This window comes from Anastrepha obliqua, chromosome 5, assembly GCF_027943255.1.
Source record: "Anastrepha obliqua isolate idAnaObli1 chromosome 5, idAnaObli1_1.0, whole genome shotgun sequence".
Taxonomy (NCBI): Eukaryota; Metazoa; Arthropoda; class Insecta; order Diptera; family Tephritidae; genus Anastrepha; species Anastrepha obliqua.
In genome coordinates this window covers 13,905,242-14,041,785 of record NC_072896.1, presented here as the reverse complement: position 1 = coordinate 14,041,785, position 136,544 = coordinate 13,905,242, and the positions used below count along the sequence as shown (strand labels likewise).

General features: G+C 35.2%; 6 protein-coding genes across 9 annotated transcripts; 3 read left to right on the top strand and 3 right to left on the bottom strand.

The window, feature by feature from the left end:
* Positions 1–24,647: 24,647 nt before the first annotated feature.
* LOC129248545 (CLIP domain-containing serine protease B4) lies at positions 24,648–41,576 on the bottom strand. The gene is made up of 6 exons (XM_054888133.1): positions 41,393–41,576; positions 36,256–36,597; positions 36,068–36,176; positions 35,814–35,998; positions 25,055–25,356; positions 24,648–24,940 (listed from the first exon to the last, which is right to left on the bottom strand). Exons 1-6 carry the CDS (start codon positions 41,526–41,528, stop codon positions 24,827–24,829), a joined length of 1,188 nt encoding a protein of 395 aa, XP_054744108.1. The 5' UTR covers positions 41,529–41,576; the 3' UTR covers positions 24,648–24,826.
* A 19,027-nt stretch (positions 41,577–60,603) lies between these two features.
* LOC129247456 (putative uncharacterized protein DDB_G0286901) lies at positions 60,604–61,974 on the top strand. The gene has a single exon (XM_054886588.1). It carries the CDS (start codon positions 60,604–60,606, stop codon positions 61,972–61,974), a length of 1,371 nt encoding a protein of 456 aa, XP_054742563.1.
* Positions 61,975–67,066: 5,092 nt separating this feature from the next.
* On the bottom strand, positions 67,067–112,408 carry LOC129247030 (ethanolamine-phosphate cytidylyltransferase). 2 transcript variants are annotated; one of them, XM_054885892.1, is made up of 7 exons: positions 111,843–112,408; positions 77,953–78,203; positions 77,810–77,876; positions 75,642–75,754; positions 71,315–71,481; positions 70,668–70,853; positions 67,067–69,024 (listed from the first exon to the last, which is right to left on the bottom strand). In XM_054885892.1, exons 1-7 carry the CDS (start codon positions 112,007–112,009, stop codon positions 68,707–68,709), a joined length of 1,269 nt encoding a protein of 422 aa, XP_054741867.1. In that variant the 5' UTR covers positions 112,010–112,408; the 3' UTR covers positions 67,067–68,706. The 2 variants fall into 2 exon arrangements, with proteins under 2 accessions (XP_054741867.1, XP_054741868.1); XM_054885893.1 differs by having other exon boundaries at positions 67,069–69,024; positions 71,315–71,442; positions 111,843–112,407.
* A 3,223-nt stretch (positions 112,409–115,631) lies between these two features.
* On the top strand, positions 115,632–128,617 carry LOC129248005 (nucleoside diphosphate phosphatase ENTPD5). Of its 2 annotated transcripts, none has more exons than XM_054887401.1 (6): positions 115,632–115,988; positions 126,870–127,020; positions 127,109–127,252; positions 127,331–127,973; positions 128,067–128,409; positions 128,467–128,617. In XM_054887401.1, the coding sequence occupies exons 1-6, from the start codon at positions 115,956–115,958 to the stop codon at positions 128,554–128,556; spliced, it is 1,404 nt and encodes a 467-aa protein (XP_054743376.1). In that variant the 5' UTR covers positions 115,632–115,955; the 3' UTR covers positions 128,557–128,617. The 2 variants fall into 2 exon arrangements, with proteins under 2 accessions (XP_054743376.1, XP_054743377.1); XM_054887402.1 differs by lacking the exon at positions 115,632–115,988 and adding an exon at positions 126,545–126,763.
* A 1,943-nt stretch (positions 128,618–130,560) lies between these two features.
* LOC129247090 (geranylgeranyl transferase type-2 subunit beta) lies at positions 130,561–132,228 on the bottom strand. The gene has a single exon (XM_054886011.1). The coding sequence runs from the start codon at positions 132,068–132,070 to the stop codon at positions 131,045–131,047; it is 1,026 nt and encodes a 341-aa protein (XP_054741986.1). The 5' UTR covers positions 132,071–132,228; the 3' UTR covers positions 130,561–131,044.
* A 1,387-nt stretch (positions 132,229–133,615) lies between these two features.
* Positions 133,616–136,305, top strand: LOC129247089 (ras-interacting protein RIP3). Of its 2 annotated transcripts, XM_054886010.1 has the most exons (4): positions 133,616–133,742; positions 133,809–134,432; positions 134,509–135,101; positions 135,222–136,305. In XM_054886010.1, exons 2-4 carry the CDS (start codon positions 134,379–134,381, stop codon positions 135,727–135,729), a joined length of 1,155 nt encoding a protein of 384 aa, XP_054741985.1. In that variant the 5' UTR covers positions 133,616–133,742; positions 133,809–134,378; the 3' UTR covers positions 135,730–136,305. The 2 variants fall into 2 exon arrangements, with proteins under 2 accessions (XP_054741985.1, XP_054741984.1); XM_054886009.1 differs by having other exon boundaries at positions 133,616–134,432.
* The last annotated feature ends 239 nt before the right edge of the window (positions 136,306–136,544 follow it).

Sequence of the window (136,544 nt, the reverse complement as noted above, 5' to 3'; positions counted from 1 at the left end):
CGTTCAAGCGAAGCAATGGTTTGAAAACTTAGGGGACATCCTCTATCAGAAATACCACTAAAACGATGGTTTGCTGACTTCAAATGTAGTCGTAGAGACACCGATGATGCACAACGCAGTGGACGTCCAAATGAGGCAGTAACACCAGAAAACGTCAAAAAAATCCACAAAATCGTTTTGAATGAACGAAAAATTAAGTTGGGTGAGTTAGCTCACATCGTAGAGATATTAAGGATGAACGCCACTATGGGGGGTCAAAAAATAGTCGATTTTTGGGAATTTTTTTTTGTAAGTAGGAATGATTATTCGAGGGTCGGACAAAAGGCAATTTATTACAATATATATGTATTAAACTATGTTGATGTAAGTTTTTATTAAAAAATATTGAAAATTGACAAATTTATGTAAATAAACGTAACGAGTTAAAAAAAAATTACGTCATCTGGTGGCAGCGATACAGCAATGAATAATCATCTGAAATCAAAAAACCAAAAATTTTATTAATCTAGACAATAGTGGCTATCGTTCTACGTAGCCGTTTTGTTTTTTTTTTTTTTATTGACAAAATGATGTTGATTTGAATTTCGATGTGTGTTTTTCACCATTTTTTTGATTTTCAACAGTACCAAAAAAATAGTTATTTTCAAAATTTTGAAAATCGGCTACGTACAATTAAAATCGGTTCATTAGTCTTCGAGAAATCGTTGCCACCATATCAAAAAAAGTCGTTTCGAGAAAAACGCCTTTAAAATAAAGCATCGTATCGGGGCCGAACCGACGGGCGCTCACTTATGTGCACATAGAATCGGGAATAAAGCGAACTTTGTTTTAAAATTTTTACCACATTTTCTTGAGTAGTTATACTAACAATTTATGCAAAAAAAATCGATGTTTTGAATTTTCACAGTGGTGTTCTCCTTAAAAGAACTAGTTGGCTTTAAATTGCATGAGCATTTAACTATGAGAAAGCTCTATTCACAGTGGGTGCCGAGTTTGCGCACTGTTGACCAAAAACGCCGTGTCACAGGCAATCAAAAGAATGGCAAAAGTACATGAGGCCTATTTTGAGGCAAAATATAAATCGTTTTACGCTCGCACAAAAATTGTGTTGAAATGTTAGAGCGCCGCTGGAAAGATTGCTTTGTTTAAGATGGAAATTACGTTGATGAATATAGCTAAAAAAAATAAAAAAAAACCTGTTACGGATGTTGCTTAGGATTACAGCTGAATGGTTTCAATCGATTCTTGCCAAATGCAGTTTCGGAGATAGATAACAGTCGCTGGATGTCAAATCAAGTGAAGAATGCGAATGTGTGCAAGGAAATAATTTGCCATTTTGTTAGAAATTCACTTACAACTTCTAGCCAACCGATGGATTTTTTTGAGCAATTGGGACGTTCCGGTAAAACATTTACCAAGTTCAAGATACAATTTAATCAAAGCTCTTTGCTTTAAACTCTCCTTCCAACCGATGGATTTTTTTGAGCAATTGGGACGTTCCGGTAAAACATTTACCAAGTTCAAGATACAATTTAATCAAAGCTCTTTGCTTTAAACTCTCCTTCCGATCACAGAACAAACCACAGTAGGAATGGTGACATCATAGTTAAAGCTACTAAAATCCTCCATAAGTACTATTCTTTACAAACATTTTCGGCTTAGTTTGGAATAGAGGGTAGGTATACGGGTGTACTTACGTACATATATCTACATACATATGTATCATATATGGAGAAACATCTGCCGTTCTGAAACGGCTTAAAATTATATTATATAATTTATATATACTTATATTCCTACATATCTAAATACATATATATTATATATATATATATATAGTAGGCCGGGTCGATTTGTGGGGAGGCAAAAAAATCGCCCATTGCTATGTGAAAATCATATTCTAGGGATCAAAATAAGAAACTTTGCCGAAGGATCCATACCTCTAAAACGAATTCTGATGTCCTCCAATTTGGGTCGAACTTTTTAGTTTCTTTTCTATAACTCACTTAAATTAATTTTTTCATTTACATATGTTCTGACTAAATAAATTTCTTAAATTTCCGTCCAAAACTAGTGGGGGTCGGTCATACATTTGGACTCGATTGGAGCACTCTAAATGGGTCAAAGTCGGATTTTTCAAAATTTGCCCCTATCCAGCATCGACCCCGATGTACTCAATATATAGTACATATGTTATGCCCGGCATATGAACATACTCCGCAAAAAGCGGTCTCTTTTTTTCACTGACAATCCAGCATTAAAGATAGTACAGTGATCAGGTAGACGTAGACTCAGGTTTACAGCAAATTACTTTGAGTGAATCTTACTAGGTAAACAGATAAAATGGTTGAAGTAACACTCTGGCAATCCTCAAGTAGCCATTAAGCGCCATTTTTATGAGACTTCCGTCAGGCAGATATCTACAGCCAACCAGAGCGGTTGATGAAATGTAGAAAATTTATGGGATTTAGGTTAGCGCACTGCCTCAGACTGTTGAAGAAAGGAGCACCCAGTGACCTTAATGGTCTAGCTGCCAAACCCGGACAAAGTGTTCAACAGTCAGAGTCTGACTAGATAATCACACAAATTTATTATAGAGAATCTTGATACTGGGCCCGAGGCATTTTCTCACTCACTTTTCTTATGGACTTTTGTGTATTAACATATTATATTATTTTTGATGTTTCATGACCGAGGAGTTAGAATCGATAAAAAGCATGAGCTATGGGAGGTACTTTTCGATATTTATTATTACTTCAAATGGACTGAAATGAATTTTTTATAGAAGGCTACATAGCTGGGCTGTTTTAGTACCAAAGTTAAACTTCTTCACCTTGGAAAAAATGCTTCTTATACTTCAAGAACATTTTAAAGCACTCTGCCAATATGTTCACATTTCCATAAATGTTTCTGAAATGGAGTTCCAGCAGTAAAGCACCAACTCTTCGCTGTATAATTTTCTTCACCGACACTGTTTACTTGAAGGAAGTAAACAATATATTCTCGGCGATCTCATTATTCTCGAAAAAAATTCTTCAATCCTGAATTACATTGATTTACCTGTTGGTTTTTGGATTACTGATATTTTTAGTTAAGGAAAGGGTTAAGCAGAAAAGTTGGAGATGAGCTTTCGACTCCACATTTTAGTTTTACGGCTTGTGAGCATTTGAAAGTGATTTTGGTTGCAGTTCTGCAAAATTATGAGACAATTTCAGAATTTCTGGATACGAAATGACACGCGTTAGAAAAATAATATGAAGCCAACTTCTTCTCACATTAGCCATTGATTAACTCGAATAGCCGAAAGATAAAATATTGTGAATCAAAAGAAAAAGCAGTTTAGACAGCGATCTCGGATTTTGGGAAGAAAAATAATATTAAGCCAACTTCTTCTCACGCCATTCATTCACTTGAATAGCCACCAGACAGAGGTTAAGTTAGGTTATGGTTGTTGCCCATTGAGCTCCAACTTGTTTGGACTGTCTAACTCGCAATGGCTTAGATTCACTTCGTCTCTTTAATAAGAAATTAAATATTGTGCAGCCATTCTAAGTTCGCCAGACACCAAAAAGGTAAGAGTTTAGTCAACGATCTCTGATTTTGAGAAATGCGGGTAATTTGCAGAGAAAGTGTTTAACATTCTCCACTTCCTGCAGTAACTGCGACAGAAGTGCTTACAGGGAAACCCCATACGGTTCCCATGTGTGCCCATTAGACAGTGTTTGCTTCTGATGCCAACTAATGCACAAATGGAGAACCAGATAAGATAGATGAGAGACCTGGATCGGTTTCCATCCGTTCTAGTCCATTCATTCTTACCAATCACATTTTATCTTTTCTATCTCTATTCTTTCTACTGAAACCTATCCGGGTGTAGTATAATGGTCTCCTGACTGAGTGCTTGGACTTGTCCAACACCCCACAAATCTTATCTAATCTAATTTAGTCCAACCAGAGTTTACTGCCTCTATTTGTTCTATTCAATTCAATTGGAACCCAGTTTTAGGAGAGTTTAAAACGCGGCTATGTAATTCAAGCAACTCTTTTTGAAATTTTTCTAATACGTAAAAACTATTAACTAATTCCTAAATAAATATTTTTCTTAGGATTTCATGCGCTAAAGAATTACTCGCTTAGTTACTTTTTAATCAATTTTTAAGTTTGAAAATAAGAATATTTGTACTTTTTATAGAAATAATATGGAAGCGCTCTTAGGAGGTACGAAAAACATTTTTGGTAGAAACCTATCTATTTTTCTAAGCTTTTCAATTCAACAAAAAAGTTTGTTAAAATTGCAAAGGAGATAATTTTTAAGAAATTCTGAGTAATCAACACAGCAAGAAAAAACAAAATCAAAGAAAAATTTTGGTTATGGAAAAGGATGGTTGGAAAACTGTATTAGCTTTTTAAGGATTATTTAAAAATCACTTCCAGAATATTTCACAGACAACTCCTGCCACATGATTGTGTATTCATTTATTGTATATATTTAGTAAAAGAATATGCCTCAAATTGCGCAACAAATTCAGATTAATATTCCAGTGCTGGTTGCACTTAAAATTGTGATTCATAGCGCAGTTGTAGAAATCCAACGTAGAATCTTTTGCCAACAAGTGCTACTTTGGACTAAGTAGGCAATTGAGTAGTAAAGTCCTCTCTCGACGAACAAAGCTAACACTCTACAAGGTTCTCATCAGCAGAAGCTTGGACGATGACAACGTCCGATGAGGCGACGCTTGGAGTGTTTGAGAGAAAGATTCTGCGCAAGATTTTTGGACCTTTGCACGTTGGCAATGGCGAATATCGCAGACGATGGAACGATGAGCTGTATGAGCTTTACGACGACATGGACATAGGGCAGCGAATAAAGATCCAGCGGCTACGCTGGCTGGGTCATGCCGTCCGAATGGATACAAACGCTCCGGCTTTGAAAGTATTCGATGCGGTACCAGCTGTTGGTAGCAGAGGAAGAGGAAGGCCTCCTTTGCGTTGGAAAGATCAGGTGCAGAAGTACTTGACTTCACTTGGTGTGTCCAATTGGCGCCGGTTAGCACGAGAAGGAAAAGACTGGCGTGCTTTGTTAAATTCGGCCAAAATCGCGTAAGCGGTTAATGCACCATTTAAGAGAAGCGCAGTTGTACAGGGCGCGCCATCTATCGTTACGGATTTGAACTAGGTATTATTTGAAGAATGGTAACACTTAGCTGTCATCTGATTTGACAGAAAATTAGTTTTATTCTTCCCCTGAACGAAAATGGTTGTGTATACGCTCAAAGAACGCTGGGAAATATTGCGACATTACTTTGAAAATCATGGTAATGTTGCAGAATGTGTACGAAAATTACGTACGGCAATCGAAGATCGCATTATCAGCCGAAATTCTGATATCGTTTGGCCGCCTCGGAGCTGCGATTTGACGCCGTTGGATTACTATCTTTGGGGTGCCGTCAAAGACCAGTGTTATGCCAACAAACCAGCAACAATTGATGCACTGAAGACCAACATACGCGATGTCATAGCTGAAATACAGCCGCATACAATCGAAAATGTGTTGAAAAATTGGACCGATCGTATGGGATGGTGTATGGCTAGCCGAGGCAGCCATATGAATGATGTTGTGTTCCATCATTAACCGGAAGTATTGTACTTCAAAATAAAAAAACAGTTTGGAAAAATATTGAGTAGTTTCTTTTTTATAGCATTTTTAATTCCGTAAAGTTATATGGCGGACCCTATAGAAGGAAATGGCAAGTTTCACACAAATTTAAACTGAGTAGAGAAAAAACACCGAAAGTAGGAAAGAATTACTAAGCAGAAAAAAACTAATTTCTTTGTTGGAAATCGAAAAAAGGAACGAACTAAGTGTCGATTATATCAGAATTGTGAAGAACTTTCAGAAAGCTTCTGCAGAAATGGGATTCAGAGCGTCTGGAAAACTTCATATATCAACATAGTAAGAGAAATTTAAGAGGACAGATACGTGTAAAATTTCGAAAAAAAAATGTTTTTATTTTCATAAAATGTTAATATATACATATAATCCTTTAAGAATATGTCAAAAAAATTTTTAGAACGTAAATTTAAGTACTTCTTATACTATATGCAGATCGTCAACCGTGACGACACTATTCTTTGCGTTGGAGCGCTGAGAGAGGAATTTTCATGTATTCAAACTTTAGACGCGTTTTCCTCAAAACTTTATTTTTCGCATTGGCGTACACGATAACTCGAAAAGTTATTGACCGATCTAACTGAAATTTTGCACACATCTTTCTTATGATATTACTTTCTATGTGAATTTACAAGTTTACAAAAATAATTTTTTCGAAGCAAAAATAGTAGGAAAATTCGCCCCAAAATTAAGTTTTTTAAGCATTTTATTTCACGAATTACTTTCCATTTTTTTTGTAATTCATATTGAAATTATGACATTAATAAACAAATAACTGTTTAGTTTTCAGGTCACTGACGCCGATGCTATAATGCCCGTCGATTATGAAGCCCCGTTGCGACCCTCCTGGAAGAATTGAATGTACATCCGCCAATTTAAATGATTAAAAATAAAAAAGTTTATATTATTTTAATGTATAGATAAACTGTATGTCAATTTTGAAAAAAATATATTGACTTCTTCATTTTAAATAATTTTAATGAAAATCAGGGAAAATATGGCCGTTTGCAGGTATCTGTCCTCTTAAGGGGTTAGGGGTAGTCAGAATTTTCAAAAAATTTTTTTTTTTTTTTGCATTTTCTTAAAGTATAATGTTTTAAAAATATTGTGTAAAAATTTGAAGTGAATCCGACAAATACTTTTCAAGTTATTCAACAATTAACAAAGGGCGCTCGGCCGCTCCGGAGCCGATAGCAAAACTTTAAATGCGTTTTTCTCAAAACTATGTTTTTCAAACTGGTGAACACTGTAACTTAAAAACCGCTACGTAGATTTCAATAAAATTTATACAGCTTTTGAAAAACATAAAAAACTTGTGCCTGATTGAAGGATTTTTTTTTTTTCAAAAATTTCGATTTTTTTTTAACAATTAACTGTTGGTTTTTTGCTCTAAAATCTGGAAAAAATTTTCTGAGGCCGCCATTTTGTTCATTTTGAAAAAAAAAAGCTTCGATCAGGCACAAGATTATCTATTAATAAAACTAATTTTTCTTGTCCGATTGGTTTTAGATGAATCTGCAAGGACTTGTGATGTTCACCGCAAGGGACTTCTGGAGAAACGGGCTTCACACAAACAGCGATAACTTTTGCAATTATTAATTTTTTTTTTTGAAATTTTGGTGAAGTCAAGTTAAAACATGATGTTTTTATGCTATGTTTTTATTTTTGTTAAATAAATTAATTAAGTAGCAAAAAAAAATTCGTGAAAATCATCATTTTTTCGGGCCTCTGACTACCCCTAACCCCTTAAGTGAACTTATGATTTCTTTCAAGAATGTTAAACATTTTTACAAAAATCCTTATTGCCTTATTTACTTCAAAAAAATTTTTTGTAGAACCAAAAAAGAACTTAAAATGGATTTGAAAAATGGTTTTTTTCTGAAGTTGAAAAAATTTTAGTTGCAAATACACTTTCAACAAAAAAATGTAAATATTTTCTAGAAGGCTATTTATTAAAAAAAAATAACGCTTTTCTACAAACTTAGCGCTTTTCATTTTCAATGTTATATTAATTGAAATTGGAAAAAAAGTTCATGTTTTCCATTGGAAATTCACAAAAACACATTAAAATTATTTCCGTCAATTGATTCGCACCTTTCAGAACCGTGCTTGGTCGGAAGCGAATAAAAAACTTCTCATTTGCACAACAATTTTTTAATTTGAGCTACATTCATCTATTTCTTTTTTTTTTGTAAGCGAGAAATTTGCAGCCGGCTGAAAATTTCTAATTATTGCCTTCGTGTTTGCCTTTGCTGAGCCCTTGGATCAGGTTTCATATTTTCACACTTAGAATTTTTTCTACATTTTTATACGATTTTTTTCTTAACTTCAAAATTTTATTAGCTATTTTTTGGTCGAATTGGAAATCGTTAATTTTAGATTTACGCTGTTATGATGTTTTTATTTTTAGCTCATTGTTAAACATTTTTTTCCACTCAACTTCACATATTTTCACGTAAAAAAATAATCATCTTTTTGTTAGATGTAAAAATATAAAAAAATTCAAATTGTAAAGTTCTTATGTATTTTCTGAAAGTTTCATATACTTTCGTCCGGCTACTATGTACGCGTATGTAAGTCAATTTTAAAACGTTCGATCTTCTACCGAGCACGTACAAAAGCTGACTGTGCCAGATTGTCTGGCGCTGACGTATCGGAAGGCAAAGCACATCATCAATAGACAACCCGATCGAAACATAACCGAGGTGATATGAACGACAGACACTAAGAAAGCACATCTTACGCCGACGGCGGCATGTATGGCAAGTAGCAAGTGGCAAGTGGCAAGTGTGAAGCGGCATCCTCAGCGCCAGTAGCACTTATAAAGTTATGAACAATACGTCATAACATATGGGCATTTTGAGTGTGTGAATTTATGTATGTATATGTATGCATATGTATGTAGATGGCTTTATGTACCCTTCCGGAAAAGTCTGCAGAAGTGAAAGAAATTAGTTTACAAGTACAGATGAAGTTAGAGGTAAAGTTTTTTTTGTTTTGGAAAGGGGAGGATAAAAATTTCAGGAACATTCTATAAGGGGAGCATGCTCCCACTAAAACAGACCCCCCTCCCTCTTCCGCTGACTTCCACCCCGGGACCGCGTTTGCACTACATCAAGGTTCCAACCACAAAACAAAACTGCGTCCAGGCTCTCTACCTATGACGTATCGAGGTTATACGTCGCTGATAGTCTCCATTAGTTTCGTTATGACACAGTTGGAAATCCGAAATGTGCGGTAATGTCATGTGCATTACCGTCTTGTCCGCGTATGATATGGTCGTGAGTCGTTTACGCAAGTGTCCGTAATTGTCGTCGGTATGCCTGAGTCGACCTCCTCTAGAACACTGTTTCACTTGTCGGGAAGTTCGGTGTGATCAGACGTAGCCCAGGGCATCGATATTATTTAGCTCTGGCTGCCGATACTGAAACAACACTATTGTTCGTCTTTCTTAGTTCTTAAATTTGTCTCACTTGGCTGGACAGTCTTCAAACTTCTCTGGGCAAGTAGGAGAGTGTGGTGAAGCGGAGAGATCAAGCCAATGCAGATAATACTCAAACAGCCGTGTCTGCTCAGCATCTGAGAGAGGAAGTAATCCACTGCTCCGTGTCTTTATCGTAACCATGTAGCAAGGTTAGGGATAAGTTCGTGTTTCGTTCGTGAAAGATTCCATCTTTACTGCCATTCGTTAAGTGACGTAACTCGCTGTTCCATCTTTTGGTCCTCTGTTGGTTTTGCACCTTGCCTTGAATAGAGACGGTTTAGTTCACATGCTCGGATATCCAGTGGAATTTTTCCCGAAATCACGCATTGCATACTCCGACATTGTGGCAATCGTGTTAGTGCATTTGCAAGTACGGCGCCTTTCATACTGAATTTCACAGCGAGCTCTCTGAAGATCATGCGCGAGTCAATCATAACCCCTAGCTACTGTATAGGCGGTTCAGACTGGATGTTGAGACCTCCGACATTAGAGATAGAAGAAGTTAAAGAGAGAAAGAATATATAAGAAGGAAGAGGAACCAGAAAAGTCAACCGGAAAAGAATAGGAAAAGAAAAAGAAATAGAAAAAGGAAAAGGGAAAAGAGAATGAAAGAGAGAAGGGAGACGAAACGTAGTTGGGAATAGAAAAGAAAAGCAGTAAACGGAACAGAAAAAGAAATCGAACGAAAAATAAAAAGATATATAAAAAAGATACAAAGAGAAAGAAAAGGGGAAAGATAAAGCCAATGCAGAGGTAGGGAAAGTGACTTCGCTAGCTACGTCATATCATCCGAATGAATACAACCGCTATAGCTCTGTAACTATTTGATCCGGTACCAGCTGCTGGTAGCTTAGATAGAAGAATACCTCCTTTGCGTTGGAAAGAGGAGGTAGAGAAGGACTTGGCCTCATTTAGAGTGCCCAACTAGCGCCTGTCAGCATGAGAAATAAACGACTGGCGCACTTTATTAAACTCAGCCGAAATCGCTTAAGCTGTTATTGCGTCCATCAACAAGAAGAAAAAGTTCAAGGCTACAGTCTTTCATATGTAAAATTCAAGACCTATTATTTTCGAAAAGCCTCCAAAAGAATTCAACGCCTTATTTTCGTGTGCAATCCACAGCATCTCCACACAAGATAACGAAATTTTCAAATAGCCTTCGCAAACCTTTCATCATTTCAGTAGTGGATTTTCAAAACTTTTAGGTATTTAACCACTTGTTATTCTCCAATACTAAATCTCAATATTTACACATGACGTAAAACTACAGCAAAAAAAAATTGAGCTAATATCAAAGTAAGCAGCCTGAATGAGACTCTGTTTTCCTTCAGAGTTTCGTCTTCTACGGCGCTCTGCACCGGATGCTGTTTTTGACTTTAAGGGGTTACATGGGTTTCGTCGCGTAAAAAAGGCATATTTTCAATATTTTTTTCTATATGTAAAAAATTGTTTATTTAATTCAAACTTTTTTCTGTCTTATAGATACATATTTAAAGAATAATTTCTGAAATTTTCAAAAAAAAAAAATTAAAACTCCTCCATTGTGACGTCATTTCCGGTGACCTCTCGAAAAAAAGGTGCGTCCGCGTTATCAGCATAAATAAAACAAAAAAAAGTGTTTTAGTTAAGACCATAAACTCGTGCTTGAACGAAGGAAAGAAAAAAAATGTAAAAATTGGAATTTTGGCAGACATTTTTCCAAAAAAATGAAAATTTCGGTCAAATTTGCTTGGCATTTTGTTTTTTTTAAATAGTTCCAAGTGAAGAAAAAAAAACCCTTCGTTCAAGCACGAGTAAATTGTATCTTGAACACCTGTGTAAAATTTCATCCAGATCGGTTGAGTAGTTTTCGAGAATATTTGACAACCGACTTTGAAAACACGGTTCCGAGAAAAACGCGTTTAAAGTTTTGAGTAACAATAAAAGTGGCTTGGAGCGCACACATTCCAAATGTTGTATCTCCGAATTTATTATTCGGATCGACTTGAAAATTTAGGATAATATTCCTGAGATGTTGTAGAAATTAATAAGCCAAAAAAAAAATATCGATTTTTTGAACCAACGAAACCCATGTAACCCCTTAACTGCATTGGAAGAGGCCAGAGGAGAACTTATTCACAATAAACTCATAAAGAAGCATTTAAAGCAGTAATTAAAACAACAAATAGTTCGTATTAAAATAATTTTTCATTTGAGTTAAATAAATTTTAATATACTGTAGGCCCTTTCTGTCATACGAACCTACTCGTTCTATTTGGTGTTTATTTTATTTTTATTTCCAAAGGATCAGTTCGAGGTAACGTCAAATAGACACCAATAGGCGCCATTGAACTATTTACCGGAAAAGAATTTCATAGTTGTGATGCGTCGAAATTTGCTTTAGGTGCTGCGAGTCGATTTCCCTGCAGGGTATGTTTGTAAGTATGTTGCATTGTACATTTTAGTGTTTGTGCACTTTTGTTGGTTTGAAGAAGGGCAATAAAGGTATTTATACATCTGAATGTACATTTATACCTACACATACGAGTACATATGTGCGACCGCACGCACCACCACTTAAATTGATACAACAACAATTGTCGCACTTAATGTCGATCATTTGCTGATCGATATTGACCGATCAATGTTTCCTCCGCATATTTGGTTAAACGTGTGCCATCATCACAGCATCGATGGTTAAAAATATATTTACGCCGTCAGTACGTAGCAATGATATTTGTAGCAATGACCGTTAAGGTCACCGCTAGGGTTGAGGCCTATTACGCCTTCTTTTTGTTATTTAATTAATTTACGTTTTCATACATACTTTCGTTGAGTGAAAAGTTTCATATAAATTTTTCTTCGTGCGGAATGAATTTTTTCAGTTGTATAATTTATACTCGTACAGTAACACATAAATGGGTAATTTATGTAGTTTGATGACTCAATTAGAAATAGATGGCAGTGAGTTAGGCAATTTGGCATACGAGTATAAATTAATTTGAAAGAAAAATGCAATTGATCGTTCACTGAAATTTCTCTGATCTAAAATCATATAAATATTCATGATTCTTAGCACTACTCACTGGCGCACATCTTCAAAACTGTGGTTAACATATGATGCTCCTGCAATGCTTGCAAGGCGAAAGTTGACTTTTTCTTTTCCTCGAAAAATGTTTATTTATTCTTCAATATCTATTTTATCCCCTTCAATGTAGCCCCCGTCAGATATATAGGGTTTTCCAATAACAGGAGTTATTTTGAATACCCCGTTGGGACAAGTTAGTGATGTGAAGAATAAAACCCGTGCACGTCGCTCAAGAACAGCCGAACATATTGCTGTTGTAGCCGAAAGTGTTGAAGAAAACCCAGGTTTGTCCATTCCTCGTCGTTCTTTGGAATTAGGCATTTCACAAACGTCATTACACCGTATTTGGCATAAAGATTTGTGTCTTAAGGCTTATAAAGTCCAGTTAACACAAGAACTCAAGCCGGCCGATCATCAACAACGTCGTGTCTTTGCTGATTGGGTCGTTGAAATGCATGAAAATGGTCCGGAATTCCATCGAAAAATCATCTTGAGTGACGAGGCCCATTTCCACCTCGGTGGCTTCGTCAACAGGCAAAATTGTCGGATCTGGGGCTCAGAAAATCCAAGAGTTATTGTTGAAAAGCCTCTGTATCCTCAACATGTGACTGTTTGATGCGGTTTATGATCCAGCGGAGTCATTGGACCTTACTTTTTTGAAAATGAAGCTGGAGCAACAGTTACGGAGAATGGAGTGCGCTATCGAGAGATGATTGACGATTTTTTATGGCCGAAATTGGATGGTATTGATCTGGACAACGTTTATTTTCAACAAGAAGGCGCTGCCACACAAGCAACGAAACCATTGATCTTTAATCAAAATAACACCTCTTATTGAAAAATCCTTGGTAGCAAAGCATTTCAGATATGCCGTTTTTGGTATGGCTTGAACTGCTGCAACAATGCGCTATTTCTCAATCGGGGCAAGTCTTCGCACATCCATGCGATATTTCAGTATTCGGAGCAGGAAATAAAATGAGTGAAAATTAATTGGATGACTTTTTTGGTCAAAAATTTAGGAACAGCCAACGACATGTATGTCGGCGTATTAGGTTAGGTAAAGTGGCTGTCTTACAACGCACCTAGGCCAAATAGATACTACAGGCCCTTGCGATACCAGCGGAACTATCCCACCCTTATTCCACCTGGTTCTCTTTAAGCCATCCTGCGAAATTTCTAAAGGAATTGTAGTTAGTCTAGCTGTTTTATCTATGCAACATCCTCAATGCTACCCAGAAAAGTGATTCCGAGCAAACTTAACCTTCGTCTGCACAGAACCATGCACCCGCATAGAAGGTGTTCAATTACCTCATCCTCTTCTACATCCTGACAGCCTCTACAAAAGTCAAAATATGATGCCCCAATTCTACTGGCATGCCTTCCTATAAGATAGCGACCAGATAGGACTCCTACTAATATTCTTAAGCTTTTCCTATTAAATTTAATTAACTCTTAGTACGACCCATATTTCATTCTAGCCGTGTCTGCCTAGTAATGCTCCAGGTACATTAACGTGGTGCAATATTCCGAGCGTTTTTTATATTACTTCATGCCTTCAAGGTAATATTTCTTACTGAAGCTCTGGCCTCTTCGTAAGAACTCGGGATGTATGACGTAAATGAAAAGCAAATGGGAACAGAACCTTCACATCTGAAAGGTCACCCTTTTTTGAACTTACCTCGTATGCACGATGGAGAGAATACAAAAGGAGGTCAAGGATGATTGATTTACAAGGTTGGGCCAATAACAATGGTGAAAAATAAAATTGTGAGGGGAACTTCGGCTGCCGCAACACGGGGGATTCGCCAGCCGAATTCTACACGCCAGCCGATTTCTTCACATCACGCACTCGTCTAATCAGTCGTTGTTCGAATGCGTTGATTTTTTCGTATATCACTAACACAATCTTAGTTTTTTCGAAAAAATGGCTTCGTGACTGCAGTTAAGTTAGCCCCTCAGCTGATTCAGTCATATTCGCTGAGAGCCAGTTAACGGTTTGAGATTGGTCACGCCTCTGAAAATGTTTTCACTATGGACATCCACGAACAGCAATTCACTCTCAGTAAATTTGACAGAATCAGCTGATTTGCTGGCATAATAACTGGAAATTTGTTTTCATTTTATTGTTGGAAGCAATGAACAAATCCACACTGTGATTGATAAAGCAAAGTAGTAACGAACGATTCAATTGTCACAACCAAAAATCATCTCCAGCACGTCCTAATATTATAAAATATCATTCTTTTTCATAAACTATCATCCTTCTGGCCACGGGGAGATCGGGGGCTTCAGAAAACTTCTAAGACTCTCAAAGCCGCACCGCTCGAATTTGGTAGGCATGCTCACCGGGCATTGCCCTTTAGGTATCCATGTGGTTAGACTTGGAAAGACTTCAAGACGTTTCTGCAGAAGCTGTCTGGTGAATGAGGTGGAATATCTCAACATCTTCTCCTCAGCTGACCTGCTCTCACCGGGTTAAGATTCAGATGTCTGGGCTCTCACTTTTTTGCTACACTTGCGGACATATATATATATGTATATATAATTGGCTCTTACACGGTGTTTGGCCGAACTCCTCCTTCTATTTGCGGCGAGCGTCTTTATGTAGAGAGACCTACAGTTTTAAGTCGGCTCCCAATTTCAGATATTTTTATGAGGAACTTTTTCATGACAGATATACACTGGGAGCTTTGCCATTGCTTGCCAAGGGACGACCGTTATTTGAAAAGACTTTTTCCTCATTTTGGTGTTTCCCCGAGATTTGAACCTACGTCTTTCGAAGGGTAGTTACGCACCAACCCATTCGGCTACGGCGGCCGCCACGGATATAGCAGGTTTAAATATTCACACACTTGATGAATTTCATCAGCAGCTTGATTTGTAGTTCAATTGCTCAATTTTATTTAGCCACCGTTTGGTCATCATCATCCTCTAATCCAAAGCCCCCTCTTCCTTTTTCCTCTGTTCGGTTCTTCTCCCTCTGTTTTCCTCTGCATGGTATCACCATGTACGAATTTGATTCTATGTCCAAATAGGCTCTTACATGAGCTCCAATTTAACTTAACCTAAAGTAGTCAGAACTTAAAAAAAGACTTGGGTACGAAATCTTATAGCTCATTAAATTTCAATATAATAAAGTGCAAACTGGAAGTCGCTCAAAAATTTTCGTTGGTTTTTGGATAATTTTTTCCTCAAATGAGGTTACGCATTTTCTTCGTATAAGAAAAAATGTCGTGCATTCGTTGAATAGATTAGTGAAATGGCTGAACGCAAAATTGCTTGCTTTTGTATTCATAGTTGACTTTTTGCGTAGCCTCTCGGTTTCCTACTCTATTCTACAAATCTTTAAGTCTTTGTAATAAATAACCTTTTTATGTCTACGACCCTCTCCGCAATCACTTTCCTTTGACACTACTCTGCTTCAATACGCACCAGGCATGACATTAACGAGAAGCTTTTTATGGTGCAAATGCAGTCGCAGAGGTTTACCCTTTGCCTTGTGGTACCTACTAGGCAGAAGCGGCCAAGACGAAGAAGTGAAGATAAGAGTGAAATTCCTTTTTTTTTTTTTTTTTTTTTTTCAAATAACCCATGTAATTGAATTTTTGTCAGTCCTTTTTGCTGTAAATAAAAATGTATCCGTCACAATGTGCATGGCCATTAAATGCACTGCGGTTAAATGCGTGAAACTGTCTTCCTTTTCCTCTCTTCACACAACGACTAATAGCTTTTTAGAGCAGCTGTTCGTAAGACTGCCAACATATGATCGCAAGGCACATAGCAAGATGCAGATCAGCTGTGCCACGAAGCAGGTTATTGTGTTTGTACGGTATCGTGTCTAAAAGTGGTAAGATACATATGTACATTCAGACAATTCTATCGTCAATCATCTTTGAGGTAGCAGCGTACATTGAGAAAAATTGTTTTACAAACCAAGTAGACAACTATTGAGAGAGATTGAGAAAAGAAGAAAAATTGGTATATAATTAATTGCATTTTGTTAGAAAAACTTCCAAATAGTAAGGTGAGGTTTTGGACATCACACGGTGAAAAGAATTTAGAAGGTATGACCAATATCAGACCGTTAACCGGCTCTCATTGAATTGGCTGACGTAACCGGAGTCATGACAGCGTTTTGTCCAAGACGATCCACGTCAACGACGTCCAAAAATAACAGCAACACCAGAAATCGTTTAAAACATACAGGTTATCGTATATCAAAGTCGTCGAGTGACTAAAGAGATTTAGCAGAAGCAGTAGGCATCTCATTGAGCAGTGTTAGAAATTTTTGATTCGTGTCCAGTAAACGGCCAAGAAAGTGTTAGCATCACATTTTTGGGATGCGAAAGGAATTTTCTTTGTGTATTACTTGCAAACTGGTAAAACAATAAATTCTAAATATTATTGTAACCTTTTAGATCAGCTGAAGGATAAAATTCGTGAAAAAATAGCCAGTTTGCAAAAGAAAAAAATTCGCTTTCATCAGGACAAAGCACCGTGTCTCCCAAAAGCATTTCGACAATGGCTAAAATCCATGAAGTGAAGTCCGAATTGTTGGTGCATCCACTGCATTCACAAGATTTGGCACCTAGCGACTTCCATATGCTCCCAGACATAGAAAAAACTAGCTTTAACCCGCGGCCCCGCTCGCGTAGGAGTAGTTTTGAGGGATACTGAATATGTATGTATATACAAGAATTACAAACAATAATTTCATAGAAAATAATTTTTTATTAATAACCATAATATTACAATACCCGGCAGCCGTTGCTATGCCTCGTTGAATAAAATAAAAACAACCAATCAGAAAAATATCAAGCAAAATTATTTTTATTAATTTTCTATCTCAAACCGTTTTTGAACTTTGCATTTGGGTCATAGTTGAACAGCTTTTGCGGATTATGAAGTCTAGAGTGTGCTATAAATAGTGGGAAATAGGAAAAACTAAGATTTTTTAAATTAAATTTAAGCAAATACTTGATTATTAGTGACGAATGAGAGTGGGGGCGCGGCCTGGGGGCTGTGGGAAGGGAGTTCCATCATAAAAACATGCCTATAACCTTTATTGGGTGAAAATATGAATGTATACAAATTTTTACGTCATTTGGTGTTGTCCTTTCGTAGTGATGCGCGGACAACGTACAGACACTCACCTTTATAGTGTAGATAACGCGTGGAAAGCGTTTTTTATCAAATGACGAGATCATGACAGCTGTGGATTCTCACTTCAGGGATGAAATTCACAAATTGGAATCTCGTTGGAACAAATGTTTTGATGTACAGGGCGACTATATATATATACAATTGGCACGTACACCCTTTTTAGGGCCGAGCTCCTACTCTTATTTGTGGCCTGCGTCTTGATTTTGTTCCCCAAATGGAGGGGCCTACAGTTTCATGCCGACTCCGAACGGCAGATATTTTTTTATGAGGAGCATTTTCATGGCAGAAATACACTTGGAGGTTTGCCATTGCCTGCCGAGGGGCGACCGCTATTAGAAAAAAGCTGTTTCACCGAGATTCAAACCTACGTTCTCTCTGTGAATTCCGAATGGTAGTCACGCACCAACCCATTTGGCTACGGCGGTCGCCGACTACAGGGCGACTACACGAGATAATAAAGTAATTCAAACCATAAAATTGTGTTTTTCTTAACGAACCGCAAAACTTATTCAGCAACCGAGTATCACTTCCTATTATCACTGCACCTCAAATTAAACGTTTTTTAAAACCTTACAAAAGTCACAAATAATATCGAAATATCTCCATGTTTACAATATTACCGGATAATATAACTAATGACGCACTAAAAACATCGCTTCACTGAAATTATAAATAACTAGCAAACCCGGCCCCCTTCGCTGGGCACACTAAAATAGAATAGATATGGTTTAGAACAGAAAATATATGGTTTTCATATTATTTATTTCTTTATGCAAGCGCTTTGGCATAAACAATATTTTTTGTTTTTCTATTTGTTTTTGAGTAAATATAAAATATAAATTGAAAATCAGGAAAAAAGAAGATTGTTTTTAAATTTCAAATCAACGCATATGAATAACTAAGAAACAATCGTCTTTTTTCCTGATCATCCATAAATTTTTCGTTTCAATTTATATGTTTTATTAAGCATTGGAGCTTTTTTAACCATTATCCATTTATATTTTTCAAAAAAAAAAACGAAAAAAAATTTGTTTTCCACGAACACATAATTTCATTCGGATTTCACATTAAATTCTCAAATTTCGTAAGAAATTATTCACTGTTCCAAAATCCACTCCAAAAAAATTCACAAACAAATTTTACATGTTGCACTTACGTTTTTTCCTTATGGCATCCAAATCAGAAAGAAATATTGACACATTGTAACTCACACTGTCAATTTGACAGTTCAGTTCCGCCCCAAGCGTTAAAAAAGTAAGCGACATTATGGCTGGCTCAAAAGAACGCTGTACCCGTTGCCACTGCTCCGAATTACAACCAAACTTTACGAAACCCATTTTCAATACTTACTTAACAATGTGCATAAGTTTGGTTTAATTCGGTGCAAAGACACGGCGGGTCCACGTTTTGGCATATATTTCAAGACCCTAGTCATCAATAGGTATGAAAATTACCCCGTATTAAAGCACTTATCAACAGCTTTCATTTGATACCCATATTGTACATACACAACCAAAGGTTACCCGGGTCCATGTTTTGACCTATATCTCGAGACCCCAGTCACGTAGTGGCATGAAAAATAATCTGTACTAAGGCATTCACCAACAGCTTCAATTTGATATCCATATTGTACAAACACATTCTAGGCTCCACGTTTTGGTCTCTATCTCGAGACCCTAGTCACGGAGCGGCATGAAAAATACTCTGAACTAAAGCATTCACCAACAGCTTCAATTTGATACCCATATTGTACATACACGTCCGAAGGTTACCCGGGTCCACGTTTTGACCTATATCTCGAGACCCTATCTACCAATAGGTATTCAAACTATACGGAAATCATCTTCAATACCTACTTAACAATGTGTGTAAGTTTGGTTTAATTCGGTTCAAAGACACGGCGGGTCCACGTTTTGGCATATATTTCGAGACCCTAGTCATCAATAGGTATGAAAATTTCCCCGTATTAAAGCACTTATCAACAGCTTTCATTTGATATCCATATTGTACAAACACATTCTAGGGTCCACGTTTTGAACTATATCTTGAGACCCCAGTCACGGAGCGGCATGAAAAATACTCTGTACTAAAGCATTCACCAACAGCTTCCATTTGATACCCATATTGTACATACACATCCGAAGGTTACCCGGGTCCACGTTTTGACCTATATCTCGAGCCCTATCCACCAATAGGTATCCAAACTATACGGAAACCATCTTCAATACCTTCTTAACAATGTGTGTAAGTTTGGTTTAATTCGGTGCAGACACGGCCGGTTAGCGAACACACTCAAAAAGTTGACTTTATTTTATATATAAGATTTTTTTCAGGTTGTGTCCGAAAAATTCAAATATCTTACGGAACCCTATTTTTTTCCAAAATAAAATGTAATCCATGGTACTCGTGGATAATGTAGTTTACGAATGGTGAAAGAATTTTTAAAATCGGTCCAGTAGTTTTTGAGCCTATTCGTTACAAACAAACAAACAAACAAACAAACAAAGTTTTCCTCTTTATAATATTAGTATAGATGAATAGAAAAATTATCACTTACCCTTTTCTGGAGCTCATGTTGGTTGAAATTCAGCTTAAGGCTCGAAGATTTATAAAAAAGTAACAAATGAGCACAATCACTGTTAACCGCCACTAGATTCACTATACAGACGTCTAGTATAAGAACAACTATACCTACTCACACTTGTTAACATTTAGCATAATCGCATAAAATGTTAGTGCACATTAAATCTCCCCACTGGGTTGAAATAAAATGTCATGGGTTGAGTCCTTGTCGTCAAATTCCTGATATGTATATTGACATGTTTTTACTTGTTCACTTTAATCGGCAATCGGCAAATGATTTTCGTTCTAGCGCACCTCAAACGGAGCAGAGTATTGAGAAGGTAATAATTAATTAATCTTATTTTTCTTATAATTACTTACTCAATAGAGCAGAGTCATTGTGTCTGCTGTTTTAATCCGTAATAACACATAAAATAATTAATTTTTTGCATAAATTATTAAAATATAACTCATTCAGAGTATTGCGCTATCCACGATTCTACGTTTGCTATATACAGATATGCTATTTTTAACTGCTTTCTATGTAGGTAAATGGTCTCACAAATATACGCGCACTCAACAGACAGTCAATAAATATCCGCTGAGCAAAGTAAGGTTCAAAGATCAATTATTACAATTAAAGTATTTTTATCATTGATAGTTTGATCAATACGAGAGAATTTTTTTGGCCAAATGGTTTATTTTATGCGCGAACTAAATTTGTAATGAAATTTTTAGTAAAAGAATAATACAAAATACGAAAATACTTGAAACAAAAAACTTAACACTTTTAATATATAAAAGTACATTTCATTTTCCACAACAATTTATTGGTCCAACATTCCGTGTAATGTTAATAAATACTGCAGTATATCGCATTTTATATCAAGAACTTCTTAAAATAATGTACATAAATAAATATGAATATAAAATTACATCCGAAAATCACTTTTTACACAAATAATGGGGTATTCAGAGTGAGTTCAATAAAGTTACAATTCGGTGTTCGGCAATACAAATCTTTCGTTTCTAGGTGGAACATAGACATATAATTTACTTTTGTAGAATCCCCCATGTAACGGAAAAACAAATATTGGTTAACGAGGCGACAAGTTCAATAAAGTAGCAAGTCACGGTGGAGAGAATACAGCAGATGGCGTTATCCGCGCAAGAATGATAGAAACAAGATTGAGCCCACCAGAAAATGCCGCATGACGTCGCATTAGCTGAGTTGTGCAGTGTTAACAACCATTTGTTCTTCGCAATAAATTTAGTGCTCTTTTATACCCAAAATGCGAAAATGTCTAAGTTTGGTACTTGTTTCCTTTTTTTAATTTAAAGCTACCGAAGCTGTAAGTTAAAAAAACTGTATTATTAAACAAAAGAATGTTAAAAAAGGTCCATCTGAGAAGATTTTATAGTGTTAATGAAAATTTGTTGGTTTTTATAAAAATTGATATTTTGAAAGAGAAAATTTCATTTTCTGCTCCTTTTAAGGTTATGTTAGAATATTAAATCTTCTTCTTTCAACTCTTCTTAACATCGAAAAACTTTTTACACATTTTAAAAAGCGTTTGAATTTACTGAATGCGAACTAAAACCATAGAGGTGCAATTTTTTCTCCCGGTCCTCAATCCTTAGTGGGACGTAGAGCATCAAGAGGTGTATTCATAGTAAAAAAAGCAACAAAATACCTGAAAATACTGAAGAAACTATAACGACATTTTTACAAAAAGAGTACCTTGTCTTGTTACAAAAGAGTTTCTCTTAACAAAAAAACTAATAAATTAAATTGTACATAACCATAACACATTTATTTAAAAAAAACGCACACTTTAAAGACAATTTGTCACGCACACAAAGTTCTTTAAGTAATTCAACAAAAATTTGGTGTTTTATTTTCTTTAAATGGGCATTTTAGTGCGTTTTTATATGCAAAGCTAGGCAACACTGCAGTAGCGAGAGAGAGACTTGACTGCTGAAAGGAGAAGAACATCAACAACAATTCGACCAGATGTTAAAAAAAGTAAAGCGAAATAAAACAGTGAATTATTGAACTAATTTTTAAAAAATGTATATTTTACAAAATCATAAACATTACTTTTAATTACAACAGGCTAGTAAAATGTCATGAAGAAAGAACTAAAACTCGGCTCCTAAATAACAAAAAAATGCTAAATCAAGTTACGAAAATGGTTATCTGGCCATACTGGTGCTAATACGACGTCACTCTTTGTCAAATGTGCTGAGAGCAAATTAACGGTACTACGAATAGCGCCATCTCATTCCATTCTTTCCATCATGATATCCCCGCACCACTAATTTCGCTCTCAGCGAATTTGGCAGAATCAGCTTCTAATACTCGTAAGTGAGCATTTATTTTCATTCTGTTGTTTCTCCTTTTTATTGTTATGAACGCGCGAGTTTATCATACTACGCTTTCTTCTTGTTTGACCACTTCTTACGTGACAGCCGGAAATACTCTCGTTCCATCTTATGAAAATGGCTTATGATAAAATTTAGAGAACATTTTTTTTCAAATCATTTTAGCACCTTAACTCCTTCCTGGTGAGTATTTTAATCCTCGTTTTAAAGAACTTAAATGAAAAATCATTAAAAAGAGCAGATTGAGGGTTTAAATGTTCACAGAAATTTTACTATGTGTTACCGAAGATGGGAAACTCCTACAGATTAAACTGAGTACAAAAAACAGCTTTAAAAAGTTCAAAAATTTGAAGCTATCATCGAAATAGACGGGGCATGGATAGAAATAAATTGAAAGTCGCTCATTTTGTGGGATATTGTGGAAGTAAGAGTTTTAGTACAGAAAAACTGATGTTATTTTGAAAGTTCGCATTTTTTTATGTTAAAATGGAAGTGTGAAAAAATTGTATTACAAGTTTTTGCTATAAGTATTTTTGGCTGAGTCATCCAATCGTAAGACAGACTATTTGAATGAGGAACACATGCTAGCCTACGTTTATAGGGGCAAGGGGGATCACAGTCAAACAAGTTATTAAAGGGCTTCAAACGGTTATGAAAAGTCTCTAAAAAAGATGTTAGATACACTTGATAAATTCAGCGTTAATATGTCGCTCAAAATCCAGTGTAAGTTTTGGGAAGGGTGAGTCAATTGCACCGGCAAAATATGCGCTTATCGAGAAGAAGAAGAGTCAATTGCACGCAAAACCCGAAAATTTGAAGATGTACTTATGTAAGCATATTTTCTTATTTGGAAACCAATTTTACTGTTTTCATAAATTTCAAGCCACTGAATTCTAGTATGCCTAAAGTCCTCGGAAGCGATCAAATTTTACGCAGCATTGTGACAGAACTAATTGCCTTCATCAGATGAATCGGAAAATGAGACAAGCCAATTTCTGGCGAAGAGTTCTGATACCGAAGATGAAGAAAGAAATATCCGGAGAAATATGTAAATTGTAGGACAAAACAACAACACACAGTATTAAAAGCTATTTTGAGATTGTAGTGCCTACATAAACCAACAAGGAATTTATCAAACATTTCACTGGGCTTTGACATTTCAGCAAAGGGGACTAAGATCTTAAGATTTTCGATTAAAATTCATTGAAAAGTTTTTGCACGCGAAATCAATAATTTTGGGTTTAAGAATATCAGAATTTTGTAATTAACAAAAAACAAAAATATTTAATGTTTACGAGGGTTGCTATTTATATTTCTGGTCTGGGGAACTTCTGGTATTGTCAGACGCCTTCTAACGTTTCTATAGGAAAATTTTACATATTTTACTGTCAACGGACTCAGAACGTATTGATGTGTGAGCGATTGGGTTGGAGAATAAGTTCATAGCGTTTTTATGTTTTCTTTTATTTTACAACGACTCGTTTGCTGTTTGGCAAAGAGTAAGCACTCATTCAATAGAATTCTTTCTGCTCTACAAAACTATGTTAATTGTATTTTTGAGTTATTTAATTTTGTATTAGTTTTGAGACTTAGAAATGGAGGCAAAAAGAAACATTTTCAAACCCTGCTCTTCTTTGCTTTTCATCGAGGTCAAAAAGCTGCCGAAGCAGCTTGGGACATTTACGACGTGTATGGAAAAGGTATCATAGACAAGTCCACAGCACGAAAAAGTTTTTAAAAATTCTAAAATGATGACTTTGACGTCAATGACACGTCCCGCAGCGAAAGTCTTTCTGAACTCGATGAAGAACCTCTTAATCCCCAACCCAATACATGGAATTAAACCAAATAAAAGAATTTAAACATTTTCGTGTAATTATTTTATCACAATTTTCGACGTGGATTAACAAGTCAAAAATGCAACGATGAACTACGCCAAACAAGCCGAGCCATCTTTTGGAGCGCGACTAGGCAGAGTGTAAAAGTGGAAAATATTTTGAAAAATAATAAAGAAATAAATAAAATAAACTCTAATGCTTACTTTTCCATTACTCGGCCAGAAATATAAATAGCAACCCTCGTATGCATATACTTGTAGGAAAAATTCTCTTTTGCGTTCTATCACTATTTCCCAAATGCGCTCCCGTTACACTCGCTTATGAGAATTATTTTGCTATTTCACAATACTAAAGGTTTTTGCCCGAAAATCGCTGGAACGCACCTTATTTTGTGATAGTTTTTTTGTTAATATTGTAATTGTAATATTGTAATATTTTTTTTTTGTTCTAAGAAAATTAAATCGCCATTTCTGACGTTTTCAAGAAAGAGAGAAAAATATGTGCCTTCAAAAAGTTTACCAAGTATGCCGAATTGTAATATTAGCGAACTCCGTCTGAAGACCGCCAACAACTGCCTCAATTTTACTTGAAAACCTGTACAAATTTCTTAAAAACCAAATACTCCAAAACTTCTCACACGCGGGTAAGAGTGCCGCTTACTCCGGTGGCGTATTGTCGTGTATCCATTCAGCGAAATGAGCCACCGATGTGTAAACACTCGGTATACGCAAGCCGCCACAATTATCCGAACCAAAGGACATTATACCGATCTGTTGGAATACAAAAATTATAATAAAAACAGTAATAAAAGATTATTAAAAAAAAATACAAAAGTATATAGCAGCTAAATTTTAGAAAATGATAAAAATAAAAAAGCTACTCACTTGCGAGTAAATGCCATTTTCCTGTATAAATAGCGGCGCACCACCAAAACCTTGACACACGTCTTTGCCCTCACCACCTGCGCACATCCATTGTCCTTCTATTGAATTGGGTGATTCAAGTGCACCGGTGGAGCCGTAATTACGCAAACAAAGATCCCAGCTGGTTAGTGGTACGTCCAAATGTGCCATTTCCGGTTGACGCGTACTGGAGGTGGACATTTTGCCCCAGCCTGCGATCGTTGCGCGCTTACCCACCACCAAGTTGGTTCGCGACTTTTGCAGGCAAATTGGTTGAGTTGCGACTGTCAAGGGTGTGGAGAGAGAGAATAAGTAATATTAAAGAAATTATGAGGCAGCTGATAAAAGAAACACTTTATTTTTTTTTAATTAAAGCCACAGTAATAATCAGGCCGTAGAAAATTATATATAAAATACGAGTACTATTTAGAAAGAGACAAGGTTGTCCACTCTCACCGCTCGTGAAATGAGAAACTACCACACCAACAATAACCACGTAATGAGCTTCTGCTACCTGAGTTGGACTATAGCAAGGCAAGATCTGCATCTTGTGGGGCTTGTGGAATATTTGGACAAACTCGCAACCAGACTCACAAAGCAAGCTCAGGATATTCAGCGCATGTGTCAAGTCGACGCTGCTATATGGAAATGAAATGTGGCTTGTTTCGATCCAGGATAGCGAACATAGTGGCAGGCCATCGACATTTAAAACTGATGAAAACATCAATAAAGTGAAAAAAAGTTGGTCAATAACCTAAAATTAACCATCAAAGAGCTAGCAATGGACTTGAGCATTGCTTATGAAAATAATCGCTTATGAAAATAATGACTTGGGTTTGCGCTGAGTTGGTCCCAAAGCACCTTAATTTCATACAAAAAAGGAACCGCGTTGATATCGCCAAAAACATGATTTCCAAGGTTGAATCTGATCTAACATTCATCAAGTACATCTTAACTGGAGACGAAACGTGAGTTTATGAGTACATATGACACACAATCCAGGTATCAGACGAGTGAGTGGAGAGCTCAGAATGAACCAAGATCAAAAAAACCATGTCGTTTTCAGTGAAAAACGAAAGTGATGTTCACGGTTTTATGGATTACCACGGTATTGTTCACCACAAATTTTTGCCAGAAGGTCAGACACTTAATAAGGACTATTGTTTGGGCATTATGAGACGTTTATGTGAAGCAATTCGCAAAAAAAAAAAGGATTTTGCCTCATGATAGCGCACCGTCCCACAGTGCCATCATTATCCATGAATTTTTGACCAAGAATGAAACGAAGGCCATCCAACAGCCAGCAAATTCACCTTGCTGCCTGCGATTTTTTGCTATTTGATCGAGTCAAAAAAAGCATAAGAGTCGAAAAGAAGTAATGAAAACATCGAAAACGGCTCTGGTGGCTATACCGCGAATAGAGTTCCAGAAATGTTTCAAGAGCTGAATCAAATGTTGGCGTAAGTGCTTTACAGTTGATGGGAAGTACTTTGAAGGCAGTAATATCAGTTTTGAGCAATGAACTTGTATTTTGAATTTTCGGAATAAATCCGAGAACTATAACATACATATATGTAAAAAGTAGAAGCTCTACAAAAGCAGTGGAACAGCGTCCGAAAAATCATTACTGAGATGACATAAATTTATTCGAGGATCATTGGAAGAAATGTAATATAATAAAGTTGATGGAGATTATATTGAATAAAAAACTAGTCTCAGTACAAAATTAACATTCTTTTGTTTTGCTTTTTTACTTTTCCACCATCAATATAAAGGGTGATCAGATTCCAATAGGGTCTTTTTGACAGATCACGTATGGCTACTGTTAAACTTTTTTCAGTATTCATTGACCTTTCATTATATAAAGACTTATGCCTCAACAACGTTTACAAATCGTACAATTCAATTACGAATATCGATGCTGTGTGAAAAGTGTTCATCGCGCGCTCAAGCCAACTTATGGTGTTCTGCGATGAGGCTTATTATAAAATTGCCGTATTTGGGCTGAAGAACAACCCGAAGCTATTCAAGGTCAGCCATTGAAAACAACAGTTTGGTGCGGCTTAAGGGCTGGAGGAATCGTCGGCTCATATTTCTTCAAAGACGAGGCTGGCGCCAATGTAACAGTGAATGGCGAACGCTATTGCGCCATGATAAACGACTTTTTGATGCCGGAAATCCGATACTTCTAAATTGAACACCCTTTTCATTGCATTAAGACCTGTTGACAAGTTTTGACAATTTATTCGTTTCCCAATTAATTTTAATAATTTTTCTTTCTCTCCTACAAGAGAGATAAGAGACCAAAGGAAGAAGAACTCTCATGCATAAAAGTTGATGGCGTCCAACAGGTATATGCACAGATTAATATTTTTATTATTTGTGTTTTTTTAACGTTACAGGTTAGGATAACTTAACCTAACCCAACCTAACTTACACACAACTTTGTTGCATTAATAGCACAAAACAAATATACCAACCACTTGGCAATACCATTAAGCACACAAAAGTGGCGATCCCAAAATTTTATTCAATTTAAAAAACACGCGCATGCTCTTTTATCATTCGCTACATTGTTTCGTAGTTTTGTACATTTTTTTTTTTACATGGATCGATATCACGTACTCAGGCGCGCGCGTCGTTGCTAAAAGTACGCCAATGTGAAAAGAAATCAACAAAATCAGAGCGCAACACTATCATTATCGACATTTTCCAATTTCGTTGCTATAATGAGTTTTATGGCTTAATAACGTGAGATTCGTACTCGCCCCTTATAAATATATTCGACTGCATCCGCAGGCTCTCGCATGTGGGGTCCTCCGATGCAGGCAAAAAAATTGCCCAAAGCATTTAGCTCGCACTCACTCGTATCTTCCAATTAAATCAGATTGTAAATCACACTTAGCGGCTGCCGTACCACTCATTTGACATTTTTCATGCTTACGAGTACGTCCTCCTGGCCTGGCCTGATGCCACACAACATTGTATGGCAAGTGCCTGCATCAATACAACGCGCAAAGGTGCATAGGCTTTGCTAAGCTAAATGCTGTGCATTGAAAAGGGTTTTTATACGCAACTTCTCTGACTTGAGGCATCCATCGATTTATCCGCTATTTTTAATGTACGCCACTAGGCAATACAAAATACAGAACCCGACGTGTTATAATAATGGCTTTTGTGACAGCCGCTGTCATAATTTGCGGGGCAACCAACCATACTTTAAGCGGGTACGCTCAAAAAATATTCCATAATCACTGATAATTAAATGGAAACAGGTGTTTTAAGAGGTGTTGAAGCAATTTCGCGAGTGATCGTTTGTACGTTTGTTACATTGAAATTTCAATTAATGCAGGATAGGTCAGGTGTCGACAATCTACGCCACGCCATAAATTTGTGTGCTTCTGCCTCAGGTAAAGACGTCGTTCCTATCAACACTTTTAACTGGAAAAATGCAAAATTATTTCTGATTGGCTTGAATCTTTAGTAAGAGAAGAACGTACGAATATTCGAGAGATCAATAGATTGAAAGAAATTTTTAGTCTTCTCGATTTGTGAATTAGTTTGAAGGCAGCCAACCACGTTTTTTGTGGGACTAATCTAGACTTAACAAAATTTGGATTTATATTGGCAAATTTAAACTTATATATCCATTTCTATCAACAGAACACTGTTAGAGAGGCTGAAACTCCATATTCAAAAAACAAAAACGAAAACAAAAAATAAATAAATAAAATACATTGCAGCAGAGATGAATCATACTGAAGCCATCAAAAGCTTTTTTGAGCCTTTATCACTACGAAAAATACGAATACGAATACGAGTAAGAGTCCTAGTAAGAATTCGATTCGAATACGAATATGAATAAAAAAAAATCCTAATACAAATTTTTATCATTATTAATATGCACAATCAATAAAAAAATAAATCATGCTCCTTTTTAAAGATGCGGATCCGACTGCGAATGCATGTAAGAATATGTCAAGAAATACGAATATGAATACGATATGGATTACGGGGTTAGGGGTAGTCAGAATTTTCAAAAAAATTGGATTTTGTTTTGCATTTTCTTAAAGTATAATATCTTAAAAATATTGTGTGAAAATTTGAAGTGAATCCGACAAATACTTTTCGAGTTATTCAACAATTAACAAAGGGCACTCGGGCGCTTCGGAGCGTTCGAGAGCAAGTAGCTAGCAACAGCTGCAAGCAACCGATAACACTCGAGAAGGTAGATTGCTACGTAGGCAGCAGCAAATCGATATTTTGGAAGCTGCTATGACGGCTGAAGAATTATTATATGACCCAGGAATATATGACACAGTGTAAATAATTAAATAATTCTACATAAACTGATAGTAAAACTTTAAATGCGTTTCTTTCAAAACCATGTTTTTTGAACTGGTGATCACTGTAACTTAAAAATCGCTTGGAAGATTTCAATAAAATGTATATTACTTTTGAAAAACAAAAAACTAGTGCCTGATCGAGGATTTTTTTCGAAAATTTCAATTTCTTTTTAACAATTCCGACAATTAATTGTTGTTTGTTTCTCAAAAATCTGAAAAATATTTCCTGAGACCGCCATTTAAACCATTTTATCTTCCATTAAAAAAGCTAAGCATGCACTGTTTTTTACAGGTTTTTTTTTCTCTGCAATATAAACATAAAATATTATAAAAGCTTCAAATTAAAGCAGACACATCTAAAATACTATCAATTAATAAAATGTTAATATACTATATATGTATATCTATAAGAAGCTCGTCATGTACTTGAGAACTCGTCTAGAGTCATTGTATAATCATATCATATACTTAAAACTATTGTTTATTTTAGTACATAACATTATTAATACCAAATAAATAATCAACTTATTGTCCATGGACCATACACTATAAAGCAATTGACTAATAAAAAAAAAATGATTGAAAATCATCATTTTTTCAGGCCTCTGATTACCCTAACCCCTTACCATATCTGCTACATTCTTTTCTGCCTCCGACCAGTTAAAGAACACTAGAAAATTTACGAATTACCTGGAAAGCAACAACACAAAATATACTACTTGAATTGATATAACCGCTTTGCATTGAAGGCGCTTAACTAATATTTGCGACCTGATTAGTAGTGTTGTAAAGTAAAAAATAGCTGAAAAAGGGAGACGTAGTGTCAGAATGAAGAAGCGAGAGGTCGAAATATGTGAGTACGAGGAGCTCGAGGAACGCCCGAAAATTCTACCAAAAAGTTCGGCGGCGTTTTCCTGTAAGAACAAAGACGGCGATCTGGTGACTGACATCCAGAAAATAGTTAAATTATGGAGGGAACACTTCTCCAACTAGCTAAACAGTGACAAATGCGCATATCGTAGAGAATGTGAAGATCCCGATACTCCAATCGTTGACGATTGGCGTTGTCTTTCCGCTACCTGACCATGACGAAGTGAGAATAGCAATAACCTGGCTAAAGTACAACAAAGCTGCGGGAGCCGACGGTCTGCCGGCTGTGCTATTCAAACATGGCGGCAAGGTGCTGGGAAGGCGCATGCTTCAGATCCTATGCAAAATGTGGTCGGACAAAAGCATGCCTGACTATTGAAATTTAAATAAGCTCTGCCAATGCATAGGAAGATTGATCCTGCAATCTGCGTCAGTTACCGCCGGAATGGGTATGGTAGTGAACGGGGACAAAACGAAGTACCTCCTGTTATCAATTAAACAGTCGGTTATGATTTCGAGGTTGTAAAGACTTTGTATATTTAGGAACCAGCATTAACACCGATAACAATGTCAGACTTGAAATCTAACTTAAATCTCTCTTGACAACAAGTGCTACTTCGGACTAAGTAAGTATAATAATTGAATAATAAAGTCCTCTCTCGACGAACAAAACTAACACCCTGTAAAGCTCTCATTTTGCCCGTCCTATCGTATGGCGCAGAAGCTTGGACGTTGATGAGGATGAGGTGTCTTTTGGTGTGTTTGAGAGAAAGATTCTGCGGAAGATTTTTGAAGCTTTGATTTTTGGCGACGGAGAGTATCGTAGACTATGGAACAATGAGCTCTATGACGTGGAAACCGAACTTGGTCGTACAATTTTGCTTTTCACCATAGCTAATGGCTAGACCTGGTAAGTCTCAAGGATGTTGTTCCACAAATGGAGGGACCTACAGTTTCAAGCTGACTCCGAATGGCAGATATTTTTTTATGAGGAGCTTTTTCATGGCAGAAATACACTCGGAGGTTTGCCACTGCCTGCGTGTGTTACACCCAGATTCGAACCTACGTTCTCTCTGAGTTCCGAATGGTAGTCACGCACCAACTCATTCGGCTACGGCGCCCGCCCAACTGAGAGCTGATTAACGGTCTGATATTGGCCACACCTGTAAAAATTATGGGGTAAACTGTCATCCGTATTTGAGTAGGGGTTTCGGGCATTTGAACAAATCGTTTTTGGTATCCAAGTCTGAGGTAGTTTTTAGCTCCCTCGTGTAAACTCCTGACTTCAACTCGAAAAAAAAACATACATTGTTCAATGTTCCGGGAGATGATCTTATCACCAGATTCTTGCTTCAAGAAACACATTAGGTAAGGCTAGTGGCACTATAATATTTTTTGAGTTCATGGCTATTATGGGAACCTTTTCCACGGAAAAAAATGTGCTTAGAGTACTGCTTGGAGGTTTTTCTCTGCTTACCGGGTGACAACCGTCATTAAAAACAATATTTTCTACCATTTAATGTTGCATATCAACAATGAGTATCGAGCTCGGCAAACGCCTTGAATAGTAATCACGCACAAATTTCCGGCGACAGAGGTTAAAAGTTTCATGCAGTTTATATAAATTTGCATTACACATTTACTCATTAATTATATTTATTTGATTGATCAGCAAGGACTTTCTAATTTTTACATGAATGTGCACATTTGAGAATAACGAACGAAAAAGGTCACTATTGACAACATTTCGTACACGCAAAAACACCCACACATACACAAGCTTTTATCTATTAGTATTAAAGTTGGACACAAATTAGCTTAACCCTTTACTGCCTGAATTAATAAAGCGTTGAAAAAAAATGTCGCGACACATTAAAAGAAAAATAATGACAGATTTTATCTTTTGGGTTTATATAAAAACTAGTTGTAAAATATAAAAAAAGGAAAAAAGCAAGAGAAAATCGGAAGAATTATTACACAGGTCAACAACGTTTTCTTCTAGGAAAGTGTAGGATCATTTTCGAAGTAATTTTTTGCGTAGAATCCGAATCCGGGGTTTAAATTGCTCTATCACGTCAGGATTTTTAGATATCCTAACCTAAAAGTGCCGATCGATTACATAGTCGTACAAAAAAAAAAAACATGGAGACTTCAAAATGCGATATCTCAGTGAAAAATTAAGATATTTGAGCAAACCCAACGGCATTTAAAAGAGGAAGACTTATAATTTAAAATACCACGTCTACTTTTTTATGAAGAGCAAAATCTTCGTAGCTACATAACCTCAAAAATGGGCAAAAACGGCGTTTTTGCACTTTTAGGTTAGGATATCTCAAAGTCCTGACGTGATAGAGCAATTTAAACCCCGGATTCGGATTCTACGCAAAAAATTACTTCGGAAATGACACTACACTTTTATAGAACATTCCGAACCCATTTTTTTGCAGACCTGTGTTATCAGTCGAGAAATATGAGTATACAGATCCCATGAAAATATTTTTTTTTTTGTATTAACGTTTTACTCAAGGCGCATTCATTAACGGCGGTGGCATAAGACCAACAACACGGTACTGTACGTTTGATTGTCAAAACAAGGTGTTGAGAAACTAGAAAACAACTAATGAATTCGCCTTGTTTCATTCTGAGCTGACAGCCTCATGGACACGTCGAAAGAAAAAAAGAACAAATATCATCAAAATTCCGGCTCTGTTAAAAATACGGAGATTGGACCTAAAAATCATCTTTCCGGACGAGAGGAGCCAAAGCCACAAGTGTTTGTTCAAGCATCAAAATATCCAAAACAATTTACAGTTTAGTGTGATTTTTTTTTTGCCGACATCATTCGACGTTATTTCTTTCAAAATGAGGAAGGTGGAATTGTTACTGTTAATGGTATTTTATATAAAGCCATGTTAGCGTACTTTCTGTGACCAGGGCTTGATAACACCAATATATCCGAGCTGTGCTTTCAACAATACAGCGCTACATGATATACAAGCCACGCAACTCTTGAAGTTGTTAAAAAGGAATTTGACAACTGAGTTATTTCATCGCGAGCATTCATCAATTGGCCGCAGTGATCATGCGGCTTCATAAAAAAAAAAATAATTGGTGCGTACACTTCTGATAGGTGTTTGGCCAAGCTCTTCCTCTTATTTGTGGTGTGCATCTTGATGTTTTCTGCAAGTGGAAGGACCTATACAGGGTCCGGCACTCGAAGTGTAACCAACTTCAGACCGCTCACATAGCTGATGCACGGACATCATGACAGTCCAGAGTATTGTTTACAAGCGCGCGGATGCATTTTAACGAGAGTAAACGCGAAGAAAGAACGTCAGTAAAGGATTTCAATCGTAATGGTGTGACTGCATTATATTTCGCTGGAAAATCACAACCAGCGATAGTTCGTGGGCTTGAGCACCTTAAAGTAAATAAAGTTTTTGTTTATCGCACCATTACTCGTTACAAAGATACTGATAGCATTGCGAAACGTCATGGAGGTGGTCATCAAAAGACTGCAACGTCACGTGAAATGTTTCAAAAACTGAAGAAGCGACTTCAGCGAAATCCCCGACGAAGTGCCAATCAAATGCTGACAGAAATGAAAATATCTGACCATAGCATCAGCCGCTTACTTGGAAATGATTTCAAGGTCAAGCCTCACAAGATCCAAAAGACGAATGATCTCACATCAAAGCAACAACAAGTCAGACTTGAGAGAGCGAAGGAGTTGCATCGCTTGGCCGGAAGCGGTCAATTTCCGAACATTATGTTTTCTGATGAGAAAATTTTTTCAATTTGAGCAATGCGTAAACTCCCAAAACGATAGGGTTCATTTGACCGACCATTCATACGAGAATATGAGTCATCGATTGGCCACCAGGAAGCAGCACCCGCCACAGGTAATGATTTGTGCCGCTGTTGCCGCAGATGTGCGCTCTTCAATCGTTTTCATCGAGCCAGGCGTCAAGATAAATGCGAAATATTATCGGGAAAGTGTGCTGGATGTTGCTTTGAAGTCGTGGACGGACAAACATTTCGGTGGCAGACCATGGACGTTTCAACAGGACTCAGCACCGTCTCACAAAGCTCTAGTGAACCAAGAATGGCAAAAAAACAACGTTCCGACCTTCATAACGTCCCCACAATGCCTCTTAAATTCTCCAGACACGAGTCCGATGGATAGCCAGATGGTGGCTAATGCTTTTTGGTCAGCCGCCTGCTACAGCATCTTTTTGCTCTCTTGATCCGGACACGATTCTGAAATTGAACTCCACTGATCTAACGTTACGAGCAGACTTTTTAATTGAATTGTCCAAATGGCGTAACTTTCGCCGTTCAATTTTTCAATTTGACCAACGTTGACCGACATTTCGAATCACTTTTTTTTTTTTGTTATTTAAAAATAAATTTATTCCTCTTTAAAACGAACATACGTGTGCGACAAAAGGCCCATAACCTTTGTTAGAATTCTCTGTGGAAAAACGCAATGGAAAAATACAATCACGACCGTTTCCTATATAGAACTTTATTTGAGTGCATTGAGTCACAGTAAGCATTAATACAAGAAGAAGAAGTAAAGGTATTTTAGAGAGCAAGTACCGAACTAAAATATTCACCAGTTTCGAGGCGCTGAAAAAAGCCATTGTCCGCGAAAATATCTGTAAGTTGCATTCGGATAGCTTGCGATTCGTTTCTGGACTGTCTCAAGGCCATAATAAAGGCAAAAGGTTTTCATATCGAGCAAAATTTGATTCTTAATTTTATATTATTTTCACACATTTTTTCCTTTGAATTGAATAAAAGTAATTTGTCTAAACAAAATTTATGGCCTTTTTAATTGGTTACATTTCGAATGTCGGACCCTGTAGTTTTACGCCACCTCCGATGGCGGATGGCAGATGGTTTTTTATGAGGAGGTTTGTCATGGCAGAAACACAGTCGAAGGCTTGCCAATATATGCTGAGGAGCGACCGCCATTATAGAGAACTTTTCCTATCAATTGGTGTTTCATGCACGAGACTCAAACCTTCGCACATCCGCCTAATTCGGAGCGAAATCGATTGTACCTGTAAAATGTAATACCAGTTTTGCACTAGCGAAAACGAAATATCATACAAACCCATGTGGGGTATTTATAGTATACACAAATACATACATACGCATGTGTGAAAACATCAATTTTCATAGTTGACAAAGCCCTCTGATGGCATGCAAACAACTATTATTTTGAACTTGATCCGAGCGATAATTGAAGAAATGTAACGCAAAAACACATTATCTCTTTTTTATTATTTTAATTTTTTTGTTTATATTTTTTCACTACCTCACGGACAAGCTTAATTAAATGTAGCCACGTACAAAAACTCCCATTTAATGAGTCTGATACAAATTTATGCATTCACCAAAAAGCAAAGCGCGTGCACACATACACACACACACACTCACACGCATATTCATGACGTCGCACGTGCTTACGCCCCGTCTCGTTTTTCATTTCAAGCTTTGTGAACGAACTTTCTCACCTGAATAGTTGAGTGGCGTTTTTAGTACCAGCAAAGCGATATCGTGATGATATTGGCCCTGTTTATAGTCTGGATGCACAATGACATGGCTAATCGCATGATTGACGGAGCGAGGCGCACAAAATCCTGTGCTCGCACAATCCGGATCACTGGAGGTGTCATATTCACCCACGCGCACCGAAGAGCTGTAAAGAGAAAGTATCAAATTGCCGTAAACACTAATTTAATTCACAATTTTCATTTGCGCAGCTTACAGTCGATGTCCTTCTGCCTTAGCCAAAGCACAGTGAGCAGCTGTTAAAATGACGCGTCTCGCAATGACCGAACCAGCGCAAGGATACGCAAAAGCACCAGTGTTGATATCTAAGACAGATTTAGCGAATTTTTTATTAACTTCTTTTTATCTAAATACTTATAGCTTTTTTGCATTCCACACACTTACGCTTGAAACCGACGCGCGCCACGAACGGGTGTGTGCCTAGGCCACGATAGAAATGTCCTTGCACCAGTGATTTGCCGCACACTTGATTCTTTTCGAGCGGACTGCTCGGACAGCATACGTATGGCATTTCCTCGCCCCCGCCGCAAAATAGTGATTTGTCGCCATAATAGCAACGTTTCGCCACTTCGTAGATCATTGCCGTACAGTCGTGTAGTGGGGTGCATTCTGTGCCCACTGTGCACTCGGTGCCGCCTTCATAGTAAGAACGTGGCGCAAAGGAGCGCCCCTGTGGTGATGCTGAAACGCTGGAAATGGTGTAGGTATCGGGTACAACGAGTTTTTCTGTAAAAAATATTTTTCAAATTGAGGTAGAAATACAAAAGAAGAACAATTATATAATCAAAGGAGCCTAAGTGCGGTCGAAGCCGAAATTCGTATATTTGGCAAAACCAATTTAAAGTTGCAGGCGTTTTTGTTGAGGGTGAATCTATAGGAGGCGATATCATTGGACCAGCTGATTTGTTTTTTTCCGAGGCAAATCTATTCAAGTTGGTAGGTTAAGTTAGGTTGAAGCGGTTGTCTTGTGGGACACACCCAGGCTCATAGTCTATTGTGATGCCGCGTGGGGAGCTTGTCCCTATCTCTTCTAAAACCAGTGTGAGCTTTTCAGAAATTTTAGAATATTTCTGATTTCTGCAGAGCTGAGATCTTCCAACTCATTAAAAAAGTGTCTACCTTGAATAGTAAACCTACGTCTGGATAGAGCAGGACAATGGCGCAGGTGGAGCATTGGAGCAACAATAGCATTTTTTAAATTAGAACTGTCAAGGGAAAGGGAATAGAAGAATGGAATGTAAGTAGGTAACATATGTCCACTAAGCATTGGGACTAACTTCAGACATATATTTGAGTGCATAAAGAAACACACAGATGTAGCTCCATGCACTTGTCATGCCCAAGTGTGCTTATACTTAACTGTCAAATTCATATTACGCGAAAGTTTCCATTCAAAATGCCATACAAGCTGGACTTACGTAAATATGTCGCGAATCTGTTTGGACGACTCAGTACAAGTGAAATTCTGAAGGTGTTTGAAGATAAATCACGGGAGGACTATTTTTCGTGTTTTGAAAGATTGCTGGCATGGAAAAGAACCGGAAAATAAGGTTATACCGGCCACCAAAAGTAAGTGCCGCAACAACTAAAAAACTGCTGTCAAGTGCCAAAAACACGGTTGGTCAATCAACCCGCAAATGAGCACGAAAATTTGTCATTTCAAAGTCTGACGTTCACAAGATTTTGAAGAAAAACAATGTAATTTATCGTAAACGTAAGCGAGAACTAAAATATTCAGCGAAACAACTCGAAAAAATACCAATTTGCTGCCGTGCACTTCGTCGTGAACACTTTGCGAATGAAAATTCATAATTTTGGATGATGAATCGTACTTCACATTTTCTCATCATGAATTGAGTGCCAACGACGGTTTTTACACTGACAGCATCGAAACAACACCAAACGAGGTTAAATATGCCAGCAAATAAAAATTTGAGCTGAAGGTGCTAGTGTGGGTGATCATTTCTTCGAAGGGTGTATAAGAACCATTGATTCGCAAAAACAAAGCGATCAATGCTGACGTATATATCGGTCAATGCTTGCCAAAACTGAAGAAATTCGTCGATAAATATCCCAATAGCGACGTAATCATGTTTTGGCCAGACCTTGCAAGCTGTGCCAAAAAAAGACACTCCTCCTAACGTGCCACAGGCACGTCCAATAGAAAATTTCTGAGCAGTTCTTAAGCGGATGGTATACGAAAAGGGCTGGGAGGCACGAATCGAGCAACAGTTGATCAATCGCATCAAGGAAAGTTGCAAGAAATCGATATAAGCATCGCCCAAAACTTAAATCGGGACATTCGCTCTACTCTACGAAAAGTCGAGAGCAATGGTCCATTGAGTGTAATCTAAATGTATTTTTGATATGTAACCAATCGACGGAAGTACCAAATAAAAATAATTTTTAATTCAATTGTTTTTTTTTTCAAATGGCGTATGCCAGAAGTTAGTCTCAATGTTTAGTGGGCATATGTTAGGTAGGCCTAAGGTTGTATTTCTTCCATGAGAAATCTCCTCATAAAAAAACCATCTGCCGTTCAGAGACAGTATGAAGCTGTAGGGCGCCCCGTTTGTGAAAAAACATCATCGCGCACACCACAAATTGAAAGAGAGGCTCGGCCAAACACCCAACGAAAAGATGTAAGCACAAAACAAAAAACATTTTTTTTTTAATTTTGATAATCACTTTGTACGGGCTTTTTAAATTATCTATTCGCCATGTTTACAACATTCCATTTTCATTAGATTTATTCTCTTAAAAATTAAGATAAAAAAATGTTTTCTCATATCCTTTTCTCTATTTTCATTAGATTTATTCTCTTATGATAAAGCTTGGCAAAACTCACTCTACATTTTCCTTAACGCACCTGGATTAAAAGTAGATGTGAATTTTGCTATTGAAGCCTCTTATACGTTTATGAAAACCCTCTAGGTTTTGGGGAAACATGCTCAGTATATGGCATTGGTTCCTTAATTAGGATTTCCTATTTCTTTTCGTCCTTTTAGAACTGTTGAATTTTAGATTTAGCGAAAAACACAGTTGAAGTTTGAACTTAGACGCATATACACATTTTTTGGCTCCTTTTATGCTCTCTCAAGTGGTTTCAAATTTTTTTTAGATATTTATCACTTTTCAGGCGTAAAGGCATGAAGCCTGCCATAGGACTTTTCGCATCTATACAGACGGCTCTAAAACTTTAGACGCAGTGGGAGCGGGCATTTAATGATCAAACTAGGGATAAGGCAGCCTATCAAGCTGCCAGACCACAGCAGTATTTGCCAAGCGGAAGTTTTTGCTGTGGGAAAAGCCGCGGAGCTAGCAGTTAAGCAGCAATAAAAGCAAAAAGCTCATATTGTATTAAGTCCAAAAATGTTCAACGGAGCAGGGAGGCCATAGAAAGGCTAGCCTTAACAGTAGGCTGCATATCTATTGGGTACCTGGTCACAAAGGCATTATGGGGAAGGAAATAGTAGATAAGATAGCAAAAAGTGCTGTTAGACTACCATTTGAACGAGAGAACGACATACCAAAACCGCTAAATACAATATACGATGAAATAGACGACTACATGAAAAGGCGAGTGGAAGCTAGATGGACTAATCTGACAACATGCGAAACAGCAAAAGTCATGTGTAGAACTAACGACAAAAAACTGGCTCAATTCGTACTTACGCTCTCGCGAAAGAACTGCAGAAATATTATAGGTATGCCTACAAGATAGTGATTGCTAAAACGGACAAATGCAGGAAATGCAGAGAGGAGGTTAAGGAAACTTTAGAACACCTTCTGTGCGTTTGTCCGGCATTATTAAAAACGCGTTTAAAATGCCTGGGAGCCACATTGTTTGAGGGTCTGAAGGACGTCTCAAAAGCGGATCTCCCAGCTCTGCTGAGATTCGTCAAAAGCGCTGACATCCTACATCCCTTTCAGTATTTATAGAGGTCGGCCTCCATCTGGTATCGCTAGGGACCACAAAGTCTATGCGTGGCTTATTGCCAACCAGGCTAACCTAACCTAACCTATCGCTACTCAGGAACTTTGGCTTGGATTTTTTTGAACGGGAAAATATCGGCAGCTTAAGGGTAACGGATTTAATGCTTTTATCTTATTTTAGCAGCGGACAACAGCCATAGATACCAAAACCAATAATCGGAATCAGTTCTACAGGAATCATGAATTAGATGAGCGCTTATGTGTGCAATTTAAATGAAGTGCGATCGTCCAGTCTAGAACGCTGCAGAACTGCAGTACTGTCAATCTCGAACAGAAAACTGCCGAGCTTTCTTCTCAAACTTGTTAGAAAAGACGTTCATTTGAAGATCGGTATAATTACAGGGCACAACTCATGGGGTCAACATATGACTACCATTAGAATCAGCGAGGGCCCGATTTGCCTGTCTTGCTTAGAAGAGCCGGAAAATTTTCTCTGTATCTGTGAATGTTCTGCCTTTGCTAGAGCAAGGCTATGAATTTTAGGTTTCGATGTCACGAGAATGAGTAATATTCGTTCTCTTAAACTGAAGGATATTTTCAGATTTGCCAAAGAATCTGGAAAATACTCACAGGACTAGCTATCTCTGCTTCTATTATATCCTATCTCTTTCTCTCCTTTCCTCCTTGACTATCAAATTCTTTACTTTCTAGAGCTTTGAATACAATGGGCTTTTTAGCCTGAGTGTTTTAGGAGCTACCATTCTCTCGCTCGCATTTTTCAAATTTAAATTTCAAGCAAAACCCCATCAGTATTTAAATTAGAGAAAGAAAGTAGAGATTGGCTGAGACACACCATCCGTAATCACAAATATTCTCTTAGTAGAATCAAATTAGAGTTCAAGGCTCACGGACGAGGTTTTTGGCGCAGATCTATTCAATCTGAATTCCAAGTAATTGACAGCGCTCTAACATGGAATCACCTGAAGGCTTACGGGAGAAATCGGCAACAATGGCAAACCTCCGAGTGTATTTCTGCCATGAAAAAGCTCCTTATAAAAATATCTGCCGTTCGGAGTCGGCTTGCAACTGTAGGTCCCTCCATTTGTGGAACAACATCAAAACGCACACCACAAATAGGAGGAGGAGCTCTGCCACATACCCAATATGGGTGTAAGTGCCTGAATGATTACAAAAATAAATCCTTTGTATCAGCGTCATTAGAAAGTTGTATGACAAAATTGGCATTGATTTTTTCACAAATATGAGTTGATTGTACAAATTTATTTTATAGTCAACATTTTTTTTTATTAATTCGCCACTTCAATTTTTCTTATAAGGATACCAAAAGTCCGTGCACAAATGCAACATAAATTTTTTTTTCTAGCATAACAGTTTATTTTCAACTTTTTTACCGTTTGATAATCCTTGTAACCAAATCTATGAATATTAAAAAAAATTATATATCGTCATTCCACATTTCAAGCTTTTTTTTTGTTTTTGCACAACATTTGATTTTAGATAATTATTTTTTAAATGACATATATTTTTTAATGATTTTTTAAACAACTTCGCAATTGAACCTTACCGAAACTACCAAATTCACAATTTCCGGCTTCTGCAAACCAGCCAATTATAATTAATGTAAAAATTTGCCAAGCCGAAAGAAACCATTTATTGTTGGCATGAATGTCATTTTGACCGAAAACATCCTGCCACAACATATTGCAGCAACGGAACCGTCACGAATAGGCGTATTTGAATAATTTTCGGAACAAGTTTTTTTTTTTAAGATAAACTAAATAAGTTAGCTCGGCGTAAGCTTTGTATATAATAAAAAACAAAAATTTAATTTTTAATAAAATTTATTTTCACTGAAATGTTGGTGAAATTGTAAACACACCAAGCAATTAAATTTAAATGCGTCCAAATGCGACGACAACGCTCAAACTACTGGTCAACGGTTGATGACAGTTACGGGCAATAATGGCTAGTATGACAAATTTCCATTTTTTTTAATGTTTTTTAGAATAAATGGAGTAACACGCACAAATGAGCCTGCAATACCAACATATGTATGTATGTGTGTGTGATGAGTTTAAAAATGTGTTTAGCAATTTGTGCTCATACCTGTGAAAAAAACATATACACATACATATGTATGTGTGCACATATGTTTGTAGCACTCGCATGCACTTTGCCCGGAGTCAGTGATGGAGAGAAAAATAATCAAATTTTGTGGATGAGCAGAGTTAAGAGCAACGAATTGAAAATCGTTTGACAAATTACGAGTATTTCAATCGGAGCCCACTAATAATATATTTTGTGGAAAATCATCACCACTAAAAATACTTGATTGGTATACAAATTTGAATACCCAAATTATATGAAAGAAAAATATTTTCAAATTGTAAGCCAAAAAAGTTTACTTGCCAGATTATTTGTATGCACTTGTTTTTGTTTTTGTAGTAGCTAGTTGTTCTTCTAACAGCATAAGTCAGCTACTAAAAATATTCCGCTATTGATGTAATAACAGTCATTGACCAGACACAAAATAGAGTCGTTCCAGTACGTAGAACTGACTGTGGTTATCAAAACTCATTAAACTTTCTCATCAGTTGTTGTTGTCGCTGTCATCCAAGGATAGTCTCAAGAAAAGAGCTGAAACGACGAGTTCGGTATAAAGAATAGATGTCTTAGATAAATTGACTTAAAGAGACAAGTGAAAAACTGGTTGGTGTCGAGCGGGTTGTCTGACTAATGGTAAATATCTTACATATGGCGAAATAAATTCGGGAGTAGAGCGACTTTTTGTCAAGTGAGCCAAGTATTTTCGGCATAGCACTCAATTTTTCAGAAAATTTATTTATTTGTCAAAGATATTGAAGAAGTTAATTGAAAAAATTAAAAAAAAAAAATTAAAATTAAAAACAAAAATTTGATTAAAAAAAATTATTAGTTCAGAATTTTAATATTGATTTAATATCTTTAGTTCTTATTAAGAACTTTATAATTCTTGTTTTTTTGGTTAAAATAGAATATACTTTAAAAAACATAGGAAAAAAATAAAATTTTTAATTAACATTTTTAATAAAAAATTTCCCAAAATATTTGGAATAGATTCTTTTCACCTCGCTCAGGACGAGGGCTATTGGAGTGAAAATAAATGCGTTGAACGTTATAAAAACTAAGGTTTTATTTAACACACAACAAAATTTTCATAAATTAAAAAAAAAATACAATAATAAGCAAACTGTTATCACTGTTAAAATTGAAATGCCTGAGTGGATTCCTTATTGCATGCATTTCACTTCCACCTGACGAAGTAATGCCGTCATCTTCCGCCTTATCAGATTCAAAGTAATATTCGTCAGAACTGTCACTATCTAACGTATCATCTCCAGATCGCTTATCCATTGTGCGTAGGATAAAATATAAAATATATAAAAAGCTTGCTGGTTCCTCTGGCAGTGACCCTGAGAGACTGAATCGAAGAACTGAAATCGAGAACTGACTCTACCGTCGTCTCACATCGTAAGTTTTCGTTATAAGGAAGATAAGACTTAATCGCTAATGGCCCGTAATGTCTTTGAGCTACGAACTAATTTGCGCGGCTATAGGTATACCGACACGCGTCCAGAACGGTAAAACGGCTTGGGCGGCTATATGCCGACACTCGTCCCCGAGGGGTTAAAGTGAATTGAAAAAAATGTGGAAAAATGTTGTAATTTTGAGTATTAATATTCAGTTTTTTAAAGTGAAATAACTTCAGATCTTAATTGTTTTTCAAACTTTTTTTAAGTATATTTTAACCCAGAAATAAAAAAATCTGAATAAAATTTTTAATTAACATTTTTAGGAAAAAATTAATTTTTTGGGATAAATTCTTTTCGTTCTCATTCGCGAAAACACCTCACTCAGATTTTTTTCTTTTTTTTAAGTACATTTAAAAAAATGCGTTAGAGTTTTATTATTCAGCTTTTTAAAGTTAAATAACTTCAGTTCTTAATAACATTTCTGTTTTTTTAGATAAAATATACTAAAAACAAAATTTGGAATAAAAAGAAATTTTTGGGTAACATTTTTGGGAAAAAATTTAATTTTTTTGTTCAAAATTTTTGGAATAAATTCTTTTTGTTGTCATTTGTGACAGTAAGTAAATTGAAAAAACTGAAAAAAAATATTGATAATTTAGAGTTTTAATATTGAGTTTTTTAAAGTGCAATATCATCAGTTTTTAATAACATTTTTATATTTCTGTTTGGTTCTTAACCGCGCTCCTCCTCCTGCTATTTGTGGGAGATCTACAGTTTCAAACCGACTCCGAACGGCAGTTATTTTTTTATGACTAGCTTTTTCATGGCAGAAATACACTGGGAGGTTTGCCATTGCCTGTCGAGGGGCGACCGCCATTAGAAAAAACTTTTTCTTCATTTTGGTGTTTCACGGCGACTCTAACCCACGTTCTCCGAATAGGCACGCATCAATCTATTCGGCTAAGGTCCGAGCCAAGAGCCTTAAGGACCAAGGCTAGCTAACAAGTTGAGAACGACGACGAATCGACATTTCGGCATCTTCTTGAACACTTCGGGAACAATTTTACCTTTTTTTCAAAGTAAATTATTTCAAGATAACTTGCCAAACCTTAATGAACAGAAATGTTAACACAGTTTGCCATTGTGAGATGTTAAAACATCGTAGTTATCGAAATCGATAGTTCTCATACAGCTAAAAGAACACCCTTTAAATGGAAAATTTAATAGCTTCTGAAAGATAACAATTGGAAAAACTGGCATTGCTCTCTAGTCACGCTTTACATGTTACGAGTGTAGAAATACCTCTGTCATTTTGACATTACATTTTTGATTGTTACTGACTTCTTGTTTTTTTTTAATTATAAATGCCATAGCTTTTCTAAAACATATCAGCCCTATTGTACAACCCTTTGACAGTGCACGCACTATAACATTTTTATGTACGAAATGTTAAAAGTAGAAACATGCAAACCACAAACTAAGCACCGTTACGTTGCATGTAGTTTGTGGCACTGATAAACACTTTTTGCGCTGCACCGTCTCTATGCCCTTTCTCCGTCGGGGGGTAGTGAAAAGGTATGGCGATCGTTTAAATGTGATATTCACATTTCACTGATCATGAGCCGGTTCTATTCATACCTATTTTTTGAGCAATTTTTAATCACACTCCCTTTCATGTGCATATGTATGTATGTATGTATGTATTTGTATGTGTATGTAACGTGGAATTCATGTTTTTTTTTTTGTCTTTTTTATTTATATACCCTTTGGTCCCCAATAGCGACCATTTTTTCTAGCTAGTTTTTACTTTCATTACATTTTTCTCGTTATTGTGTTTTATTAACAACTTTGAAAATGTATGACTTTTTTCCACTTTGTACTTTAATATTATTATTAGCATTGTAATTTGCCTTTGTTTGTTTTAATGGTTTAATTTTTTTTCGTAAATGCCTACACACGACAATTTTACAGCCCATTTTAAATATATTTAACGCACTTTTACGAAGTAGCATTGAAGTGGAAAAATATTACATTTCACAATAAATGACTACTACAAATGGTACCCTTATGTGTGGATGTGTGTACAAATAAAAATGCTAAGCCGTAGTTGCTGTTGACCGTCCGCTGCTTCTTGATAGGATTTTCTTTAATGTTCCGGCCAGAGTCCTTCATAGTTCGGAGTTTTTCTGTGGGTTGGTCTCGCAAAATCTCTTTATGCTCAAAATGTTCCTACTACTAGAGCCTTAATTGAAAAAAAAATAATAATAATTGGCGCGTACACTTCTGTTTGGTGTTTGGCCGAGCTCCTCCTCCTATTTGTGGTGTGCGTCTTGATGTTGTTCCACAAATGGAGGGACCTACAGTTTCAAGCCGACTCCGAACGGCAGATATTTTTATGAGGAGCTTTTTCATGGCAGAAATACACTCGGAGGTTTGCCATTGCCTGCCGAGGGGCGACCGCTATTAGAAAAATGTTTTTATTAATTTTGCTTTCACCGAGATTCGAACCAACGACCTCTCTGTGAATTCCGAATGGTAATCACGCACCAAGCTATTCGGCTATGGCGGCCTTAATTGAGTTTAATAAAATCTCTAAATTTGTTGAGATAGATTCTTCATCTTCAAAAGATCGACTATTGAAATTTTTGAATATTTATTATGCAAGTTTAATTAACCTCAGATCGCTCGCGCAGCTGATGCACTGGAAAAACAAGTGAAGAAGCGGTTCAACAGAGGTTTTTACTTCCTTTAATTGACGTCAAATCAGCATAAAACCGATGGCTCCATATTATATTTTCTGGAATGAGTTGCGTCTTCTTCGAGGTAATTCATATATAAAAATTATATCAGAACATACTACAAAACACACCCCTCAATCTCTTGTCTCATCGTTCATTTGATAGGCAATAAAGAAATAAGAAATAAATGTCGTCACGATATTCATTTTTAATAAGAAGTGATGAATAACTTTTTCCACTTGAATGGATATTTTTGACACTGCTTTACGCGAAGTTCTTATGAAGAGTGGTTAGAGATTAAAAGTGTTCTACAAAGATGTGAGGCTACAAATTTTTTAAGGATTATTGAACGCAAGGCGGATCGTAAATCGTATCAGGAGGAGATTTAATAATAAAATAATTATGCTCCACCATTTTTAATCACCAACACATTCACACAGTCTATGGTTGACCCTAAGCAACAAACCTCATGTTGTACCAAAGTCGTTTAACCTAAATTGAAATCATCAGGGGAAATCACTGCATAGGCAATTGTGTCATCGGTACAAAAATTTTTTTAAAATTGGTAAAACGTTTACCGAAATATTTGAATTGATGAAAAAAGTTTATGGCGATGGTTGTCTATCTCGTGTCAGAGTTCATGAGTGGTTTACAGGTTTCAGAAATTGTTGTGAGGACATAAATGACAATGAACATACAGGCCGCCCAAAATCAGTAATCACCGAAAACTCCATCGCTCCAATTGTTCGTAAATTTATCAAAAATGAAACGAAATCATTGTTGAAATTTATGCAATCGGAGTTGAATATCTCTGAAACATCGATTTATCGCATTTTAACTGATAATTTGTGCTTACGTTTCAATTCAATCTTCGCCTCATTAAAGAGGCGAGAAAAGACGAGAACTTTCTTTACAACACTGGAACTGGTGATGAAACGTGGTGTTTCTAACACGAACATGAAACTAAGCGTCAAAGTGCCGAATGGAAGGCCCCAGACAAACCACCATCCAAAAAATCGCGTTTGGAGAAGTCAAAAATCAAGTCGATGCTCATTGGTTTTTACGATTCTTAGGGAATTGTCCACAAGGAATTCGTGCCAACGGACCAAACCGTCAATGCAATTTTCTATACTTTTTATGATTCCAAGGGAAGTCCACAAGGAGTTCGTGCCAACGGACCAAACCGTCAATGCAATTTTCTATCTTTTTTATGATTCCAAGGGAAGTCCACAAGGAGTTCGTGCCAACGGACCAAACCGTCAATGCAATTTTCTATCTTTTTTATGATTCCAAAGGAAGTCCACAAGGAGTTCGTGCCAACGGACCAAACCGTCAATGCAATTTTCTATCTTTTTTATGATTCCAAGGGAAGTCCACAAGGAGTTCGTGCCAATGGGCCAAACCGTCAATGCAATTTTCTATCTTTTTTATGATTCCAAAGGAAGTCCACAAGGAGTTCGTGCCAACGGGCCAAACCGTCAATGCAATTTTCTATCTTTTTTATGATTCCAAGGGAAGTCCACAAGGAGTTCGTGTCAATGGGCCAAACCGTCAATGCAATTTCCTATCTTGGCATTCCGAAGCGTTTGTTGCATCGCATTCATCAAATTCGCCCTGAATACCGCTAAGTACGAAGCTGGCGCTTATTGCATGACAGTCCACCATGTCACCGATCCACTCTTGTGACTCAATTTTTTGACTAGAAATCGCATTTTTACCATCAATCACTTACTGTATTCGCCTGATATTTCTACCTATTCGGAAAATTGCATTTGACCATGAAAGGAAAACGTTTCGCGTCCGTAGAGCCTTTTACTGACATCCTTAAGGAAATTCCGGTCAATGACCTGAAACACTCTTTATAAAAGCTTTTAGATCGCGCAAAACTGTGTATCGAGGCCCGAAAGGACTATTTTTAATAAATAAACTCGAAGTTATCAAAACAAAGCTCCTGTCGTTTCTATTTTAGCTCAGTCTTGTTTGGGCTTCATCTTGTATATTTCCTACTTAGACAGGTGCCTTATCTTACTGGCACAGGAACACTCAATAGTGAAAATTTTGTCTCCAATGTATCCGCAAGACAGCCTGTCTGGTGAAATGATTATTATGATTATTAGTCAATGATTATATGATATGAAATTTTCTAGGTTTTTCTACCTGTTTTTAGTCTGGTAACAATACCGAATCGTGGGATGGTGAACAGCTGGCCCGGAAATGCACCATTTCTAATCCGCAAATCACATTTTATTCAAATGAAATGATTTAACTAAAATACAGTGTTTAATTTTAACACAATTTTAATGATAATATTAGATAGGAACAACACTAAAAAGATTATAAATGAATAGTTATATATTTCATAAGTTTTGCGGGCATTATTCAATAAGAAAAATCTAAAATAAATCAAAAAATTAATTCGCCTTGTTTCACTGCACCTTGCGTCCATAATACCTTGCGTCGACAAGAAAAACAATTTTATAGGACTATCAAAATTATTAATTTTCCTCAAACTTTAACAAAAAAATAATTTATTGCGGATTATTCCGTAGAATGATCTTAAAAAAGCAATGCATAGAAAAAATATTCATATATTTATAAAGAAATTAAGTTTAATTTCAAACGCACTTATACAAAATTGATTTGTCCCTATTTAAAAAAAAATATTTGCAAGTTTTAGATCTATCACTTTGCAGATCACCCTCGCATGCATATCATGAGCATATGGAAATATTATTAAATGGGAATAAAGCTCACAATTGCACAAAAAAGTGATGGACGTTAATAAGCCTGGCAATATTATTACATAATTTAAAAACGATATTTTGACATGTATGAGTACATACCAACAAAAAGAGTACATAAGTATGTAAAAATGCACAAATAACCACAGAAATCATGCTGCTTAATAATAAAGTGTAATGTTGCTAATTTTATTTGAGCAACAATGGTTTTTGGTTCAATCAACTCGACTGTCAGTCACATGGACAACTGATGACCAGAAAATTAGTTGAGGGAACAAAGAAAAAAAAATCACCTAAATCTGTTTAATTTAGACGCTGCTGGCTGATGAGCACTGTGGAAAATTTATGAAAAATAAATAAATCAGGTTAATTGAAAATGCGGAAGACTTTTGACGAAAATCACAAAAATCACGCAATTGACACTTTGTGTGAACTAAAGTAGACTACATCTATGTTTATTACTATTTTACATATATAATTAAACAAACAAAAAATAGTCATACTTTCAAATATGAATGTATTAGGGATGCTAACTTTTTCGATTCCTACGATCCCGAAATTTCATTTCACTTTCATTATTTTGCGACAACTTAACTCGAAAAAATTGCATCAATATTGTCTAAGAAGCTCTTTTATGGGGTTAGGGGTAGTCAGAGGCCCGAAAAAATTATCAATATTTTTTTTTTGCTATTCCATTGTTTTATTTTACAAAAATAAAAACATAGCATTAATAAATCATGTTTCGACTTAACTTAAGCAAAATTTCAAAAAAAAAAATTAATAATTGTAAAAGTTATCTCTGTTTGTGTGGAGCCCAACCCGTTTCTCCAGGAAGCCCTTGCAGTGATCATCACAAACCCTTCGAGATTCATCTAAAATCAATCGGACAAGAGTAACTAGTTTTATTAATAGATAATCTTGCATCTGATCAAAGCTAATTAACAATATTGCGGCCTCAGGAAATATTTTTCAGATTTTCGAGAAAAAAACCAAGAATTAATTAAAAAAAAATAATCAAAATTTTTGAAAAAAGAATGCTTCGATCTGGCACGGGCTTTTTATATTTTTCAAAAGCAGTATACATTTTATTGAAATCTACCAAGCGGTTTTTAAGTTACAGTGATCACCAGTTCAAAAAACATAGTTTTGAAAAAAGACGCATTTAAAATTTTGCTATCGATTCCGGAGCGCCCGAGCGTCCTTTGTTAATTGTTGAATAACTCGAAAAGTGTTTGTCGGATTCACTTCAAATTTTCACACAATATTTTTAAGATATTATACTTTAAAGTCCAATTTATTGAAAATTCTGACTACTCCTAACCCCTTTTATCAGGTGTTGTTTTAGCTACATGAGAATTATCGACATCGATATCGATAACTCTAGTTTGACAGTTTGATAATGGCAAACTGTGTTGGCATTTTTGTTGAAAGAGGTTTGGTAAATCATCATGAATCGTTTAACGCCAGAACAACGCTTCCAAATTGTGGAAATTTACTTTGAAATAAATAAATCTGTTCGCGAAGTTCATAAAGCACTGGCAGCATCATCGGCCTTTATTTCTTTCGAAATGAGAAGAGCTGAGTTTTTCTTTCCAAAAACTAATCAGCTAAGCATCGATCACATTTGGTTCCAACAAGGTGGCGCAACTTACTATACGGTGCGCTTAACAATCGATTTATTGCAATTTTCAAGCCACAAAAGACGCCATACGGCGAATGGACCATGCGATTCGTAGCCGCGGCGGACATATGCCATATTCAAAAAATAAATGCTATGAAATTATCTACTAGATTATAATAAAAAAGTTCATTCCAACAATACTTCTGTTTTTTATGCTTTTAAAAAAACACCCGTTATGTATGATATACATATAATTGGCACTTACACCATTTGTTGGGTGTTTGGGAGTTGCAGTTTTAAGCTATCCCCGAACGGCAGATGGTTTTTTATGAGCAATTTTTTCATGGCAGAAATACACTTGGAGGTTTGCTATTGCCTGCCAAGGAGCGACCGCCATTAGAAACAACTTTGTTTTTTTCTATCATTTGGGGTTTCGTGCTCTGGTTTTCGAACACGGGCACTATCGTATGATGATCACACACCAACTCATTTGGCTACTATATAAAAATATTAAAGTCAAAAGCCAACTAACAACCAACATCGCATTAAAAGGTAATTTTTTTGTTCTAATTTCATATACTTCGTAAGAAATAATAATTCCCGGAAATGGCGGGATTGTTCGTAAGGAACTACAGAATTTTCAGGACTTGAAAAATATCGGGACCCCAACATCTCGGGTTTGACGTATCTAATATACCACTGTATGCGGGTACTCGATACGCCCAACTAATTACAATACTATCAGTGGTCGCTGTACAAATCAAAAACTTACAGTTACGAGACCTATTTAAAAAAAAAAAAAATAATTGAAATATACAAGTCTGGATATCCTGCCACTAAATACTAAGAAAAAATGTTTTCAAGTATTTCTCAAAACTATTTGATTGAAAATTGAGATTGTAAATGTTTTTATAAAATTATATAATTTATATCTTATATCTTATTTTTATATCTTACATATATGTTGTAAACCTTGTAGCCGTAAAGGTGAGGTTACGTTGGACTTGGTTTATCCTGTAGATCGCACATGGACCAGAAATCAATCCATAGTGATACAAAATGTTTCTATGGAGAGTTAAAGAACTTTGGTAGCCGTAAACAAATTAGCAGAAGTTTTCAGTGAAGTAAGTTGAGAATATTAAACTTACTGTTCAAAAACTGAAGAATATTTTTTTTGTTTTTAGTTTTAAGTTTTTTCTGCACGCCAGACTCTCGAATCTGTCGCAGAACTAAAATTTAACACATTGACATTTTATTCAGCTGCAATTACATGATTTAATATTTAAGTATTTATGACTTCATATGCTTTAAGGTAGATACTTCTAAATTACCTAGTTCGCCTGTTAACCATCTACTTCTAATAGTTACATACGTCATCATTGGGTACATCAATTTCAATTTGTTCATTCGAATCCCAATCCGAAACCAATCAAAAATTTCTTCACCATTAAGTTGATTAGAATTAATGTCGGTTAAAAAATTTGAAACAGAGTGTATGGTTAAGCGTCCATCAGCAGTCCGGTTTCCTGCTTCGCGTAGTGGTAGTTTATCTTCAGCTATCCAATTAGAATCAGTACAAGGATGCATTATTTGATTCCAAACAATTTTGAAAAAAAAATTAAATTAAATAAAGCCCTTTCGAATAAAGCTCTTTTAAGCTGAATCACTCGATTTAGTTTTAATCTCTGAAACTTGACTTCCAACCAAGTAAATTAAAATTTGTTTTTTGTATAACAAGTTCATAAAATTAGTAACGTTCTAGTTCAATGGCTGGATCAGAGCTATGAAATTCATTCATTCGCTTTTTTGCACCTTGGGAAGACAAGGAGCGCTGTCAATGAGCGAAATCGCTTTTTTCTCCAGAACCTTCATCATCATCTTTAGCTTCACAGTCTCTGGCAGACCATAGCTTACGCAGCCGCATTCCCCCACTTAACTCGATTATTAGTCAGCTCCTTCCAGTTGGCAACGCCTATTGTGCTTAGATCATTTGCGACAGAATCCACCTCCTTTTTCCGTGGCCTTCCTCTGCTTCTTTTTCCGGCCGCGGTTCTGTGATAAACTCTATTTTTTGGCATTCTGCTAACCTTAGATTCCAGAAGTTTCTGAACCTGGGACTGCCTTTATAAGTTATTAAAAAGAGACAGTAAAGTTCTAACAATACTTCAGGTACGACTTAACCATTCCGAAGAAAAAAACTTGTAGTTATCTAGACGATTTTATTTATCTTGTCGATTTTTTTTATTTTTGCAAGTGTGAAGATCAGCTGCTTTACCAATAACAAACAACTTGACTTTGTGCTCTTCCACTGGCCTTTGCGCATGCCAACTAGACTAAAAGCAATGAAAGTCAATTCAAAATTGAAGAGTTGCAATTATCGAGTACCTTTTTTGAAACAAAGTTGCATTCATAGAGTCCGTATAGCAAAAAAAATTTCTGTTCCGAGAATCGAGTTGTAGCGCAAATGGAATGATGCTAAACTCGAGACACTACTGTACCTGTAGTACATACAGGTTGGTTTAAAAGTTAGGAAGCAAAAATAAAAGAAGGTGAATTTTTAAATGAAATAAACTTTTTTTATTCAATATAATCTCTCCTTTAACATCAAACCGTAGTGTATTTCTGCGATAAAAAAGCTTCTCTAAAAAACGATTTGCCGTTCAGAGTCGGCTTAAAATTGTAGGTCCCTCCATTTGTGGAAAAACAGCAAGACGCACGCCACAAATATGAGGAAGAGCTCGACCAAACACCTAACAGAGTTTTACTTTATTTAACTTCAATGAACGTCCGATAATTTTATATCATCTCTGTAATAATTTTCAAAATACTGAATCGTTAACGAATGCGGCACTAACTTTCCGTACAGATTTTCCATTTGTATAATATGTAATTTTTTATAATATAATATATCGAGTACTCGTTCGTTTGGAATGATATCAGCGATTTCAGATTTAGTCAACATTGGAGCTTCGCAAAAATATAAAAACTTCTTCAATTGTTGCTGGTGTAGTTGCACTGCTTGGACGTCCACTAAGTAGTTGTTGCTTTTATTGTTGTTGTAACTGCATAAACATTCTTCATAAGTGTGAGTGGTGTCCTCGGTCGAATAAAAATTCCAGTCGTTTCGCCTGTCGTGGGAGTTCTCAATGCTCTAAAACCTGTCCGTGTTCAGTTGGAAATGAAAAAAACAAATTATTTTAAGCCTTCACCACTCTTTTATGAATTTCTGAGAATCGGAGGCCTGTCTTGCCTCGTAGCACATAAGTAGACGCCTTCAAACATTTGTCAATAAATGCATCAGGATTATATGCCGTATTTTTTGACCAAACACAATCACCAATGTTGACCTTCTTTCACTCACTAATAGTTGACCAATTAATTACGAAATTAAAAGACGAAAATGAAACTGGATTGGACATACTCCCCTTAGGGAAGTGGACAATGTTGCCAAAAATGGTTTTTAAATAGAAACCACAAGGCAGCCGGCGCAGAGAGAGCCATGAGAGCACTTCTACCGCCAACTAAAACGAAAACAGCCATTCAGTTGCTGACAAGAGTCGTTGGAGAGCCTTTCTTACGGCCCTATGCTCCGACTAAGAGCGATAATATAGTAGTTCTAAGTTCCTATTGAGAATATCGTCCACAAACCGTCCACTTTAAATGGCTTGTAAATAAAAAAATGTGTACTCTGCCCAGCTTGTGAAGAGGAGGATGAGACGGCTGACCACTTCCTGTGGGTCTGCCCCGCCTTTGCTCGAATCAGGCTTGAGGTCTTTGGCACTGATGTGTTCAGAAACGACCACTTTGGCTACTTGGCTCCACAAGATCTACTACTTATATTTCTTCGGAGGTCGGGTAGATTTAAAGAAAAAAAATAAATGAAGAATGAATTGTTACGTAGATGGAAATAAAATTTTGTGTGTGTTCAAATGAAGGATGAGATAATAAAATGGTGTTTAAATTTTTATTGCTGTACTGGTTAACTTTCCCAACTGCAATGGTTGGAAATTTTAAACGCTTTTTTCCTATGTATGGCGTGACTTCTATACACTTTTTAAGCAGTAAAGCTTCCTTCTACAGGGTGGGCCAAATAAGACCTACTAATGTTAAGCACAAATAACTTTTTTATTTTTTGACATATTTATTTTTCTATTTTTGTAGGTTATAATTGAATTGATGGAAATTTATTATGGAACCCTACAGTACAACACAACGCGTTAAAATTGTCGAGTTTGTCTATTCTTACACAATTAGCCACACAAATTGATTTTTTAAATAATGTTTTGATGTCGGATGAAGCGCATTTCCATTTAAATGGTGATGTCAACAAACAAAACTGTAGATTGTGGGGCTCTGAAAATCCAAAGGCAACACACCAACATCAGTTGCACCCATCTAAATGTACTGTTTGGTGCGGTGTTATGGCCACTAGAGTTATCAGTCCATATTTCTTCGAAAAAGAGGATGAAACTCCGGAATCGGTTTCAGGAGCTTCTTATAGAGCATTGATTGAAAACTTTTTGCGGCTAATGGCGGAGCAGTACCCTAATTTGTGGTTTCAAAAAGATGGAGCAACTGCGCATACAGCTAGGCAGTAGTCTTTAGTCATTAGTAGGTGTTATTTGGCCCACCTTGTACATCCCGACCAATAATTTTCCTAAAAGTTTGTTTCTTTTTTTTTGTGAAGTCTTGCACCAAATCTAATAATCAAACAATTCGTGAATTCTTTGTCGCTGAAAAAGTTAATTGTCGTCACTTTCAATACTTTTAAACCAACCTGTAATTTCATTTTATTTCCGCACTCAAAATATATGGTTTTTTAATTGTTGCACTATCTGCTTGAAAATATCTAACCATTTTGTTTCCATGCGATTTCAATAGCACAAATAAAAAAAGTCCACTCGGTTTCAATCGAAATTCGAATGCCTACAATCAAACATTCTAAATCTTGCCAAATACGTAAATGTTGCGTTTAAAATTTCGTTTTTTATTACCGTTATTTGGCATTATTATATATTTGGGCTTAAGCTGCCATGAAATTGTTTTTGTTTTTTCTTTTGCTTTTGTTTTTTTTTACATTTGGGTGCTGCTGCTACATTTGCTTCAGTGGCCAAAATTAAAATTTCAAAAAATTACAAACACAGGCAGACTATTACTGAAATTCTGAATCCACATTTACATAGCAATAATTTTTTTCCATTTTTTAAATTTTTTAATTTTTGTTTTTTCTTCTAACCAGCTATCACTCACGCCAAAATAATAAAAGTGTAAACAAAAAGGCAGTTAAATGGTCATTAAACTTTAAGCCAAAAGCGACTATTACCACGGATGGCGTAAGTAGCATAAAAAAGGGTCAACCGGAAATGTTCGTTTAGTAAAAGTGAATTTTGTGAATGTACATAAATTACATTTCATTTATGATATGAAAGAATGAAAGGGTAAAAGTATGAAATTAAAATGCTTTCGTTTGTAAAGCGTCAAATTTACTATTTGACATTCGGCTGCACTGGCCATTGGATTATAACCGAAAATTAAAAATTGAAAAACTTAAATTTTAGCTACTGATGAAAGCTAAACCAATTAAATGAATTAAAAATTCGGAAAAAGGTTTTTTATTTTTTTTACCTTACCTGATCTCATGCGGGGATTACTATTTAAGTTTTGACATAGGGTATGGCAAGATAGGCATGAATATTTCAAGTCATGACATTGCCACTGTAAATCGTCTGGTCAAAAAATCAGAATCACAGATCGAATTTCGTGAAGGTCGTCGCTAAAATCGGTTAATGTGCCAGGTAAAATAAGTGCTGTGCGTAAACTAATAGTGCAAGATCGTCATGTGGCATACGTTGAGAATGAGGCAGGCATTAGCTCCACTCATATATATCAGGTCAGTCCATAAGTTCGTGCTTTTTTTAAAGGTGGTTTTAAATTTAATAAAAAAGATGATTAAAGTATTTATTAATTAATAATATATTTTCTTTCATTATTTACAATGTCTCCCCAACGTTTAGGCAAATTTTTAATTCCCTGCTCAAAAAATTTTTTGTCCGTGGAGCCAAAATACGCTTCGATATCCCTTTTTATAGCTTCTTTTGAGGAGTAGTTCTTGTTGCTCATATGGGATTGAAGCCCACGGAAAAGGCAATAATCACAAGGTGCAATATCCGGAGAGTATGGTGGATGCGTCATTAGCTCCCATCCGAGCTCGTTCAGCTTGCCTAATGTTTGCCTTGCGCTATGAGGTCTTGCGCTGTCGTGGTGAAACAAAACTTTGCGTCTATTCACTAAAGACGATCGATTTTTGTTAAGTGCCTCGTTCAGGTTTGATAGCTGATGGGAATAATAATCAGCAGTTATCATCTGGTTTGATTCCAGAAGTTCATAATAAACAAAAGCGGCCATATCTCACCAAATAGACAGGAGAATCCTCTTGAGGTGAAAGCCATCTTAGGGGTCGGTTCTGGTGTTTCATCTTTATCTAACCATTGGGGTTTGCGAACAGGATTATTGTAAAGGACCCATTTTTCACCACCAATAACGATACGGTTCAAAAAACTTTGATTTTCAAGCCGTTGCAGCAGCTGAGAACACACATTCACTCTCTGCTGATGGTTGGCGACGGAAAGTCTATGCGGAACCCATTTTCCCAGCTTTGAAACCTTTCCCAACTGAACCAGGTGCCTGTGAACTGTTCCATGCGATGAATTTAACCTCTGAGCTATCATATCGACTGTCAAATTCGGCTCAGCTTCCACGAGTTCGAGCAAGGCGTCGGAGTTAAAGACTTCAGGACGACCAGCGCGCGGGGCATCCTCCACATCGCAGTTACCACTTCGGAATTTTGAAAACCACTTTTTCGCAGTCCTTACACTCACGGTATCCTCTCCGTGAACAGTGTTTATTTTTGCAGCAGCACCCCCCCTGGTGAGATGTCGTGAAATTTTATTAAACCCCCTCCCCCATCCCCCAATCTCACGTGAGATTTTTCAAAATGTGGGCTGCTTATGTAAACGCGTTGGATTGTAAAGATTGTAAAAAGAAAAAACAAATTTGCTTCGTGCTTTTATTTATGACTAGTTAAGACTAGTAATCAATATTGCTGAGAGTTATAAGTGTAATAAAAATTTACCAATAGAAGACTTAAATCGTAACTACTCGAATATCTACTCTAATTCAGTCCATGGAGAATCATGCGCGGTTTCAAGAGAGACTATTGGGACCAACATGTCCACATGATTTTCAGTAAAATCATCTGCTCCTTCAACTTCGTTCTGATCTAGCCACTCTAAGCCGTTGACGCTTGCGCACAGTAACTCATTAGCTCGTCTTGTGACAATCCGTGAGGGTCGCACTTTGCAGAACATACGCGCTTGCTTAGCTTTTGCAATGTGAGCTGCTCGCCTGTGCTCTGCAGCTCTTGTGATAGATGCGAAGTAAATACCGCATGTACTGCAGCATCTTTTCTCTAAATTATCCCGTATACTTGGGCAATAGAGATCATGAAGATATTCAGCGGTTGAATCGATAGGCGTATTAGAAATGGAGCAAATGACTTTCCGTCATGTTCTTTAAAGTCCGGAATTGTCAAACGTCCATCAACCTGAGTGATAGGGTATGGAGGTGGCAGAAAACGGTCGTGAAGAATCATATGCAGATCACTCCGGCGTGGGCTGCAACACTTCTGGTCATCGCATTTCACAACCTCAAAAAAATTAAAAACAATTTCCCTTTGTAACACTTAATGAAAATTTGTTGACATTCGCGCTCGTTAAAAAACTAAAAAATAAAATAAAATAAACACGCATAAAAATTTGATATGAATCAACTGCACTGTACCTGGAGTAAATATTGGCTTTCTCTAACGTGCTCAGTGTACCATTCTTCGGCTGGCAGGTCTGGAACGCTGAAAGTGTCATTATTCGGGCCTATATATTTAGCGACTACTTCGTGTCCGTCAATGCACTATGCAGACCATATTTCAGCCAAAATATCCCCTGACTTTTTGAAATTATCCTTTTCCAGACTTTCGGCTAATATTCTGCCGCTGGAGTCAAGATGTATCCCAAAAGAATCATGAGGAAGAACAACGCCTGTTAGCTCTCGACTGAGTGGAGCCATGCGTCTCTCTACTCTGTTGAATGCGCTCCTGCCAGGGGCATTAGTCACAATAAATACTGCGTCCAAATCATATTGTTTAAAATGCTCTATGGCGTGTGTGATCACTTTTCGATATCGTGGACTCTCGTCAGGCCCACCGTCACTTGAAATTATAAGAACAGGTTTAACTTTGCCGTCTATATTCTTTATAAAATTAGAAAAAGAATCAATTGTTAAAAGAGTGTCCAAGTCTACCGTGACTAGTTGCAGTTGACGAAGAGTGCTCTTCGTATTGCTATATAAGTTGGCCCACTATATGAAATTATATAAAAAAAAGTATTTTCTTAAAAAAATATATTTAACCTACTGTAGTATGTTCACTTATCGAATGCTCACTGTACTCAGTTGAATGCATAAATATTATTACAAACACATTGTAGCACTTGACTACAATATTCACATAAACAATGTGCAAGCACTTGTGGTAACACGATCCCTTGGACATTGCCCTGCATGGACATTACCGCATCGGCATATTTGATATGCGCCGACGGTTCAACAACCAAGTGAACATATTACCTCCTCCCCGCCGTTACGAGCCGCGTCAGCCCTTAGACGTTCTTATGTAAACAATACATAAAGAATTATACATAAGCTGACCGCGCCTCTGCCGGCGTCCCTGACAGCGCAGCCACGCTGTCTTTAGCTGTAAGAACCAGATTGTAATAACTAAAAATTCAATCAATAAATGACACTCGTAGTGACGAGTCAAGCAAACGGAACATTTCTGATTATTTAACAATACATGGCGACCGTGACAAAGTCCTGGAGTCAAGCAGCAGGAGGAAAGAAAGCTATGCCAACAACATATACAAAGTATTGAAGCAGCTGGACGCTGGACAACTTTACATCGCAAAAAGGCAAAGAGCAGGAACAGCGTTGGAAACTAACTTGTCTGAGTGAGTAGAGGTTCAATGAATGCAGTAAGTAAAAAGAAAAAAGCCGGAAGAAGCGGCATACGAGTACGCCTCCAAAAGAGGAAGGCGGAAATTCTCAAACTATTGTTTGCCACCAACCCACCATTACGTTGGGAGGCAACAATAGCACTACAAGCCGAGCTAGATCAGATTGATCAAGCCCAGAAGGCAAACCATAAGCATTCAACCTCTACCACCACACAAAGACATATAAAAATAATTGATAAAACTATTCCCAAATTAAACCAGCCAGGAGCAATAAAAGCCCAGCTCAGTAAACCAGCCAAGAAATGCCCAACCGACTGCGAGGGACCATTGGACAGTGCGTTCTGCCAATACACGTGCAAGCACTGCACGGCAGCGGATCCGAACACCAAGACGAACAACAACTAGAAACATCAAACGCGAGAGGCACCCCGCCGCTTGCGTCAACGAGGGAGCGCCAGCGTGCCAGATCCGGCGAAGACCAGCTGGTGCAGATGGACGATCAACAGCAGCAGAATTTAGATATATTTATATAATACAAAAAAAAATATTGTAATTAATTTAAGACAAATATTGTAAGCGGAAGCGATAACTGCATTGCCCGCTAGAGTATGGCCAGTGAAGCCATACAAACCATTAGGTAGGAGATCGCTGTTGATCGAATCAGGAAAAATTAATTAAATTAAAATTAACTCCTAAATGAACATTAACGTTAGAAATAACAAAACTAAAATATATGAGCAGAAACAGTATAAGTAAATTTGATGATATATATATAATAACACCCAGAATGGGGTTAATTGATACCAAAACAGTGGACTCCACTGCAAATGTAATAAATAAAATAGAACCGTCAAATACTGATATGAAAATGACAAACATATTGTTACTGATAATCGTTAATATTATGTGTGCATATATTATTTACAAAGCCTACATCCTACATAATAAATGTATAAAAAAGAGAGCCTTAAGCCAAGCTAACGATCTTGATAAGATCTGAAAATAATATACAAACACACACGATTCTCATGGTAATGTGTTTATATATACAAAAAAAAAAACTTTTATATATATACATATACATAATGAATCCCAGGCATGGAATGGGAGCAACTAACCCTAAATATCCGTGAACTAAAAGAAAAATTTGATAAATCTTACAAATGTGTAAGCCAGAATAGGTCAATACAAAAGGATACTTTAAATAAACATGCGAAAATTCTTGTAGAAACATTTAATGATGCAAGAATATTAGTGCATGATAATAGACGTATAATAAATAAAACTAACTGGTCAAAAATATCAAAATTGTTGATCAAATTACGTTCAAATTTATATAACGTCAAAGAAAAGTATCAGCTAGATATTTTCATTCCAACAGTGTTAAATTCACCATTAACACTGCATGGAGAAGAAGAACAGAAATCAGTTGAAACAGATTTAGATTCAGATCCTGAATCAAACGAAGAAACTGACATAAAAGAAAACGACCTAAAAGATCTTACAATTCCTGCACAAATCACTTTATCTGAAGAAGATAATGAGATAGAACAGGAAGAAGGATTGAATTCTAGCACAAGCTCAGCAGACACAGAAGAATACATCATGACAGACGTAAACGCCCAAAGGGCATACATAAAGGACATATCGAATGCCATTCCAGAATTCAATGGACAGAAAATACATCTTCAAAGATTTGTAACAGCTTTGAAGTTAATAAATCTGACAAAAGGCACATTCGAAGAAATAGCTGTTGAGGTCATTAAGTCAAAAATTGTTGGCTCAACTCTATACAAAGTCCAAAATGAAACGACAATTAATGCAATAATCAAAAAATTGCAAGATACTATAGTTGGTGAAACATCCGACGTAGTAAAAGCCAAACTGTCTAAAACAATGCAAAAAGGGAAAACTGCCGAAAAATTTACGACAGAAATTGACAATTTACGAAAGCTTTTGGAAGCTTCGTATATTGACGAAGGCCTATCAGCCGAACATGCTGACAAATTCAGCACTAAAGAAGCCATTAACACAATGGTTAAAAATTGCGAAAACGGAAAGTTAAAAACAATCCTCGAGGCAAGCAATTTCAAAACAATGGATGAAGCCGTCACAAAGTATATACAATGTAGTACCGAAATGACAGGCAATCCCAATTCAATATTGCTAGCCCAAAGGGGCCGTGGTAATTATAACAACAGGAATAATTATCGCGGTAGAGGCAATGGTAGAGGCAATGGTCGAGGTTATTATAATAATAATAATTATAATAACAACAACCGCAATAATGGCCAGAATAATAATTACCAATATAATAATTATAGAGGTAATAATAGAGGAAACAACAGAGTCAACCATAGAGGAAATAACCACCAAAATGGAGGTTATAACCAAAACAGTTACAATAATGTAAGGGTGACCCAAAACGCTTCGGGAAACTCCCAACAGCCTTTAGATACTCAGCAGTAAATAATAAAATTCATACCATCAATCTCAGCCAAAACATATACGTAACCTTCACAAATATAAACACAGGGAAAGAACTAGTATTCTTGATAGACACAGGTGCAGATATATCTATATTAAAAGAAAATTCAGATGTTTTTCAATACATTCAAACTGATCATATAATAAATATACAGGGAATAAGTCAAGAAGTAACCAAATCTAAAGGACTTACTTCCATTGAAATCCAAACCACAAATTACATAATCCCCCACGATTTTCACATTGTAAATTTACAATTCGCTATTCCATGTGATGGAATACTAGGAATAGATTTCATTAAAAAATACAACTGTCAATTAGATTTCAAGCCGTCTGAAGACTGGCTTATAATCAGACCAACTAACTTAAAATACCCAATTTATGTTCCGATAACATACAGTTCTGGCAACAATTCAATAGTTCTGCCAGCAAGATCACAAGTGATCCGAAAAATTACAATAAACTCAGTAGAAGACAGTGTATTTATTCCAAACCAAGAAATTCTGCATGGTATCTACATAGCAAATACCATAGCAACAACCCAAAATGCATTCATAAGAATGCTTAATACAACAAATGAAGATCAGTTAATCAACATAAATAAATTAGAATATGAACCACTTTCAAGCTACGAAGTAGTTAAAACAATTCCAGAGAATAGAGAGAAATCTGTACTAAAACAGCTATCAAAGAATTTCCCACCACAATTTCATAATCAACTAACAACAATCTGTAAACAATACAGCGATGTATTCGGACTAGAAACCGAACCAATAACCACGAATAATTTTTATAAACAAAAACTGAGATTGAAGGATGATGAAGAAATATACATTAAAAATTATAGAAATCCTCACAGTCACAAAGACGAAATTCAGAAACAAGTCCAAAAACTAATTGACGACAAAATAGTCGAACCATCTGTATCTGCTTATAATAGCCCTTTGTTATTAGTACCCAAAAAGTCACTTCCAAATTCGGAAACAAAAAAATGGCGATTAGTAATTGACTATCGTCAAATTAATAAAAAACTGTTGTCTGATAAATATCCGCTCCCTAGAATTGATGATATTTTGGATCAACTAGGTAGAGCAAAGTACTTCTCATGCCTGGACTTAATGTCAGGTTTTCATCAAATTGAACTTGAAGAAAAATCAAGAGATATTACTTCTTTTTCAACAAACAATGGTTCATATCGCTTCACGCGATTACCATTCGGTTTAAAAATAGCGCCAAATTCGTTTCAGAGAATGATGACTATAGCTTTCTCTGGACTTGAACCTTCACAAGCATTCCTTTATATGGATGACTTAATAGTCATTGGTTGTTCTGAAAAACAGATGCTCAAAAACTTAACCAATGTTTTTGACAAATGTAGACAACACAATCTAAAGTTACATCCCGAAAAATGCTCATTTTTCATGCATGAAGTCACTTTCCTAGGACATAAATGCACAGACAAAGGAATCTTGCCCGACGACAAAAAATACGACGTCATCCAAAATTATCCAGTCCCACACGATGCGGACAGCGCTAGAAGATTTGTTGCATTTTGTAACTATTACAGAAGATTCATAAAAAATTTTGCTGATTATTCCCGTCACATAACGAAGTTATGTAAAAAGAATGTAAAATTCGAATGGACAGCTAATTGCCAAAACGCCTTCGAATATCTAAAATCAGCACTAATGAATCCAACACTCCTACAATACCCAGATTTCAGCAAAGAATTCTGTATTATCACAGATGCTAGTAAGCAAGCATGTGGAGCAGTTCTAACTCAGAACAAAAACGGACTCCAACTCCCAGTTGCATACGCATCAAGAGCATTCACAAAAGGTGAAAGCAACAAAAGCACAACAGAACAGGAATTAGCAGCTATTCATTGGGCAATAATATATTTCAGACCATATATTTATGGTAGACACTTCACTGTCAAAACAGATCACAGAGCACTTACTTACCTATTCTCAATGGTAAATCCAAGTTCGAAACTTACTCGTATGAGACTTGAATTAGAGGAATATAATTTCACAGTAGAATATCTAAAGGGCAAAGATAATTTTGTAGCCGATGCGCTATCAAGAATTACAATAAAGGACTTAAAAAACATACAAATAAGTAATAAAATTCTGAAAGTCACTACCAGAAATCAAAGTAAACAGTTAAATTCCTGCGCAGGAAAAGAAAAAGAAAAAGAGGATTTGCGAAAGCAAACTCTAAATGCTTCTCAGCCCAACGTATACGAAGTCATTGCAAATGACGAGGTACGAAAAGTAGTGACCTTGCGAATAACAGACTCTTTATGCTTACTAAAACATGGAAATAAAGTTATAGCAAGAATTGATGTTAGCAATATGTACACCAATGAAATTCTTGACTTAGGTCAGTTCTTTCAAAGGCTTGAAACGGAAGCCGGTATACTTAATATTAGCCAACTCAAAGTGGCACCGAGCGAAAAGATCTTTGAACTAATTTCAATAGATACTTTTAAAAAAATGGGCAATGAAATATTGAAATCTTTAAGAGTAGCGCTACTCCAGCCGGTGACCCTAATACAAAAAGATAAAGAAAAAGAAGCAATACTGTTTACATTCCATGATGATCCAATACAAGGAGGTCATACAGGAATAGCTAGAACAATAGCTAAAATAAAAAGACACTACTATTGGAAAAATATGACTCGTCATATCAAAGAGTATATACGTAGATGTCCCAAATGCCAAATGTCAAAGACGACATTACACACAAAGACCCCAATGACTCTAACTGAAACTCCAATATATGCTTTCGACAGAGTGATAGTAGATACAATTGGTCCATTACCACGCACGGAAAATGGAAATGAATACGCAGTCACTTTAATATGTGATCTGACAAAGTACTTAGTAGCAATTCCAGTTGCAAACAAAAGTGCAACAACTGTCGCAAAAGCTATATTCGAATCTTTTATTCTGAAGTACGGTCCAATGAAGGCGTTCATTACGGACATGGGAACAGAATATAAAAATTCAATTATATCTGACTTGTGCAAATACTTAAAGATAGACAACATAACGTCTACTGCACACCACCACCAGACCGTTGGAACAGTAGAAAGAAGCCACAGAACATTCAATGAATATATCCGTTCTTACATATCTGTTGACAAAACAGATTGGGACGTATGGCTACAATATTTCGTATACTGTTTCAACACGACACCCTCTATGGCACATAATTATTGTCCATATGAGCTAGTTTTCGGCAAACAGAGTAACTTGCCAAAATATTTTACAAATATAGATAAAATAGAACCTATTTATAATATAGATGATTACTCTAAAGAAGTTAAGTTTAGATTAGAATCAGCCTATAAAAGGGCTAGATTACTATTAGAAAAACATAAAAATAGAAATAAAGAATATTACGATAGGAATATTATAGATAGTAACATAAAAATAGATGACCTAGTTTTATTAAAAAATGAAACAGGTCATAAGCTAGATAAAACATATTTAGGCCCTTATACTGTAGTAAAAATAGAAGATAACGATAATATAATAATTAAAGACAGTAAAAATAAGAAACAAAAAGTACATAAAGATAGGTTAAAGATTTTCATTTCTTGATATATTAAATACATGTTACTTCACAATCAGTTGACTACTATTATAAAGTAAAGTATGGCCATACCTATAATAAGTAATTAATGCTATATATATATATATATATCATCAAATCTATTAATTAATTAGTATTAAAAGTCATAAAATGAAAAAAAATAAATATATATAAATTTTACACATAAGTAAGTAATAACACTAAGAAAATAACTTCATGTAATTACGTTATTTTTCTAAAGGAGGGAGATGTAGTATGTTCACTTATCGAATGCTCACTGTACTCAGTTGAATGCATAAATATTATTACAAACACATTGTAGCACTTGACTACAATATTCACATAAACAATGTGCAAGCACTTGTGGTAACACGATCCCTTGGACATTGCCCTGCATGGACATTACCGCATCGGCATATTTGATATGCGCCGACGGTTCAACAACCAAGTGAACATATTACCTCCTCCCCGCCGTTACGAGCCGCGTCAGCCCTTAGACGTTCTTATGTAAACAATACATAAAGAATTATACATAAGCTGACCGCGCCTCTGCCGGCGTCCCTGACAGCGCAGCCACGCTGTCTTTAGCTGTAAGAACCAAATTGTAATAACTAAAAATTCAATCAATAAATGACACTCGTAGTGACGAGTCAAGCAAACGGAACATTTCTGATTATTTAACAATACACTACCTTTTGAAGGAATGCTAAAGTATACCGAACTTTTCTCTCAGTGGATTCCCTGAGAAGCCGTTCAATCTCATGTTTAATGTGATGTATTAACTCTTCTTTCTTCGGGAATTTTTGCTTCGCAGTATTCCATAAGTCCTGGCAGGACTTCTTCGTCTTATAGACGTATCTTTTGACGTATGCGTTATAAAAATCGTGATAACTCATTTTAAATTATTAAGGGCATGAACTGAGTCGAGTAAAACATTTACAATAATAAACAAAGAAGGTTGGAACCTGTCCGTGTGTCGCTGCCACTCAGCTCGTACGCTCTTGTTCATCGAGTCGCGCGTTCGGCTGATAGTGGCGCGAAAACAAAGGACGGGCTACACTATACCGTAAATTCAGATTAAATTGAGCTATTTGGTGTAAAACAAATATGGTGGTTTGACAGTAGTAATGTATAACGTCGAAGTATGAATGAAATTATTTTCTTTCGAATGAAGAATCATACTACGATTACGCTTAAGATTAAATCTTAAGCATGTACAATCTGGATAATGGACCAAAATAATATAGTATAATTTTTTTTTGTTTCAGTCAGAAAAAAATTGCGTGATATTTGCCGAGACCCCCCCCCCTCTCTCCAACGTAAGATTAGATGAGATTTGAGTCGACCCCCTCCCCCCTTAAACATCTCACGTAATTTATGGACGCCCCCTAACCTCTAGAAACAATTATTATTTTTTATTTGGGTTTTCAAATTTTTTATTGAGTAACATATTACAATAAATTATTTTCACACTATAATCGACAAAAAATTCACAAATGTTTTATTTAATGGCAGACCAAGAATTTCTTTATAATTCTGTATGATTTGGCGTTATTTTGGTTTCAACATTCAATTTAAGCTATATTTTATATTATTTGTATGAAATAATTATAATTATCAAATAAATTGCGAACTTATAAAAGAAAACTAAGGCAAAAATGTAATTAATTTGGAATAAACAAAGACAAACAAACCAATACTTGTAACAGAGAAATATACAGTTTCACAAGGAAGTAGTTAAGTTTGTGAATTTTAAAAACAAAAAGTAATTCTAATACAAAAAATATTGCTTTTACAGCCAATGTATGTAATTATTCGAGGTTTTAATGTGATATTTAGTATATTATGAAAATAAATTTTTTTTTTTTTTTGATTTTTTCGATTTGAAGCCTTTTTGATTTTTGCAATATACGTAATTAAAGCAGCACAAAAAAATGTCTAAAGAAACTAAATGTGCACATACATAAAAAACAAAAAAATAAAAATTGCAAAGCGCACATTCGCAGTCAATTCCTTTTAAATAAAAGCGCAAAAATGCAGTGTCTAAAAATCGTTTAGTTGCGTAAAAAAAATGTATATGCAGTAGGAAGAAAGTTGACATATTAAAATGTTTTGAATGAGAATTTTTGAAGTCCCATGCGCAAAAGTCTCAAGCTACTGCGCTTCGAAAATGTATTTTCATGCACCTTTAATAAATATTGCATTAAAAAATATGTATTTATGCTGCGCTTTTAAGTTAAAATGCTACTATTTGGCATGAGACTTGAATGCAAGCCATATACGTACGTACATAAGTATTTCTAGTGTTCTTTGCTATGCACAAATCTCGTCAGCACGAAACCTGGTCTTCGCGTACATTTCCCAAGCAATTGCATTTAAAATTTATATTAGTTAATTTTACACTTGCGATTTTTCTAATTATATCTATACATTTTATATGTGTGAGTGTGTGTGTGTGTGTCAACCGACATCGGTAACTGAAGCTAGCAAATATTTTCATATTTTCATGGTATATTTGGTATACTCTAAAATATTTTTACATATATAAACTAAGTTTTGTATATAAATATTAAATTACTGCATTCACAGCTTATTTGTATTTTTGTATATGTTGTATGTGTGCTAAGCCATCATCGAGAAATAGGTTGCAAAATTAAAATTTACAAAAATAAATCCGCCCGATCAACTCCAAATATCACTACTATACTATAATTTGTACCCACAGTGTACATTCCCATCATGCATACACACACAGAAAAAGTGCAGCAAAATATCAGGTAAGAAAAATGAACATAACTTTAAAAAGACACACTACAAACATAAAACTTAAAAAAATATGTACGGGGGGGGGGGGTTCAACAAAAAATTGTTGTAGCTAAAGGTGCTGCAGCGATTCATATACTCGTTACCACCGCCCGGGTCTAGCGCATTCATACTTGTCTTTTCATTTCATTATTAACTATGTAATTGGGCTTTAGCTTTATCTAGTGCTTAGACTTAGACTTAGACTATAATAGCAAGTAGCAGGCAACTTGCAGACATTTGCTTTCAGACGACGACACACGCATCCTTCAATTGGCCTCCGACCCAACGCGGTGCGGTTTCCGAATCCTAGCCGGCTTTCTGTGTTTGCTTGGCTCGCTGCAGCGCTTCATAGGCCTCACTCTCTTTCTTCTCTTTGGCTTTATTACGGCGTTCATATTCGAGTCGATGTGAAATAATACGTTCCACAATTAGTTCTGTTGTCATTGAATTTTTAGAATCGATGAGTGTAAAGATGCCGCGTGTTTTTGGTACTGCGTAAGGATCGATTTTGCCATTCTCCAGCGTAATCGGTGTTTGGCCATGGCAAACGACGTCGATTTTGAAGTGATCGAGCAGATCTTCAGTGACACAATAAGGTGCGCCGATGACCACTTCGTTCACGTACTGAAAGAAGAGAAATTATTAATGAATTGAATAAGAGAAATTTAAAATCTTATTGACTTCTTTATTATTTTTAATAAATAAATAAAAGAAATATTGGGTTTTTCAATAGGTGCGCTTCAACTTTTTTCCGATAGGGAGGGCGAACGAACGCAATATTTTTTTATTTTTCGCTTGTCATTTGTAAACTTCATTAGTATACATTTCATCATGGAACGCTACACACTTGAGCAACGATTGCAAATCGTGCAAATTTTTTATGAAAATAATCGTTCTGTTGCTGCTACTTTAAGGGGGTAGTATGGTTAATTCGGTGTAAAACAAGCATATTTTTCGAAATTTTTTTTGTCGACACAGTTGATTTATTCAAAATTTTAAAAATACTTCATTATAAAGTCATATTTAAAGAATATTGTGTGAAATTTTCATTGATTTTTATGAAGAAATGAGTTGGTGGCAGCGAATCTTCGCGGACGTCTCATAAAAAAGTTTTATTGCGGTGTCCCTCAGAACTCATTACTGGAGCATTACGGCCATTTTACGGTCCATTTAACAAGCCTTCTCGTTTTGAGGTTATGTGAAGTCATTGGTCTACAGTAACAAGCCGGCGACGATTTGTGAGCTCGGAGCCAATATTGAACACGAAATTGCTGGAATTTCGGCCGATTTATGCAAAAGAGTGGTCGAAAATTGGGTTCAACGATTGGACTTCGTAAAACGTGCACGCGGTGGTCATGCAAAAGAAATCGAATTTCATACTTAAATGTATATGTTGAAACTCGATAATAAAAAAAAAAAATTAGTTAAAAAAGTCAAACCGTTTGTGTTTTATTCAAAAAAGTTCAAAAGTTGAAGCGCTCTTACTGAAAAACCCTATATTAATCGCTAATGTTTACAAAAAAGTTTGTCTGGTGCCGGGTGAAATTCAAAAGAATCAAAAAGATGAGGGATGGCGGTAGGTACAAAAAATCGTATGGAAGCGAAAAGGTGAAATGCTTCGTTTCACAGATAGGGGGGATTTTGTAATTTTAAGACCTTTTTTCCTAACACCCTATGATTCTAATGATAGCTAAATGTCTAGGCTTTCCAACAAATGCTTCCCCAACTCCCGACTATCTTCTGCCGGGAATTATTGGGCGTGAAATTAAAAAAAATGGAATAAATTTCTGAAATTTTGTAAATTTTTACGATTTGTTTGCCGTGATGCCCGATAACCGTTCCATTTTCTTTGAAGTTTTGATAACCTTTCACTTTATATCCGGGTTCAAAAATATATACATAATTTTCTAAAAAACACAATACTCGTATGTAAAAAGCAGTACACTAAAGGGGTTTCCAACATTTTTTTCCCCTTTACCTTTTACCTCAAAGCAAAAACAAAAATGTAATCCTATAAAGTTTAAGCTGAAACAAAAGAATCGAATTTTATTTGGTTCGAAATTGAAATTAACGGTTATCGGCACACTCAACTGTATGCACACGGGAGCTTTGTGAAGTTTAACGAGAAGCACAAATATGTGCACACGGTAGGTGATATGTTAAGCAAAAAATCTTTATTAATATAACTTCTTTATTATTATTAATAAATAAATAAAGAGAAATATTAAGTTCAAAATCTTTATTGACTCCTAAGTTTTTTTGCCTACCTTACACGCCAGCACACTTAGCACGCGTTCATGTAAATTCATGATGGGATAATTGCTGCCCTTATAGGAGTTCACCACTGGATCTGTATGCAGGCCGACAATCAAGAAATCACCTAATTCTTTGGCCTTCTCCAGGAAATCTAAATGGCCCACATGAAATAGGTCAAAAGCGCCAGCCACATAAACCTGCAAAAAATAAGAAAAGCGATTTAAATAAATCAAAATCAACCCCTTTGGGAAAATTTGTGTTATTTTTTTTCCTTCTTTGCTTTCTTTTTCTTTTTTCCTTTTTTTTCTCCTTTTCTCTTTCTCTTTTTGTTTTTTTTTTTTCTTTTTTTCTTTTTTTTTTACTTGTTTTTTCTTTTTTTTTTACTTGTTTTTCTTTTTTTCTTTTTTTTTCTTCTTTTAATTCTTTTTCTTTTTTTCGTTTTTCCTTTTTTCGTTTTTCCTTTTTTTATTTTTATTTAATGTTTTTATTTTTAATTTTTAATTTTTTTTTAACTTTTAAAAAAAATTTTTTTTTTTTTGTTTTAATTTTTCTTTTATTTTTTTGGTTTAATTTTTCTTTCTTTTTTTTCTTTCCTTTTTTCTTTCTTCTTTCTTTGTCTTTAACTTGATTTTTGTTACTCTTTGCCAACTTTACTTACAATTTTATCATTTGGCTTTGGTGGTTTGCCATCGCTGAATTGTATGATTTTCTGTGTGGTAGGCAAAAATTGGCTGCATCCCGTCCAGGGGCTCTTCGCTGACGAGTCTTGTCCCATATTCGATGAACCTGATGATAATTTATTTTTTTGTACTTTTGTAATTAAGTCTTTTTTTGGATTTTGTTTTTTTGTTTTTTTTTTTTTGTTTTTATTTATTAGCGATAGAATTGAATTTATATGTTAGGAATGCACACAATTTCATACAGAATTTTTACGATCAATCAATTTCAGTTGCGTTTTAGTACAGACAGCGCATAGCGTTGATAGTTGAGAGCGGTTTCAAAGAGAGTGAAAGAGAGCGATACGCATGGGATGAATTAGGTATGCCATGCATTTGGCATTGCATATTTTCAGGCGTACATTATTTTGTTTTTATCATTAATTACAAGTTTTAGTGCAATAGCAGTTACGATTTTAGTAATTAGCAAGATACGAGTGGTTTTTTTCAACATCATTTGCCATTATCAATTAAGTTAGGTTTTTGTGTATTTTTAGATTTGGAAATTTGGTTTGACATGTAAATAGAAATAAAAGAAAAGAGAAAAGAGGATAAACAAAGTGAAGGAACGAAAGAAACAAACATGCGAGCACAAGTGTAAATTTGGAAAATATTTATTAATACAAAACAAAGAAAAAAATGCAACCACATGCAGAATGTTAAAAGTACATTTGTTTGTATATAAATGGATAATTTGGAGTGAGATGCAATTTAATTGAGTTTAGGTAAATCGCAACTAAGAACTCGTATTGTAATGCATTGCAGTGGAATTGAATTTTTTGTTTTTAAATGTATGTATGTAAAAATATTTTCCATGAATATGGGGTATTACAAAAAAAGTTCTACTGTTGTTGGTGTTACAGCATAATTTTTGGTGAATGATACTGCAGTAACAGATATAAGCCCATTCCGATAACCCAGATTAGACTGGTGGAGTAGTGCTGTAAGTGATTTCTTTTCTATTTTGGTGTCATAATTTCTTTGCTATGCTGATTAAAAAAACTCTGCTGCTCTCTGATTAAAGCACTGCTCTCTAAAAACCAGGGCAGCATGCAGAAGCAGCTCGATAAACTGGCGCGCTGTGCAAGAAGTGCTGGATAAAAAATAAATTTTTCTAAACCAAAATCTATGCGCGCGAATACTCAGCAGCACACCGGTTCCCCCATATTTGAGCAACCAGTTGAAAAAGTAAACGAGTTCTTATATCTACTAGGAATCCAAATTACGCAAGGCGGCGGTGCAAATCCAGATGTTGAGAACAGAATAAGAAAAGCAAAGAGCACTTTTGGCTCCCTAAGAAAATATGTTATGCTAAGCATATTTCGAAGCAGACCAAACATCGTATTTTCAATTCAAATCGGTGAAATCGGTTTGGCTTTATGGGAGCGAATAGTACCAGAAAACTTCAAACATGCCTCAATCGATGTCTCAGAGTCATTATTTATATGTGGTGGCCAGATATTTGGGTGTCAAAGCAAAAATTGCTGAGGCACAGTAAACCACAGCCGATTTACTTGTACATACGAGAGCGCAATTGAAGATGGATAGGCCACATACACTACGGAAACCTGCTTCCGAAATCAGTAGAATAGCATTCGATTGCAATCCAAGAGAATCGCACAGAAGTGGACGAACCCGAGGCTCATGGAGGCGCAGTCTTAATACGTACGGCGTAGGCTTAAGTCAGGCGAAGCGATTTTCAAGCATTTGTGAAGGCAGTCTGCGCCCACCAAACGGCGCTATAGCAGCTCTTTATGTATTCTAATTATTAATTTCTTTGACAACTTACAATTTTAATGGGACGTGAATAGGAGGATCTATTATTTACATATGTTTACATGTTGTACTAAAAATGCCACTAACACAGGTCGACACCCTGCTTTAACAAGTTTTAAAGGATAGTACAGATATTGTTTTAAAGAAGTTTTAATATAATTCGAAGAATTCTAATATAATCCAAGGGATATATGAAAACCGATCGAAAAATTGTTGTGCTTATTTTAAAATATATAGCATCTAAAATTGATTTTCTTCCCCAACAGAGCTAACTGATCTTTTCAAGCATCGAATATTAGGCCTTAGCATCCAACTAACTTTTGTAAGAATTTTCGAAAATATCTTGAAAAAAATGGGAGGAGTTGTTATAGTTGAAAATATTTGATGATTTGTAGTTGATTATACATTTTTGAAAATTGTTTACCAATTGAATGTTTGTGTTGGTAGTGGTTAGCAACTGAGATTTGAATGGCACACAAAATGTTAAAAAAGTGAATGCCCAAGAAGCAAGAAAACAATAGTATTGAAATATTTGTAAATGCAATATATGTATGCAATATATACAAGGCGAAATAAATAAGAAAATAAAAAAATAAAAAATAAGATAAGTAAAAATTATATAAAATAAAATAAAATTAAAGGTAAAATAAATTGAAATGAAATGAAGAAAAAAAAAACAAATAAGATAAAAGAGACCAAAATAAAATGAAATAAGACTACCAAAAAAAATATAAAAAAATTATATAAAATTAAATTCAATTAAAAATAAATAAAAAATAAAATTAAGATTAAAAATAAATACAAAATAAAATTAAATAAGAAAAAGAATATAAAATCAAAAATAAAAAATTAAAAGCAAATAAAATATAAAACAATTAAATTTAATTAAATAAATAAAAATTAAATTAAATTAAATTAAGAAAAAATATAAAATAAAAAGATAAAATAAACCAAAATACAATGAAATAAGATAAACGAAAATAAAATAAGATAAGAAAAAATAATATAAAATAAAATAAAATTAAAACTAAATAAAAAATTAAATAATTGAATTTAAGTAAAATTTAAATAAATAAAAAATTAAATAAAATGTAGAAAAAATTTAAAATAAGAAGATAAAATAAACCAAAATACAATGAAATAAGTTAAACGAAAATAAAATAAGATAAGAAACAATAGTATAAAATAAAATAAAATTAAAACTAAATAAAACATAAAATAATTAAATTTAAACAAAATTTAAATAAATAAAAAATTAAATTAAATTGAGAAAAAATATAAAATAAGAAGATAAAATAAACCAAAATAAAATAGAATAAGATAAACGAAAATAAAATTTAATTTAATTAAATTGAATTATTTCCAAAATAAAATTAAATTAAAAAATTAAATAAAATAAAATGAATAAAAAACATAAAATAAGAAGATAAAACAAATCAAAATAAAGTGAAATAAAGTAAAAAATAAAATCAATCAAAAAAAATGAATAAACACAAAAGTCTAATATAACAAAAATTGATTAAGTTAATTAAAAACTAAAAATAAAATAAATGAACGCGAATAAGAGACAACATAAAATAATAAAAAAAACTGTTTAAAAAAATATAATATTGTAGTATTTAAATTAAAACATAAATTTTGAGCCAAAAACAAACCAAAATAAAATTTAAAAAATTTGGATAAAAAAAATAAAGTAAAAGAAAAAAAAGCATAATAAACATAAAAAATAAAAATATAATAAAGGCTTTTCCAATAACAGGTGTTATCTATCGCTATTGAGAGATGTTTAACGATTTTTTATGGCCGGAATTGGATGGTATTGATCTGGACAACGTTTATTTTCAACAAGACGACGCTACGTGCCACACAAGCAACGAAACCATTGATCTTTTACGGGAAAAGTTTGCGAACCGTGTTATCTCTCGAAGAGATGATCACAATTGGCCACCGAGATCTTGTGATTTAACACCTTGTAACTTTTTTCTTTGGGGCCACATGAAAGAGAAGGTCTACGCCAACAGCCCAGGGTCGATTCAAGACCTCAAAGATGGAATTCGTGAGGCTGTCGAGGACATAAGGCAGCCACTTCGCAATTCGGTTATGGAAAATTTCATGAAACGGCATACCTTCCTCTTTATAATGAAATAAACATCCGATCATTTATATTAAAAAATAGCATTTTTCTTTGAATATCAAAATAACACCTCTTATTGGAAAACCTTTTACAAAACAAAAAATATTAATATAAAATAAAAAAAAATTTAATTTAACTATTGTAAATAAATAAAACAATAGAAAACTAAAATAGAATAAAATAAACAAACATTTACTTATGTACTATCTACGCAAACAACCCAAGGCTAATGTTAGTAAAAAAATTCATTTTTACATAGCACAAATTTATATAACATTGACAAACCGCATGATATGGTATATAAAAGCCATCACTAAGTACGAGTAATGCTTAGCTGGCACTTAACGCAAAGAAATTACCTTCTTTCTCAATGGCATATTCTGCCGAACCTTGGTGGAAGTGATTGCGCGTCAGCAGCAACATGCGCCCCACCAAATCTGTTGTTGAAACGCCGGCCGTGCGACGCACTTCCCTGTGAAAAGGCAACAAGAACAACATTTAATAAGTAAATAACAATAAAATTTAATAAACAATGCTAAAATTTAATTAAAAAAAAATGAATAAGTAATAATAAAATTTAATAAACAAATAAATAATTAATAAAAAATTAATAAATAAATAATAATAAAATTTAATAAATAAATAGTAATACAATTTAATAAAAAGTGAATAAATAAATAAATATAAAACTAAAAAAAATTAATTAAATGTAATAAATAAATAATGATAAAATTTAATAAAAAAATAAAATAAAATATATAAAAATAATAAAATTTTATAAATAAATAATAACGAAATTTAATAAAAAATAATAAAATATAACAAATAAATAATAATAATTAAATATAATAAAAAAATGAATAAATAAATATAAATAAAAATAAAAAAATTAATTAAATGTAATAAATAAATAATGATAAAATTTAATAAAAAAGTAATAAAATATAACAAAAAATAATAATAATATAACAAATAATAAATAAATAATAAAATTTGTTAAATAAATAATAACAAAATTTAATAAAAAATAACAAATAAATAATAATAATTAAATATAATAAAAAAATTTAATAAATAAATAATAATAAAATTTAATAAATAAATATTGTAATAACAAAATTCATTATATAAGTTCATTAAATAAATAAATATTAGGTGCGCAACTAAGTTCCCGCTGTTTTTATGATGAAAATACAACTTTATTCTGAAAAAATGGTTACAAGTGAATCATTGAAAGTATTGCCCATCGCTGGCTCCTACTTTGTCCATCTTTCTGGTACATCTCGTATACCGTCGCGGTAAAACTGTTCATCTTTTGAGGCTATCCATGGATCAAGCCATTTTTTGATGTCTTCATATGAATGGATCTGCTGGTCAGCTAGACCATGTGCCATCGATCGGAACAGGTGATAATCGGACGGCGCAATATCTGGATAATATAGCGGTTGATGGAGGATTTCCCATTTCAGTGTTTCCAGGTAGGTTTTAATGGGTTTGGCAACGTGAGGCCGAGCGTTGTCATGCTGTAGAATCGCTTTTTCATGCCTCTCCGCGTATTGCGGCGGCTTCTCGCTCAGTGATCGGCTAAATCGCATCAATTGAAGTCGATACCGATTCCCAGTGATGGTTTCGCTTGGTTTTAACAGTTCATAATAAATAACACCAACTTGGTCCCACCAAATACATAGCATAACCTTCGCAGCATGAATATTCGGCCGAGGCGATGACGATGTTGATGCATGACCGGACAGTCCCCATGACTTTCTTTTCTTTGGATTGCTGTAATGAATCCATTTTTCATCAATTGTCACGATGCGATGAAGAAAACCCTTCCTTGTTTGACGCTGCAGCAGTTGTTCACAGGCGAAAAACGACGTTCAACATCCCTTGCTTTTAACTCATAAGTAACCAAAGCCCCTGTTTCTGAATCATTCCCATGGCTTGCAATCGCTTGGAAATGGATTGGCGGGTAACTCCTAACACTGAAGCAAGCTCTTCTTGCGTTTGACATGGATCCTCATTGAGCAATGCCTCCAATTCAGCGTCTTCGAAGGTTTTTGGCCTTCCTTCATGCGGAGGTCGTCAACATTAAAATCACCGTCTTTTTTTTATGACGACGGAACCGATCTCAACACGTTGTTTCACTTGAAGCAGCATCTCCATAAACTTTTTGCAGCTCTCGATGCGCTTCAGCCCCCGTTTTTTTCGAATGAAACAGGAAAATCAACACTTCCCACAAATGACGATTATTCGGCACAAAATCAGACATTTTCACAAAACCAAAAGTATATGATACCAAAACAAAAACACTAATGTGTCGAAGCAGTTTGTTTACCATATGTCTAAGCTTGGTTTATGACGTTTAGGTTATGTTTGACTTGACTAGCACACACTGCTGGCGGCATCTATTGACAAACAGCGAGAACTTAGCTGCGCACTTAATAATTAATAATATATAATAACAAAAATAAAAATAAAAAAAATAATTTAAAAACAAAAAATGCTTATCGATATTCTATTAACTTACTCGTAACGCTTGGCAGCCTTTACGAGATGATAGGTGTCCACACCCTCAGCGGTCATTGTGATGTCATCTGTGGCGAAAGTATAATTTTTGATAAAGAAATTTAGAAATTTTATTTATTTAATATAAAAACGACTATTACTCACCGCCATGCACACAAAAATCACAGTTGTATTCATCCAGCACCTCGAGTGTTGTCACATAGGGCGCGCCTAGCACCACCTCATCCACCCATTTGATGCCCTTGACCATTTTAACGCGTTCCTCCTCCGTAAAGACTGGTGGTCCTTTGTGTTTTGCGATCTCCTCGTCGGTGTGTATGCCAACAATGACTTTGTCACCGAGTGCTTTGGCTTGTCGCAGGGAATTGGCGTGACCGAAATGCACCATGTCATAGCTGGAAGGGAAGAACGGCGAATTCATTAGGTCGTGTTGTTTGAATAAAAAAAGTGAATTGTACTATTGCGCTTTACATGCTGATTAGCATAAGGCGTATAGTTGTATGTGTACGCAGTGTGCGCGTGAGTTCGTTAGTTTCTAAGGGCATTTCGTTGCATTTAAAAAGCTTTAAAATTCACACAATTTCCTATTGATTAAGATAAAGCAAATTTATTTTTGCGTCAGGTGCTTAGTAAATGTGAAAAATATTTTAGGGTATTTAAAAATTGTAAGACCCCCAAAATGAATGAAAAGAATTGTGCGTGGCGAGGTGAGTACAACCAGAATTTTTTAAGTAGCTTCCCTAAATGTAGCCGAATGGTGATAACATTGCAATCAGACTTATTTTGCGAATAGATAAGGCACAGAAACTACGAAATAACGTAAAAAGAAACAAAATACAAATTTATAAATATGCAAACGAGTATTAGTCATTACGCCTTTCAAAGTTAATTTGTACTTTTCCATCAGATTTGAATTATTTTCAGTAATATTTTAACGTAGAAATGTGAAAATTTAACGATTTTACTACTAATAGAAAAAATAAATAAAAATTAAAACGCTAATTAAATCTGACATAACTTCGGATTTAGAGTCACGCTCATAGAAAAATTGCGAAACATTCGCCATTTTACAGAAAAAATGCGTTCCTCCGCCAGTCGGTTCTGCGTTGCCGGACCCGGATTTATGTCCGGCCGAGGACTGTTACTCCAGCTTCATTTCCCGTATATGTATGGGGAATGTTTCCGTTGAAACAACAGCAATAACAACGACAATAGATAATAACAACGACAATAGACAATAACAACGACAATCACAACAACAACAAAAAAGCAAGCATGTCTCAAGTTTACAGTTAGCATTTTAATTTTGGACTTTTAGACTTTTATCGCTTTGCGTTCGGTAAATTTCTTTGATGAGAGATGACAGCTAAAGTGACCTTCAAAAATTGTTAAGAAATGCAGCTGCAAATCGATGCCTCGATGAAATAATTCTGAATTTTGGAAAGTGAAAGAAGTAATTTTATGTGAATACAGTGCTTATTCTGATCACAGTGAAAATATTTTTAGAGGTGTGCTTGATAACACACCGCTATTCGGCTCTGAGCGAATTTGACAGAACAGCTGATGGGCTGACGTCACATGGACACGGCGAAAGAAAAAACATAAGTCAGCTGATTTAACGATACCACCTTTAATAGATTCGCCGTGAGATGTGTTTAACAAAATTTAGCTTGTGTTAGTGATGTACGAAAAAAAAACATCAGCGCAACCAATGCTCATGCCATGGCAACGGTTTGTTTACGATTATGGTGAATACAAATGTGCGAATGTGCGCATTTTGTTTGCATTTCATTCGCCTCTCCCAAGTGACGTGGCACCCAAAGTTCCCCTCACCACTTTTTTCACCATAGCAAACCTAGTAAATCTGTCACCCTTGATTCTGATGATTTTTTTGAGCTCTTGCTAAATAGCCTAGTCACAATGGCAAACTTTGTTAGGTGGTGCGTTGTCACGTGGTGAACTTTCCCAACATATCTGACATTTTTTGACGAATTTACGCACTCGAAAGCCATATAACGCGAAATTTACAGTTGACCTTTTTTCGGAATTTCGACAATCCCTTTAAGGGGGAACGCCACTGTGGAGGATAAAAAATAGTCGATTTTTGGGATTTTTTTTTTTTTGTAAGTAGAAATGATTATTCGAGGATCAGACAAAAGGCAATTTATTATATTGTATAATATATGAATTAAACTATGTTGATGTAAATTTTTATTAAAAAATATTGAAAATTGACAAATTTATGAAAATAAACGTAACGAGTTAAAAAAAATGACGTCATATGGTGGCAGCGATACAGCTATGAATAATCATCTGAAATCAAAAAACCAAAAATTTTATTAATCTACACAATAGTGGCTATCGTTGTACATAGCCGTTTTTTTATTTGAATTTCGATGTGAGTTTTTCACAATTTTTTTTATTTTCAACAGGCCCAAAAAAATAGTTATTTTCAAAATTTTGTACAACGATATCCAATGCGATAATAAAAATTTTGAAAAAACGAAAATTAAAATCGGTTCAATAGTCTTCGAGAATTCGTTGCCACGGTATCAAAAAAAGACGTTTCGAGAAAAACGAGCTTGAAATAAAGCATAGTATCGTAAGCGCTACGGGGCCGAACCGACGGGCGCTCACTTAAGTGTACATAGAATCGAGAATAAAGCGAATTTCGCTTTAAAATTTTTACCACATTTTCTTGAGTAGTTATATTAGGGAGCGTGTCATTATTCTGTATTACAAAATTCTGGATGACAAAATTCTGTAAATTGCAAAAAAATTCTGCTTTATAAAATTCTGCTTTTTCAAAACTCTGCATGTTTAATGCGAAAAATTCTGCTTTATTCAAGTTTTGTGATTTTCGTCATACAAGAAGTAACAAAATAAACATTTATTCTATAAATATGTATACTTATGTATATGTTTAAGCGATAACAATATTTTAGTTTAGCCAATTACAATATTTTTTGGAATTCTTTTTAAATATGTAGTGTGACTTAATTCATTTCTTTTCTTAATAATTCTTCGCAGCTGTCGTTTTTTTTAGAAGAGTTCTACGCAAAAATACTGTGGATTCTATCGAAACTGAAGAAAAAATTATTATTATTATTTTTTATTTAATATCTCGAATAATAATAAAAAATAATAATAATAATAAATGAAATAATTACATTACCTCTTTAAAATTGTTAACATTGTATTTTAATACAGAATTTTGTAATACAGAATTTTGTAATACAGAATTTTGAAAGCAGAATTTTAGAAAGCAGAATTTTAAAAAAGCAGAATTTTAAAAAAGCAGAATTTTAAAAAGCAGAATTTTGTTATATTATACTATCAATTTATACAAAAAAATCGATTTTTTTGAATTTTCACAGTGACGTTTCCCCTTAAACGGGTTTTTTAAATTATGCGTTACTTTTTTGACAGAAAGTATACCATATTTTTTCAATTTTTCCTAATATTTTTTATTGCAAATTTTATTCTTCGCAACGCAAAAAATTCTGAAAGCTTCCAATTCATCCAATTATAAGTATTTTAAAGCAAATTTAAGGCAGATCGTTTAATAAATTGCGACTAACCGCGCGAAATAGATAATCCAATTGAAGTAAATAATGGCGCAATGCACAAGTTATTGTCCCATATATGTATATGTACATATGTATGTGCGTATGTATAGTGAATAAAATGAACGAAATTGACGGTTTGCTTCTGGAACAATGGCTGGCGGTTTCTATTTCACTTTTTTTATAGTATTGGAAATCATAGAAAATACAAAAAAGAAAAAAATGTTTAATTTCTTTTAATGCCATACAAATTTTTTAAGGCCGTCTAATTGGCAGGTCATATTTATCGCTTTAACGATTTTTAGTTAATTTTCCTTTCGTATTTCGATTTAAAGCCAAACGGTTGCTAACGTCAGCGAGCTGTGGGTAATTTCATGGCTAACCGCCTCACTTAATACAATATTCGCCATAAAAGTTCATGAACTTTACACAATTTTATGCTAATTATATAGGAAAATAAAGAAGAAAAAAATAAAAAGGAAAACTAAAAAACTAAAATAGAAACAAAAAATAAACATCAATACCTAAAACTTTACGAGAAAAAACACTCATAAACATTGCAGTTTATGTATTTTATTTTTCAGTGCTATTTCTAAACAAAATTGCGGAATAGATTTGCCGCCAAATGGCAAGGTAAACATCACATTGTGCTAAATGCTCGTATATCGCAACTTGTGTCACTTCCCCTGGCCATATCATTGTCGTGCTCATCAGCAGTGTGTGTGTGTGTGTATGTCTTTCGGCACACCAATCGCACCGCATAAAACTCATCAATCGGCTCAGCTGTTGCTGTTTGGACTTTGTACCCGATCATACGAGTATGTTGCATTCAGCACAATTTTCTTCTTATTGGTATGCGCATATATTGAAGCATTATTTTAGCTGTGTGTGCGCGAATATGTAAGAAGAGTAAGCGACAAGCTAAATAAAAATTAAAATAAAAAAATAATAAAAATATAAAAAAAAGATACAAAATTTTAATAAGTTAAAATACAGCCAGTAATTATTGGGTGCCCCATTAGACCGCCTATTTTGATTTTAATTTGAAATTGTAAAAATTCACTACCGAACTGTTGCGTGTTAGGCGGAAACATTTCCAATATATCGCAATAGCGCATTGTCGCGTTGTGAGTCACACAATTTGACGCAGCTGCATTTTTGTTTTATTTGCGGTTTTCGAAAGAAAAGATGTACATAAATAACTCAAATCATACTAGTATTCCTGAATTAAGAGCTGAGATTATATGCAGAATTGCTGAATTCGCTCATACTGCGTCAACTCACGAATTGGCATATACATATTTGATCCTTTTATTCCTATATGGAACATAGGGCTTTATCAACAAATTATTTAAACTAACCCCAATTTTGCGCCATTATTTTAACATCATTCTATGTTTTTTCGTATTTTCCATCTCCGTCTCAATCATCCTTCTTCATGTGTTAAGACGGTTATAGTTGTTGTTGTAGCAGCATAAGCATTCCCCGTAATTGTATGGTCCTTGGCTGGATATAAATCCGCGTATGACATCAATATGAAAATTATTATAGTCTTTGAATTGAATCAAGTCTCCAAGAAGGGGAACTAATATTAATTCACGCGAAATCAAGTCTCAGACGGTTGTTGTTGTCTTCCTTTGCGGCGGCTACCCTGTCGGTTACATTCAACTGCAGTTCTGGTGACGTCGTTGTCAAGCTCGCTCACTTTGGCAGTGATACAGTAGAAGCGATTAAATAGAAAGAAGCTCAGAATTAATCACCCTATCGGCAGATTAATAATTTTTGCAAATAGCGCCGTACGACATATCATTATATTAGACACTTGTGAACTAGACAGCTGCAGTATGCAAACAAACAAGCAATATAGCGGGTAAAGGTCAAAATAAGAATTCCCGCTACTCAAAGTCATTTGCTTCATTTCATTCAGCAAAAAAGTTATATACTACAAATTTACGATTTTGCCTGTTTTTTTTAGAGGTTAGGTTTTCAAGTTGGCACTACTTTTTTCGTAGATGGTCTTTTTGACAGCTGTCACTTGATTTATGCTCAGTTTGGTTTGCCATTTCATAATGAATAGACTTACACCTGAACAACGTTTGCAAATCGTGCAAATTTATTACGAAAATAATGGTTCGGTTTGCGCGACGCATCGAAGAAAATTTTGTTCAGCGATGAAGCTCACTTTTGGTTGAATGGGTATGTCAATAAGTAAAATTGTCGCATTTGGAGTGAACATAATCCACAAGCCATTGCTGAGACGCCGTTACATCCTCAAAAAGTCACTGTTTGGTGTGCTCTATGGGCAGAGGGAATCATTGGTCCATATTTCTTTAAAAATGAAGCCGGCCATAATGTTACAGTCAATGGAGAGCGCTATAGAGCCATGATTAATGACTTTTTCGTGCCTGAATTGGACGATGTTGATGTGGACGACCTTTGGTTCCAACAAGACGGCGCTACATGCCATACAGCCAACGCAACAATCGATTTATTGAAGGAAACTTTTGGTGAGCGCATTATCTCGCGCCGTGGACCTGTGGCGTGGTCTCCAAGATCGTGCGATATAACACCGCTGGACTATTTCTTGTGGGGCTATGTGAAGTCGCTTGTCTACGCAGATAAGCCCGAGACGATTGACGTCTTGGAAGAGAATATTCGGCGCGTTATTGCTGACATACGGCCCCAATTGCTGCAAAAAGTGATCGAAAATTGGGACTCTCGGCTGGAATTTATTCGAGCCAGCCGCGGCGGCCACTTGCCCGAAATCATTTTTAAAACATAATGGCAAACCCTTATCTTTATAATAAAGCTAAATTCTTGGCCATAACATTAAATTATATACGTTTTATTTCATCTTGAAAACCTAACCTCTAAAAAAAAACACCCTTTATATAATATGTACGTAGATAACGTAGAACCGGTTGCCATGCCTCTTTGGCGTTACTTTTTACCCTTAGTGTTTTTTTTTCTTTCAATCAAATTTAATGTGACACCCTTTGTAAAACGAAGCATTGCACACAGCCATCAATACACGTGCCATGAGCCACTACAGGTTTCACTACAAGAACGCATTGACGCACGTTTAACATATCTTTGACGTGCCAACTTCTTCTTTTCTTTCCGAACAATTAAACTTGTCCATAGATACATACATATGTATGTACACCTTCTCTTGGAGAGAGCAGCGCTCGTATATAATAAACGATATTTGTGGTGCAAAGTAATATGCAATTTTCCCCTCACTCCTATATTTTACATAACGGCGATAACAGCCTGCTAGGTGGAAAGGTGGCTCTGCTTTTATTTTAAAAACCGGGCATTCAAGGCAAATAACATTAAATTAGAAACCTTCATACTCTGCTCCAATGAGATACCTGTTTAAGCGGGCATTGCCAACTTTAGACAAACCTTCAAAAGGATACGGTTAAGATTGATTACCGATTTCGCGCAGAGAATCGGAATTGAATGTAGTAAAACATCCCATTTTTCCAATAATGATGAATACACGCTCCATTTAATCAAAAATGTGTATACAAGAGAAGCCAGCCGCTATTCTAATTTCTGCGAGTATTGGTGAAATTTGAATGTTTACAATTTAAAGAAATTATTATTAAAATATTAGATAATAAATAGTCAGAGGACGAAAACACTTCCTGCTGTTAAAAAAAATGTGATGCTAAACTCAAAAATCTGAAGTTGTGTTCAAAATAATAATAGTGGGTACATTAACGTACATTGAAGTATTTAGGAAGCATCATGAATAGAGTAGAGCGCAGGACATTGTAGATACAAAATGGACTAGTCTTGCTTTATTCGTTATCTAAAACTGGAAGATATACACAGATTTGCCAAAGAATCTGGAAAATTTTCACAGGACTAACTATCTCTATCTCTGTCTCTATTCTTTCCTATCTCTTTCTGATACTTTTCTCCTTCCCTCTTTGACTATCTACCCTCTTTCCAGAGCTCTAAATACAATCGGCCTTTTAGCCTGAGCCAAATTCCTGGTGCTCCTTGGCTCGACCTTTTCACCTTTCAATTTTTTCAATTTCAGTCTTGCTGCAATTTCAAGCAAGTCTTATGGGCTGCGGATAGAAGAATCGTTATATAACAGCTTAAGGGGGGGGTAGGGTCACAAAATCGAAATTTTTTTTCTTCACTCATCTTATAGTAAATCATTTCAAGAATGTTGTGTCAAACTTTTAAGTGGATCGGAGCAGAACTCTCAAAGTTATAGCCTTTGTAGGCACTCTACCTCGAATGCGGAGCATAGATAATTTTTCAGAGTCATTTTTTCAAACGCGTTTTTCCCGAAACGACTTCTTAAAAGTCGGTGCCAATCACAACTCCGAAACTATTCAACCGATTCTTTTCAAATTTGGCACACGTTTTCTAAATCAAAAATACCTCCCCCCTACACTGTTTTTTTTTTATTTTATTTTTTTAAGGTTATTTTTCACTTACAAATATGGCGAAATTTTTCGCCAAAAATGCTCGTTTTACGTTTTTTTGCCACCAAAACTACAAAAATGAAAAAAAAAAATTTATTCATGTGGGGGGGAGCATTACGTCATACTTTAACTGAAAAATTCGACTTTTTTAGTTTCAGATGATTCTACGACGAATGCCGATTGGCACCGCAGAGCACCTCTCGAAAAACATATCTCCAAAAAAACTCTGTCATGGGCTTATTTGTCAATATTTTATTATTAATATTTTTTAAAAACTTATTGAAAAGATGTACAATAACATGCAACTGATTTTATTAAAGTATCTTAAGCCATATTTCTGTAAAAAATTCAAAAAAAAAGTGTTTTTTTTTAGCGCTAAACCCTACCACCCCCTTAATGCCAGTTAATTGCGCCAAACTTCATCACGTCATATCTTTCATTCTTGTTATGTTGTATGCATGTATGTATGTATTAAAGATATAAAAAAAAATATCAATTGGCACAATGGGTGGTTTTGTAGGCCACACTTTCATTCGATATAATCGAATATTTACTCACAACTTTTGCGCGTTTATAAATACACGAATACGAGTACCTGCATACATACATACATATGTAAGTAACTAAACTGGACGATAGACAAAAGAAGTATTGGCGACATCGTCATACAGTAATTAGCAGCCGGCGTCGCTTATCTACCGGAGCTGTATGGCATATCAGCATCAAAGCAAGGTCGAGAACCCGGGTTTGTCACATAATAGCAAATTACGAATAGGAATTTGTGTCATTATTTTGAAGACAGGTAATGACGAATACAAAAATTTAGGGTATCTATATCATTAAAAAATTTACAGATAATGACGAAAATCAGACACACATTTATAAAAAAACATTGGACTTTATCTTCAGGAATCCCCCCTTTTTAATAAGAAAGCAATTGACGGCATCCTTGTACATTGTAAATCCCATACTATTGTTGATATTAAGTACCACACCTGTAAATGGTAATAGACACCTAAAACAAAATAGTAAATGCTATCTAAAACGCAGCAGACTTTTTTTTAGAAAGTATAACGAAAAAATATTGTTGTTATTGTTGCAGCATAAACATTCCCCATACATATACCTATGTACGGGAAATGGTGCTGGAGTGACAAGTCCTTGGCCGCATAAAATACGATATAAATCCGGGACATTTCGGCAATGTAGGAGCGACTGTCGTTTTTTGTTTTTTTTTTTTTTGTTTTTGTAGCCCAAATTAGACAGATACAACCACGGTGTTCGAATATTTTTTCGTGATCCAGAACAATTTTTTAAATAAATATTTTTTAAGAGGTACCAGAATTTAGCAGCTTCTCAAGCATCTACTTTGTGTTACGAATTTCATGTTTTGGATTCAGTGTTGATCGCAAAATTCGCAATCTGAAAATTGTACACCTTTTTTTGTGGAATTTAATATTTTATGTTAATTTATTATACAAATATTGTTCCACTTTTAACGAAGCACAATATAAATTAAAGTCCTAAACTTTTAAAAACGTGGAAAAAAATCGACGAAATTTAAGAAATATGTATTAATCAGAATGTTTTTTTTTTAATTTGTTTTTTATGTTTTTAAATTTTTCTACCTTTTCAAATTTTTTTATTTTTCTTAATATTTTTTAATTTTTTTTTTTGTTTAAACTAAAAATAAATTTAATTCATTTATTTTAAATTTAAATTATTAATATTAAATTAAATTTATTTATTTTTTTTTAAATTTTATTTTTATTTAATTTTTTTAAAATTTTCGTTTTAATAAAAAAATTATAAATTCAATAAAATGTCTAATTTGTTTAGGTAGATGAAATAGGTGAAGTGCCATTCTTTTTCTCATTTTTTTCTTATTATTTTTATTAATTTTTTAATTATTTTTATTAATCTTTTTTATTATTTTTTATTATTTTTATTGGGAGCGTGTCATTATTCTGTACTACAAAATTCTGTAAATTGCAAAAAAATTCTGCTTTTTAAAATTCTGCTTTTTTAAAATTCTGCTTTTTAAAATTTTGCTTTCTAAACTTCTGCTTTTTCAAAATTCTGCATGTTTAATGCGAAAAATTCTGCTTTATTCAAGTTTTGTGATTTTCGTCATACAAGAAGTAACAAAATAAACATTTATTCCATAAATATGTATACATATGTATATGTTTAAGCGATAACAATATTTTAGTTTAGCCAATTACAATATTTTTTGGAATTCTTTTTAAATATGTAGTGTGACTTAATTCATTTCTTTTCTTAATAATTCTTCGCAGCTTTTCGTTTTTTTAGAAGAGTTCTACGCAAAAATACTGTGGATTCTATCGAAACTGAAGAAAAAATTAGTATTATTATTATTATTATTATTATTTTTTATTTAATATCTCGAATAATAATAAAAAATAATATTAATAATAAATTAAATAATTACATTACCTCTTTAACATTGTTAACAGTATATTTTAATACAGAATTTTGTAATACAGAATTTTGAAAGCAGAATTTTAGAAAGCAGACTTTTAAAAAGCAGACTTTTAAAAAGCAGAATTTTGTTTTTAGAATTTTGTACATACAGAATTTCGACACCAACCCATTTTTATTAATTCTTTTAATATTTTTTATTATTTTTATTAATTCTTTTATTATTTTTCATTAATTTTTTATTATTTTTTATTAATTTCTTAATATTTTTATTCTTATTTTTATTCGTTTTATACTATTATTTTTATTATTTTTTATTATTTTTTTTATTTTCAGAATTTTTTAGTTTTGTATTATTTGTTCATAATTTTTTTTATTTTTAGAATTTTTTACTTCTGTATTATTTTTTCATAATTTTTTTTTATTATTTTTTATTATTTTGTTTTTTATTTTTTACTTTTGTATTATTTTCTTATATATTTTTTTTTTGTTTTTATAATTTTTATATTTTTATAATTTTTATATTTTTATAATTTTTATATTTTTATAATTTTTATATTTTTATAATTTTTATAATTTTTATAATTTTTTACTTTTGCATTATTTTTTATTTTAATTTTTTTTGAATTTTTTTTATAATTTTTTTTTTTTTAATAAATAAAAATTTGTTTATATTTATATAATATTATTTTATTGAATCGACAAGATCTTTTTTAATTCTGTGCCAGTTATTCGCTCTATACAAAATATTGGAATTTACTTTTGCACTCTTTTAAATGTTTTAATTTTCATTTTAATCAATTTTTTATTTCAAATTTTCCATAAATCCAACATAAAAATTAGCATTAAATTGAGAAAATAAATATCAGCAGACTAAAATTGAAAATTCACGCAACCGATTCGAGGCATAAGTGCCATATACGGTTCCCATTGTTTTCGAACACACATTGCCAAAAGTTCGTTTACAGATTCAAGGATTTTAAAAAGTATTTCTTAAAATTTATGTTTGCTTTGTTGTTTGTTTGACATTGCGAATTATTCCAAAGCTGTGCAAATAATGTAAAGAAAATTGTATCTATGCACTTTTGACAAAACAACTCATCCGCCTATAGCAGGTTTCAGCAATTATGCTGTTTCATAGAAAAATTTTAAATTCTTACCAAATTTTTATTTTGATGGATTTCTAAACCAAGCATTTGCATGACTAATAGTTCAAATATTGCATTAGAATCCAGTTACTTAGAGCTTAACAGATAGAAAGAGCTAAGCTGCCTAAAGTTGTTTTATCAAAAGTCCACAAGCTTCCGACGCAAAACGATGTTAAATAAATATTTAAACTTGTGGCATATGCCATCAAATTTTAAGTTTGATTAATTTTATTTTAACAGCTTTCTTTAATTGGGATAGAGCATGCAAAGTAAATGCAGATTGTGATTGTGAAATTTTTTTTTGCGACAAATCTAGCAAAAAGGTGTTGATTAATTAATATTTACACTACAATCTATTAAAAAGTGTGTGCTTTGTAAATAAGGCAATAATTTCGTGTATTCTGAAAATTTTGCTATGTTTGATCAAAGAGCTCGTCTAAAATTGTGTGATCCTGACTAAATATCCGTTGCAAAAGCATTTAAAATTTTAACTTTGGCCTTCAGGGACCAGAAAATATCGAAAACAAATGCAATGTTTGTGCGCAGTTTGCTTTGACAGCCGTGGTGTGGCCCACTCTGGGTGCCTTTGGCCAGGCCAAAAAACAAAAGTCTGAGAAAGAATGTTCGTCGCAAGATACCGGAATCGTGAAGAAACTACTCATGGTTTATGAAATTGCATGACAATTCACTGGCTCAAGCACCTCATCTTGGACGAGATTATATGACCAAACAAGACCCACATTCCCCCTGTAATCTACTTTTCACAACTTGAGTTACAACTTCGAGGAAAGAGTTTCAAGATGATTGAAACAATAATGGAAAATTCTCAGGAACTGAACGCGATTCTACGTGCATTTGTGGAATATACAGTGATTTTTCCTGTAGCTTATTGCTTATCATTGTGAAAACTAGATGAACACAAAACTGAAATCTATTGAATTCAGAAGCCATTTATAGTATAGGAGATACTGCAAAACCGCCTATGTAAGCGCTGCGATATATAAATACCATTATAAATACTATTTTTATATATTGTACCTCTCAACATTTACCGGCTCAGTTATTAATAAGAATTAATGGTCTAGGCAAGAAACTAACTTCGGCCTGTTCGGACTATTAACAGCACACACAGTTGTTCAAAAGACAACAGAAATCTCTGTTTGATTTTAACACAACACTGGTTCTAAACAGTTAACACTAGTAGCATTTTTAGGATAACAGAAATATCATACATTAATTTAACAGAGCAACTGTTAGTAGACAATAAACTGCTAACAAACAAGAAGTTGACTGCTACACATTTAGTTAAAGTAGAGAATGTTAATGAAACATTCTAATTTACTCATTACATTCTCTTAATAAATGTTAAGGAAACATTCTCATACATTCATTAACATTCTCTGGTTAAAGGTCAACAGTCTAATGCAATTTTAAAATTTTCCAGGCTGTTGAAATTTAAAGTTGTACAATTTCAATACGAAACTTTGCTATTTTACATTTTAATTAATTAATTTAATTTGATTGGTGAAACCGGAAACATATGCAGCTAATTAACAGTTCTGAGAGATGGATGAAAATCAAGAGTGAATTTGGTTGAATTAGTTTAAAATTACCAGCTCTTTTCTTTCATGGTACCACAAAAATTATGTTCAATGTTTTTTGCAGTTGAAACAACAAGAACGCCGAACCAACAATCTGCTTTATAGTGCATAGATATGAAATACCAAAATAAATAAATTACAGGCTGAACGAAATGAAGTGTTAACTACTCAAAACACCATAACTTTTTTGTGTGAAATTAGTTTTTATTGATTTCAAAGACAAAATTGTTCAAAAATGAATACAATTTTAACATATATTCACTTTAGCTCGATATGACCACCTTTTGACTTGACTATAGCCTTCAAACGGTCAAAAAATTAGTTGCGTGCTGCACGAATGTGATCTTGAGGTATTTTGGCCCATTCTCGTATAATCGCTTTTTTCAGCGCATCCATACTGGCATATTTTTTAGTCCTCATCTTGCTCTCCAAAATGGACCAGATGGAATAGTCCATCGGATTTGCGTCTGGCGAATTCGAAAGCCATTGTGTGGACGAAATGAAGTGTGGAACATGATTTTTTAACCATTCTTGGTTCACACGAGCTTTATGAGACGGTGCCGAGTCCTGTTGGAACGTCCATGGTCTACGACCGAAATGTTTGCGTGTCCACGGCTCTAAAGCAGCTTCTAAAACATTTTCCCGATAATAAGTTGCATTCACTTTGACACCAGGCTCGATAAAAACGGTTGGAGAGCGTCCATCAGCGGTCACTGCGGCCCAAACCATTACTTGCGATGGGAAATTGCTTCGAGTGGCCATACGTAGGCTCAAATTCTCGTATGAGCGGTCGATCAAGTAAACACGATCGTTTTGAGTGTTTATGAATTGCTCAATTGGGACAGTTTTTTTCATCAGAAAACATAATGTTAGGAAATTCGCCACGTTCATGCAAGCGCAACAACTCCTTTGCTCTTTCGCACCGAACTTTTTTGTGCTGGGGTGAAAGATCGTGTGCTTTTTGGAAATTGTACGCCTTGACCTTGAGCTCATTTTTCAATATGCGTCAAATGCTGTCTTGCGATATTTTCAGTTCTTTGGCCATTTTTCTTCCACTTCGACGTGGATTTCGTTCAAGTCGAGCCTTCACTTTTCGAACCATTTCTGTCGTTGTTGCGGTTTTTTTTTGGTCCACCTCCATAGCGTTTTGCAATGCTACCAGTATCATTGTTGACGTTTTATAGTGCAATACACAAACATTTTATTCACTTTGAGGGGACTGAGCTCACGAACAATGGCTGGTTGTGATTTTCCAGCCAAATATAACGCAATCACACTATTACGTTTGAATTCCATCACAGAAAAAAAAAATTCAACTAAACTGAGACGCAAATGCTTTTGATGGCTTATCCACAATATATTGAACTGTCATTAGAACAATTTTGACGTTGATGTCATGAGCTGTTTTACAGATACAAACAGTGAGAAGGTGGTAACACTTCATATCGTTCACCCTGTATTTATTAAATTTTTTACAACTCTAACTTAATCTTAATTGATAGTAAAAATAGCTGCGGGTTTACAGAATTTGTCGCTGATTATTTTCAAGTTTGCAGCGAAATGTCCTTCCGAATGCTAAATAAGGTAACGATTAAATATTATGGAATTTCAAAATCATAAAAAATTTGCCTGATCTTTTTATGACTAAAACCGTACGCCTTCAGTCTATACATAAATGCTGATATCGCAAATGCGTAATTCAGGTTAAGTGCAAGATCATCGATTTCGCTTTCGTGCGGGATTTTCAATAAAACAAAAAAGCAGGTATTTCATTAGTTCAGTCTTTTTTTCCACCCATTCATATTACCATACAAAGCTAGTCAATGAGAAGTGATATAATATATTTAATTAATTAAATAATTGTCGCATTCACAATAATCAAATCGCTACGGAAAGATTCCACCAACGGAAAAGCAACCTTAGTTTTCAAAATCTACGCAAATTGTGCCGGAAGGCAGATCAGAACGGCAGACAACTCAAGTAAAACGACAAACTGTGGAACCTTTGCTCCCGGAGATTTTGTACGGTCTTCAACTACCGCAAGAATGCTCGTACGAGTAAACTCACGAATACTCTATTCTTTCGCCTGCGACAAGCGATTGTGTGGCTTGGTGATAATGTCTTATCAATTGTGCTGAAATTTATTTTAAATGATTATTTGTACTATAATGCCACTAGCCTGTTGGTAAAGGCTTTAAACCCCACGCGCAAGCCGCTTTTGCGATGTACTTCCTTCATAGTAATATACATACATAAAGGGGCTTTCAAAAGACGCGCCAAGATATCGTTTCAAAAAAAAAACAAAAAACATGTAAAAATTTACATAGATTCTTTGAGGATTCACAATTTTTACTCACAATATACAACTCTTGTGAAAAGTCATCATCAATTCCTTTTATCCCTAATGGAACATAGGACCTCTGTGGTTTCAGAACTTCTTCTTTTCTTCTTGATTGGCGCGATTTTGGCCGCTTCAGAAGCTTCAGAACTAGCTTCAGGTTTCAGAACTATTTCCATATAAACACAAATTCTTCCCCTCCAAATCCGGCGTGCATGCTGCCATAGCAGATGGAATTTTCACTTTCTGTGAGTACCACTTGGAAACTGTATTCCTCGCAGGTTAAAATGCGTGTTTTTATATTTGTAGCTCGAAAAACGTGGAGTAAATCCATAAGTTGCAAGCCTAAGCAAAATCTGGTGAGCTCCACGGATAAGCTGACCACATACTCAATAGTACGATGAGGCCGCTTCTAACCTGAAGAACAGACGCCTTTTGCTGTCGCTCCTTTCGAGACAGACGCTGCGAACTTCGGGAGGTCTTTAAATTGTATATGTCAAAGTAGCCCCCCGAAATTCTCCCTCTCGTTAGCCTTAACCATGCCTCCCACTGGGATTGAATACTTCACTGTTGTTGTTGTTGTAGCAGACTCTCTCTGCACGATGTAGTCACCGATTGTCTTCGTCTAACTTATCTAACGGTAGACTCAAATAATGTGCTGTTTCGCTCTTCGTCTACAATAGAAGGTGATGGGACTCCGATAGTGGTATTCGGGGGTCGGGAGTTTAGGAAGTTGTTAAGGAGTGGAAACCTCATTGTTGTTGTTGTTGTAGCAGTACCTTTACCCTGTCAGTGTAGTTTAATCACCGGTCGTCTTTGTCTAGCTCATCTCGCGGTATGCCCAGGAAACTTGTTGTTTCGATGGGTTGGGTCCAGAGAGAGAGAGAGAGGGGTGTTAGATGAGTGGGCACCTCGTCTTCTGTCACGGTTGAGTAGATTCCCACGGAGTACCAGTACGAATTGAGGTTATAGAATGCTGAGAGCTGCTTTCTCAGATTTCTAAAATCCCCTTACTCCTCCCGATCTGTGAAACAGTCAATTCATGAATGCCTAATTGTTGAGAACGTCGAGATCACTTTGCGCTATAGCAGCAAAATTCTCAACAGAACGTCCACTTTTGTTCTGCCAGTCCATTTCTAACCCCGACAAAAAGAGTTTCTTGAAATTGTTTCACCAACCTTTGAATTGTCGACTCATTCGGTTGATTATTTCCACCAAAAAATTAGGAATTTGGAATTTGTTGTTCTTAAAAATGGAGCATTTTCATAATAAGATTTAATAATTTTAAGGAGTTGTTCTAGTGGGTAAAATTGTACATCTGTCTACTTGGAAAATGTCAAAGATGATACAAAAAAAACGTTCCCACGACAATCGGTTCTGCATTAGCGGTACGACCCGGATTTATATCCGGCCAAGGACGGGCACTTCAGCAGCATTCCCCGTATATGAATTTTTATGCTGTTGCAACAACAATAACAATAACAACATGGCAAAAAAGTACGCATGGCAATTATTCAATACTAACATCTAGGCGTCACTTTTGAAAGACCCTTTTTTATATATCTACATATATACATTGAATTGGAACAAGGGACTGAGATTAAGGCGCGTAAATGTACACTTGTGGATTTGTGTAAAAGCGTGTAGACATACGTATATATGTACATACATATGTATATATACAATTTTTAATCAATTGAAGGCATTACGTCAATGGTACGTCGAGGAAAGAACATCACGCGATTTTGTGTAGAATTTGGAATCTGGCTTTATCAGCGCAGCGCAAATATACTTTTGTTATTTGGAAGAATTAAAAACGCATATGTATGTATGTATGTATTTATATATATGCATATTTTTATGTATGGCTGTAGGAATTTTTGCGACCGACCACTTAGTGTGTGTGCATACATATTCACGTAGTAAAAAATGAATTCACTGAATGAATAATTGGTAACTATAAAAAATAAATACTATAAATATTCACCGTGAAAATTTTGTTTTTTTAATTTTTTAGTGAATATGGATAATATAGAGGAATGTGCGAAAGTTGAGAGAGCAGCACGTAGATGTCATATTTGTTTTATTGTACAAATTTTTTAGTGCATACGCGTACTAATAAGTCTTTAATTTATAAGTCATATTCTCTATTTTTTTCTTTTTATTTCATTCGACTTCTACATTTTCTTTTGTATAAAAATTTTTGTTTAGGGTGAATGGCCACACATACAGCCATGTTTACAATTGATGTTTGCTTCTTTTTAATTTAACAATTTATTTTTGGTTTGTTTTGTTTTTAAACAGGCGCAGATGCATTTGTTTATGTACGTAAACCCAATGGATCCTATTTGTTGATAGTGTAGCTGCTGAGAATTAAGGCTCGTGCGATGTTTACATGCATAATGTAGTCATATGCAATATGTATGTATGTATGTATGTATGTATGTATGTATGTATGTATGTATGTATGTATGTACATATGTACGTGTGAACACATTGTAAACATGTAATAATATACTTTTCGTTTATGTAACTAGACCTTAATTATTGTAGACAATTACATACTATATACGCGTAAACAAGTAGCGATAGCACTAAAACAAACCATTTTTTAACAAAAGCGTCATTCAAGGAAATTCATATAAAAATTGCAACGAACGTACATATACATTTTTTGTTTTTGCAATTTGGCGGTTCAAATGTCAAAAATAACAATATCAACAATCACTTTGATATTCAAAACACAAAAACGAAAGCAAACAAACAATCCATCCGTTCTCGCCACCTTGTTTGAATTCGCCATTAGCGTCATTGTACAGCGAGACACGAGCGTGGGAAGTTGGCCTGATGTTGTTGTAATAGCATAACATTCCCCTAAATGTTTTGCGAATGCTGCAGGAGTAACCAAATATATGTATGCGTGTATGTAAATCCGAGTAGTAGAGCCGACTATAGTGGGAACGTTAGCTCCAGCCAAGTCGGATTTATTACAGGTGATGGCATCCGCCCAGCTGAATTTTACGCCGTAGATTTGAATAATGTTGAAATTATTTGTTTTGTTTACATCTGTGTGTTTACTTCGCCATTAGTGCTCATTGAGAATGTATAGTTGATCATTCAAATAAATATCTAAAGTGAAATAATGCAAAACAAAACATGAAAGTGTATTGGGCTTGAAAAAGTTAAGCGGGGTAAAGGACGCTTTTTTGGCGTTCATGTAGGCGAAGGGGAAATGGCAAGTGTGGAGGAATATTGTGATGATTTCAAAAAGCAAAAACAAACTAAATGTATGTTTTTACTAATATGTGCAGATTTACACACGGCTACATCTGGAAGGGAGACATTGGAAATTCTCTTTTCATGTTTAATTCGCGGTCACACGGGCAAAATTGTTTTCGGCAACATTTTGACGGTTCGTTCCGATATATTCTACAACCCGCTAACATGTAAAGCGGAGAATGTTCATCAACAGTTTCTTAAATATTTCAATGAAGAATGCAAAGTGGTTAAAATAATAAATAATTCGTTTTTTTGGGAGCTTGTCATTATTCTGTATTACAAAATTCTGTGTGACAAAATTCTGTAAATTGCAAAAAAATTCTGCTTTTTAAAATTCTGTTTTTTTTTAATTCTGCTTTTTAAAATTCTGCTTTCTAAAATTCTGCTTTTTCAAAATTCTGCATGTTTAATGCGAAAAATTCTGCTTTTTTCAAGTTTTGTGATTTTCGTCATACAAGAAGTAACAAAATAAACATTTATTCCATAAATATACATACATATGTATATGTTTAAGCGATAACAATATTTTAGTTTAGTCAATTACAATATTTTTTGGAATTCTTTTTAAATATGTAGTGTGACTTAATTCATTTCTTTTCTTAATAATTCTTCGCAGCTGTCGTTTTTTTTTAGAAGAGTTCTACGCAAAAATACTGTGGATTGCGTAGCCGGAGTTGGACTGATGAGGGTTATTTTTTTGAAGCGCGGCCGAAGGCCGCCCACGCGAAAAGAAGTTCTACGCAAAAATACTGTGGATTCTATCGAAACTGAAGAAAAAATTATTATTATTATTTTTTATTTAATATCTCGAATAATAATAAAAAATAATAATAATAATAAATTAAATAATTACATTACCCCTTTAACATTGTTAACATTATATTTTAATACAGAATTTTGAAAGCAGAATTTTAGAAAGCAGAAATTTAGAAAGCAGAATTTTAAAAAAGCGGAATTTTAAAAAGCCGAATTTTAAAAAGCAGAATTTTGTTTTTAGAATTTTGTACATACAGAATTTCAACACCAACCCTTTTTTCATATATGTGTATATAAATTTTAGTACTGGAATAAAAAAAAATTTAATTAAAAATACTTCATTTATAAATAATTAACTTAAAATTAACTTGAGTATCTAGAAATAAGGGAAAAAATTAGAATTCAACATAAACATGACCCATAACTTTTTTAAATCAAACCTACTTTACTAACAAAAATAATCCGGCATTTCCCAAGCAGCGTTCGGATGTTTGTCATCGTTCATTTCTTCCGTTTGATTGGAAACCAACACATACATAACTCAGAACTTTCTCCCGCAAAAGAAGAAAACAAATGAACCAACTGTCAAATATTGCTTTCAGATTGGAAATACGAATGAAAAGCATAAAGCGTGCGGCTGTCTACAGCTGCCCTTCTCCACAGAACGAAATGTTTCCCTGTGTAAATGGGCACTATGCAAATGCCATCACCTGTAATAAATCCGTCTTGGATCCAGTGTTTTACTCAAAACTTCAGTGAAGTCGCCTACATTAATCTAATATTTGTTTTAATTAAATATGCCTTTGTATTAGCGTTACTTAACTAGCTAGCAACTTCTATTGAGGAAAAAAGAACAAAGTGCCGTTTTTCCGTTACAGCTTCGCAAACAAATTTATTACACCCAACACACACGGATCTGCTAGAAATCAAAATTTGCTTGGAGGACGGAAATCAGTTGATCCAAAAAAATGAAGGGAAAGCAAGAAGTCCCTCAAAATGAAATAAAAACAAACTCTCGCCAAAAATCATTTTATTTTTCAACATGGCCGCCCTCCCCCTTTACATATCTCGTCACCCATCATCCCACGTTTCAATCATTTTTCGACGCCTGCCAAATGATAGCATTTATCGAGGCCTTCAAAATTGTATGCATTTAGTTATTTGCTTCATCGATCAACTTTTTATTCGACAAAATATTTGTATCTACCGCCAAACCACATCTTCAAATTGTGAAAAAAAATAATTGCGTCAACTCAGTCTGGAGAATACGATTTACGAAGAAATATTCCGTAAACGAATTTAAGCCTTGCCGTACGTAACTTTTACTTCGAGTCGTCGTCGAATGAATTCAACTCGTTTAAAATGCGTAGGCAGAGAGAAAAAAGTTGTATTTTTTATTATTTGTAATCAGATGTATTTTTATTCAAAAACTTAATTTTAAAAAGCATAGAAATTTTTGTCCCTTTGTTGAAATTCTGGATCCACCATTGACATAATAAAGGAAATGCTATTAATATCCAAAAAAAATTATATTTTGATTATTAATGAAATCATACGAGTCATACAGACATTGTCTCTGGATCTTCCCACTGTTATTGTTGTTATTGCCACAGCATGCACGATACATTTTTGGAGAATGCTGCTGAAAATTTAAATCTGCATCGCTACAATAACGTAGAACCGGCTATCGTGGGGAATGATCTTCTTTGGTTTAAATATTCTCTAATTTAGATGTTCTCCGATTTCAAATAAAAATTTAGGAGCTTAGATAAAATAATGATTTCATTAATTTCCTAAATTTGCGACATTCCACTCTTCTCACCCCCTTCCCTTATTTGCGAAATTTAAAACCAACCAAACTGCTTAAATAAGCAAATGAGTTTTTTAATCAAGTTGCCAGACATGCGCAATGTGTCTAATTATTTTTGTTGTTGTACAAGATGGTGTGATGAGGTGGTCAGTCACATCACGTGATTTTTGCGTATCTACATGCATTATTTTAACGCACCACACCACAATCAACAAGACATGAATGGCTGCACTGAGGACCAACCTCAGCCAGTTCGGCCAACGTACATTCATGTACAGTCAACGTCAAAAGAAAGTGTATACCATATGTATATTGACAAGTTTTGACTGTTTGTTTATTTACTTTTGAATTTCAATTATTCTTTCACAGTTCATACTACAACTAAAATCAGATAAAGCAAAGCTTTGTGTAAAATTTGCAAAAATTCGTCAAAATTTGTACACTTCCTTCTCAGAATTTTTAGAAGAATTTTTTCAGGTATGCAGTTTTATAAATCATTGAATTTTAATATAATAAAGTTGAAGTCTTAAGGTCAAAGGGTCAAGGTCAAAGATGGAACTGATTTAAATTCATTTTTTTTTTTGTTTTTTGAAGCATTTTATTCCGCGAATTTTTGGCAAACAAATTTTTGGCTTTTGTATTCAGGTCACTGACGGCGATGTTACAATGTCCGCCGATTGAGAAGCCCCGCTGCGACCTTCTTGGAAGAATTGAGTGTACATGAAAATAAAATAAAAATTGTAAATAATTTTATGTATAAATAAGCTGTATGCCAATTTTGAAAAAAATATATTGACTTCTTCATTTTAAATAATTTTAATATAAATCAGGGAAAATATGGCCGTTTACAGGTATCTGTATGCCTTTAGAGAATTTTTGTTTTGTCGCAGTCTTGTGCATTTTCTTCATTTAACTAGCTCTAGTTAGGACGGAATAAAATGGAAGTACAAAGCCCAGAAATGGGGTAAAACGCTTTATGTGAGCGGAAATCGGTTTTGTGTTCAAAGCAAAATGCGCATAGCAGCCACGGGTAATATAAATTGAATTGGTATGTATGTACATTAGGGTGGCTCATTTTGTACCGGATTGAGAATTTTGGAATCCAACCAAAAGTTTAGTGACATAAAGTGTCTATAGTAAAGGGATCTGTAGGAAAAAAACAACGTTAATTTTTAATTTAACTACTGCACAGTTTTTTATGGAAGACAACACCCAACACCGTCAGCAGAAAAGTCATTAAAAAATCAACGCGGGTTTTGAACTACTTGAAACTAATTCTAAATTTTACACCAAAATTCAATGACCTATAAAGCTGCATACCCGAAAATTTTCTAAAAATTCTGAGTAAGAAGTTTAAAATTTTTATGAATATTTGGCTAAATTTTACACAAAGTTCGCAACTTTGTTTTACATGGTTTTTTTTTGTAGTATGAACTAATAGGACTATGAATAAGTTCGTGCGGTTTTACAACAGATGGCGTAACTTGATTATTATTCCATCGATCCACATTTCCAAACATTCATTGGAGAGCTACTGTCATAAGGCACAAACGTCAGTATAAGTTTTTTATTTGAAGCGTAAACAACAATATTTTTACCACACTTGAAAATGTCGAATTTCGTGCCAAATAATGTGTTTTTGCGGGGAATTCTTCTTCATTATTTTAATATGAAGAAAAAAGCAGCCGAAAGTCATCGTATCTTGGTGGAAGTTTATGGTGAGCATGCTCTAGCTGAGTGAACGTGCCAGAAGTGGTTTGCACGCTTTAAAAGTGGTGATTTTGGCTTGGAAGACGAAGAACGCGAGGGTGCGCCGCCAAAGTTCATGGATACCGAATTGGAGGAATTGCTCGATCAAGATCCGGCTCAAACGCAAGAAGAGGTTGCAAAAACTTTGGGAGTTGATCAATCAACCATTTCCAAACGTTTAAAAGCCATGGGAATGATCCGAAAGGTAGGCCATTGGGTGCCGTATGAATTGCAGCCAAGAGACGTTGAACGCCGTTTTATGGCATGCGAACAACTGCTTCAACGGCACAAAAGAAAGGGTTTTTTGCATCGAATTGTGACTGGCGATGAAAAGTGGGTCCATTACGACAATCCAAAACGTCGGGCAACGTATGGATACCCTGGCCATGCTTCAACATCGACGTCGGCGCAGAATATTCATGGCCTGAAGGTTATGCTGTGTATCTGGTGGGACCAGCTGGGTGTTGTGTATTATGAGCTACTGAAACCGAATGAAACGATTACGGGGGATGTCTACCGACGACAATTGATGCGTTTGAGCCGAGCACTGCGAGAAAAACGGCCGCAATAAGCCGATAGACACGACAAAGTTATTTTGCAACATGACAATGCTCGGCCACATGTTGCACAAGTGGTCAAAACATACTTAGAAACGCTCAAATGGGATGTCCTACCCCACCCGCCGTATAGTCCAGACCTTGCGCCATCCGATTACTATCTCTTCCGATCGATGCAACATGGCCTGGCTGACCAGCACTTCCGTAATTACGATGAAGTCAAAAAATGGATCGATTCGTGGATTGCGGCAAAACCGACCGAATTTTTCACAAAGGGAATCCGTGAATTGCCAGAAAGATGGGAAACAGTAGTAGTAAGCGATGGACAATACTTTGAATATTAAATTTGTAACCATTTTACGTCAATAAAGTTTCAAATTTCGAAAAAAACCGCACGAACTTATTCATGCATTCAAAATAAATTGCAAAATAAATAAATAAATAGTCAAAATTATCAATACGTACGCCACATTTCTTTCGACGCTGACTGTATTTATACGAGTATACACCTTTACTCACAATATTAGCAGCGCGCTATTACTATATACACTTCAAAGAGCATTAATCGGAAGCACCGAAAAGAAATGCTAAAAACTGTTTAATAGTTTCCCCTTTTCGGCCACTAACAAATTCATGCATGCATACATATGAATGTACGATGAGTAAAGAAAGTCAAGTCTAAGGGGAATAAAAGCAATGAAATTTCAATCAGCGACAATCTGTTTGTAAATAATAACACTTAGCCGTATGGGCTGGTGCGTGACTACCATTCAATAGAGCCCACGCTCGAGACCCCGAGCATGAAACAACAAATGATAAAAACAATTTCTTTGTTTTTCTAATAGCTGTCGCCTCTCGGCAAGTAATGGCAAACCTACGAAAGTTTTTCTGCCATGAAAAAGCTCTTCACAAAAAACATCATCTGATGTTGCTGTAGCAGCATAAACATTCCCCATACATATACGGGAAATGCCGCCCATTTGTCGCTCGGGGCGGCGTAAAATTGTTGGGCTCCTCCATTTGAGGCAAAAAATCAAACCGCGCACTACAAATAGGAGAAGAAGCTCGTCACGACGCAAAGGGTTTAGCGTCAATTGTTATTATTATTATTATTATTATTACTTTTATACCACACACATCCCATCATGTTCCTGCACACATCACGCCACAATTTAGAAATCACATTCAGCCAAAAATAGATAAACAAAATGAATCAAGAGGAAATGCATACATATTTGTTGATGCCGCAGTGTAAGATTTATTTCGCAGTTTACATTTCTAAAGATTACTATGGGTATTTATAATTTATTTATTTACAAATATATGTACGTGTGTATTTATGTGGGATTGAAATGCTAGAGCTTTTATTTTTCATGTTTAAGTGCGTATTTTATTTATTTGCACTCAAGATTAATAGCATTTAAATATTTAAAAATAGTATTAAAGAAAAAAACAGTAAAATGAGTCATATTAAAAGCGCTCATGAACTTAAGCAAAATAGTTCAATCGCAGGAACTGAGGTGGCCTAAATTTATATTCGGCCAAGGACTGTTAGCACAGAAAACGTTATTTAATTTAAATAATTTTCTACGAATAATTCCAGAACTAACTATGTATAACATGGCAGAATATGCTATTTTTTATAATTTCTTTTTTTTTTTTTTTAATTTTTTTCTTTAAATTTTTTTTTTTAATTTTTTTTCTTTTAATTTTTTTTTCTATTAATTTTTTTTTTTTTTAATTTTTTTGTTAATTTTTTTTTTAATTTTTTTTTATATTTTTAATGTTATTTATATTATTTATTTTTTTTTTATATTTTGTTTTTTAATTTTTTCTTTTAATTATTTTTTTAATTTTTCTTTTAATTATTTTTTTTAATTTTTTTTTCTTTTAATTTTTTAATTTTTTTTCTTTTTAAAATTTTTTTTTTAAATTTTTTTTTTCAATAATTAAAGTATCTTAGCCTCCCTATTAGTTAGTGAATTTAGTTTGAGAAATCTCTTCTAGCCGAATCAAGAATATTGTTAAAAATAGACAAAAAAAAATATTTTGTTTATGCTCAAAATGGTTACTTATAACTGCATTTTGCTCACACAAATAAAACGTTTTAAGAAAAAGAATTATACCAGGTGTATAAGCTTAAATCCGCTGATTGCTCGTAGATGGCGTTAGTGAGCATATCAAGTTACCATAGAAATGCCATATTTTTTTTGCATGGGTTCGACACCTGTTTACATCAATCACTGCACATCATCAGTGATTTCATACAGCAACACACTTTTTTCCTTGCGTAATCATGTCTAATTTTGTGCCAAAAAAAGAGCATATGCGGGAAGCTCTACTTTTTTGCTTTAATTTGAAGAAATCGGCTGCCGAATCGCATCGAATGCTTGTGGAGGCCTATGGTGACAGTGCATTATCGGAAATAACTTGCAGAGACTGGTTTCGTCGGTTCAAAGGCGGCCATTTTGACTTGAGTGACAAGAAGCGTGAAAATCGGTCCAGAAAAGTTGAGGACCATGAATTGCAGGCTCTTTTAGATGAGGACGATACCCAATCGCAAAAAATGCTTGCCGAGCAGTTAGGTGTCACTCAACCAGCCATTTCCATGCGTTTACGTGCCATGGGAAAGGTCCAAAAAGTCGGAAAATGGGTACCCCATGAATTGAACGATAGACAGATGGAGCGACGCCAAAACACATGCGAAATCTTGCTGGCTAGGCATAAAAGAAAGTCGTTCCTGCATCTTGTGGTGACTAGCGATGAAAAGTGGATATACTTTGAGAATCCTAAACGAAAAAAATCATGGGTCGATCCCGGCCAACCATCAACTTCTTCATCAAGACCTAATCGCTTTGGACGCAAGACGATGCTGTGCGTTTGGTGGGATCAGCAGGGTGTCGTTTACTATGAGCTGTTGAAACCTGGTGAAACTGTTAATTCTCATCGCTACCACCAACAACTCATCAAATTGCGCCGTGCTTTGCGTGAAAAAAGGCCTCGTTATGAACAAAGACATGAGAAGCTGATTTTCCTCCACGACAACGCCCCATCGCACACGTCAAGAATGGTCCAAAACTACTTGGAGACAATCAATTGGGAGGTGCTACCTCATCCCGCTTATTCACCAGACCTGGCCCCTTCGGACTATCATCTGTTTTCATCGATGGGTCACGCGTTCGCCGAACAGCACTTCGATTCGTACGAAGACGTCCGGAAATGGCTTGACGAGTGGTTCGCCTCGAAAGATGAAGAATTCTTTTGGCGTGGTATACACAAATTGCCCGAGAGATGGGAAAAATGTATAGCTAGCGAGGGCAAATACTTTGAATAAATTATTTTTTTGCTTTCTATAAAAAAATGGGTTTTTTTTTACTAAAAAACAGCGGATTTAAGCTTATACACCTGGTACATTCGGTTCTACGTTACCGGAATGACCCGGACTTACATCCGGCAAAGGACCTGTCACTCCAGCAGCATTCTCGAGTGTTCCAAGACGGGCTTAATCCAACAAAAGTTGTACGCCGAAGCACTTTAAAGCAACTGTGCCACTAGTGAAACTTCAAACAGTCAATTCTGAGTGGAACACAACCATTTGTTTGCAAGAAGTTTTCGGGCAATTAAGGAAATCCAACCGCATCAGATGAATCAGCCTTCTCCAAGAAAATGCGTGATCTCCTTATCGGCTTCCAGAAATATATTATAGTTTTAATGGGTCATCCGTCTTACAGCTCTAATTTGGCACCTAATGATATTTTTTGTTCCCTAACATCAAAAAACTAAAATGTGCGGTCAACATTTTTCAACGCCTGCATCCTTTAAACAGCTCGTTTTGGAGGCATTCACTTCTGAGTGGCAAAAGTACTTGCGATAAGAACATTTTGAAAAACAATAAAGCCATTTGTATTATTATTTTATTGTGTTTTCATTATTTGGCGCAAAATACAAAAGGCAACCTTCGTAGCCCCAGTAAAAAATTAATGGAGGTTTCGTTTTAGAAAAGCGGTTTTCCGTGGCATAGTGCAAAGTGATTTCTTCTGAAACAGATCTAGCAACCATTTCGCTACCTGCAAAACTCCACCACCAAAGTAAGAACATTCCATCATATCAAGACAAAAAATTTGTTGCAAACCTTTCAATACAACTTTTATATACATATATTCATCCAGAATTTTTAAAAAATCAATTTTTTTACAGATTATTATTCTTTAGAGTTTTAGGTGTATTTCTGTGGAAGTCGATTGTAAAAATTCCCCATAGATACAAACTTACTATCCTGCGCGAGGTTGATGTGCGCAGGTAGCTGTCCTTTGTTTGAGGGACTTGGAAAGTTTAAACTCGTTTTTCTCTCGAAACTACTTTTTCCGGCACGGTCTGCATGATAACTCATACAGTTTTTAATATTTTTTCATGCGGTTTGCTTTTTAAACATTCTATAGTCTGTCGAGCTGGATTTTTGATATTTTTATTAAAAAATTTTATAAACATAATTAAAGTGTGACATTTATGACAGACTATAACTAGTTTTACAAGAATTTTTATTCAATTTTACAATTTTTTTTTTTTACTTTTTACAGATCCATCAACATTTCAAGGAGAAATGATGTAGACCGTGGAGCAACTTTTTTTCAATGTAATTTGGGTCAGGTGATTTTTTATATTCTTAATTAAAATAAAATGTTCTATAAAGTTTAATTACTAATAAACAATGTATAAACTTTTTTTTTATTTATTTCTATTGTTATCTAAAAACAGTTTTTGTTATTCTAAAAACAGTTTTTCGTTTAGCGCATTTTTGGCGCTGCTGGACGTACAGGTATGTAACCGCTTAAGTTAATAAACTACGTTTTTTTACTTTGAATATTATTAAATTCCCTAACAAACATCAAAATATATGTAAACATAAATAAGGCATCCATTATGATAAACTGTAAGCACGATTTAAAATATTTATTTAATTGTTTATACCAAAAAAAGTAAAGTCTAACTAACTAAATTAATAACGTCTGTATTTAACATCCATTAACGGTTGCAGAATTGTCATATTATACGCCACGTGAATACAGATGTATAAATTAAAGAACAGAGTTCAGAAAATTGTTTATTTTTATTGCAAAATATTAGAAAAATTTTCCGCCATAAAAAATAGCTAAGTATGCATGCAAATTGGCAAGCTGCTTGGCTAATTAAAAATTAACTTATTCCTTAGTGGTAGCAGAGGTGATTTCATTGCGATGCAGTTTCGCAATGACATGCCTTTTAATTCCATATAATCAATAGCGAAGCTTTGTTGCTTTAAGTGGTACCGTAGACAAATGTATGAACATCATGCATGTGTATGTGTGTATAAAGAGAAGGAGAAAATAGTTTCATTGCAAAAAGGGGGAGGTTCGGCTTAACGAGTGCAGTCTCATTTTCGCACATATCGAAAAAATACATTTGGATACAAACGTACATAAAGCGTCGCACAAAATATTTATAATGGACTGGTGCATATTATTGACACTCACTAAGCGAAATAACTAAATGGGACACTGAACAAAACTTTCTTTTTTATAATAAAATAATCAGAGAGGTTAATCTTTTTAGCTTTCGGCATAAGGGAAGAATAAAATATGTTAAAGGATTTGTATGAGCCTTTTATTGTAAAAATTGAATTACTTTCAAACGCGTAACAGTAGTAAAATCTCCAGTTAAGCACAGGCATCAATAATAATGGATCACAAGAGTACGGCATCCGTAAAAATATTTCTGGCTCTGGATGTAACAATTGATTAAAAAATAAAAAAAATTCCATTATTACGTGAAGGTTAGGTTGCCACTCTCTAAAAAAATGTAGAGGGGCCATTAGGCCTGGAGACCCATTGTGGTAACACTGGTTTGGGCATAAGTCTCCCGCTCTAATTTCCGATTTAGTGAAACCACTTTTTGTTGTTTTTGTTGTAGCAGCAAAAACATTCCCCATACATGTATGAGGAGTGTTGCTCGAATAGTCGAACAGTCCTTGGCCGGATATAAATCCCTGTCGTTTCGGTTACGCAGAACCAACTGTCATGGGAACGTGAAAGCATTTTGTCTCTTTGATAAATGTTGAAAAATTGTGGATGGTTACAGATTCCAAATCTACGCTGTCCAGCATCAGAGTTTAGACAGCAAGAGCAAGACTTGCAAGTTTGGCAAAAGCACGTGACTGAAAAAGTTTTCAACACTCTCCCCCTCCCCCTCCCGTTTTTCTTGTTGTTGTAGCAGCATAAACATTCCCCATATTTACATACGGGGAATGCTGCTGGAGTGACAGTTCTTGGCCGGATATAAATCCGGGCCGTTTCAGTAACGTAGAACCGACTGTCCTCCTCGTTCCGGCTGCTGCAACAGAAATCATTGTAGCCCATACACATACGCTTTCCCTGTATTCGCTTTAGGCAGTGCCCGATGATGATGCCAACCACTGGACTAATAAAAGTCTTTATTCATCAACATAATTTCCATCATGAACAACGCAATAATTCCAGCGCTTCTCTAGCATTTCAATACCACTTTTGCGCGAGCGTAGAATGATTTATCTTTTGCCTCAAAATACCCCTCAGTATTGCTCTTCATTCGAGCAAAATTTCTTGCCGTCAAGCATTTTTTCTTGGGTCTGCGGACAGCCAGTAGTTGATGGGAGCCAAATCTGGCGAATACGGTGGATGTGGGAGCAATTATTAAAAATAACTTATTTTTGGCAATAGTGACACCCTCAATGCCAATCCTTCTATTACCTATTTCTCACTATTTTCCACATTTATTGGATCAAACCCTTGGGTTGATATTTGGTGACTTCAGTTGATTAGAATTGCAAAACAAAAATAAAGTAATAAAAACAAAACACACCATCCGCTCCTAGGACAAACAAGTGCATGACGTGCCTCAGACGTCAAAAGTACCCAAAGGGTTAAGGTGGGGTAACTGAGCTGGCCATTTCTTCAGTTACCAACCGATTTCTTACTAGGTTTGCGGTGTGCTTCGGGCCTTTATCCTATTGGAACAACCATGAAAGTGGCATATTACACTCTTCATGGCGAAGCATTGCACTTTCAAGAATATTTTTAAATCGTTCCATTATGTTGTTTATTCGGTGCAGGTGTGCAGTGGCAAATCCCTACGCCATGCTTAAGTGCACCTGTACAATAAGACGGATCTCTAATTTTCTGTAATCTTATTTCGTGGTTGGTCGTCATTTCATCAGAATATTTCAAATTAAATTTGGATTCATAAGCAAATAGTAGAGTGGTTGTTATTGTTGAGAGTGGTCCTGCACTTCACTGACCAATTAATAAATTCTGAACAAATTAAAACGTTTTAGTTCAATTTTTCGTGAAATAAATGGGTTTTTAACTGCTCTGCGCCTAAATGTTTGATAATAATTGAAATCGTTTACGATTATAAAGTTATTATTATTAGTTCCAAATGTTTTGTCCGCCACTGTATGTATACATATGTATGTACAGTGGTGGCCTTATAATTAGAAACGAGATAGCAGCATTTGATTTTACTAGTACAATTTTAAAATTTATTCCACATAATTTTTTTTTATTAGAAATAATACAAAAACAAGTAGTCTTTCAGTTTAACATAAAAAATGTTCACCATTACTGCAATCCTAAAAAAAAAATAAACTTAATACTAAAAACAAATTCATCTTGGTCAAATAATTAGAAACGACAAGGAAAACATAAAAATATCTTCAAAAAGTTCAACAAAATTAGCATAATTTTAATATTTTGTGGGATAACCCTTATTTTGTATAACATTTTGCAGTCTTCTCGGCAAGCTTTGTATTAAATTTTGGCATCTTTCAACAGATATGCTCTCCCAGCATCGCTGCACCAATTGAAACAATTCATTATTATTTCTCGGACTTTTGTCCTTGAGATCTCGTTTCATAATTGCCCATAAGTTCTCAATTGGGTTGAGATCATGACTTTGCGGTGGTCAGTCCAAAACATCAATATTTTGATCCCAAAGTCAACGCTTTACTAACCGTGAAGTGTGCTTTGGATCATTGTCATGTTGGAAAATGTAGTGAACCGGCATGTTCTCAAAGGAATATGGTTCCATTACATTTTCCAGAATGGTTTTATATTGATGTTGGTCCATGATTCAGTCAATGCGCACAATTGGGCCCACGCCACGCCAAGAAAATGCTCCCCAGACCATAATAGATCCGGCACCGTGTTTCACTGTTTTCACAGTATACCTGGGGTCCAAAGCTTTGCCTGGAGGACGCCTCACGCCTTCCATCAGATTGGAATAAATTGAATTTCGATTCGTCACTCCAGAGAACTCTATTCCAGAATCTCGAATCTTTTTTGAGCATTTCCTTAAAAAATCGTAACCGCTTCATAATATTTTTTTTTGACACATGCGGTGTTTTTTTGTGCGATGCACCCACGTAGTCCCGCCTCTTTAAGCGCCTTCTTATCGTCCGAGCGGAGACTTCTACGTTTAATTGCTCTGCAACTTCGGCTTTTATATCATGCGAAGACATAAAAGGGTTGGTCTTGCTGGTCCTACAAATATGCCTATCATCCGTTGGAGTTGTTTTTCGAGGTCTAGGCTTCCTGGCTGGGGTTTCAAAGTTCCTCGTTTTTTTATACAAATGAATTGCTCCTTTTTGGAGCAGCCAAACCTTTGTGCGATTGCCGACATTGAAATTTTTTCCTTTTTGTAACACTGTACAATTAGCTCCCTCAATTTCGGGGAGCATGACTTTTTCTTACCCATTCTAACAATTGAGATGAACTAAAATTAGAAAAGCTAATCTATGGATTTTTTTCAGTATACTTACTTTAACACTACCTCCAAGATAAATATAGAAAATTTAAGAAAAAACTGCGCGTTTCTAATTTTGTGGCCAGCCAAGAAACACAATCAGAGAAACAATGTGAATTTTTTCAGGAATCAACCATCAAATATGAACGTGTTTTTCTAACTACAATGTTCATCGCCTATTCTAAGAATAACGGTGCTCATAATTCACAGTGCACGTCTTCCAAAAATATGCACATCGTTTCTAATTATAAGGCCACCACTGTATGTGCATATGTACATGAAATCAGTGTTTGTTTAAATGCATAATCGTGGGCGGATATGATTTACTTGAAAATTATGCTTATAGAATTCACAGTACACTCGACTTTCTACATCAACAAGCGGATATAAACTAAACCAAATATGTATGTATGTACATATGTATGTATATAGCATGAAATAGGAAGAAATCTTTGAGATACACCGCAACCAAAAAAACAAACCTTAGCACAGTGTCCCGCTCGCAATAAATAAAATAAAAAAATATATGTATATACTTATATATGTATGTATAGCACCGACACTAATTATCTTTAACGTTCACAAAAAGGAATTCACATCATTAGCAAAGTGGTCGCGGAAAAGCTGATAAAAAATATGTATATGTCGTATCTCAACCGGAAAACAGCAAACAAGTGCAAATAGGTTAAAATCGCACTTGAAGTCTTAAACACGTTTAAAAGAATTTAAAACATTTTGTATGGAGAATGGCATATGAAGTGCTATCATTTCACATGTTTTGCCAACTCGGAACATCTCATGTCTTATCAAAGCATAGCGGAACCACTGACGTATTATGTAGTATGTATTTGTACATATGCATGTGCATTACCATCAAACTGGTAAATGACTAACTTCGCTTATTGTATGACTGACCCTGACTTGCTTTGCAAAAACAATCTGATAACTGGTGCGGTTTGCGCCATAGCAGCAATACCTATGCCAGAGCTAAGGTCAAGGACACATGCAAATGCAACAAATACATATTCTATTTTTTTTTTTATCTTTTACTGATACTCATGCTCTCAATTCGCTGATGGTCACGACAAACAATACACACACATGCATGCATACATAGGAGTACACATATGCACAAATAGTCAACTTTAGTTTACCAAAAAATAAAATTTTTAAATTTGTGATTGAAATTTGTTATTGTTAACAAGTAATAAAAGCGTCTCTTTCATGAATTCTGAGCAATTTTCCATTCTCATTTTATACTATCAGTAGCGCATTGAGAAGAATTTGTCTACAAGTGCACTCTAAAATGTGGCATACATTCTCATGCACACCCTCTGTTTAGAAATTTAGGTTATCAAACTCAAACCATTTCCAATGATTCCATAAAATGAAAGTATTGCGTAAGTGTACATTAAGAAATTCCTACACACAAATATATGTAGGCAAATGGAAAATTATGTATTACACACAATTTTCACTGTTTTATGAAAATACAAGAAAATCAAACTAATGGAGTGACTCACCATCCATCGCACCAGACGCGCACTTCTTTTTTCTCAACCGGAGGTTGGTCAGTTGTTTGCTGTTGCTGATCTTGACTTTGGCCGTTACTATTACTAGGCCCTTCGCCGGTCGCCACCTGGGCGTTGTTGATTCCATTGTGCAGCGCTTGACTCACTTTTTCACTCATTTTCTTGTCTTTCTTTCTTTTTTTACCGAATGCAACAGCCGCTTTTCACACTAATTGATTTTTCGATTTCTGCAAGAATTTTCTTTTTATTATAAAATCGCTTGTAGCTTTTCTTTCAGAGAATTTCTTCCGCCTTCTATAATCGTATTTTCTTGTCGAAACAAGTTAACAACAATTCTTATTGTAATATATACTTTGACTTGCACAATGTTGTACGAATACGAAAAAACACAACCGCACAACTTAAGAACTGTGAAAGAATTATTTATACTTGACCACTTTTATTTTATATATGCCAAAACGCGCAACTACTTCGTCAATTGTTTGCTGAGTAATTTATTTAAACCTTTTTTATTGCCTTCCACTTTGTATCAAAATTCAGTGGAAAAGCACACTGGCGCAACAACAAGAAACACGTTGAAGTGGTTCTCATAAGGAAAAAAAAGAAACAAGAAACACATATGTCACCTTTTTTGAGTATAAGCGTAGTAGAAATGTAAAGTACTAAAGAAACGATACCCTGTGCAACAGCTGACTTCGAGCTGAAAGGGCTGCCGCAGTACACATTTATTTTTGCCGGAAAAATATTATATAAATATATTAAATTTTGAAATATCCTTATAGAATATTGAATTCTATCATATTGGCAAAGATAGTTTTGAGGTGTGTAAGTGAACTAAGAAGAGTGTCAAAATAGTCAGTTTTCGTAAGCAAAAATTAAAAGTTAGGTTAGGTTGAACTAAAGTAACAATAAGCATAGGCCTCTAATTAGATAAAATAGTTATTATAATCAATAATAAGCACCCCAAATCCACCTTTTAGCTCAAAGAAGACTGAACACAATCATTCAAAGGACTGCAGTTGAAAAGGCCGTCTTGCGGAAATGCATAAATTTCTATATAATTACCATCACGAGCATATAAGATGCTGTTGCAAAAACTATTGTAAAAATAGCAATCTGGAACCAAGCCGGAGTGTTGATACCAGATGGAAGCAATAGTGGACAATTATGGAAGTTTTAGAAAAAAGAGGTTGTCTGTAAAGTCGGTTTACTGACGATAGTTTAACGTGATAACGTCATAAGAAAATACTGATTGAATGGTTGCATTTTTCAAAAGAAAATTTTAATTTTATTTGTTTGATAGATATTTTGTATGGATATAGAGAATGAGTTAACATTAACATAACATAATATACTTTAACATAACATAACATAATATAACATAACATAACATAATATAACATAACATAACATAACATAACATAACATAACATAACATAACATAACATAACATAACATAACATAACATAACATAACATGCTGTTCAAGCAAGGGAACGACGCATGAGCAAGATAACGACGCATTTTTTGGTGCGTGCAGCCGGCTACATAGAATTATAAAACGTTATCACGTCAAAAAATAATAATAACATTAAAACAATAGGTATTATTAACAAACTCGATTTTATTTTAAATTCTTCAAGTAAATCGAATTAATAATAATCAATAAGAAGGCATATGCAAATACAACAATGTCTCATTAATTTGGGTACCAGGACATGAGGGATATGACAGCAACGAAAAGGCAGACTTTCAAGCCAAAAAAGGGGCAGATGAAAATTTCAACGGGCCTAGTCCCATGTTTGGATTTAACAAAAACAGCCTAAAACAAAAAGTAAAATACTGGACCAAAACTCTATTAGAGCAGCATTGGAACAACGTAGAGGGTCTTAGACACTCCAAAAAGTTCCTAAGTTTCAACGCTAAAAGAGCTAACATGACCCTCACGTTAAACAAAAAGAGCATTCGCACTCTCACAGGCGCCCTCACGGGTCACTTCACCTGCACTTACATAAATTAGGCATAACTAACACCAGCACAAGTTCATGCTTACAGATGAAGACTTTCAATCACTCCCTCAGAAGGAGCTGGTACAATTCATAAGCATACTTAACAGTCAATAGACAGCATACGGTGCACAATAGATCAATATGGTCGCAGTGCTAAAGGCCCATACCTTAACCCTTTACTACCATTCCCCATTAACCATTACTCCAATTATGTCTACAAACCTATTTTCTTTGCCAGCATCCATTTTATTTAGTTTTTACTTTGTTTTTACACGCGTAAAAATAATGATCTATTACACAGAAAACACAGAGTTATATGTCAAATGTATGGTTAATATCTAGGATTATTTTAAATCCTCATATTTTGAGAGAGAAATTTTGTATGGGGCTTTTGACGTGATAACGTCTTATAATTCGATTTAACAGGCTGCACGCACGAAAAAATGTGTCGTTACCTTGCTCATTAGTGTTACCTTGCTCATTGCCGTTACCTTGCTCATTTGTCGTTACCTTGCTCATTGCCGTTACCTTGAATGAACGACAAAGCAAACAAAGCAAACGAACGGCAACGTTCGACATCTTGTTCTCTCCTACTTAAGTGAGCGTATATATGTATGTATATGCGCATATGTACATATATAAATTCACGTATTTGTATTTGCATATGCCTTCTTATTGATTATTATTAATTCGATTTACTTGAAGAATTTAAAATAAAACCGAGTTTGTTAATAATACCTATTGTTTTAATGTTATTATTATTTTTTGACGTGATAACGTCTTATAATTCTATGTAGCCGGCTGCACGCACCAAAAAATGCGTCGTTATCTTGCTCATGCGTCGTTACCTTGCTTGAACAGCATGTTATGTTATGTTATGATATGTTATGTTAAGTTATGTTATGTTATGTTATGTTATGTTATGCTATGCTATGTTATGTTATGTTATGTTATGTTATGTTATGTTATGTTATGTTATGTTATGTTATGTTATGTTATGTTATGTTATGTTATGTTATGTTATGTTATGTTATGTTATGTTATGTTATGTTATGTTATGTTATGTTATGTTATGTTATGTTATGTTATGTTATGTTATGCTATGCTATGTTATGTTATGTTATGTTATGTTATGTTATGTTATGTTATGTTATGTTGTGTTATGTTATGTTATGTTATGTTATGTTATGTTATGTTATGTTATGTTATGTTATGTTATGTTATGTTATGTTATGTTATGTTATGTTATGTTATGTTATGTTATGTTATGTTATGTTATGTTATGTTATGTTATGTTATGTTATGTTATGTTATGTTATGTTATGTTATGTTATGTTATGTTATGTTATGTTATGTTATGTTAATGTTACCTCATTCTCTATATCCATACAAAATATCTATCAAACAAATAAAATTAAAATTTTCTTTTGAAAAATGCAACCATTCAATCAGTATTTTCTTATGACGTTATCACGTTAAACTATCGTCAGTAAACCGACTTTACAGACAACCTCTTTTTTAATTACGGATTGGGAGTTAAGCACGAAAAAGTAGATCATCTACTTATATGTGAACGTATTATAAGGTAGCAATTTTGTAAATAGGCAACAGACAAATTGTGGTTTGAAAAGTTTGAGAATCCACTGTGCCACAGACTTGTATTTATATGCGAACAGGGTTGCATTTGGTCTGGTTTGCTGGGCAACCCTCTTTAATAAATATTTGTGTGTTGCTAGCTCCCCGCTGCAGGTTTTGTCATCTTGGTACAAGCAATTTTTAGTAGCTCATGTGAAATTAATGCGATTTGTAGTATTTTTATGGTGTGCGGTGACTTTGAAAATAATTGATTGCACCAACAAGTGCGAAACACAAATGAACTTAGCTCGCGCTGAAATAACAGCGTAAGCAACTTGTAGAGCGACAACGAGCACAGCCCATGTTATAAGCAATTACTTGTTCAGTTGTTCAGTTTTACTTATTTAACAATAAATGATTTGCTTTAATTAGCCACACGGCATACTTGTACTTTATTCAAGTGGTTTTATGTAATTTACGCTTAATCTGAAACAAGGGATTTTATAAACAATTTGTGAAAAATGACGTCTCCGCAAGATGTACGACAACGTAAAGTGAGTAAAAGTAAAATAAAATTCTCCGTTTAACTAACCACTAGCTAGAATTTCAGTCAAATTGTGTACGCTAAGAAAAGACCTAGAAGTTATTAGGTGAAATGTAAGATAAACAGGTTTTACCGGCTTTCTTCGGATTGAGATAAACAACTGCAAAATTTCGTACTTTCACAAATAGTATTAATAGTTCATAAGGGTATTCAAGTTAGTCGTTAAGCTGAGCTGCATTAGTCTATTTATTAAAATCGCTTAAATTTAGTTTAGAATACTCTCTTGGGAATTACACACAATAAAATAAATTTATATTTTTTTATAATAATATTCGATAAAATCTCCTAATCTACGCATTATTGTGTAGGTTATTTAACAACGAGTGTTCATATTTTCATTGCAAGTGATTACGGTACCCATTCCAACAATAAAGTGTAATTTAGTGTCTGATTAAAAAATTGGCTTTTCTATATATAACTTCTCAATTTGTTGCCAAGTTTAATGACACTAATGTTGTAGCAAACATTATAGTGGGTATTGTTGAAGCGGCAAAAAAAACTAATTAAATAAATGAGATAAGTAAGGACGTTTTATTGTAACCAGAAAGAACATTCCGAATAACTAATGGGGGATTTCTGATCTCTAACTGATATAAATCCGTATCGTTCTTCTAATGTTAACCCGACTGTCGAGGAAAAGTAAATAAGCGCACCATTTCCATTGTATTTAAGGCTAAATCATTTGTATCTTTAGCTGCAAGTACAAACAGTGCACTAACTGTATGAGCGCGTTCATACAGGATCATGTTTTTTTTAGCAACAGGGCACCTCATAACTTTTGTAAGAGGGGAAGACGAGTAAAGAAGAAGAGCACTGAGTTGCTCAAACCACTAAAACATTGCAAGCAACGAAGTTGCCCTCTGAGAACGATACGCAGAGAACCAAAAGAGAATTCGCAAAGTTGAGGCAACAAAAGTTTCCATGCATGAACAAGGTCTAAGTGCACATTTGCTTGAAATGTGTTCTACAGAAAGATTCTGAAGATAAGCGAAATGGAAAAGTAAGCAAACAGCATTTTTTAAATAAGTCATTTTAAAAGACGCGTGGCGGAGGAAAATTACATATTTTGGCCACATTATTCAGCGGACGAATATGAAATATTGCAAATAGTAATTCCAGATCGATGGTTGCAGAGGAACCTGTAGAAATATGACATATTTAAAGAACGATAAAATAACAATAGACTAAAAGCAATCGGCAATGCACAAGTTTCAGGTAGGTAGGTAGGTGAAATGGTTGAAGTACCAATCTGGCACTCGCAAAGTAGCACTGAAGCGCCGTTTCGATTCCATTATGAGATCTCCAACAGGCAGATAACTACATCCAGCCAGAGCTGTTGATGTAATGGAGTAGATTGATTGGATTTCAGTTGGCGCACTGTCTCAGGCTGTGGAAGAAAGGAGCACCCAGTAACCTTAATCGTCAAACCCGGACATTTACAATTTCGATACTTTTGCTACCCATATGAGTATCTCCTTTTATATTCCATAAGGTTCTGTCTCGACATTATTCGTGTTATCGTTTCTATTTTTCCTCACTATTTCTTTGTGCTGTGTCATTTAGTATTGGTATCTATACATTTATTTTATCGCAATCTATTCAAACACTTCAGACGGCATTCATTTGTTTTTACTTCTGTGAAAATTTTTGCAGCGTCATCTGCGTGCTATAACCGCAATTGCTTGCGGGATTGCCCAATTCGATAACGATACAAATTTGGATCGTCGAAAAGTAAGATATGGAGTTATTTAACCAAGATTGACCTGTATGAGGGGCCTTTATTGGCGAATTTTGCTGTAAGTAAAAAAGTTGCGGGTCGTTGACAACATAAGGACATTTTTTAGTGTTTTATGTTGCAACAGTTTACAACGACAATTTCACGAAGTCTGTTTGGCTAGTTTTCCAGTAAATATTATCCAGCAACAAAATTCTTTCGGAATTGCCATCTGACCTTTCTCAAAAAGAAAAATATTCCAATTAGTAAACGAACAGAAAACCCATAAAGACTTGCAAGTTATATGGTTAGCTGATAGTTTTACATTGAAAATTAAAAGTTAAATAAAAAAAGTGGTTGTCTGTAAAGTCGGTTTACTGACGATAGTTTAACGTGACAATTTTAATTTTATTTAATTGATAGATATTTTGTATGGATATAGAGGAGGAGGTAAATGGAATTGCAATGGAATAGGTCAAGTTACATTTACACAAACGTGAACAATTACGAAACATTGGTCAAATTCATGAAATATATGTTCAATTTCGAGTGTGCATCAGAAGTTAATAAGTCAACAACACTAAGAGGCACCATCCTCGATTTGACTTTTTCAAGACACATTACACTCGAAACACCCCCTTTCATTTCCTACTTTGCCTATCATCGTCCTATTCTCAACAGAGAAATGGTTCATTACCATGCACACAGGAAGAAGGCATATGCAAATACAAATATGTGAATTTATATACATATGCGCATATACATACATATATATGCTCACTCAAGTAGGAGAGAGCCAGATGTCGAACGTTGCCGAACGCAGGGCCGATTGTGCTCTTTGTCGTTCATTTCGCGCTTTCGCTTGCAGTTCAAGCAAGGTAACGGCCATTGAGCAAGATAACGCCGATTGAGCAAGATAACGACACATTTTTTCGTGCGTGCAGCCGGCTAAATCGAATTATAAGACATTATCACGTCAAAAGATGGAAAATTCAGAAATGCTGGAGAAAGTATCTTTATCCAGGCGCCATCTGTATAGTCCAACGTAGATTTACTTACTTCTTCCATATCCAAATTCATTAATTAAATTATCTGATTAGCTCAGATTATAACCAGCCGTGTTCGATCAGCTTGCTGGTACAAAGTTTTAAGTTTCCCCTCAAAATGAAATGTCACTTTGTTCTCTCAATTTCTCCTACTTTTCTCAAGATTTATGTCGTGCGAACGCCAAAAGTTCAATTTTATGAACCCAACTAATGTCGGCGTAAATTAAATTAATTCCTATGCATTTCGGTGGATTCACTTCGAAAACCACTACCATTTCTTTAATTTATTAATTTAATTTAACTAAATTAATATTGCCAAAAAATGTTTCTCAAAATTTTATTTTTATATTTGGAAGCATCAAGATATCACACGACGCCGAGCCCGGACAATGAATTCATTAATTTTTTCAACAGATTGTGATTTTGCATAATGATGCAAAAAGTACCGGCACAGATCATCTTTTTTCTACATATTCAACAGGTTTTCGAAAACAGTTTTAAGGCTTGCATGGTTTATGGGTCATACTCAAAGAACCTAGGCGACTACATATAAGGTGATACCAAATTATGAAACACAAAGAAAAGACGTTACCAGTCTCGTTTCCACGACAGTCGGTTCTACGTTACCGAAACGACCCGGATTTATATCCGGCCAAGGACTGTCACTCCAGCAGCATTCCCCGTATGTAAATATGGGGAATGTTTATGCTGCTTTGTGCTGCTACAACAACGTTATCTGTCTGAAAAGTTAAACTTTCTACCAACTTCAGTCATTAATGTTACCTTTGAAACGCCGTGCGTATGAAACACAATGTGCATATATATATACATACATATGTACAGCTGTTGTCAGCTAATTAGAAACGCTCCCTTTTGATAAACGCTTGATGAACATAATATTAAACTGTTTAAATTTACCGTTATTTTTTCTCTTAAAATCATTTGATTTGCTTTTGTTACTCTATTTACTACCCAATGCGCCTAGTTTTGTAGTTGTGAAATTGAAGTACCGTTAATATTATCCAACGCAGTGCATGGGTTGCTTAGTTCAAGGAAGTCAACTGAGACGAGTAATTAGAAACAGTTGTTCAATGGAAGCATATTCGGCAAGTTGTGTTATTTTAATAGTAATATAATCGACTTTTTGGTATGTATATATTTTAAATTGGTTATTTAAAAGCAACTGAAATATTCGTCTTCAAGATGTGTAATGGGAAAAAGCAGCAGCTGTACACCTGCCCTGCGGAGCTCCATTTTTGACCTTTGTAAAGCTGGAAAGTCGTACAGTGAAATTTCTAAGCAAGGCAAATGCTAAAAAAAAATGGTTTTTAACGCCTTAAAGCATATCCAACTTTTTAAGACTGTTGACAATGTTCCACGTAAGAAAAGACCCCGGAAAACTTCAGCAGAAACTGACCGCAAGATAGCAATCATCTCCAAAAGAGACCCAAAAAAGACTTCCACTGACTTCCAACGGGAAATTCAGGATCAATATAATTTCGAAATATCCAAGAGGACAATTGCTCGTCGTCTGGTCGTATCTGGACTGCATGGCAGAGCAGCACGCAAGAAGCCCCTTCTAACCAAGATACAAAGGATACGGCGAGTAGTCTTTGCCAGATCCCATTGGTCATGGACTCGAAATCAATGGAAATATATCGTTTGGAGCGATAAAACCAAGATAAGTCGCATACGCCTAGATGGTAGAAGGTATGTTCGACGGCCAATCAACCAAGAATTCAATCCTCGCTACGTTTCACGGGTAGTCAAGCATTGTGGAGGATCAATCATGGTGTGGGGATGTCTCTGGTGGAATGGTGTTGGCCCAATCCATAGGATTGATGGAATTTTAAATAAGGAAAAATACATCGATATACTCAAAAATGTAATTTTGCCGTGGGCTGAGGAAAATTTGCCTGTTATATGGAAGTTTCAACAGGAAAATTATCCAAAGCACACGGCGAAGTTGACGAAAAAGTTTTTCGACGAAAATTTCATCAATGTTTTGGAATGGCCATCATCCAGTCCGGACTTAAACCCAATAGAGCATCTCTGGGATGACGTTAAAAAAGCCGTGAGTGCCAAAAATTATCCCAAATATAAATGTCCTTTTTGCCGAAGTAAAAACGGCATGGCAAGCAATACCTGTGGCGCGCAATCGATGTGAGGCAGTATTGAAGCAAAAGGTTTATGGAGCCAAATACTAACATAATCTTTATGTAGATCTGATAATACATTACTGTTTCTAATTAGTTGCCCTATCCAAATCGTGCATTTCACATGCTTTAAAAAAATATATATATATATTTAATAAAGAATTTCGATTAAATTGTTCTCCACTAGTTTTTAAGTTTATCATATGTTTAAATAAAATTGGCAAAAAGTTATGAAAATACGTGTTTAAAAGGAAAATGGAAAATTTATTTTGAAATAAGTGTCGTTTCTAATTAGCTGTCAACAGTTGTATATGTAACTTAAGCTGGAGAAAACCAGGCACATCTTTTATCTAATCTTAAATGAATGTACTTAGGTAAATGAAAAAATGTCAAAAATCTCAAAATAATCAAAAAGATGTTTAAGTAAGTAAGAAAGTATGTTTTATGCTAAACAAATATAAAAAAAAAATGTCTACTGAAATCAAAAGATACGATTCCGAATTTCTATTGAAATCAAAAGATACGATTCCAAAATTCTACTGAAATCAAAAGATACGATTCGAAATTGAAGATCTCTTGACCATTGTACAGATCCATATGCAAGAAAAAACACTCTAAGCTGGTCGTCAAAAAATGCCCACAGCTGAGATCAGCTGATTTAAAAAAGCTCATAGTTTCATAAAAAAATTATTAATTTTCATAGAAAATCGAATCCAAAAATGTCGTACGAAATTAAATATTTCTGTATAAAAAAGCATTTTTATAGCTAAGAAATATATTAAAAATATTTGCTATTGTAATTTTTTTTTATGTAATACATACAAATTTTAATTTGGCATAGCAACTCCGCCAATACCTCAAGCAAAAAGACCAAGCATCACTGTACAGAAAAATAACTAAAAACACTCTTATTTTTCCTTTTTTTTTTTGATAGGCATCCTAGGTATGCGATAGAGTGAGTGCTTGTCATTGCACAGATCCATTAGTACAAACCCACTCAGCTGGAAAAAAACGATAAATATCTATGCATTCTCGCTGAATTCAAGCTGGCTTTGTGAAAAGGTGATACAGTACAAGGTTTGGCCTTCCAAAGCAAAGTTTGGCTATTACGTCATAGGGGTTTTGTTCGCTAATTTCGCGCGCATTTTTACTCTTTTTCAATCAGTCGTTGATCAGACCACTTTGTTAAGATACAACAACGATGTAACATTGAACAGTGGGTGCGTTAATTTTTTCGTACATAACCAGTTTGTTTCCAACCTCTGTCGTTAATAAACCATTGTCATAAACTGTTACGTCAGCAAATCAGCTGATTCATTCAAAGTCGCTGAGAGCCCAGGAACAATTTGATGTTGTATTCTGTAGACCCTGTATCATACCAAATAAAGAGCAGAGAACTAAAGAACATGCCGCAGCCTTTGATCGAAGCTATAACTTTTTTCTTTTTCGAATTCATTTTGTAGAGGACATACAAAATAATATACTTAATTTAATCTTTTTGCAACTTATCACGACATGATAAAAATTATCAACGAGCTGTTGCTATATATAAGTATATTTCAAGACTATTGTGTGTTATTATCTATGAGCGGGAGATTTACTATGAAGAAAACGCAAGTCATACCTAATGAGTCATTGCATTGTTTTTGTTATAAATAAAAGACTATGTAAACTGTCTGAAGACGTGAATGATCAGATCGCCGAAGCTCAAAAATTTTGCCTGGAGAACTTTTTTTTTTTTTGTTTTTGTTTTTTAAGAAACGCGCGTTTAGTCTTTACAATTGAAAAATTATTTTAAATTCAGCAAACTAATAAAAATGAAGTGCCGCATGTTAAATTGTGAAATCATGAATGATAACAAAAAAAACCTCTAAATGCATTTTTTTGCGTTTTTTTGCTGATAACGCTGTGTCAAGGAAGTGTTTGTGTGTATAATTTCTTGAGCTTGGCAGTTTCCATTGCTTTCGCTCACTCTTCCTCACGTTGTCTGCTTTCTCTTCACAAGCAAGTAATCTTTCTTCCTTTTGTTTATTTGAAGAGATGACGTCAGGGCGAGTTCGGAAACGAAATGAAAACTTGCATTTTATCAATTTTAGGAAACTGTTTTGTTAAATTACTTTTAAGACCTACATGAAATTGAGGTCAGCCAATTAATATAATACTTATGGCATATTTTCCAGGCAGAAGCAAAATCATTGGCTTAAATCTTTGAGTAGTACAAAAATATCGTCGCCTAAGGTGTAGCAAATGCAATCACAGCATGATAATTTTTATTTACATATATATAATTGGCGCGTGCACCCTTTTAGGGTGTTTGGCCGCACTCCTCCTCCTATTTGTGACGTGCGTCTTGATGTTGTTCCACAAATGGAGAGACCTATAGTTTCGAGCCGACTCCGAACGGCAGATGGTTTTTTATGAGGAACTTTTCCATGGCAGAAATACACTCGGAGGTTTGCCATTGCCTGCCGAGGGCAATCGCTATTATTTTTAGTCGTGAGAATATTTGTATTTCCTTTCTCTCGATATGACCTTGTATGAATTCGTTTAAGTTATAGATTTTTGCCCAACAAGAGGAATCAGGCTATACACAATCATTGTATACATCCATAAGTAAAAACACTTACAGCTGGTTGTCAAAAAATGCTCACAGCTAAGATCAGCTGATTGCAAAACGCTCTGTTATCTAACATAATTGCATAAAAAATTATTAAATTTCAAAGAAAATCGTATCCGAAAGTCTAAAAACTGGCGTAAAAATGCAAGTACTTATAAGTATAAGTACTCAATAAAAAGCTTTATTTTAGCTAAGAAAAATATTTGTTATTGTAAATTTTCCTAGTCAAAGATATTATTTTTTATTTTTTGTTGTGGATATTCCACTCTTTTTAATGTTATCACAAAAATTCTAATTTGTTATAGCAACCCCACCAATACGCTCAAACAAAGAGACCGTGCACTCACACCATCACACACTTGACTGCCTGTCAAACTCACACCAAGGGTGCTTGTCAAAGTATAGTGGTTTTACTTGTAAATTTGTACAATGTACACAATAGAGCTTACCCTTTCTTATGCCTCACATATTTCACCCGTCTCACATTAAAGACGCTTTGACCCAAGGCGAATTTATTACAGGTGACAGCAAACACATATAAGTAAAACCCTACATGTATTTGTTGTTGCGTTTGGTCCAAGCATCACGTCAAAATCAGTAATCAAATGTAAACATACGAATGTAAACATACCAATACATACAAACAAAGCATATCATTTTGACGTAAGCCATACCTGCGGCGAAAAATTCAGCTGGGTGAATGCTGTCACCTTAATAAATCCACCTTGCTTTGACCCAACCAAAGAGGAGAGCACGCGCTTTCTCAGATTTAAAAAGCTATAGAACATTTTTTGTGCGGACTCAAGCAATAAAATCATGAAAATATTCAAGCTGTCAGTAGCTCTACAAAAATTGTTTCCATAGCTGAGTCGGAATGCTGCCGGAATAATTCGAAATTCTATCTACCAAAATATAGCTTAAATTAAATTGATTTTTTTTTTGTTACCTTATTTTTAATTTTTTTATTTATTTTACCTAAGTAGTTTATTGGTGCCAGCACTCACCGACGTAAACGCAGGCCCCTGTCAGCTGAAATGAAGAAATTAATGAAAGCCCCATGTAAATGAAAAATTACCACCTTTCCGTTCCGTAGTATCGTAGATTTTATCGTGGAATTTTGGAAATTTCCGTAGAATCGTGTCAACTGATTGCTCTCTCACTTTACAGTGTTGCCAAACAGTACATTTCGAAATCATTTACAAAATAAACTTTAAAAAATTTCAATTTTTATTAAAATAACTTAAAAACAATGTTGAATAATGTGAGTTATAGGTAAATGAACTACAAGGTGGCGCAAAAGTAACCTTGCGATGTTTTTTGGCTGTAATTAAAAAAAAAAATGAAAAACTTTGATTCTTGTGGATTATTTTTATTTGGTCTTTTAACTTTTTTTACATCAAGTCGAGAATATGATGTCATGTAAATGGCCGCCGCCATAGTTGATTGCCATTTGAGCCCTTTTTATGGCATTTTCCATCACTTTGGTCAAAACTTCCGGCGATAGGTCCTCACATTCTTGACGGATATTGTCTTTAAGAGCTGCAAGAGTCTGAGGCTTGTTGACATAAGCCCGCGACTTCAAAAAGCCCCACAAAAAGAAGTCTGGAGCGGTCAAATCAGGCGATCTTGCTGGCCAGTGCAAATCGCCAAAACGGGAGATTAGGCGCCCGGGAAATGAATCCTTCAGCATATCGGTTGTGGCACGTGCAGTGTGTGCGTTGCATCGTCCTGTTGGAACCACATGTTTTCCAATCCCAATTCATCAAGTTGCGGCAAAAAGAACTCGTTGATCATTGCTCTGTAGCGCTCACCATTCACAGTAACCGTTTGGCCCGCGGTCCGATGACTCCTCCAGCGAAAACAGCACACCATACAGTGACTTTGAGCGGGTGTAACGGCTCTTCGTGGGTTACACGCGGATTTTCAGTGCCCCAGAAGCGTAAATTTTGCTTATTTACGTACCCGCTAAGATGGAAATGGGCGCCTCATCACTCATGATTATTTTTGATGAAAAATCATCTTCCTCTTGGTGGTGATTAAGGATGGCTTGAGCGTATGTTAGACGCGATTGGCGGGCAGCAGCTAACAGCTGATGCACCGTCTGGACTTTGTACGGAAACATCTTCAAGTCTTGTACTGAAATTCGCTGTAAAGACCGTCGACTGATACCAATTTGCGTGGCACGTCGTCTGGTCGATGTCGACGGCGCTTCCATGACATCCTCGGCTACAGCAGCAATATTCTCTGCAGAACGGCTACTCCGGTGTCTGCCACGCCTGGCAGCATCTCGTGTTGTGCCAGTCTCTTCGAGGCGAGCGGCTAAACGTCGCAGTGTTTCACCAGTAGGCGTTGGACGGCGAGGAAATCTGCGACGAAATTCACGTTGTGCCAAAGTCACCGACCGACTATTGGTCAAATAAATAGTCAGCAATATTCCGCGTTCTGGAGCAGTGTAGTGTAACATTGTTTATTAACGTGTATTTCGCATGTGTTTACTACACAAATGTCAAAACAGAACTGACATTAGGGGCCAATCGCAAAATTTATAGCATTTTCTGATAGGAGGATTACTTTAGCGCCACCTGTTATTTGCATTTGTTGGTTTTTAGCTTTGCTTTATTATACAATTAAAAATTGTAACTGATAACGCGGATGCGTGTAAAAGCATGTAAGCAAAAATATCAATGGCAACATTTTGTACATACAACCAAACACAAACACACACAAACCGATGTATTGTGTAAATATGTAACTAAAAGAACGCAGTTGTTCTCTACGGGACAAACGTTGATGAGTGTGAGCATTTTATTTCTTATTAAATTTTTATTTCACTCACTGCCAAAGTGTGCCCACTATAAGGGAACGCTGCGAGAACGGAACGTAAGTTTTTAACGTATACAGAGAACGTATAATCAACTTTCTCTGGCGTCTATGACCACTTTGTCTTTAAAATGAACAGCTGGTTTTCGATATTAGATTCCCTTATGTTTTTAATGCCGCACTTCATCTGTGACAACAATTTTTTTTACCCAATAACGGCCGCATATACAGATGAAAATTTTGGCAAAAGCCGATAGTTTTATTTAAGCGGTCCTAATTCACTTAAAAGTAGATGAAAACTTTGTGCAAAATGTTTAACTGAGATATGTAAAGTTAAAGACGAGCCACACAATGAAATTTGAGTATCAGTTGGTAAGTCGTAAAGCTTTTAAGGAATATTTAGGGAACATTTGTTACATGCATAGGTGAAGCATAGAGATTAATGAAATGTGAATTGTTTTATTTTTAATTACAACAGTTGAACTTAAACGATGATCAGGCAGGTGGCGCTGCGCCTAGTCGGCGCAAATCTTCCTCGCCAAACGGTGCGTCGAAAGGTTTACCTAGAGGATTAAAGCTTTCGTTCCTGTGTCTGGTTCTATCGGCAACGTTGCTACTGTTCTTTTTCGGTAAGTAAACCGCATACACACACACATTTACGTTCAATATGCATGTGTTTAATCGGCAAAATGCAACTAAAATCTACTACACACTCAGGCGTTTATATGGATTCCACCAGCCCGTTCTTAGTGCGCTTGGCATCGAAACTGGGTTATACACGCAATCAATTTGCGGTCATCATCGATGCGGGTTCGACTGGTAGCCGTGTGTTGGCTTACAAATTCGATAGAAGTTTTATTGGTATGTAAAAAAGAAATTTATGCATTTTCTTACCATTGTTTTTTATGACCTCAAAAATAATTAACTTTTGTTTTCAAGATAATAAGCTGGTCTTGTCTGAGGAACTCTTCAAAGAACGCAAACCTGGCCTATCGTCGTTCGCCGAGAATCCAGCAAAAGGCGCACATTCCATTAAATTGCTACTTGATGACGCTAAAGCATTTATACCCAAAGAGAAATGGGCGTCGACGCCACTTGTACTCAAAGCCACAGCTGGTCTGCGGCTTCTGCCACAACACAAAGCTGAAAATCTCTTAAATGCCGTGCGTGAACTTTTTGCGAAGTCAGAATTTAGCGTCGAGCCAGATGCAATTGAAATTATGGATGGCACCGATGAAGGCATTTTCTCATGGTTCACAGTGAACTTTTTGCTAGGTCGCCTATCGAAAACAAATCAAGCTGCTGCGCTCGACTTGGGCGGTGGCAGCACACAAGTAACCTATGCGCCAACCGACCCCGATCAGTTACCGCTCTACGAGAAATACATGCACGAGGTAAACACACTGAACCGGAAAATCGATGTATTTACACACAGCTACTTGGGGTTGGGCTTGATGGCGGCGCGTCACTCTGTATTTACAAAGGGCTACAACAAGGATGTGAATAATGTGGAAACAGTGTGTGTAAATCCAATAATAAATAATCGCACGTGGACTTACTCGAATGTGGAATATCAAATTAGGTAAGTTGCGTAAATACAAAAAAAAAAAATAAATGAGAATTGAATGTAGAAGAATTTTGAGTAGAATTTTTCTATACGATATTTAATTTACAGCGGCAAACCAAATACGAAATCAACAACAGAAGAACCAGTTGTGGACTTTGAACAGTGTTTGGAAGCAGTTAAAACGCAAGTTCTACCGCTAGTTAAGCCAAAGCCATTCACCTTGAAACAACACACCGTAGCTGCATTCAGCTATTACTTTGAACGCGCAATAGAATCCGGGCTTATTGATCCTTTCCAAGGCGGTGAGATCACAGTGGCTGCCTACCGCAAGAAGGCAGAAGAGGTGTGCAGCATTGCGAATGACGAACAACCTTTCATGTGCTTCGATTTGACGTTTATTTCCGTGTTGCTGCGCGAAGGATTTGGGCTAGGTGATAGTAAGAAGATAAAGGTAACTATTTAGAAAAATTTAAACTTAATAACTGAAGCTAATTAACATTATTTACAGCTTTACAAAAAAATTGATGGTCATGAAATTTCATGGGCGCTGGGATGTGCTTATAACGTATTGACTAGCGATGAGAAATATAATTCCTAACTCTTAAAAATCTATACGAGTAACAATAATGAAACACAAAAAACAGAAACAAAAAAAACAACACGCAACGCATCCAACAAAGTATACAAATTTGTATGTAGGAATATAATATATAATATTTGTAGCATAAAAATTAAAAGTGCTTTGTAGGTATAGTAAAACAAAAAACACAAATATTTGGCCTGATTGGCATAGAGGCGACGCCCGATTTGGCAATCAAGTCGACACTTGCTTATACTCGTGGCTGGAGCGTCGGTGGTGATAGGAGTCGATTATCAACAACGACTTGTCGCTAACAATGATATTTTAACTAAATGCCTTGGTGCCTTACAAACTAAAATAATTTGTCTTCAATTTTAATTCAACAACATAGGGAAGTGTTTATAGTTTGGCGTTTGAAAATAATCTTTTGGCGCATAATATGGATGTGTGTTATGGGATTATTTCACTATTAATTTACGAACATATCAGCTTTAAACACTATGTGTTTATTTTAAGTTTGTGAATGTAAAATTTATTTTTGTTTCTTAAAAAGTATTGTATCACGCTTTAATATATACTCACGTATGTATACATATGCCTATGTACATATATAAATTAGACAACAATCTTTTGAGAGAGATCGAGATTTCTAAATTGTTTGAATTGTGTAAATAAAAAAATAATTGTCATTTATTACAAACAATGCGCAGATGTATATAAATACTTTCTTTTTCCCTGTAGTTTATTAATAAGAATTCACTTAGTAAAAAAATAAATGAAATTGAAAATTAGCTGAAAAATATTTTATTCGTGAAAGTACAAAAAGTATGTAAGTAGCCCAGGGTTGGTGTTGTAGTTCCAAGTGCGTTAGTCTGTTTGGTTGTTGTTGTAGTTCCGAGTGCGTTAGTCTGCTTGGTTGTTGTTGTCGTTGTAGCAGTAACTGTCGGCTTGGTGTTTGTGCTGGTGAGAGGGCTGGGATGTGTTAGATTGAGAGATTTCATTCACAAAACTGACAAGCCGGGGAGGGGAACATATTGGGGGGGAAGATATTGTTTGTTTGTTAACAGTAATAGTAGCCCCGCCAGAGTCGGGTATATCACCTGTCATCTTTGTCTAGCTCATCTAGGGGTAAGCCCAGAAAACATGCTGTTTCGACGGGATGGGTCCAGAGAGAGAGGGGTGTTAGATGAGTCGGTTTTAGGGAGCATGTGAAAAGGTGGTTAGTGTCATGCGGGGTGCCTTCACATTCCCATGGCAGCCGGTTCTACGTTACCGGAATGACTCGGGTTTTTCCCGACCAAGGGCTACCGCCCCAGTAAACTAGCCCTGTCTAGTAAACAGGAGAAGATATTCGTGTGTTGTTGTTGTAGCAGCATAAACATTCCCAATATATCCTGGTTGTTGTTGTTGTAGTAGTAAGAGATATATCTTGGTCGCATGGTGAAAAGATTTTTAGAGGTGTACTATCTAGCAGACCGTTATTCGGCGCTGAGCGAATTTCACAGATATGCCGACGTCATTCGTTTTGTGTTTCATTAAGCTAAAGCTAAATTTTGTGAGCTAAGCTAAAGCTATATTTTGTGAAACACAAAACGAATGACGTATAATCCAAAGTTCCCCTCAAAATTTGTTTTCACCATTCCCAACGAGCTAACCTAGTATCTATCATGTTGTTTTTGTTGTAGCAGCATAAACATTCCCCATACTTACATAGGGGGAATGCTGCTGGAGTGACAGTCCTTGGCCGGATATAAATCCGGGTCGTTTCGGTAACATAGAACCGATTGTCGTGCGAACCTATTCGTGTGTTAGTTTAGCATGTCCGAGCCTCAGTCGTACGAAAACTGTGATTTGTTGTTTGGCAAGGGAAGTTGGGAATAGCGATTTTCTACAATTTATTAGTGTGGATAAAGAATGCCAAAAGGGTAAATGCTATGGTATATTTAATCGCTCTTAGATTTATAGAGTTTTAGCTTTACGATCATGAAACAAGTTCAATAAAACTCATGACAATTTTTTTTTTTCTAAATTATATGTATATGTAGATATTTTTATTAATGATATTCATTGTATTAGTAGTTTGTCATTTTTTGTGGGTCTTTAACTATGGTCTCTTACATTTTCATTGTCTATTCAACTTTATAAACTAAGCTTAAATGTAAATGTGTATATTTGAATTGTTTAGTGCAAAAATAAAGCTACACAATATTTCTTTGATACGGTCAATGCAATAAAAAAATAGATTGGGGCTACAGTAGTTGCGTAATTTACATGCATTCTTTAACTATTTTCCTGTCTTTCGGAGATATTCAATTTAGTTGACAGTGTTTTGGTCGATTGTTAGTATAAGAAAGTAAACAAAATATGTTAACAAATTTCACTTTTTACCGATTTGGTAGCACTTGCAGGTATAACAAAAAAAAAATCCTTTCAACAATAGCTTTTACAATTTTGCGCATAACAGCTGCTTTTGTTGTTCAATTAAACCTTGCACTTTATTTTCTTATTATGGTCTTGGCAGTATCTGTGGATTTACGCCCAAGCGATCGATTACGTATTGGGGCATGCAGAGAGTTGGATTAATCGCCTTGAGCCCGTCAAAGCCCAATAAAGAGAGCGCTCCAATGCCAAAGAGCGTGTGAAATATGTCAGGCAAATTGCCAGTGCGATCAGCAAAGCCACCAGTTTCATGATCTTGACACGAGAGTATGAACTGCTTCAACTTTTCAGCACTAATCCAATGCAGACGTCCCATTATAGTTAATGAGGAGAGCACCCACCATGAATAGCAGACGTCAGGCAGTTTTTCAGGACGTCCATTTAGACCACCCGAGGGTAATTGGCGTTCACACAACCACCAGCCCAACTTATCGATATCGAGTAAATGTAACCTTTTCGTCAACGATAAAAATCCGACACAGCAATATATGAGCCCGGCATGAGATTCGGCGCCCGGTTTCGAACCGAAGCCACCATCAGTTTGATTACAACATGACATTACGAATTTGACAGCGCGGTCAACGTTAATAGTGCCTTCCATACGTCCCAAAAGCGAAAGTATTGCAACGGCGCAAAAGCTAAAACGTGTATCAACCTCACCCCACTTGTCACCAAAAAAGCTGCCATCGAATTGTTGCAAACCAACAACATAGCGCACAACAGCTTCACAGTCAATTTCATTCAAAGCATCATAAATGCAGAGGATTTGTATGGCAGACAGCGTATACAGTATGTGTGGATCGTGACCTTCACATGGCGCAAACCCACCTGTCGCTGGGCATTGGCATCGCCGTACGAAGTCTATGATAAAGGCACGATCCAAACGTTCCAGTTGATTCATGATGTCCAAGGCTGTGACGCCCCAATAGATGCCCGACATCCGTAGAAACTCCGTCATGCAGTATTCATAATCGTCCTGATCTTTTCCGTGATTCTCAATATATTCCACATGCTTCCAAAAGTATAAGTCCGAAGTGTTCTTGTCATTATTCGCGTCCACAGTGTTTGACTTGGCAAATGTTGTAAAATCCATTTGTGCGTCTTTTCTTTAACCGTTTTAGTTCTGCTTCAATATGGCTTTTGGCTTTATCTACAATGCTGTACTGATTAATTTAATTTTACTGCTTTCAGATAGCCTTATTGGTTAATTGAGGAAACCAAAAAAAAATTTGGTGCGATGTCCAAAAAAAAAATACGAATGTCAGCTGAGCGAATCGTGGAAGGTTGTCAAGAAAGTTCTGCGCCGCGTGACAGCATAAATTTAACGGTGCTTAAAGCGCATTTAGAAAAGGATCAACACATTGAAAAAAAAAAAACACTATATGAAGCGTAACATCCATACAATATATCTAGGGGAATTTTTATTTATTTATTTAATATATGCAAAATAAAAATAAATTATTATTTTACAATAAAAAAGGAGCACTAGCTGCCAGGGCTTACGGCTAAATCTAGGGGAATATATTTTATAAAAATTATGCAAAGATCCGATATTTTCTACCAAATAAAGGTTTATATCAAAGTGGCTTAAACAAAGTGGAGAAAGTACATATACTTATTTGACAACACGAAAATAAATATTTTTTATTGGTGCACATTAACGCGTTTGTGTTTTTTGTTAACTGAGGTAATCCTTTTACTCTCAAAGTTGTAATTATTACATATCGATTTTACTTATATTTACATATATGTAAATATTAAAATATTAACAAATAATGCTATGTTTTTATTTTTGTAAAATAAAGCAATTGACTAGCAAAAAAAAAATTTCTGAAATTCATGATTTTTTTGGACCTAATATTTCGGAACTAATATTTTATAGAAAAGGTTTACATCATCGGCATATTTATTGCTTGAATTTACCCGCACCCACAACAACTGTTCGGCGTTCAAATAATTCCTCCATTTTGCATTTTAAACTTTGACTATTTTTGCTTTTCAAGAACGAATTTTTTTATTGAAAAAAACCAAGTTTAAAACGGGTTAAGTCAACGACGATATATATGAAAATTAGCATACAGAAAAATTAAAGGTCATATAAATTACTTCACTACAAATACGTATTACAGATGATGGAGTTGTCAGAGAAGCGCTACTTTGTTCGTGACGAATTTGACGTCAGTATAGAAAATAAACAAACCTTTGAGCGCAAATGCATGCCCGTGCAGATATTTACGTGTACGATATATTCCATATTATTTGCTTCCCACTCACTTTCACATATTTTTCTTTTTTTTTTGTTTGTTTATTTTCTGTACTGACGTCGCGGCCCTTGGAAAGGCGTAATATTGTATTCTGTCATTCTTGATAGACCCTACTTGCATGCGTCTGTTCGTATACTATTATATAATATTATACAACAATAATTGTGACTTAAGATCATTATTTAATGTTCTATCATTTTGGAAACGGTCGTTAAAAAAAAAAAAGGTTTACTGCTATTCTACTGAACTGTAATGGTACCGAACTTGGTTTAGAATTACCTTAAAATTGTATACGAACAGACCTCGTCTTGATCCACAGCCCACATTTTTCTTTTATTTTTATTTTATTCTTTGCTTGTGATTGCTCATCGTTTCTTTCTTTATCGTCGTAGCCGTGATTCGTGGAAGTAGCGGAGTTGCAGCAGCAACGGCAGTAGTGGAGAATAGAAATCTAATATTCCACCTTAAAAGTCACACATTTTTTTAATTCATGGAGTAAATGTGGGAAATTCGAAGTGAAAAAGCTTAAATCAGTTTGTGTAATTTGATTCTAATTTAAAACTGCAGATAGGTAAAAGCCCATTGTGGAATAGCGAAAAGGCATTGTGTAGTGGAAAATTTGCAACGCTGGCTGAAGCGAAAGAAATAGCGAAGACGCAACGAGGAACTGGAAGTAGTGGAAGCAGCAGGAGCAGCACGGTTGGTGTATGCAAACGTAATAAAGGAAGCAGCGATATAATTATTGCTACCGTTTTTGACGTTGTGCCAACCATCAACAGCAAAAGAAAAAACAAAATCGTCAGAAATAGCAATTTAAAAATTTCACATGGATTATTCATGAAGGAATGTATGCGGAGCAGTGCGAGCAGCAGTAGAAGGAAAAGACGAAAGTGAAAGGCAAGGCAAAGAGGCAGCAGAGCTACAGCAGCAGCAGACTTCAATTTAGCGTAAGCAGCGAACAAAAGGCGAAAAGTAGGAAGAGTGACAGACAGTAAAAATATTCGGAAGACAAATTGCTGTGTTGCGATTTAATCGCTGCATAAATTCGTCAAATTGGGATATAGTCAATACCGTGTGAACAAAAACAAGGTGTAAAAACTTTGTGCACACAAACCTACAGTTCGCTGTCAGCCAGAAATGTCCAATGGTGACGAGGTGCTAGACAATTGGGAAGAAATTGATGAAGTCGGTGTAAGTAGTGCCTTCATAACTGTTTTGTTTATGTAAAATATTCAAATAACATTTTTATTGTACTATCGATTCTTAGTTGACAAACACACTCCAGAAGATACAACAAAAACAACGGGATACGCAACAAAAAACCGATAGTGCCAAACAGTGCTTAAATTTGCCAACAAGTCCAGCAAGCGCACCTGCATCTTCATTAGCAGTGTTTCCACAAACAGCAAACACAACTTCAACAGTTGAACCCAACCAATTTACGCTCTCGAAAGTAGAATTTCCAACACCTGCTGTCGCCGCAACCGTTCCGATGAAACTGCTACAGCGCAATGCAAATATACAAAATGCCAGTGGTAGTAATATTGCAGCCACAACAGCTGGCGCTGCTGCTGGAACTGCGGATTTGCAATCACCACTCGATGATATGGCCGCTTCATTTCAGCCGGTAATGATGTTGCTACACAAACCTGCCGATGAATACCAGTCTACAACTTATGCGACACCAACTAACTTGCAAACAGTGAAGATACTGCGTCGTCCAACTCAATCGATGGAACCGCGTAACAACGGCATAAAGCCGCGCCAACCTATCAAAACGTTGCAGCAACGCGAACAAGAGTACGCTGAGGCGCGTTTGCGCATTCTCGGTTCTGCGAAAAATCCCGAAGACGATGTGGGGTGAGTAGAAGTAACAAAATGATGGGCATTAAAAAAAATATTTTTTTTGCACTTTGCCTAATATATTTTGTATGCACATACATACAAATGTGTTTAAAATTATGATTTGCAATTTTTCAGGTCGGCAACCTCTGCAAATAGTTCATCCGCAACAACAACCGTAGCTGTTAACACGATTGCCAGCATTAATAATACGTACAAGGGCAACACAAACTCCCCAAAAGTCAGTCAGTCCGGCAGCAATGCTGGTGGGTGTAGTGGTGTCGGTGGTAGTAATCTATATAATAACTACTACAACCATCAGCAACAGCAACAACAACAACAGCAACAAGCTAATTATTATTATATGCAACAACAACAGAAACAGCATCAGCAACAACAACAACAGCAGATACCACCCGCTTATAACTCTCGTTCAATGTCAGCGCTGCTGCCACTTCCGCTACCGACTACGCCCCAGCAACAGCATCAACATCCAAAGGCTCAGCCGCAGACTCAACACCAAACTTGGTCGCCCGTGGTCGGTGGCAGTGTTTCGTCTTCGGCATTAAGACAGCAACAGCAAGAGACCATTCTGCGTTTGCCACGCGGACCTGATGGCTCGGTTGGCTTTCAGATGCGTCGGTAACGCGGTTGAACGTCTACAAAACACTCACACGTCGCCGTCATCGCCAAAATCTTTTGTTATTAATGCTCAATGCGTTGCTGGGTCGGTCCAATTGCGATTTTTAGTTTTCTGATACATTGCTTGATTAAATTTTGCCAATATTTTAGTTGTCCAAATAATATTCTGTCCCATAATAACTCAGACTGGCCTTTCAAAACGCATGTAAGCTCGTATGCAAAAACATTAAAAATACAATATTGGCTGATTCTATCAACTCATAGACAATTTTACAAAAGCAGAAAACCATTTTTTCTTTGTTTAAAATTTTAATCTAACTGTATTTCAATCAATTATAACAGAAAGATTATCTAATCATATGTTTATAACAACTCTTTTTTTTTTATATATACACCTAATACGTGGATATGTGCGTGCTTATCAATTACTACATATTATTTTGAAAATGTCTGAAGAAACGAAGAATGTTCGTTGGGTTGTTTTGTTTGAGAAAGAAAAATCTTCGGCAAAATTGCATGACCCAATCTTATTAACGCCACTAAAAAGTATAAAAAATAAATTATAAAAGAAAAACGTTAATGTAAATCATTCATTGAGATTTCCAATTTGTCTGGTGCTATTGCAAATTACATTTGTATATGTGAATAGCGTATGTGTATCATGTTTATTTGAATTAAAGAACGGTATTTTGGAGAACAATTTTTAAATCATTCTACACGATTCAACTTTCTTTCAAATCAACGTTAAAATATTGAATGGGCGTGATTTCTTGGAAAAATTAGCCGTAATATTTTTTATCTTCATACAGTATGCGTTCA

Bases quoted from the DNA above. Each gene is read 5' to 3' on its own strand.
- LOC129247456 (XM_054886588.1), top strand. From the start codon at position 60,604: ATGGAATGGGAGCAACTAACCCTAAATATCCGTGAACTAAAAGAAAAA.
- LOC129248545 (XM_054888133.1), bottom strand. From the start codon at position 41,528: ATGTTGTGGCAGGATGTTTTCGGTCAAAATGACATTCATGCCAACAAT. The intron at 35,999-36,067 runs GTAAGCTGCGCA...TTCTCTTTACAG, and splicing joins AAGGCAGAAGGACATCGACT to CTCTTCGGTGCGCGTGGGTG. The intron at 24,941-25,054 runs GTGAGTAGCTTT...GTATTCCAACAG, and splicing joins AAAATGGCATTTACTCGCAA to ATCGGTATAATGTCCTTTGG.
- LOC129248005 (XM_054887401.1), top strand. From the start codon at position 115,956: ATGACGTCTCCGCAAGATGTACGACAACGTAAA. The intron at 127,253-127,330 runs GTATGTAAAAAA...TTTGTTTTCAAG, and splicing joins ATTCGATAGAAGTTTTATTG to ATAATAAGCTGGTCTTGTCT. The intron at 128,410-128,466 runs GTAACTATTTAG...CATTATTTACAG, and splicing joins GTGATAGTAAGAAGATAAAG to CTTTACAAAAAAATTGATGG.
- LOC129247090 (XM_054886011.1), bottom strand. From the start codon at position 132,070: ATGGATTTTACAACATTTGCCAAGTCAAACACTGTGGACGCGAATAAT.
- LOC129247089 (XM_054886010.1), top strand. From the start codon at position 134,379: ATGTCCAATGGTGACGAGGTGCTAGACAATTGGGAAGAAATTGATGAA. The intron at 134,433-134,508 runs GTAAGTAGTGCC...ATCGATTCTTAG, and splicing joins AAGAAATTGATGAAGTCGGT to TTGACAAACACACTCCAGAA. The intron at 135,102-135,221 runs GTGAGTAGAAGT...GCAATTTTTCAG, and splicing joins AATCCCGAAGACGATGTGGG to GTCGGCAACCTCTGCAAATA.
- LOC129247030 (XM_054885892.1), bottom strand. From the start codon at position 112,009: ATGAGTGAAAAAGTGAGTCAAGCGCTGCACAATGGAATCAACAACGCC. The intron at 77,877-77,952 runs GTGAGTAATAGT...CTTTCGCCACAG, and splicing joins TGATTTTTGTGTGCATGGCG to ATGACATCACAATGACCGCT. The intron at 69,025-70,667 runs GTAGGCAAAAAA...CTCTTCTTTCAG, and splicing joins TAAGTGTGCTGGCGTGTAAG to TACGTGAACGAAGTGGTCAT.